This window comes from Mauremys reevesii, linkage group 11, assembly GCF_016161935.1.
Source record: "Mauremys reevesii isolate NIE-2019 linkage group 11, ASM1616193v1, whole genome shotgun sequence".
Classification (NCBI taxonomy): domain Eukaryota; kingdom Metazoa; phylum Chordata; order Testudines; family Geoemydidae; genus Mauremys; species Mauremys reevesii.
The window spans coordinates 4,485,504-4,591,044 of NC_052633.1; the positions used below are offsets into that span (position 1 = coordinate 4,485,504).

At 51.8% G+C, this 105,541-nt stretch overlaps 3 protein-coding genes across 11 annotated transcripts; 2 read left to right on the forward strand and 1 right to left on the reverse strand.

The window, feature by feature from the left end:
* Positions 1-9,153: 9,153 nt before the first annotated feature.
* Positions 9,154-16,736, reverse strand: LOC120374892. The gene is made up of 4 exons (XM_039495299.1): positions 16,465-16,736; positions 13,352-13,875; positions 12,043-12,310; positions 9,154-9,885 (listed from the first exon to the last, which is right to left on the reverse strand). The coding sequence occupies exons 2-4, from the start codon at positions 13,872-13,874 to the stop codon at positions 9,870-9,872; spliced, it is 807 nt and encodes a 268-aa protein (XP_039351233.1). The 5' UTR covers position 13,875; positions 16,465-16,736; the 3' UTR covers positions 9,154-9,869.
* A 13,103-nt stretch (positions 16,737-29,839) lies between these two features.
* LOC120374980 (lanosterol synthase-like) lies at positions 29,840-62,197 on the forward strand. Its single transcript, XM_039495460.1, has 22 exons — positions 29,840-29,968; positions 31,520-31,688; positions 32,603-32,741; positions 33,490-33,598; positions 34,945-35,066; positions 35,806-35,902; positions 36,888-37,023; positions 39,132-39,240; positions 39,761-39,879; positions 40,425-40,522; positions 40,995-41,022; positions 42,395-42,451; positions 43,660-43,731; positions 46,047-46,097; positions 47,144-47,293; positions 52,883-52,979; positions 53,272-53,377; positions 53,996-54,061; positions 54,562-54,642; positions 55,179-55,349; positions 55,970-56,048; positions 58,553-62,197. Exons 1-22 carry the CDS (start codon positions 29,877-29,879, stop codon positions 58,763-58,765), a joined length of 2,361 nt encoding a protein of 786 aa, XP_039351394.1. The 5' UTR covers positions 29,840-29,876; the 3' UTR covers positions 58,766-62,197.
* Positions 62,198-62,385: 188 nt separating this feature from the next.
* On the forward strand, positions 62,386-103,756 carry FTCD (formimidoyltransferase cyclodeaminase). 9 transcript variants are annotated; one of them, XM_039495531.1, is made up of 16 exons: positions 62,386-63,131; positions 64,163-64,335; positions 68,222-68,741; positions 77,112-77,295; positions 78,074-78,202; positions 79,069-79,157; positions 85,972-86,151; positions 90,153-90,290; positions 91,232-91,363; positions 93,715-93,776; positions 97,113-97,242; positions 99,304-99,465; positions 100,542-100,585; positions 101,136-101,274; positions 102,354-102,449; positions 103,580-103,756. In XM_039495531.1, exons 3-16 carry the CDS (start codon positions 68,688-68,690, stop codon positions 103,664-103,666), a joined length of 1,626 nt encoding a protein of 541 aa, XP_039351465.1. In that variant the 5' UTR covers positions 62,386-63,131; positions 64,163-64,335; positions 68,222-68,687; the 3' UTR covers positions 103,667-103,756. The 9 variants fall into 9 exon arrangements, with proteins under 9 accessions (XP_039351465.1, XP_039351467.1, XP_039351464.1 ...); XM_039495533.1 differs by lacking the exon at positions 64,163-64,335 and adding an exon at positions 74,811-74,880 and having other exon boundaries at positions 86,025-86,151; XM_039495530.1 differs by lacking the exon at positions 64,163-64,335 and having other exon boundaries at positions 68,222-68,344; positions 68,501-68,741.
* Positions 103,757-105,541: the final 1,785 nt, after the last annotated feature.

Here is a 105,541-nt window from a genome sequence, read left to right on the forward strand (position 1 = left end):
TACTTGATAGGATCAGTTATGGGTGATTGTTCTTTCGGACACTGAACTTTGCGTTGGAAAAATTATTCAGCCTACTGTGTTTTTTGGAAAATAATGCATGTTTTCCACCAAATTTTTCAGCTTCTTGGATCTCCAATTGGAAATACTCCCACAATAACTTTTTGTCTGTCATCTAATGTCATATGGATCCCTCGTCTATACATACAACTTTGCACCTTATGAATGTTCAAAGTTTTACTGTTAGTCCATGCTGTGAGCAATATATTATTAGACAGCTGCCGTGGCACAGAAGCCAGCAAACAGATCTGTAAACAGGGGAGTCTGAGTGGGAGTTCTGTCGGACAAGAAGGTATTTGTAGCTATTTGTGTTTGTATATGTGCAGGCTGGTAGGGGCAGGGTGCTGGGAGAGAAGCTGAGCCCTGAGTAGGGGGCGGGGCTTATCTGCCTAGGAGTCCTATAAAGGTAGCCAGCCAGTCAGGCAGCAGCATAGACAGCTGCAGTGGCACAGGAGCCAGCAAACAGAGCTGTAAACAGGGGAGTTTGGGGAAGACTAAGAGAGGCAGGCAGAGGATCAGACAGGCTAGTGAAAGGAGTGTGCAGTGTCCAGCAGTGTTTTGGTGCCTTTTGGGGGTTTGTTGTGCTGTGGGTGGTGGTGTTTTGGTTTGGTTTGTGTTTCCCAGATTTACAGGATTTAGGTGGGAAGCCTATGACAGATACAGAGGCGGCAGTTGTAGTGACCCAAGCAGTGGAAGATACAATGAAGATGACTGGATGTGGAAGCTGCGGCATGTACATGATCCTGGAGGGGGTACCTGAAAAGAGTTTCGTCTGCATGAAGTGCTGCCTGATAGAGCTGATGGAAGAAAAGATCCGAGGATTGGAGCTGCAGGTGGAAACTCTGGTCGAGTTTAGAAGGGGGTTCAAGTGGATGATGGAGCAAAGGCATGTTGAGGCTGAAGGGAAAAGCTCAGACTTGCAGATGGAAGCAGGACTAAAGAACTCTGAGGGGAGACTGCTGGGTGAGGAAAGTGAACAGTGGAAGCATGTGACTAAGGGTATGTCTACACTACCAGATTAGTTCGATTTAACTTAATTCGAATTTGTGGAATCGACCTTACAAAGTCAAATTTGTGTGTCCACACTAAGGACACTAATTCGACTTTGTGAGTCCACACTAACGGGGCAAGCGTCAACATTGGAAGCGGTGCACTGTGGGAAGCTATCCCACAGTTCCCGCAGTCCCCTCTGCCCATTTGAATTCTGGGATTTCCCCACAATGCATGCTGGGGGAAAAATGTGTCGAGGGTGGTCTTGGGTAACTGTCATCATTCAACGTGCTTTTGGACGTCTCAAGGGGAGATGGAGGAGCTTACTGACTCGCTCGGATCTCAGCGAAACCAATATCCCCATTGTTATTGCAGCTTGCTGTGTGCTCCACAATCTCTGTGAGAGCAAGGAGGAGACCTTTATGGCGGGATGGGAGGTTGAGGCAAATCGCCTGGTTGCTGATTATGCTCAGCCAGACAGCCGTGCCATTAGAAGAGCCCAGCGGGAAGCACTGTGCATCCGGGAGGCTTTGAAAGCTAGGTTCCTCAGCGAGCGGGGTAACCTGTGACTGTTCAGTTTCTTTACAGAGAAGCTGAACCTGCCCCTGCTTCAGTTACTGTTGACTTTCTTCTGCGGTTACATATCCCGTTCACCACATTTCCCCTCTTCCAACACACGTTTAAAAATAAAGTTAATGGAACATTGTTAATTAACAACGTTTTCTTTATTAATGAATTCGTGTTAAAGGGTTGAAACAGGGACGCAGACTGTGGTGGGTAGGGTGTGCAGTGATGTTAACACCGCTTCTACACTCGAGGAATGACAGGCTCCTGCTCCTAGAGCGGTCTGCAGTGTCAGACTGGTTGTTTCAACGGAGCCTGCCATCCCTCCTTTTCGGGACTCTGTGTGCGGGGGCTACGTGACCTTGTGGCGGGGGAGGACAGTTACAGATTCCCCTGCTGCGTGGCTCTGTGGTCCGGGACAAGGACCGCTGCATAAGTTCTGTAACCGCCCTCCCATGCCACAAAGTCACGTATCCCCCACCCACACAGAACATGGAAAACACCTCCCAGACCAACCAGGGAGCCTACTGACTGCACTGTGTGTGTGCACTGTGTGTGATTTTTTTGATCCTGCCCGTGTCTGTACCCTGGTAAAGGTGACTGTCCTATGCAATTAACAACCCCCTTCCCCCCCGCCCTTCACAGACAGTCTTCTGTAGAAAAACTTGACGGAAATAGTAATTAACAGCAAACTACTTTTAATAATCAACTACACAGTTAGGGGATGAAACTGGGATTGGGGCTTCGGTGAGCCAGGAAGGGAAGGACGTCTCAACATTTAGGGAATGAGAGCCTTCTTGTATTTGTGCACTCTGCAGGGGTGCAGTGACAGTTTTCACGGCCCCTGTCGCCCCTCCTTCTTGTTACTTTGGGTGAGGGGGGGGTTGGGACTTTGTGGTGGGGGAGGGCGGTTGCAGATACACTGCAGGGGGGCTCTGTCCTCCTGCCTGCTGTCCTGCAGAACATCCACAAGGCACCGGAGCGTGTCAAATTTTCCCTGGGCATTTCCTGTGTGGCTGGTCAGAACATCCAAGCTCGGACTGCTGTCCAGAGCGTCAACAGAGTGGTGCACTGTGGGATAGCTCCCGGAGCTACTAAGGTTGATTTCCGTCCACACATAGCCTAATTTGACATAGCCATGTCGAATTTAGCGCTACTGTACAGAATTCGAACTAAGAGCCCTGTAGGTCGAACTAATTAGCTTCCTGGTGTGGACGGGTGCACGGTTAAGTCGAATTAACGCTGCTAAATTCGACATAAACTCCTAGTGTAGACCAGGCCTAAGAGAACCAGGCAGAGGAAAAGACAGGCCAGTGAAGGAGCAATAGAGCTCAGGAACAGGTTTGCGGAGTTGGAAAATGAAGAAGGGGGCACAGCAGGTGGTCGCTGAAGGTGAGAGGGCAAGGAAGAAGAGAAGAGCAGCTAGCCCTACAGGAAGATGGGAAGAGTCAATGGAGACAACACCAAATGTGAGCCCCAGGAGGATACGGGATGGGTTGCGGAGGATTGCAAGAGACAATAGAAATCGAGAGGACTTGCAACCTGAGGGAACAGGGGATAGACCAGAGAATCGCACCGTCACCAGGAAAAGGCAGGTCTACGTGATTGGGGACTCCTTACTGAAAAGAATAGACAGGCCTGTAACTAGAGCTGATCTGGAGGACAGAAGGGTGTGCTGTCTGCCGGGTGCTAAGATATGGGATGTGGATCTGAGGCTGAAAAGGATCCTAATGGGAGCGGGAAAGAATCTGCTGATTGTCCTTCATGTGGGAACAAATGATACAGCTAGATTCTCGCTGGAACGTATCAAGGGAGACTATGCCAGGCTGGGGAAGATGCTTAAGGAAATCGAGGCTCAGGTGATCTTCAGTGGGATTCTGCCTGTTCCAAGAGAAGGGCAACAAAAGTGTGACAAGATTATGACGATCAACAGATGGCTCAGGCAGTGGTGCTATAAGGAGGGCTTTGGGATGTATGGCCACTGGGAGGCATTCATGGACAGAGGACTGTTCTCTCAGGATGGACTTCACCTGAGTAGGGAGGGAAATAGACTTCTAGGATGGAGGCTGGCACAACTGATTAAGAGAGCTTTAAAGTAGGAATTGTGGGGAGATGGTTGGGAGATGTCCAGGTAATCTTCACAATGGATTTTAACATTGAGAGGGAAGAAAATGAAGAAAGAAAGGATACAGCTGTGGGTAGGAGAATGGACATAAGGAGGAAGGGTAGTGTAGATACCATTCTAATAGGTGATACTGGTATTACAATGTCTGTGCCTAATCTGGTAAAGAATGTGAGCGAGGCCAAACAGCAAGAATTAAGATGTTTGTACACCAATGCGAGGAGCCTAGGTAACAAAATGGAGGAACTAGAGTTACTGGTGCAGGAAGTGAAACCGGATATTATGGGGATAACAGAAACATGGTGGAATAGTAGTCATGACTGGAGTATAGGTATTGAAGGCTATGTGCTACTTAGGAAAGACAGAAATAAAGGCAAAGGTGGTGGAGTAGCATTGTATATCAATGATGAGGTAGACTGTAAAGAAATAAGAAGGGATGGAATGGATAAGACAGAGTCTGTCTGGGCAAAAATCACATTGGGGAAGAAAGCTACTAGAGCCTCCCCTGAGATAGTGCTTGGGGTGTGCTACAGACCGCCGGGATCTGATTTGGATATGGATAGAGACCTCTTTAATGTTTTTAATGAAGTAAATACTAATGGGAATTGTGTGATCATGGGAGACTTTAACTTCCAAGATATAGACTGGAGGACTGGCTAGTAATAATAATAGGGCTCAGGTTTTCCTAGATGTGATAGCTGATGGATTCTTTCACCAAGTAGTTGTTGAACCAACAAGAGAGGATGCCATTTTAGATTTGGTTTTGGTGAGTAGTGAGGACCTCATAGAAGAAATGGTTGTAGGGGACAACCTTGGTTCAAGCGATCATGAGCTAATTCAGTTTAAACTAAATGGAAGGATAAACAAAAATAAATCTGTGACTACGTTTTTTTATTTCAAAAGGGCTAACTTTAAAAAATTAAGGAAATTAGTTAGGGAAGTGGATTGGACTGAAGACCTTGGGGAATCTAAAGGTGAAGGAGGCCTGGAATTACTTCAAGTCAAAATTGCAAAAAGTATCAGAAGCCTGCATCCCAAGAAAAAATTCATAGGCAGGAGTTGTAGACCAAGCTGGAGGAGCAAGCATCTCAGAGAGGTGATTAAGAAAAAGCAGAAAGCCTACAAGGAGTGGAAGATGGGAGGGATTAGCATGGAAAGCTACCTTATTGACGTCAGAACATGTAGGGTAAAGTGAGAAAGGCCAAAAGCCATGTAGAGTTGGACCTTGCAAAGGGAATTAAAACCATAGTAAAAGGTTCAATAGCCATATAAATAAGAAGAAAACAAAGACAGAAGAAGTGGGACCGCTAAACACTGAGGATGGAGTGGAGGTTAAGGATAATCTAGGCATGGTCCAATATCTAAACAAATACTTTGCCTCAGTCTTTAATGAGTCTAATGAGGAGCTTAGGGATAATGGTAGGATGACAAATTGGAATGAGGATATGGAGGTAGATATTACCACATCTGAGGTAGAAGCCAAACTCGAACAGCTTAATGAGACTAAATCGGGGTGCCCAGATAATCTTCATCCAAGAATATTAAAGCAACTGGCACATGAAATTGCAAGCCCATTAGCAAGAATTTTTAATGAATCAGTAAACTCAGGGGTTGTACGTATGACTGGAGAATTGCTAACATAGTTCCTATCTTTAAGAAAGGGGAAAAAACGTGATCTGGGCAACTACAGGCCTGTTAGTTTGACATCTGTAGCATGCACGGTTTTGGAAAAAAATTTGAAGGAGAAAGTAGTTGAGGACATTGAGGTCAACGGTAATTGAGACAAATTACAACATGGTTTTACAAAAGGTAGATCATGCCAAACCAACCTGATCTCTTTCTTTGAGAAGGTAACCCATTTTTTAGGCAAAGGAAACACAGTGGATCTAATTTACTTCAATTTCAGTAAGGCATTCGATACTGTTCCACATGGGGAATTATTAGCTAAATTGGAAAAGATGGGGATTAATATGAAAATTGAAAGGTGGATAAGGAACTGGTTAAAGGGGAGACTACAACGAGTCATACTGAAAGGTCATACAGGACGATCTGGATGACCTCGTAAACTGGAGTAATAGTAATAGGATGAAATTTAATAGTGAAAAGTGCAAGGTCATGCATTTAGGGATTAATAACAAGAATTATTGTTATAAACTGGGGATGCATCAATTGGAAGTAACAGAGGAGGAGAAGGACCTTGGAGTATTGGTTGATCACAGGATGCCTATGAGCTGCCAATGTGATATGACCGTTAAAAAAGCTAATGCGGTCTTGGCAAGGTATTTCCAGTAGAGATAAGGAGGTGTTAGTACCGTTATACAAGGCACTGGTGAGACCTCATCTGGAATACTGTGTGCAGTTCTGGTCTTCCATGTTTAAGAAGGATGAATTCAAACTGGAACAGGTACAGAGAAGGGCTACTAGAATGATCTGAGGATGGAAAACCTGTCCTACGAAAGGAGACTCAAAGAGCTTGGCTTGTTTTGCCTAACCAAAAGAAGGTTGAGGGGGGATATGATTGCTCTTTACAAATATATCAGAGGAATAAATACCAAGGAGGGAGAGGAATTATTTAGCTCAGTACCAATGTGGACACAAGAACAAATGGATATAAATTGGCTACCAGGAAGTTTAGACTTGAAATTAGATGAAGGTTTCTAACCATCAGCAGAGTGAAGTTCTGGAACAGCCTTCCAAGGGGAACAGTGGGGGCAAAAGACACATCTGGCTTCAAGACTAAGCTTGATAAACTTATGGAGGGGATGGTATGATGATATTGGTTTTTGACTATTAGCAGTAAATATGCCCAATGGCATGGTGATGGGTGATGTGGGGGGGGGGGATCTCTACAGACACAAGAGAATTCTTTCCTGGGTGCTGGCTGTGAGTCTTGCCCACATGCTCAGGGTTTAACTGATCACCATTTGGGGGGGATGAAGGAATTTTCCAGGAGGGCAGATTGGCAGGCAGAGTTTTTTTTTTTTTTCTCAGCAGCACGCAGCAGGGGGTCACTTGCTGGAGGTGCACTCTGCACTTTTTGAGGTTTTTAACCAATTTGAGAGGACTTCAATCTACAACACAGTTAGGGGGGGTTTTTACAGGGTGAGTGGAGGAGTGGATTCTGTAGGGTTGTGTGTGTAGGTCAGACTAGATGATCATAATGGTCCTTCTCTGACCTTAAAGTCTATGTCTCCTATATATCTTAGTTATCGTCTATAGATTTGTGTGTGTTGTGTGTTCTCTGTGTTTGAAGATAATCTTAGTTGATGGGCATGCAATCAAATTGAGTCCTTCATCCCATTTCACTTGTTCTCAAGCCCAAATCAATGTTATCAAATCAAATGTTAATCAATTATGATTTCAATATGCAAAATCTGAAAATGTGCCAATAGAATTGTGATTCATTCTTTGATTTTCCCTTTTTTGGGCTGCTGTTTTTTTGTTTGACTGGAGGCAAGGCTGTAGCACTGGTCCTGTGCTGTTATCGGTTGCATTTTGCTGCTATTGCAGTGTCTGTGCCTTATCCTCCACTTCCTCTTCCAGCAGCCATTAGAGAAATCACTCTTTAGCACAGTAAATCTATATAACTTTTCCATTCTCCCTGTTGCTCTGAGCTGATACATGGAGGAACTGAGTCTCCCCATGATGTGGTAAGGCCCAAGTGTTTTCTCATTGGTTCTTATCAAGATAAACTTTTGCTCTTCACTTGTGTGATGAGGGCACTCATTCTTCAGTGCTTCCTAGAGGCTGGGTGTGGTTCTCCAGTTTTTCATCTGCTCCTCTCACCCCCTGTTGATTGCCAAACCTGCTAGGTGCCTCTTCAGCAGCTCAGCCCTCCGGCCAAGTCATACAATTAAAATGAATTAACCCCTTCCGGGGTAGCAAAGAGTTCAACAAAACTATCTGCCCTCACCAGGGTCTTCAGCCCTGTCTCCGAGACCTTTAAATCTAGCCTCTTTTCTTGTGAGTAGCTGTATCCCCTTTCCAGGGCTTAGGTCACTCCAGCACATGGGTCTTCCCACCCACTACTCTGGGTCCCAACCCTACACGCAGCAGCCATGTACTGCTGTCTCATTTGCTGCTGCTATTCTTCGGGGCTTACTTCCTAAGTGCAGGACTCTGCACTTGTCCTTGTTGAACCTCATCAGATTTCTTTTGGCCCAATCCTCCAATTTGTCTCGGTCACTCTGGACCCTATCCCTACCTTCCAGCGTATCTTCCCCTCTCCCCAGCTTAGTGTCATCTGCGAACTAGCTGAGGGTGCAATTAATCCCATCATCCAGATCATTAATAAAGATGTTGAACAAAACCAGCCCCAGGACCAACCCCTGGGGCACTCTGCTTGATACCGGCTCCCAACAAGATATCGAGCTGTTGTTCACAACCTGTTCAGCCTGACGATCTAGCCAGCTTTCTATCCACCTTATAGTCCATTCATCCAATCCATACTTTTTTAACTTGCTCTCAAGAATACTGTGGAAGACCGTATCAAAAGCTTTGCTATAGTCAAGATATATCACATCCACTGCTTTCCCCATATCCACAGAGCCAGTTTTCTCAGCATAGAAGGCAACCAGGTTGGTCAGACAAATATTATCAATATTTTTGAAATACAGAACCAATAAAGTGGTTTTTGTCTTGCCTTGATGTTATTTTTGATAAGAGCCCCCAGGGACAAATATCTTTTCTCCCAGAGCCTTAGTGGTGGCAGAAATATTACCCTTAAAGGGTAAATCTACCCATTTTGGATTCACAATCAAAAGAGATAGTGATCCTACAAAATCAATGTGGAGGGTATAATTGTTCCCTGATGTTTTTCATAGGGAACATCCTCCCCTGAACTTTTTACAGATATTTTAGTTTTCCTTTATAGGGCTTTTAACATAAAAGATTGGGATGGTTTTTACTTCCCTTAATTGAAGACAATGGATGGGGGTACAGGGTGACTCATAAATGTTTGATAGCCTGTTTACATCATGCCTCTTGATGCTCCTCTTTTAGCTAGCAAATTAGCTTTATTGTTTGGACCTACAAAATGGCTGCTTACATTGAGCTTTTACCATGAAAACGTAAAGTGGTTTGCTAAGGCAAGAGGCTAAAACACTCATAAAACAAGTGAGTATTTTGGCACACTCTTTGCATGCTTGAGGAGTGAATCATTTGAGCAGGTGATGTGAACCCTCAAAATACCAGAATGATGTCAATTTTATAACAGCATTGCACATCCAAACCAAAATCCAAAGAGAATACAATGCAAATATTAACTGAGAATGCATCAGAAAATGCCATTACACAAGCCTCTCCTGACACACACACAAACAGAAATTTGATCTAAGAGAAATCTCTCAAAATTAGGTTTTGCCCCCTTCTTGGGGTGATAATCCTGATAATGACCTCAGTACTATGTTACTTAGCTGGAACCTGATTTTATTTGCATTAATTTGATGATATTTAACAATCTATAAACACAGATAACCAATCAATACAGAGTTACATTATAAAACATTGTAGCCATAACATAGCTATTAACGCTACATAAATATTGTCATAGTTTCCCTTTTATGAATTTATACATTTTAACCTAGGTTGTGCCAAACAACTTGCTACATTGCTTGACAAACTCAAAATTAAGATTAACCAAAAACATTGCATCAATACATAATTTAATTATAAACAAATATACCTGTATTTATGACTAACATTTGCAAAAAAGAACTACAATTAGTGTATTGTAATAGTACACCAATGGTGGGTATAGCCTAATTATAATATTGAAATAGTGTGGGACCACAAAAATAGTTTTATTAATTAGCTTTCTTATACCTTTGTGCACAAAATGTTTTTTGTTGCAACAACAAAAATAAAATAACTCCCCTAAATTGAAAATCCTATAACAGTCACATGACCTAAAACATAACTAAGGGACTAATAAAGACAAAACAATTTCAATATAATTGTGTTGAAACATAAAATAAAACATCAGAGAACAAAGAGTTAAATACATAAAACAGACCTCTAAACATTGCTGTTTAGGGCAGGTCCAGGAAACCTAAGGGTTAAAATTATTAATTGCTTAATAATAGTTACCACCATGATTGATCAATAAGGGAGACGGGCACTGGAAATGTGTTCATTTTTAAACAGGAGGATCCCTAAAAAACAAATCAACAAAAAAACCAAACCCTGTTTGAATTAACAACTTCATTTTAGTTAGAGTAACTTATTTTAACAAGCAAACTTAAGATGTAAATAGTTTAGTTAGGTGCCGAAGGTGTCTATCCTGAATATTTAGATCCTAAAATAAAAGAAAACAAAACAAATGATTAAAAAAATTAACTGCTTTATTTACCTAGGGAATTATAAAAATGTTATAAGGAAAAAGTGTAAACACTTTTATTGAGAATTAATACTAATATCCATGATTGTTGTTTGTGAATAGCAGAGGCTGCTACATTTTTTTTTGTTAGAGGTTTTAATACTGCCTTAGACGAATGATTCCTGTGTAAAACAAAAGGATTGCTGATTTCCTTTACCATGCCCATGGTGGGTGTGTCCGGAATGATAACTGACTGGATACCTATCTTTGGGCTAATAATATGCAATAACTGATTGGTTAAATTTAAGAATACTTTTTTTGTTTAACAACCCAATATTTTTTTAACAACAAAAATAATGCAAATTTTCAGCAACGGAATAATACATGTACTTAATATTTCAATTTTACCCCAGGGTTTTAGCTTTGCCCTCCTCACTTTCTTTCCCCCACCATACTTGGCAGGTTTGAGGGGTAGTGAGCAGGGTCACTTTTCCCCTACCTCTATTTACTAAGTCAGTTTTTACATTTACATCAGACATGGCCTTTTTTAAAAACAGCTAAACCATATAACTTAATACTATTTTAAATGACACTACATTAGCTGCGCCATATGACAAAGACAATTTAAAATAACAATTTTAACATGGGTTTCTGGGACACTAATTTTAATTTTATTCGGCCACATTTAAATTAAAGCTATTTGCTTTGTCTGCTCTCTTCTCGCAGACAAACTTCTCCAAAGTTACTTCCCCTTCTATGTACAGCAACATATTGACTGCTGTCTGAAGAGCTTTAGTAACATTCACTGTTCCCTGTTAGTCCTGCCAAAAGATTATACAAAAACTACAATTTATAGGCATAGAAACAATTTATGCCTTAATACACTTGACTTTAACTTATTACCCTTCTAATTATTAAGGCAAACAGATTTTTCATTGACTTTCTTAAAGGTCTATTTATTTCACACATACACATTACATAAATCCTTCTACCTTTGTGACAGGTAGGTAAGATGACCCATGGCACCCGAGATGGGACCCTAATCTGTAGCCTTATTTATGGCTCGGTGTACTGATTACTGATTAATCCCTTAGACAGCATTGGTTAAAGATTTGGTCTCCTGAGGGCTACAGCATCAGGAATATTATTAGTATTGAGAGACCCTAGAACACACAAGAAACACTTCTGCTTTATTAACAAATTCACTAAGCAGATAAACAGTCCCACACTTACTCAACAGCAGATAGAAAGATAGTGCAAAGTGTTTACCCCTATGACCAGCCTCACTCACATCTCACATCTCCTGCTGGGGGACCCTGGAATGTCAGTCGTTATTCTCCTCATCATCATTATCCTTACAACCCCTGGCTAGACATCCTGGCATTTCCTGTGTGTTTCTTCCCTCCACACAACACCTCTTATTCTGAGTCACGCTTACACCCACTACAGCTCATGCATATGCATAAGAGTTCCAACCCCTTTTTCCTTATCAATACTTCTACACCCCACTAATTTTGGGTGCCCCATATCTCATTGGGTATCCCCTTAAATCCTCCTCTTCTCATTATGCATCTAGGTAAACAAATCCCCATGGTAACCTGTAGTTACTGCAGAACTTTTCATGATGTTACAATCAGGCGTCTTGCAGTCTAGACAGGTGCATTGTGGTCTATTAACCTGAACATCACCCATTTGAACATTCTTTACAATAACCTTGTGACTTTACTGGCACAGGGTTATTTCTAGGTCACCGACTTATGTCAACCCTCCTCGGGACTAGTGTGGCAAAGCTGAAATCTTACAGGCCTCAGCCTGTAGGGCCTGCTTTACGACCTTCCTTGGCTTATATACTTAATACACTCATCCCTTCTAAATGCGTATCAACGTTATACTCCTGTGATCCTGTCCTGCTTAAACCTATTCATCACCCCTTAAATGATGGTGTGTAACTACAACCAGAAACCCTCTATTAAATTAAATATTTGGCTATAACCTCCTCCTCTGTGGCTGGGTCCTCATCATTATTCTCCTCCGACTCTGAGGCTGAGTCCTCCTCATTATCCTCCTCTGTGGCTGGTTCCTGCTCCTCCCCTGTGGTTGATTCCTTCTCACCCTCCTCCGTGGCTGGTTCCTTCTTCTCCTCCTCCTCCTCCTCCTTGGTTGGTTCCTTCTCCTCCTCCTCCTCCATGGCCAGTTCTCTGACAGGTCACTGAGATCGTCTGCATCGGGGAGAGAAGGGCAGAGGGTGACTCCTGCTGCTGCTATGGGAGGAAGAGGAAGAACAGGGGCCCTGAGGGACAAAAGTGTTAATGCTTCCCACTGCCAATGGCAGAGAGGGCCCCACATCGACCCCCTCAGCCCCAGGGCCTCATGGAAGAGAAAGCCCTGAACTGCCCTCTACTCCCTCGGAGGAGCCCACCCCCAGAGCACCAGAGACCCAATTGCCAGCAGCTCCCCCCATGCCCTGCTGCAGGGGGTGGCTGTGCAACTCCTGTTGGCATCATTGGGCTCACAAAGCTCAGGCCAAACCCCTTGGCTGGGATCCAGGAGCACTGGAACTGTTGTAGAAATGGGGGAGCCAGTGCCATGAGCAGTGCTCCCTCTAATTTTTCCCACCCATGTGCAGAATGATTTTTATGTGCACCAATATGAAGGTGCTGTGTCACACAACAAAACTGATATAGTGGGGGTGGAGCTGAGGGGTTCAGAGTGTGAGAGTGGGCTCAGGACTGGGACAGAAGGTTGGGGTGCAGGGGTGTGAGGGCTCCATCTGGGGGAGTGGGCTCTGGGGTGGGTCCAGGGACGAGGGGTTTGGGGAGCAGGAGGCTATCAAGTATCAGAGAGGGAGCCGTGTTAGTCTGGGTCTGTAAAAGCAGCAAAGAGTCCTGGGGCACCTTATAGACTAACAGATGTTTTGGAGCACGAGCTTTCGTGGGTGAATACCCACCTCGTCAGACATGCTCCAATACATCTGTTAGTCTATAAGGTGCCACAGGACTCTCTGCTGTTCTGGCTGATGATCAGCTCCTCTGCCGCGAAGAGCAGGCCCTGCCTGCACTGCTCTGCACCTGCCTGAGGCTTGCAGTTGGGGAGGGGGGCAATGCAGCCCCTATCCCTCACACTATGCCCATGTTAAAATGTGGGTGGGCACAGCCCTCCCATTTTTAAAGTGTGGTGGCCATAGACCCCCTCTCCCCCCGGTTCTGGTGCCCCTGCTGGGATCCCCCAGTGACTGACAGAGCAACATGGCACTGGGTGTAAATGGCCCCTTACTGCTCCCTGTGCCCAGGGGGTCTCCTCACCTGTAGTGGAGGAGCACTCAGCCTCCGTGCTCCAGGGACCCCCCAGGAAACATCCGCTCTCCCCTCGGGAGCAGGCCGAGCTGCTGGTGCTGGGACAGGGTCCCCCCATCTCCTGCCCTGGAGAGGCAGGGAGGTCACCAGGATGCAGGCTGGGAGATGTCTCCCGCTGGGCCACGGGGCTGGACTCCTGGGGGCTGGCCTTGAAGCAAAAGCAAACCCAGAGCTGCGTTGCCTGGCTCCTTTCATGGACTGGGTCCCGCCTGCCCAGGCAGAACTTGGGGCACCTCCGTCTCAGAGCAGATGCCGCCTCGCCCCGCTCGGTGCCTGCTCTGGGAGCTGGTCTCTTCCTGGTCAGGAAGGCCAACCGTGTCCATGTCCATGTCCTGGGCTGGCTGGTGGCTGCTTCCCTCCCAGCAGGGACAGAGGTGGCCCTTTCTGCCTGGGGCTGCTGGCAGCTGCCTCCTGCTGGCTCCGGGCCCACGCGCAGAGCCGTCCTCCTCCGCATCCTCCTTAGCACGTCCATCCTGGAACTGAGCGGGGGTAGCTGTGAGTCTGGGGCAATGCAGCCTCTTGCCAATGAGCCTGTTTGCCCCCCAGCTCGGGTGACTCCCTTTCACCCCATCCCCCACAAGGGGCACCGGACTGGGATCTGCACACACCAGCAGGAGCTGATAGGACAGGCTGCTCCCAAAGCTCTCCTACACCAGAGGAGTCTCCCCCATTCACAGCAGTGGGGTCAGGGACTGAGACCTGCAGTTAGTTTGGCCAAACAGCTCCCTCCTGCAGCCCCATGTCACACTCCCTCCCCAGCCTGAGAGGGAAGAGAACTCAGGAGTCCAGGCTTCCCCTGGGAAACTTCCCTGGCTCAGATTCAGAAGGTCCCAGTCATGGGGAGTGGAGTGCCTGGATTCCCATTGATTTCAATGGGGGTAGCAGGTGCTCAGCACCTCCCACGGTCTGGCCCCTGGTCCCTTCCAACCCTGATATTCTGAGATTCTGTGATTCTACTGCCAGGCTTGGGAACAGTCACCTACAAGGGAAGGGCTGGGGGCCCATGGCTGGGACGTTTCTAAACACATTGGAGCTGGCTCCGGAGAACACCTGCAGGGAACATGCTGCCCTGAGCAAGGGGCTCCAGGGGGTTGTGCTTAGAAATCAGTCTCTCACTGGGGAAGATTATCCCTCATTTCTGCCATCCCCAGACAGAAAGGAGACGCTGATAAGGAAACGTTGCACGGCACTCACTCGCTGCAGCAGTGGAGCGCTGGAGGCAGATGTTCCAGGTCACTGTCTGCCCCCTCATCTCCTAGCCCAGTGCAGGCTGGAGGGGTCCTGCCGTGGGGCATTACACTGCCCGGCCGGCAGGGCGCGTGCAGACACTGGACAGGTGACAACGTCTGTGAAAAGATGAGCAGGCCCTACTGCCAAGGGATGGGAACTCTCAGGCCAGCAGCAGGTGCCAAAACACTGACCGTGTGTGTGTGTGGGGGGGGGAGATGAGACCTCCCAGCTCATGAGCCCTCAATACTTTACACATGTTCCTGAAGCCTCCCAAACCCAAGACTGTAGGGATTGGGGTCCTAGCCTCTCTGATGGGGTACGGTACCTGGGCTGGGGAAACCACTGGCTCAAGGTCATGAGTCAGTGACAGAGCCAGGGAGGGAACCCAGGGGTCCTTCTTGCCAGGCCATTGCACTAACCACTACAGCACACTGCCTCCCAGAGCTGGGACTTACACCCTGGCCCCTGTTGCCAATGGCCCTGGCCTGGAGTGGGAGTGGGATCTGCTGCAGTGACTGGAGCAAGGGGGTGGAAGTCAGGACTCTTGGGTTCTATGGCTGTGTGTCATGGTCTTTGCGATGTTACGCAAATGAAATATGACCATGTATGTCATTGTTGCTACGTTATATAATTGTGACAAATCGTGTACAAAGTATGTCATGTAAGGTGTCAATGGAAAAGTTATGAGCTGCTGAATATGATTATCCTATTTGTATTCATATATCATTGTTGTATCTGAAGTTGTGAATATTGACTATGTACCTGTCTTTCAAATGTGTTTGCTCCTGGGGTGACATTCCCAAGGTAGTTTACATCCAGTCTAGCCAGCACATTGCGAATGGACTATTCAAGTTGATGGCCCATTAACAAATACAGTGGGCCATAGATGAAGGTTTCCCCCCCAATGATGGACTTTTCTATGGACGTTTTAACCAGAACATGAGTAATGGCTATGGCCCCTGCCCTGACTCATCAAACCATGCAAGCGCATGTGACCAGTTCATGTGACACTGGACTCCATTTTGTGCCTGTACTTTTCCACAAATTGTGCTAGGGACTTTGCTTGGGACAATGAGTTTCCCTCCACATGGGAGAAACTATAAAAAACTCTGGAAGCATCTCCGTTTTGCTTCTTTCCTGCTCGGATCTCTGGACTATGGAAGAATGAGGGAGGATTTGATAGCTGCTTTCAACTACCTGAAAGGGGGTTCCAAAGAGGATGGAACTAGACTGTTCTCAGTGGTACCTGATGACAGAACAAGGAGTAATGGTCTCAAGTTGCAGAGGGGGAGGTTTAGGTTGGACGTTTTTCACTAGGAGGGTGGTGAAGAACTGGAATGGGTTCCCTAGGGAGGTGGTGGAATCTCCTTCCTTAGAGGTTTTTAAGGTCAGGCTTGACAAAGCCCTGGCTGGGATGATTTAGTTGGGAATTGGTCCTGCTTTGAGTAGGGGGTTGGACTAGATGACCTCCTGAGGTCCCTTCCAGCCCTGATATTCTATGATTGTATGACTTACACTAACAGGAGCACTACAGTCAATGGACTGGGGACCTTCCAGTAATGTCCCAGTAATGGTACCAGAGTGGGGGCTTTATAGGGCAGATGGAAGAAAGGCCTGGGGCTAAGGAAAGAAGAGGAGTAACTAGAATATTAAACCACTGACAATTCCTTAAACCCTCCACCCCCAACATTCACAAGGGGCCTAACCCCCCCGCGCCTCTGGCTCCCTCCTAGCCCCAGCCCAGGCAGAGCAGGGGTTGGGAACCTGCTCTGGGAAGGGTGATGTACGCGTTGGCCAACTTAAAACTCACAAGTAAACGTGGGGTTTCTTACAGGAGCTCCCCCTGAGCAGGCAGGGTGGTGCTGAGGCTCCCTGCCCCGGAGTCCAATGGACAGTTTGGCGGCTCGCGGTAGCCTGACCTGGGATTGTCCTCAGCCTCCGGGTTGATGGTCTCGCCTGGGCTGAGGTCCTTCAGCACCCGGAAACACCCACAGTGTCCAACCTTCCCTTTGCATGGCCATGGGACATTGGGTGGGGAGCGCCCAGGCTGTGACACATCTCGCTCTGCTCCACTCCACCAACAGCCGACAACCGAATGTAAACCGACCCCATCTCCGAGCTCTGCCTTCTGATTGGTTGTGGTGGTAGCGCCCCGCATGTTCCATCTCCGCCCGGCATTCCAGGAACAGGGCAGGGCTGGGACTGGCTGCCGTCCCCTCCAGGCTTAGAGCAAGACGTCAGGAGCCACCAGCTCCCAAGGGTGTTACTGTCCAGAGCCCTGCTCTGACCATAGATGACAGATACTCACCCCTGAGACAGGGATAGAACCCAGGGGTCCTGACTCCCCGCATCCGCTCTAGTCACCGCACTTCCCCCTTCACAGGCTCTGAAAAATCCTGTGGCTTTGTTCTGAACTTTTGCTTGGTCTTACCAGAGGATAACAAGAGAGTTGAACTCTGTGCTGCTAAGGGCGGCTGAGCTGGCAGCGGGTGGGAGGGGCAGGGACGCAGTCTCTGTCCCTGATCTGTAGCAGCCTGTGTCCGAGTGAAGTTCCTTATTGAGGTTGCACGAACAAGCCATCCTGATGTGTAGGAAGAATAGTAAATATGGCAGGTGACCAGCTTGGCTTAACAGTGAAATCCTTGCTGATCTTAAACGCAAAAAAGAAGCTTACAAGAAGTGGAAGATTGGACAAATGACCAGGGAGGAGTATAAAAACATTGCTCAGGCATGCAGGAGTTAAATCAGGAAGGACAAATCACACTTGGAGTTGCAGCTAGCAAGAGATGTTAAGAGTTACAAGAGGGGTTTCTTCAGGTATGTTAGCAACAAGAAGAAAGTCAAGGAAAGTGTGGGCCCCTTACTGAATGAGGGAGGCAACCTAGTGACAGAGGATGTGGAAAAAGCTAATGTACTCAATGCTTTTTTTGCCTCTGTCTTCACAAAGAAGGTCAGCTCCCAGACTACTGCACTGGGCAGCACAGCATGGGGAGGAGGTGACCAGCCCTCTGTGGAGAAAGAAGTGGTTCGGGACTATTTAGAAAAACTGGACAAGCACAAGTCCATGGAGCTGCATGCACTGCATCCGAGGGTGCTTAAGGAGTTGGCGGATGTGATTGCAGAGCCATTGGCCATTATCTTTGAAAATTCATGGCGATCGGGGGAGGTCTCGGATGACTGGAAAAAGGCTAATGTAGTGCCCATCTTTAAAAAGGAGAAGAAGGAGGATCTGGGGAACTACAGGCCAGTCAACCTCACCTCAGTCCCTGGAAAAATCATGGAGCAGGTCCTCAAGGAATCAATTCTGAAGCACTTAGAGGAGGGGAAAGTGATTGGGAACAGTCAGCATGGATTCACCAAGGGCAAGTCATGCCTGACTAACCTAATTGCCTTCTGTGAGGAGATAACTGGCTCTGTGGATGAGAGGAAAGCAGTGGATGTGTTATTCCTTGACTTTAGCAAAGCTTTTGATACACTCTCCCACAGTATTCTTGCCAGCAAGTTAAAGAAGTATGGGCTGGATGAATGGACTATAAGGCGGTTAGAAAGCTGGCTAGATCATCGGACTCAACAGGTAGTGATCAATGGCTCCATGTCTAGATGGCAGCCGGTATCAAGCGGAGTGCCCCAAGGGTTGGTCCTGGGGCCGGTTTTGTTCAATATCTTCATTAATGATCTGGAGGATGGCGTCGACTGCACTCTCAGCAAGTTTGCAGATGACACTAAACTGGGAGGAGTGTAGATACGCTGGATGGTGGGATAGGATACAGAGGGACCTAGACAAATTAGAGGACTGGGCCAAAAGAAACATGATGAGGTTCAACAAGGACAAGTGCAGAGTCCTGCACTTAGGATGGAAGAATCCCATTCACTGTTACAGACTAGAGATCGAATGGCTAGGAAGCAGTTCTGAAGAAAAGGACTTAGGGGTTACAGTGGACGAGAAGCTGGATATGAGTCAACAGTGTGCCCTTGTTGCCGAGAAGGCTAATGGCATTTTGGACTGTATAAGTAGGGGCATTGCCAGCAGATCGAGGGACGTGATCATTCCCCTCTATTCGACATTGGTGAGGCCTCATCTGGAGTACTGTGTCCAGTGGAAAGATGTGGAAAAATTGGAAAGAGTCCAGCGGAGGGCAACAAAAATGATTAGGGGGCTGAAACACATGACTTATGAGGAGAGGCTGAGGGAAGTGGGATTGTTTAGTCTGCAGAAGAGAAGAATGGGGGGGGGGTTGATAGCTGCTTTCAGCTACCTGAAAGGGGGTTCCAAAGAGGATGGATCTAGACTGTTCTCAGTGGTACCTGATGACAGAACAAGGAGTAATGGTCTCAAGTTGCAGTGGGGAGGTTTAGGTTGGATATTAGGAAAAACTTTTTCACTCAGAGAGTGATGAAGCACTGGAATGGGTTACCTAGGGAGGTGGTGGAATCTCCTTCCTTAGAGGTTTTTAAGGTCAGGCTTGACAAAGCCCTGGCTGGGATGCTTTAGTTGGGAATTGGTCCTGCTTTGAGCCCCAGGGAGTTGGACTAGATGACCTCCTGAGATCCCTTCCAACCCTGACATTCTATGATTCTATGAAGTGAGGCCTATCGCTCCTCTCAGTGCCTGTGACAGATGGCAATTTTGTGCAATGTCCTGATGTGATGGCCTTCACTTTTGGGGAGTGTTGCCTTAGTGGACGGGGGGGTTGTCCCTTGGAAGTGCAGAGGGGTGGTTTGGTAAGGGAGCCGGGGCCCTCCCACTCCAGCAGGCTCCAGGCCAGGGCCCTGTGAGGGCTATCAAAGGTCTGACACCCAGGAGCACCTTAAGGCTGCCCTCCCTGGGCCACATCCCACCCTGCTATTGCTCACAGTCTGTAGCAAGGGGGTGTGAAGGGGGTCAGCTCACCATTGGGTGCCTCCTCGTGGCCAGGTGTGGCCGTTCTCTCTCTTGGGTGGCAGTCTCTGCCCTGCTGGGAGAGTCCCTAAATCAAATCAGGGAATTAACACAAACAAACTGAGTTTGTATGAGAAGGAGGGTAATACACCCTGCCAGGGAGGCATCTGAAGCAGGTCCTCCCTTCCCTCAGGAAGGGACCTGTGGGCAGTTGCTGTAGGGAGAGAGCCTGCCCGCCCTTGGCCCGTTCCTCAGGTGCTGCGAGTTGTGGGTCTGCTCTCAGCCCTGGCCTGCTCCCCAGTGAGCAGGTCTGTTCCCTTCTAGCTCCTCCTCCCGTCTGTGCATCTCTGACTGGTGGGAGGGGGAAGCGCTCAGGCTACTCCCTCTCTCATCTGGCAACCTGATCAGTGGAACCAACGCAGCTGGACACCCCCACAATCTCCTTGGGAAGGGTCCTGGAACAATGCATTGAAGGCAAGCCGCAGAACCACTGCACTCCAAGCAGGGCCAGTTGAAGGATGTTTCGCGCCCTAGGCACCGGCCCTGACTCCAAGGCACAAATAGCAGAGCCAAGCCATTGCTCTGAACTCACCCCAGAACAGCTGGGAAACTATCTGAGCGCACAGCCTGAATTGGAAGCAACATAACAGGCAGCTCCACTGGCCGCCCCAGCATCTGGGACCTGGAGGTCAGACAGCAGTGGTGCCATGAGCATGGGAAGTTGCCTTCTTGTACAGTTTTAACACACAGCACCATCCCATATCAATGTTTAAGTTGCTACGGTCCACAAAGGTATTTAGGCACCTAACTCCCTTTGAAATCAGTGGGAGTTAGGCACCTAAATAGCTCTGAGGATCTGGGCCCAAGGGAATGAGTTTGGCGGGTCACTTAGAAGGCCTAGTCATAGAGGGACTTATCTGCTTTGTGTGAGTCTAGAGAAACAAGGTGTGGGGCTAGTCGACGTGGCAGAGAGCAGAAAAATGGAGAATTCCTCTTAAGCAATTCCCTTGGCTTGTGAAACAACACCTCCTTTGTAGTCAATAAATATGGTAGGTGTGGGATCTGGAACTTGAGCACATTACAAACTGTGCCTGAGTTTGACTGGCCCCTTAGTCTTCATCATAGTGCCTCATCTGATGAATTGTAGTGCTTGATCGCAGATTACGGGAGAAGTTTCTATGTGTGTTTTGGTGTGAGATCAAAGAACACATATTTGTTGCCTTTCATCTCTGATACTGCATGTCCTGGTTCCTGTGGTCACGGGGCTATGAGCTATTCTTTTAACTATTATTGAGTTATTTAATTATGTGTAGCAAAGGACTAACTCTTAACTGGTTAAGAAAAGAATAACTGTCCGGACCTAAGGTTACTGACTGATTCCAGTGGCAGGTCACAAGGTTTCAAGGGTCCTAGTCTCACCCGGTCTGTCTGTTCCAGGTTGCTGGGTGTCAGGTCCCTGGGTCTGACCCGGTCTGTCTGTTCCAGGTCACTGGGTGTGAGGAGCCCTAGGTCTGACCCGATCTGTCTGTGCCAGGTCGCTGGGAGTGGGGGACCCTGGTCAGAGCAGGTCTGTCTGCTGCAGATCGCTGGATATGAAAGGCCTTTGGTGTGACCCAGTATGTCTTTTTCAAATTGCTGGGTATGAGGGGCCCTGGGTCTGACCTTGCCTGTCTGTTCCAGGTTGCTGGGTGTGGGGTCTCTGGGTCTGACCCGGTCTGTCTGTTCCAGGTCGCTGGACATGAGGGGCCCTTGGTCTAACCCAGTCTTGCAACTCCAGGTTTCCTACTTTAAATATTTTGCCAGTCATTTAAGAGTATTACTGGTTACTGTGTTTATTAACTAGGGAGCTGAACAAGCCCTCACTGGCTCTGGTATGAAGTGAATGCTGGCTGGGGGCTGTACCTGTGGCTGGGAGAAGCCCTTTTCACACCTTCAAGGTGTTAAGGTGACACGGTCAGTTTACAATTCATGGCGAGGTATTTACAAAATGGCTGCTACAGTTCAGCTCCTCTGTCCATATTTAGGCTCTTTAATAAGTGGCCAGAGGCAGGGAACTGCAATTGCCACTGATTCCTGACTGAGGGGTTTGCCACAGGGTCAGTGTGCCCTGGGGCGGCTCTAGGAATTTTGCCGCCCCAAGCACGGCAAGCAGGCTGCCTTCTGCGGCTTGCCTGCGGACGGTCCGCTGGTCCCGCGGCTTCGGTGGATCTCCCGCAGGCGTGCCTGTGGGAGGTCCCCTGAAGTCGTGGGACCAGCGGACCCTCCACAGGCAAGCTGCCAAGGGCAGCCTGCCTGCCGCTCTCACGGCGCCGGCAGAGCGACCCCCGCAGCTTGCCGCCCCAAGCACGTGCTTGGCATGCTGGGGCCTGGAGCCGCCCCTGAGTGTGCCGCAGGGAGCTCTGCCTGCCATGACAACCCCAAATCTACAGTGCATTTTGCTTGTTACCAACCCCTTGGCCGGCAGCAAGAAGTTGCTGTGATCCAACAGTTGCTAATAAGCAGAAGGCAGGTTTGTGAGGCAGCAGCCAGGGATGGCAGGTCTCAGCACTTCCTTTCCTGGCTGCTGCTTCACAAACCTGTCTGCCGGTGGAGCCTTTCATCCAAAAATGTAGCTAACAAGCAGCATGCCATTTATAAGCTAATGTAGCTAATAAGCAGCAATCGCCAACTGCCATGAACATTCAAGTCAATGGGACAGGATTGGTTCATGGCAAAATGTTGCTATTAACCAGAAATTGTGACTATCCAGACTGCTATTAAATGGAATCAACCGTATTGGCAACTGGAGCCAGTCAGAGCAGACTGAAGGGCCCCACCCAGGACCAGACTCAAAGCCACCTTTGCTCACGTACACCCTCCTGAGGGCACTGGGCATTCGTGGACCAAACCCCAGGCTCCAGGATCTTGGGAGTTTGTATTGCCCAGTGCTGCCAGATGCAGTCGAGGAATGGGATCCAGCACATCTTCAGAACCCCCTTTAAAGTATCCTCTACCAAAGCCAGTGAGCCCAGGGGCTTTCCTGGAGTTTGGTACAGAATGACTGCAGTGGTCATGGTGATTAGCATTTCTGTTCAGTCAGGGCAGTAGGGAAGGAGGCTGAGTCTGAGACAATCTCAGAAAAGATTAGGGAGACTAACGAGCATGTTCTTATAAAGAAGACGTGATCCTCTCTGTGCTGTATTGATCAATACTAGCAAGTTCTTTGCAAGGAGGTAGAAGTTGGATTTCTCAAAGAGTAGGGTGTGTTTCAAGGCATTTTATTTCCTGCTCTAAATCAAGACATTCTTGTAGTAGGGCTGATATATTGGCGGAGGATTGTGCAATAATAGACCTGAGCTTTACGAATTTCCCAGGAGCTGGTTAGTTTGTCCAAATGAGGAAACTTGTCTCGGAGAAAGGAGAATGGTCATAGGGTGCCTGTAACCTGCAGCTGCCATGTCTTTCTTTCCCATGTGACATTTTGCTGTCATGGTGACTGCAGCTCCTTGCAGAGGGCAAACACATTGGGCTCTCTTGTGTGGCCTTTACATGTGTTCTTTCTTATTGATCTTCTCACTGCTCTAGAGGAAGTCAAGTAAAGCTCTTTAACACAAGTCAGTGTTGTTCTGTCATGTCCAATACCTTCCCATTTCTCTGCCTCGTCATGCAGGGAGGTGGCCCAAGCCTGCCAGTTCCTGGTCTCCAAGCAGATTGAGGATGGTGGCTGGGGAGAGGATTTGGAGTCCTGCGAGCAACGCAGATACATGCAGAGCTCCACCTTCCAGCAGGGGTGGCTCAGGTATTTTGCCACCCCAAGCACGGCAGGCAGGCTGCCTTCGGCGGCTTGCCTGCAGGAGGTCCCCGGTCCCGCGGACTCGGCAGCACACCTGCGGGAGGTCCACCTAAGTCGTGGGACCAGTGGACCCTCCACAGGCATGCCGCCAAAGGCAACCTGCCTGCCGCCCTTGTGGCGACTGGCAGAATGCCCCCCGTGGCTTGCCGCCCCAAGCATGTGCTTGGTGTGCTGGTGCCTGGAACCGCCCCTGCCTTCCAGATCCACAACATCTGCTGGGCCCTGCTGGGGCTCATGGCCGTCAGGTAGGAGACCTGACGCTGCTTCTCAATGGCAGAACATCGTCCTCTTCACCTGCATTCACAGACCACAGCACCGGGGCATGACTGAAAAAATCAAACATACAGCATGAAATCCTGACCATTATAGTCAATGGGTGTTTTGCCATTGACTTCAGTGGGCCAGGACCTCAGCCCAATTATTTAGCTATGTGGCTGATACTTTGACTGCACTATCAGACAGGCAGTTACCAGACTAACCCAACGTACCTCGGTGGAGACTTAACCCTTGGTGTCGTCACTGAATGGTCAGCAGAACAAAGTAATAACTGGTGCAGGATAACTAATTGTCTCTAGCACATTTGTGTCTTCATAATATGATTAACAGTTTTCTTTATGAAGCCCCCCAACCACACAAGGTGCTGTACAATGATCTGCAACAAATACAATACAATAGAGACTGCAGTAAGGAACTAATATAATTTTCAGCACCCGTCCTTCAAGCCAAACCCAGAGTGCAAACTGCATGGGAAGAAGGGAAATGAAGGAGCTGATATTAGTCAGGTTCATTAACTTTGCCAAAGAAGTGTTCTCAGGTGTTTCTCAAAGCTGGGCAGGATGCGCTCAGATAAATGTCCAGGGGAATGACCTCCACCCTCCTTGAAATTGAAATTGTTACCAAGTCCCTCATTTTTCTGTGTCCCTCTGTCTCGCCAGTGGGGTCACACTGCACCACACGCAAGGGCAAGCTGGACATTTGGATCATGGATGAAGCACTTTACAGGTGCAGGGATTGTGAAATTGTTAAGCAATTGTCATTGTTTTGAAAATGATTCATTGTTCTCTGTCAGTGACACAGACAGCTGCAGGGAGAAGATTTCTGACAGTGGAGAGCTCCTTGATCTAGCACACAAGAGCAGAACGAGAGAGAGAGCCTGGCTGGGCTGAAGCTGGCTTCCCCCCAACCATCTCCAGACCCAGCAATCCATCCACCCCTTTGGGAAAACAGCCTTCTCCTGCTGCCAGCTTGTCCTGTAGCTTACCTAGTACCAGTGTGCTGGAGTGCTGAAGGTTCAAACCCCAATGATAACGCTCTGTGTGTGTTAACAATTGTATTTAATACACTTTTAGATTAGTTTTTACGTTCTTAAAAAAACCACCTAGGAAATTACACACACACAGTGTAAACTGTGCAAAGAATGTTATTTAGGTTGCAAAGTCAAACACTCAGAAGTTGGGAAATGCCAGAACTGCAGTTTTCTGTTCAATCTTACTTTGTCACACCGTGCGCATGCATTATGGTCTGGTCTTTAACTACACGATCACATGTTATCTTACCCACAGGAGCCCTGCCTCATTCGGTGCACAGGCTGGATGCACAAAGGAGCAGAATAAAGGTTACGTGGGCTGGTGTAAATCTGGCATAAACACGTGTCCTGAGGGCAGCCCCGCAAGTGGCCCATCACCTCAGTTTCCATCTTAATTCCTCAGATAAACTCAGCCTTCAAAGTATTTCAATAGCCCTTTTCGCGGGGTTTCCTTCTCACTAGAATCCCTCCCCCCAGTGCAGTCCAAACAGTCCATTCGTCCCAACAGTCCAGCACCAAGCCCAGCTCCAGTATCTCTCACCACGCCCCAGCGCCCAGCAGGTGCAGCTCTGGCTGCTCCCCCCACACCCTAACTTCCAGGTCTGGCTGCAGTGTCTCTCACCACACCTCACCCAGACGCTAGCTTGGGTGTTTCTCCACCCTGTTTCCTTGCCAGGCAGGGCTCCAGCTCTTGCCTGGAGACATCGGTGGACTCACCCCTCCATCAGCCTTCAGCAGCATTGTGAGTTCAGGTCTCCGGTTCAGAGAGCCAGCAGGCATCTTCCTCTGCTGTTCTCAACCTTCAGCCCTCTCTAGCTGTGTCTCTCTGGCCTGTGGAGGTTTGTAGGTGACCCCCTGCCTGCCTGTCTGCAGCTTTCACCAGCCTGCTCTGGCTCCACTGCTCACTGGGGAACTGACGGCTCCCCCCTTCAGAGACAGCCCCCCTGAAAGCTCAGTGCCCAACTCTGCTCTTCCTCTCAGCTCCCGTTACTCTCTGGGTTCTCTTCCTTTCTGCTCTGGGCTCTCAACTCTCCCTCTCAGGGCATGTCTACACTACTGCTTAATTCAATATCACTTACATCACTCAGGGACGTAAAAAAGCCACCCCCGAGTGACATAAGTTACAGCGACCTAAGCAGAGAGAGAGCTCTCTCGTCAGCACAGGGCATCTTCCCCAGACACGCTGCAGTGGCATTGGAGCAGCTGCACCGATGTCGATTAGCCCTAAGCTCTCACAGGACTTTGGACTCGGGATCTCAAGATCATTTAGCCCATTACCTTGCACTGAGGCAGTAACCCTAGACTATCCCTGGCAGGTGTTTATCTAACCTGTTCTTAAAAATTCTGGTGATGGGAATTCCACAATCTCCCTTGGGAACCTATTTCAGTACTTAACTGTCCTTCTAGTTAGAAAGTTTTTCCTAGTATCTAAACTAAATCAGCCTTGCTGCACATTGAATAAATTACTTCTTGTTGTACTTTTGGTGGACATGGAGAACTATTGATCACTGTCCTATTTCTAACAGCCCTTAACATATTTGAAGACTGTTATCAGGTCCCCTCAGTCTTCTTTTCTCAAAACTAAATATGCCCCGATTTTTTTCAACCTTTCCTGATAGGTGACATTTTCTAAATCTTTTATCATTTTTGTTGCTTTCCTTTGGATGCTCTTCAGTTTATCCACATCTTTCCCAATATGTGGCACCCAAAACTAGACACAGTACTCCAGCTGAGGCCTCACCTGTGTCGAGTAGAGCAGGACAACTACCTCCCCTGTCTTCGATATGACAGTTTTGTTACTATCCCCCAGAATTATATTAACCTTTTTTGCAACTGTATCACATTGTTGGCTCATCTTCAATTTTTAATCCACTTTGCCCCAGATCTTTTTCTGCAGTATTATTACCTCACCAGTTATTCCCCATTTTGTAGTTGTCCACTTGATTTTTTTCTTTCTTAAGTGTAGTACTTGCACTTGTTCTTATTGAAATTCATTTTGTTGATTTTGGACCAATTCTCTAAGGCCTTTTTGTATTCTAATCCTGTTCTCCAAAGAACTTGCAACCTCTCCCTGACTGGTGTCATTCACAAATTTTATAAGCATTTTCTCCACCCCATTGTCCAAGTCGTTAATGAAAATATTGAATAGTACTGCACCCAGGACTGAGTCCTGTGGGACCCCACTTGATACATCCTCCCAGTTTGACAACAAACCATTTGTAACAAACTCTGCACTTGGACTGCCTATTGAACTATAACTTTTTAAATTGATTCCAGAAAGACTTTTACAAATCAGCCTCACCATATCTGCTATGAAACTGATCTAAGAACTTTACTCATATATGTATGTACATTGATCTTTTAATCATAGCAATGTTCTTCTTTCTTTTTTTCTTTTTATTAATAAATCTTAGATTTAGTTAATAAGGATTGGCTTATGTATTTGGATGAGATCTGAAATATTCATTGACCTGATGGGCAATGTGTCTGGTTCCTTGGATTGGTAGAACTTTAAGTATGGTGAACAAGATTGTTCGTAATCCCTCACTATATGGGATTTGGCTGTCTGGATGAGAGCCAAAGGCTGGATTGATTAAAGGGGACTGCATTTTGGCTTTTTAGTAACCAGTGTGGTATTACAGATGCTGTTTTGTTTTGTTACTGGCTTGGTGAATCTAAGTATAGAATAAACTGCCAGTTGTGGGGATTTCTTGCAGTTTGCCGTGAATAAGCATTATCAGTGTGGCCCCTCTAAGCACCATGGTCCCAGATGGATTTCCTTATGAAAACGCAGTAACTGGCTTGGCGGCTTTAACCAGATTCCCAGCAGGGCTCACTGGCAGGGCTCCTCTTTACCATATGGCTGGGAGTACTGAGAGCAAGAAGAGCTTTTGCACCAGACAGCTGGTACATTTCTGATTGTGAGTTGGGGAATCACCCAGATATTAGTTCCCCAGACACAACAACAAGGGAGGTAACAAACACCCAGGTGTGTGTTGAACAATCATCAACAGCCATTGTCTAGTGAGGGAGTTACAATTCAATGACTCACTTGCACACGGCCACACCAGCGGAATTGCTTAGCCTTGCCTGATTTTTCGGCAATGCCCACCAGACATGTCTGGACTTGTGTTCTCCAAGTACATGACTGAGGACATAAAATACTAGAGGCTGCATGGTTTGTCCATTCTCCTCCCCAACCCACGCTGAAGTCAACGAGAACGATGGACATAGGCACCGACTCCATAGGTGCTCCGGGGCTGCAGCACCCACAGAGAAAAATTAGTGGGTGCTCTGCACCCACCGACAGCCAAGCTCCCCTCACCCCCCACCCCATCTCCTCCTCCCCTGAGCGTGCCGTGTCCCTGTTCCTCTGCCTACCTCCCAGTGCTTCCCCACTGGCCGCCACCAAACAGCTGTTTGGCAGCTTTAGCACGCTCCGGGAGGGCGGGGGAGGAGCGGGAACGTGGCATGCTCAGGGGAGGAGGCAGGGCTAGAGATTTGGGGAAGGAACTGGAATAGGAACAGAGTTGGGGCGAGGACTTTCGGGAAAGGGTTGGAATGGAGGCGAAGCAGGGGTGGAAGAGGTGGGATGGGGCAGGGCCTCATGGAAGGGGTGGAGTGGGGCGGGAGCGGGGCCAGGGGACAGAGGGGATCGAGCACCCATGGGAAAGAGGGGAAGTCGGCGCATATGATGCTGGAGCTGAGGAGATGGTTCCCCAGGCTAACAGCGAGAGCCTGCATATGAAAGACTGTAACCAACCTGCAGTATCCAGTGGGGTGAGAAAAACTGCTTAGTCGAGATATTGCCTAGTCTAATAAGGTTGAGAATTTAGACGGCATGCTTATCTTTTATTTTCCTTTGGGAACTACCTTGACTCCTTGCCTATCACTTATAATCACTTAAAATCCATCTTTTGTAATCAATAGACTTATTCTAATGTTGGTCCTTACCAGTGAGTTTGACTGAAGTGTTCGGTAAATCTGCTCAGGTTACAAAGGCTGGTGTATGTCACTTTCCATTGATGAACCAATTAATAAACTTTCCATTGCTCAAGAAAGGGTCCTGAGCAGTGCAAGATGGTATATTCCGGTGGTACAAGGCTGGGAACTGGGGGGATTTGGCTGGTGCCTTGCTGTGTGATTTGTGAGTGGCTCTGGGAGCAGTCATGCAATCTGGCTGGATGTGGGGCTCCACATGGGGTTGTACTGAGCAGGAACAGCACCGGGAGGGGTTTGCTGCTTGTCACCAGTACGGCGTTGTGAGAGACAACCCAGAGTCGTGCGTTAAGGAGGCATAGCGCTCTCACCATCCCAGGTTGCACCCTGGGGATCCCGTCACGCTCAGGTTCTCATTGGTTTTGTGGTGCATTTGTCCAGACATTCTTCCTCAAGGTGGCTCGTGAAGAGGCTGGCATATTGGGGAGCCATCCTAGTCCCCCTGGCTGTCCCCACGGTTTGGATAATGTGTTTGTTGTTGAATGTAAAAGTGGTCTGGGTGAGGATGAAATGGATGAGTTTGACAATGTGTTTGGGGTGGAGATCTGAGTGTTGCCCGTTGTCTCATATGTGAGGCAGGCTGCGAAGCTCTCAGGGTGTATGGAAAGCGACATCCCCGGTGGCGGGGACGGTGTGCTGAGGGAGGTGGTTAAAGTTGTGCCGTTTGGGCAGGAAGTCAGTTGTGTGCTGGCGGATGCTGCCCTTCGGGTGGTGGTTGCCTTGAGGCTGGTTTCTGAGCGTCCTCACACGCCTTCAGCCGGCGTGCCAGGGCCGGGTGCGAGGCTGGGTCTCTCGGGACGCACGGGGCAGGGGAGTTTGCAGCGTGGCTGGGGAAGGATTGAATCACCGCCGCTCAGCGCGGGGGGCCTGGCTGGGCGAGGAGCTGCGCCGCAGCGCTGTGGGGTGGCTGCTTGGCCCAGGCGCCCCGGCGGACGGCGCCCCCGGTGCGGGCCCAGGGATCCCCCCGGGGGCGGCCGCCGGGCAGGGGCGGGCTGGGGACGTGTCTCCGCCAGGCACAGGCTGGGCCGGCGGGGGCGGGGCTGGAGGCGGCGCCGCTCCGGGGCCGGTCCCGCCGTGAGCCAGGGCCGGGGCGGGGCCTGGGCCGGCGGGGGCGGAGCTGGCGCTGCCGGGCCCGGCCGATCCCCGCTCTGGGCAGCAGGGGCGGGGCCGGAGGCGTGGCCACGCCCAGCCCGGGGCCGGCCCTGATTGGCCGGCGCCGCGTGGGCCCATGTCTGCCGAGATGGGGAATCGCCGCGCCGCGAGCCCGCGGCCCCCGCAGTCAGCGGCGTGCGGCGGCGGCCGCGAGATGGGGCACGAAACGTGAGTGTGTGTGTGTGTGCACGCGCGCGTGTCTGGAGTGTGTGTGCCGCTGTACCAGTGGCTGTGTGCGTGAGTCTCTGTGCGAGTGCATGTGAATTTGTGTGTGTCTCTGTGTGTGAGTGTGTCTCTGTGTGTGTCTCTGTGTGAGTGTGTGTCCGTGCGCGTCCCTCTGAGCCTCTGCGAGAGTGGGTGTCTTTTCGTGCGGGTGTCTTGTGTCTGTGCCTCTGGAACAGTGGCTGTGTGCGTGAGTCTCTGTCCGAGTGCATGTGAATTTGTGTGTGTCTCTGTGTGTGAGTGTCTCTGTGTGTGTTTGTGTCCGTGCGCGTCCCTCTGAGCCTCTGCGAGAGTGTGTGTCTGTTAGTGCGTGTGTCTTGTGTATGTGCCTCTGTACCAGTGGCTGTGTGCGCGAGTCTCTGTGCGAGTGCATGTGAATTTGTGTGTGTCTCTCTGTGTGAGTGTGTCTCTGTGTGTGTTTGTGTCCGTGCGCGTCCCTCTGAGCCTCTGCGAGAGTGTGTGTCTGTTAGTGCGTGTGTCTTGTGTATGTGCCTCTGTACCAGTGGCTGTGTGCGCGAGTCTCTGTGCGAGTGCATGTGAATTTGTGTGTGTCTCTGTGAGTGTGTGTCCGTGCGCGTCCCTCTGAGCCTCTGCGAGAGTGTGTGTCTGTTAGTGCGTGTGTGCGTGTCTTGTGTATGTGCCTCTGTACCAGTGGCTGTGTGAGTGAGTCTCTGTGCGAGTGCATGTGAATTTGTGTGTGTCTCTCTGTGTGAGTGTGTCTCTGTGTGTACCTCTGTGAGAGTGTGTCTCTGTCTCTGTGTGAGTGCCCGTGTGACCCTGGCCAGTGCTGTTGCTGCATCCCAGTTGTAGCCTGTTTCTGTTCCAGTGGCTCCTGGAGGCCGCACTCAGGCCAAGCCCCTGTGCTCGGAGCTGTACGGCTCTGTGTAATGCTGCACAGCGCGGTGCCACGGAGTAACTGGTCTGTGCAGTGTGGCACCCACTCGCCAGCAGGGGCCGGGGCTCTTAGGAATTCATGTTAAATGAGACATTTTAAATCCATGAAGTGCCCCACCGCTCCCAGCATGGAGGGAGGTGACAGAGCTGCCACCCCTTCGCAGTGACAGGTCCCCATGGGCCGATGGGAAACTCTCCTAGAACTTGGCGCTCTGGTTGCTGTGAGGACAGCATGGGGTGGGAAGATGCCAGGAAAGGGGAGCGCTGTCAGAAGTAGCCCCCTGTATGGGACCGGTTGAGGGTCTGTCAGGTGCTTGCTCCGACAGCACGGTGTGGAGTGGTCACAGCCAAGCAACATGACATTGGCCCAGCTGTTGCTCCGAGGACTCGCCCCTTCCCCCTTGTTATTTTGCAAAGTCTAAGTGTTGGCAGCCAGCTCGTGGCTGAGTGCAGAGCTCTCTGGGTTCTCATGTCTATTGCTAACGCTGCAGCAGGCGTCTGCACTGGCCCCGCGCGTCCCAGGGCACTGACAGCCCAATGCTCAGAGCCGGCAATGCTTGGTGACGCGCCCGGGATTTGTCTGGTTCCCTGTGGTCTCTCCAGGTGTTTGCGGAGAAGGGGCGGCCCGTATAAAACAGAACCTGCGAGTGACCTCACCCGCTGGCGACTGAGCAATGAAGAAGGGCGGCAGAGTTGGCGCTACCTGGAGGCTGGCGAGGAATGTGAGCGAGAGCAGAGCGGGCTGGAGGCTCACTGCCTAGGCTTGGACACGGTGGGTGGCTGATTTTCACTCGCAGCGCAGTGTTTGCCGAGGCTGGGAAGGGGGCAGCCACCTGAACCCCATGCTCGTGTGGCCGGCTGTAATTCCCCTATTGCCGCCATTGTCTCCTGCCCCCAGATGCTGAGTCATTGTCTCTGAAGCGAGGCTTCTTTTCAGTGACTGTCTGGGATTCACATGCTTGCTAATTCCACAGGGCAGGCACACGTGGTGCTGGCATCAGGGACAGAATTCACAACCTCATGCCAGCCTGGTTGTATTGGCTGCTGGGGTTAGGGTTAGGGTCAGAATCCGCTGACCCTTCCAAGCCTGGAGCCCTGGAATCTGGCCCCTGAGATTCACACTCCTCCTCTGCTCCCCTCCCACACCCTCTTCATCCCTACGCATGCTCTGCACAGTCGCTCTGTGCTGGATTTGGTGTCTGGTTGCTGGCGTTGCTACTAAGTATTGTGTGAAAGGCCAGTGCAGTGCAGGCCATGGCGGAGGTACACAGACCCTGATTCCCCATGGGACTGCAGTGCTGCCATAGCCCACAGAACAAGGCACTTGATTCTACTGGTGTCTTGGCTGTTGGCCATTTTTTGTGCGCGAGCTGGAGCCAGGGCCGGCTTTAGGCTGATTCCCCCGATTCCCCAGAATCGGGCCCTGTGCTTAAGATGGCATCTTAGGTGCTTTTTAAATGTTTAAGAATTTTTTTACTCACCTGGTCTGCTCGGGGTCTTCGCCAGTGGGGGGTCCTTTGGTGCTGCAGAAGACCTGGAGCGGATCCCCCGCCACCGGAGTGCTGCCAAAGCCCCGAACCACCGCTGGGTATTCGAATCAGGCCCCACAGTTCATAAAGCCAGCCTTGGCTGGACCACTGCTCTTTTAATTTGTGTCTGTCCCTGCTCCTCTTCCTTTCTTTGCAGAGTAAGTTCTTCAAGGCCTTGCCCCAGGCCTGCACGGCCCAGGAAGCAGGGCTGAATGGGATGAAGTTTTACTCTGGCCTGCAGGCAGAGGATGGGCACTGGGCCGGTGACTACGGGGGGCCCCTCTTCCTGCTGCCAGGTACGGTGGATGAAATGGCTGCGCCATGTGCTCTGAGCGGCAGCACTTCCCCACAGAGTTACCTGCGTAGGGATGGGATAGCGGGTGCCAAGCAGGGTCCGACAGCGTGGCCAGGGTCTGTGGGGTCTTTGCTTAGCTGTCTGGGGATGATTCAGGGTCGGGCACTGTCGCAGGCCTGGGCAGGGCAGTGTCTTGTCATTCCCCAGCACACAGGGTGCTGAACCTTAATGGCCAATCGTTTCCTCAAACAGTGACCTCAGAAATGCCCCGGCTGCATTGCACTACAGTTAATCCCCAGGGAACGTGTCTTTAATAGTGAGCTGGCGTCTGTTGTGAAGCACCAAGAACTACCCAGCCAGTTAAATCCCCCGTCTGGTTTTGCCGAACGGGGGCGGGGTCCTTTGGTGCAGTCTGACCCCAACAGCCTGTTCCATCGCGGGGGCTGAAGCCGGGGATGCTAGGGAAGGTCATGTGGTTGTTACAGTCTGATGTACATTCTGTCTGGACGGCCCTGACGACACTTTTGGGTTCCAGCAGACGACGACCTTGGAGCCACTTAGCCTGGGGCTGTAGCTGCCCCCTGTTAGCTACACGTGCAGTGCGTACTTGGGACTCCTAGCTACAGTGATTTCTCATGTCCTGTGCTGACCATGAAGAGGACACATGCTTCTCTGAACCAACTAGAGTGTCCCTGTGGCTGAAATCGGGGGGTGGTTTGGCCTAAAGAGTGGACTGTTTTGTCGAACAGGTTTCCTGATCACCTGCCACGTTGCCAAGATCCCACTGCCAGAAGGTTACAGGAGGGAGATGGTGCGTTACCTGCGCTCGGTGCAGCTCCCGGATGGAGGCTGGGGCTTGTGAGTAGCAGAGAAGCTCCTTTCTCCTTATTCCTGCTGCACTGGGCGGGTTGTGCATTCCAGACCCAGTTGACCAGAGGAATGTTCCTATCTGTCTGTCCCTGCACAACACAGCCAGTGAAAACAGTATAGCAATCTCAGAAGCCCCTTGCAAGCACAAAAGTCAGTTCCATTCCTGAGATGTCTGCCTCGCGCATTGTTATCTGCTCTGATACGGCCTTATATCTCGGACGTTATTGCCAGGCATTAGGCCTGCTCCACCTGCTTTGTGCTTCCCCTAAGTAGCCCTCCCCGGGTCCTGGCATTCCTGGGGGGCGCAGAGCAGCTGTAGCGGCTGGAGGTATGTTAGTGGGGTGGGCTGGCTGGTCATTAAATACACTCGGAGAAGGAGGGCACAGAAACAAGGGTGAGGGGATCCTTGCAGCAGGCAGGGATGGACTGCCGGGAACATTGCAGGGGTGGTGTCAGGGGCCGCTCTGCAGAGGCGTTCTGGCTGTTACGTGCACTCTGTCTTGGCTTCGCTGCAGAAGAATGTCTTTCCCATCTCTAGGAGGCGGGTCTGTGATCAGAGGCCTGGGTGAAAGGGAAAGAAATCACGGTAGAAATGTACACCTGCACTGCCAGCTCTCTGCCATTCTCTAGGCAGGTTTCCCTATTCCAGCAGAGGGGAGGGGTACCCAGAGGAGCACTAGGAAACAAGGGAGAATGTTCAAAACTGGCTCATTTTCAGCAGGTCTTTCCATCAACCTATTAAACAAAATCACTGAAATCCCACCAGCCCCCAAGCTGGCCCCTGGGAGGGAAACACTCTGATTTCATTAGCAAATCAAGCCCCACTTCATCGGCACTTCCGGGGTGACTTCAGCTCCGGCAGTGCCGCTGTACTGAATCACACAGCAACGCAGTGGTGGGGGTTTCGCAGTACTCGGCGTTGGCGTCGCTCTGCTCCCCTTGGCTTGACGAGAGCGCTTGCCTATGGCTTCAGCGGGGACAGGCTAGGCCATGGCCGAGTGCTTAGGAAGCTCCCGCGCAGCATCCAGCGCTTGGCCTGGTGCTCCCTTACATGTGGGAAATGGCTCAGTGTGAGACTGCTGGAGCTGCAGTGCCGGGGAGGCCGGCATGTGGCGTGACCAGAGCCCCCCTTCACCATGGGGAGACCACTAGAGTGAGGGGCTGGGAGCATTTCGTTCCCGATTCCCAGCAGCTTGGCCCAGGGTGGTTGCTTTTCGGTTAGTTTGCCTGCTTAGCTTTAACCCCTTGCTTAGGTTCTCCCCAATGAAGCCAGGCTCGGTTGATTGCACAAGTGCTCAGCCACGTCTGACTTCCCTGCTCTCTGTATGTGGCAGGCACGTGGAAGACAAATCGACAGTGTTTGGCACAGCGCTCAACTACACGTCCCTGAGGATTCTGGGGGTTGGGCCAGATGACCCGGACCTCGTGAGGGCTCGGATCAACCTCCACAGCAAAGGTCAGCATGTGGCTGGAGCTCTCTGGCACCGTGTCCTCCCCCCAGCAGCCATGGGGCTGGGACTGTTGAGAAGGGCTTGCCCAGCTCCGAAGGGGTGAGTGGTAGGCGAGGGGACATGCGACCAGAGTGGAGTGAGCCTTTGCCATGGCTTGTCCTTGGCTGCATGGCAGCATGTGCAGTTTGCATGTTAGCTTCTGCCCTGCCACCCTTAGCTTCTCCCAGCTTGGCCTGGCTGTCTTGGCACGTGTGGGATGTCACAGCCCATGCTGCACCCTGCTGTGCCAGGACCCTGCAGCACTTACCTTCTGGGGTGATGGTGAAACCTCAGCTCCTTCACCAGTTGCGAACGCTTCCATTTGGGAGGCAGGGTACTCATGAGCCCTGCAAACATCCGGTCCATCTCAGCAGTTGGTTGTGGGTTAAATCGCCATCTCCAGCCCCCTCATGTGGCTTAGCTTCACTACATGGCTCCATGACACGATGTTCAGTGGTCTCACCAGCTGCACCTTGCACAGGAAACGTGCCCTTCCCAGGTGTCGTTTCTGAATGGCTGTGTCTGTCGGGCGCAGTGCCCATCATGCACCCGCTGCACCGGCCTGCAGCTCTCCAGGGCCCCTGGCCTGCCACGCAACCAGACCAGGATTCAGGAGCCTCTGTTCATGCCCTGTCATGTGGCAGGGTCTGTGTCCCTGGCCCCCGTGGCTGCCGTCAGAGCCCAGATCTGTGTGTCTCTCTCCAGGTGGTGCTGTGGGAATCCCGTCGTGGGGGAAGTTTTGGCTGGCCGTCTTGAACGTTTACAGTTGGGAGGGAATGAACACGCTGTTCCCTGAGCTGTGGTAGGTGCTCTTCTGTATCTGCAGCGTGTATTGATTTTCAGTCCCAAGCCACAGCCCCGTCCCCTCCCAGCAGCAGCATGCAGCAGAAAGCCCAACGCTGAATGCCAGGGACTTGAGAGCAATCCCTGGCCTGCACCAGTCCCCCATTCTCTCGCTCAGCCTGGGGCAGCAGGCTTTGGGCACGGAAACCAGGCAGCATTCCTGGCACAGGGCATGGGCTGATAGGGGAGGGATGTGCTGTTGATGACCTTCCCTCCCCCATCCAAGCTCGGCCCACCTGCTCGACCTCCAGCTTTCCTGCCCTCTCTGCCAGCCGCCAGACCCACCCGTTGCGCTCTCCCTCCTGTGCTGGGTCCTGACACGGTTCCTCCCCATTTGGCATGCCATGGCTGTCCCCGTCCTGGAACTGGGCTTGCCGCAGACTCCCCCAGCGCTCAGGGACAGCTGGTGCCTGAGCTGGCCGTGGGGCCAGGAGCAGGGGGCAGTGTGAGGTGAGGGAGTTCAGGCAGCTGGCTGATTACAGGGAAACCAGTGGCAGCATTGCCCACTGGCATGTTCCCCCAGGAGAGGCTGTTTATTCCCTGCGCCTCCCTCCACACCCCGTTAACACGAACCACAAGGAGTCAGCTGCAGGCTGTGGGCAGAGGCCCCGCCCAGGATAACAGCCTCGCTGGGTTGCTGGGAGAGCCCAGAACGCTCTCCTCAGGCTGGAGCAGACAGTCTCCTGGCTCCAAACAAGGGCTCCAGCTTCTCTCCCAGCTCCCCCGCACCCCGGGAGCATGGAGCAGCGGTCACCTGGGGTTTGCGCGTTGTCCTGAACGACTGCTCTACCCCTCAGGCAGCGGCTATCCTGGGCCCCGAGTGTCTCCTGGGCACATTACCCCTCTGACTGCCCCGCAGCCCTGTCCTTAACTGTGCCCATGTCCCTGCGGCCCCCCACTCCCCATCCCGCACACTGCCGACAGCTTCCTCTGTTGTGTGACAGGCTTCTCCCGGCCTGGATGCCAGCCCACCCCTCCACGCTCTGGTGCCACTGCCGCCAGGTGTACCTGCCGATGAGCTACTGCTACGCCACACGCCTGACTGCCGAGGAGGATGAGCTTGTCCAGAGCCTTAGACAGGTAAATGAACTCCCTGAGCACCCTCCCCGCTCCTCACCCTGTGTTATGGTGGCCTGGAGACCCTTCCCACCATGGCCCAGTTGTGTCTAGTCACATGGACCCAAATCTCCTCATTGGGTGCAAATCCCAGCCCCTGGCAGTGCTTTGTTGGAGGTCCCTGTAGGCTTGTTGTGATGTGATCCCCACGTCAGCCCCTTGTTCCCCCGTCCCACCAGAGCTTCTGGGTCTTCCCCCCTGCCTGGGCACTAACTGCGACGGCTCTGAGCCATGTCCCAGCAGCCCCTGTCTGACACCTCCGTCCCTCATGCTGCCTCGTCTGTTACCAAAGAGGAGCTCAGCGTGGGACTCTCCCCTCGTTCTCTGTGGTGAAGACTTTAGTAATCCTGCCGCTCAGCATCTTGTCCTCCCTGGTTGTTCCGCTCGCTCCCTGCTGATCTAGCAGGGCCAGCGACTCTCACCAGCTTCCTGGTTCTCTAGACTTACAGAAGTTCCTATTTGCTGCTGGCCATTCCGGTTCCCTCTGAGCCTCCTTACGCCTTCCCTGTCACAGCTGATACTTCTGTACGTTGGCGTCGTGTGCGCTACATTTCTGCTCCCTCAGGGGGGTATTGCTTGAGTGAGCCACGTGGTTCTTCCATGCTTTCCCTTTAGCTTAGGGCTGAGGTATGACTGGCCTGTGCTGGCATGTTCCCTCTGTGCAGTATCCGAGCTCCCGTTAGCAGATGGAAAGGCTCTGCCTTCATGGGTGCAGTAGTAACCTTCCCAACAGGAGCTGCATGGAACCGATGCCCTGCTGTCTGTGTGATGACCCAGAGCTCGATTCATCACATCAAGGGACCGGTAGATCATCTAGTCAGGCTCCTGTGTAACGCAGGCCAGAGAATGTCACCCAGTTACTCTGGACTGAGCCCAGCGACGTGTCTGGCTGCAGTACAACGTGCCCTCCAGAAAGGCAGCCAGTCGGGACTGAAGACATCAAGAGATGGAGAGTCTGCCAGTTCCCTTGGCAGCTCATTCCGGTGGTTGATCGTCCTCGTTGTTCACAGTTCGGGCCTCATGGCTTCAGCCACTGGTTCTTGTTCTGCCTTTCTCCGCCCTTCGGTACCTGGTATCTTCTCCCTGTGAAGGTTCTTCTACGAGTCACCTGCCAGTCGTATTTCTGATACTCAGTGGCCAGGACAGTCATGGGGGGCCCGGGAGTGCCTGCCTCAAACAGCCCGTGTAGGCGCCGCATTAACGCTCTTCCATTGCTGGTAACCTTGGCTGATGGGAGCCCGATGGGGCAGGAATTGGGGTGGGCTTTGGGGAAGGAAGGAGAGAGCTGGGAGGGCAAGGTAGGAAGGAAAGCCAAAGGCAGAGTGTCTGGGGTCGTGCAGGGAGCAGGCTTTCCCTGTGAATGCCACGGCAAGGTACGTACCACACACTTGTTCACCATGCCTAAGGCCTGCACTTTCCAAAGGGAGGAGTGGTTTTTGGGAGGCCCCGTTGGCCCCCTGGGAGGGGTCTGATTTGAGAGCACTGAGCCCTGCCCTCTGCGAATCAGACTTGGTGTCTCAGGCTGGGCACCTGACACCCCTAGGCCTGAAGGGGAGTTACGCCTTAGGGGCTGTCTTCTTCCTGCCCATTGGGCCCGGGAGCCCTGCTGTGAATTGGAGCGGGGTGGAGTCCTCCACACAGGCCTCCAGCCAGAGTTAAGTTGAGCCGTTGGCCCTCCCTGCTGCCTGAGCGTGCTCCAGCATGTTCCCCCCATTCTGGCCTGTGTGGGCCCCCCACCTTTGGGCTGTGTGCCCCCCCCAGGCCGCGTGGGGTCCTGGCACCCCCCTCAGGTGCTCTGGCACTATCTGAAGGTGCTTTCTCCTCTTGTTAACTCAGCTTAGCAAAGGGCGCTGGGAGCAGCGCCCTTATGGGACCTGTCCCGGTGGCTGGTGTGGAGCCACAGAGTGAGCCAGGCAGCGCTGCCCTCCTTCCCCGGTGCTCCCCTGCGTGCTCCATGCTGTACTCCCCCTGGCTGCCAACCCCACCAGGCTGACACTTGCAGCTGTCTCATGGGTCTGCTCCCATGGCGTGCTAGTGAGCGGATGGCTAATCTCCTGCCTGCTCCCTGCCAGGAGCTGTATGTCCAGGACTACTCCAGCATTGACTGGCCGGCCCAGAGGAATAACGTGGCTGCCTGCGATCTCTACACCCCGCACAGCTGGCTGCTCACACTTGCCAATGGTGAGTAGGGAAGTGGCTGGGCCTGGCCAGGGCAGGGCGGGGGATAGCTGATGTGCAGGTTGTTTTCTGTCCCCACGGCCGTGGGTCACTAGTGGAGCTGCCCCATAGCCTTACATCTGACCCCAGTGCAGCCCCCAAGCTTCCTGTCAGCCTTGCTCTGCCAGTGGGATCTCAGAGTGGCCAGGGACCAGAAGTTGGCAAGACTTTACTAACCTGGGAGGGAATGCGTGTGCCTGACAAAGCTGTGCCTGCCTGGCCTCCGCACAGAGCCACCGTTACTGCCCTGCCCAGTGGGCACGAGGGCAATCTGTGTGCGGCATTGGCTCGCTTGCATCAGCCACGAGCCAGGAGAAGCCACCTGGATCCAGTAGGTAGGAAAGGCACAGGGCTCTGTGCTGATTGCTGCTGAAGGAGGCTGACCCCAGGGATGAGAGGAGCTCTCTGGGGCTCGGGGCCGGGCCCTGCTCGCCCAGAAGTTGGGACTAGGCAGCTTATTGTGTCTCTCTTGTTCCCGTCTCAGCCATCCTGAACGTGTACGAAGCCCACCACAGCGCCCGGCTGAGGCAGCGAGCCATCGTGGAGCTGTATGACCACATCAAGGCTGACGACAGATTCACCAAGGCCATCAGCATTGGCCCGGTAGGCTGCTCGTTACCGCTCCCACCGAATCAACGGCACTGGCTCCAATTCCTGCCCAGGTGCGGGAGAGACCGGCCTGGGACTCCCCGGCTCTGCCCGGCTGCTGGCACGTAACCATAGCAACCAGCAATCCAGGCAGGCTCAGGGCCTGTTGTGCTGGGCGCTGCACACAGGAGAGTTCACGGTGGGTGACAAGGGGCGTGAGCAGGTTGGCGGGAGAGGAGAGCGTGAGCAACCGCCTGGTCGTTGTGCAGTGGCCATGGAGGCAGGGCGTGCCAACTGTTCCCCTCTGCAGAGTCTTTGCTGGGAACAGCTGGTGGAAGGCCCTGGCTGGAGAGTGATCTCCTGCGCTGTGATGGGGAACAGCCATGGGGATGCCAAGGGGTCTGTTCTGTGACCAGAGCCCCATGGAGACGTGCTCGCTCACCTGCAGACAGCCCCAGGCTGGGGTTTGCTCCTGTGGCTGGTCACGAGGTCAGGTCATGCTGTGCAGGTGCCGAACACCACTGCACTCTGCAGGGGAGTGACGCCTTCTCTCTCGGCAGATTTCCAAGACCATTAACATGCTGGTTCGCTGGTCCGTGGAGGGGGAGAGCTCTCCAGCCTTTCAGGAGCATGTCTCCAGGATCCCTGATTACCTCTGGTAAGGCCAGGCCCATGCACCTCCCCAGCCCCAGAGACAGCGCAGGGCTCAGCTAGAGAGAGCCACTCTGCCCTGTGCGGGAATCCCCAGGCCCTAGCAGGGAACCTGCTGCCCAGACCTGCCATGGGGGACCCCACTTTGCCCCCAGGGCTACCACACTGCCTAGGCCCCAGGAGCAGGGAGCTCTGTGCAGGTGGCATGCGAATGGGGGGGTCTTGCATTGATCAGCAGCCAGCTCCAGACACTGGCTCCTTATTAGCGAGTCGCACTCGCTCCAGTTCTCCCAGTCAGGTGGGGGCCAGAGGGCTGGGAAGGGGCAGGCCAGGGCCCCTGGGGAAGCTGCTGCAGGGCTGCCCGTGAAGCTCAGTGCTCCGTGCCCTGGCAGCAGTGCTAGACGCTTGGTAGCTGCGGGAGTTGGGGACAGGACCACGCTCCCCAGGCTGCTGCACTGATGTGCTCTCTCTCCACCCAGGCTGGGACTGGACGGCATGAAGATGCAGGTAAGGCGCTGTGGCCCTGGCAGCGAACGCAGGGACCCTGGGCCCGCTCTCGCTGCTGTGAGACGGCTCCCAGGGCTGGGCAGGGACCCCTCCCCCGGGGATTGAGCGTGTACTGCAAAGGGGGTCTCGCCAGGCTGCTCTGCCTCGGGGGATCTGCCACCCCTGCAATGTCTCCCTTTCCTGCCGGGCTGTTGATGGTCATAGGACCAGCCCTGGCCCAGCTGTGTGGCTCACAGCAGCAGCTTCTCCCGTCCCTGCTCCTCCTCCTGGCCGAGGGTAGGAGGGGTTGGTATTGGGAGCAGTGTGTGTCCTGCTCTCAGGCAGCTGCTTCTCCTGCACTTCTGGGGGGTGCTCTGCACCCGCCATCCCGTGCCCAGCCCCTGCCACACACGCATTGCCCCTGGGATGGAGCCTAGGGGGGAGTCCCGTCCTGTCCTGTCTCAGCTGTGCGGTTCTGGCCCCCACGTTAGCGGGCAGCCCCTCTCCTACCTGCGCTGGGGGCTAGAACAGAGCACTAACGGCTGCTTGGCCCCTGCTGAGTGTCCAGCAAGGAAAGGGGCTGCGTGCTGCTCCCCCATGCCCTGGCCACACAGGCTGCTTCTCTGTCCCACTTCCTGCAGCTCAGTGTCTCCCAGACAAACGTGCCTCTCCCAGGACAGCGGTGCATCCCCCAGACACAGCTCTGCCACCTCCCTCCTCCCCCGCCCCACGGCTCCCCTTGCTGCCCAGCCAGCCATTCGCACTGCTGTCAGTTTGTGCAAAAACTGACTGTTCCTGGTGTCGTGGCCTGGCCCTGGCCGGCAGAGCACTCACAGACCCGCCATGCAGGCGGTCTCGTAGTGCAGTGCTCCACTGAGACCTTCTCCCAGCCATCAGCTCCTTGGGGCTTGAGTACCGCGGCTGCCCCACGGCCCAGCCCAGCAGGGCCCACATGCTGCTGCCCAAGCTCCCCATGTGTCTGGAGCCCCGTCAGCCCATCCCAGTCCCCTCCTCGCGCTCACCTCTGGATTCAGGATCCATGGTCAAACTGCCCTCGTTCTGAACCCCTCTGTGGGCTTGCAAGATAAGACCCTAAAATAGCTTTGGAGGGAAATTCGAACCAAAAAATCCCATAACCCTGCTCCTGCTGCCCGTTTCTGCCCCAGTGGGTTCCCTTAGGCTGCAGCCCTCCCTGTTCGTGGGGCCCATTGGTGCAGTGTGACGGTGCCTGTGCTGCGTGACTGCACCCAGCCGTGTGCCCTATAGCCTTCTCTGTCTGTGGGGCCCATTGGTCCAGCGTGATGGCACCTGCAGGCAGTGTGGCCCGTAGGGTGGGCGGGAAGCCTGGGGCAGATTGAAAAGCTGCTTCTCATTGCACACTCTTCTGTTCCAGGGCACCAACGGATCCCAGGTCTGGGACACAGCGTTTGCCGTCCAAGCCTTCCTGGAGGTAATGTTTGCTGTCGTGCCAGCCTGCTGGGCTGCCCCCCAGGGCCGTGGGTCTCAGACAGGCACCATCCTGCACTTTCCTCAGAGCCGTGGCTCTTGGGGGCCCGGCTCCTGCAGTGTACGCTCAACAGCAACACTAGAGAGAGGCTTCGACAGCCTCGGGTGTCAAGACTGGACAGAACTGTGACGATCGTCGAGTCTGACCCCCTGCATAGCACAGGCCAGAGAATGTCACCTTGAGCTCCCTGTGCTGAGCCGGTAACTGGTGGTGCAGCCAGAGCGCAGCGTTTAGAGAGAGACCTGCAGGCTTGCGATCCCAGCGAGCTCCGAACGCACGCTAAGGGCGCAGAACAGCTAGTGCCCTGTAGCATTGGGTGGACGCACCTGTGTACAAAGGCAGGTGTGTGCAGGTTTGCAGGCGGACTGGCCTTTGAACGCTGGGTGCGAGGTGTCATTGGAGCAAGGCTAGAATGTCACGGGGCTCTGCACGTGTCCCCTGTAGTAACACCCAGAGATGAGCAGCATTGTCACGCTGCTTGGGAACCTGCACTTGGGCAGCTGCAGGCGTGGAGCTGGCAGGAGCGTAGGGAAGAGCTGTTATAGCTGTTCCATAGGCATGTGCCATGCTGCCGGGGATGGTCCCCGAAAATACCGTCCTAACCCCCGTCAGGTGCAGGCACGTGGCCCCACGGCACTGGTGGGTAGGCGTTGAAATGCACATGGGCAGGGACCAAGGGCAGTTCCTGTTACCTCTTCCCCGCATGCGCTATGTTCTCTTTGGGGTACTGGTACGAAGATGGGCCATATCGCCCCTGCCGTGGTAAAACCCACCCAGAGCCCAGCGCTGCTCGGAGCCAGCAGCAATGTTGGAATACAGAGAGTGGGCTCTGAGCGAGCGATGGAGGTGTGTTGCTTGGCACAGCTCCAGCATCGGGCACTGCAATGCTGCTCTGCCAGTCGCTCAGAGCCTGAGAGTTCCTGTTCCTCCCCGATACCAGCCAGTGCGAGATGAGCCACCCCAGTGCAGATCTCTGGTGCCCCGGAGTCCCTGTCTGGCCAAAGTGCTGTGTTTGAGTCTTACCAGGGAGTGACCATGCCTGGCACAGATTCCAAGAGCTCTCTTCTAATTTGTTTCTCCCGAAGAGCTAAACTGATCACAGAGCTGAGCAGTGACGTTTCTTTATTTTGTATGTCTGCCTCCTTGTCTAGGCTGGTGCTCAGAATGACCCGGCATTCACTTCCTGTCTGAGGCAGGCCCATGAGTTCCTCAAAATCACCCAGGTGAGCCCTGAGTTGGGGTCACAGATGTGGGAAGCCAGCATTGACTTTGGTAAGACTGCAGTGTCCTGCGTAGCTTCTCGGCATCCAGCCATGCGGCTCATCCCCTTCGTGCGCTGTAGTCATAGGCACAGGAGCTAGGGGGATGGGGGTGCTGCAGCACCCCCAGGTTTCACTGTGAAACGTTTGCTGGTGCTGTTAGAAGGAAGCTAGCGTTATTTTGCAATTCTAGAGAATTCTGGAGATGTGCTGCACCACTGTGGTGTGAGCAGGAATTGCGCTTTTTCACATTGCATTTGAACACACAGGGTTTATAGTTTTGTTAGCTGGCTTTCAGCACCCAGCGCCTCTGGCCGTGGTAGGAGATACAGATGAAAGGGATTTGGTACCAGAACAGGGTAGGGAGAGAGGCCCAGAGTCTCAAAGATATTGAGGTGTCTAACTCCATTTGGGTCTGGGGGTCAGAGCCCAGGGGCATTTTAAAGCAGCGTGGCAGGGAGGTGAATGCTGTGGGTCCCACGGGCTAGCTCAGCTCAGGGGCTTTCGTTGTCTGTCAAATGCAGTAGTTTGCAGAGTCCTTTTTGTGCACCCTGTCAAATGTCTCTGGATCTGTAGGTTTCCTCCTTCTTACATTCCATGAGGCTTTTCTGTAGGGGCTGAGCCAGCTGGGTTCTCTCTACTTCCCCTGTTTCCAGAGCCCTGCCGCTGTCCCCCTGCAGCTCCGGTGAGGGTTCTCGCAGTGAGCTGTTCCCCACCCAGCTCTGGAGCCAGGGCTGCATGTGCTGCAGGGCGCGGCTGTCACGGAGTGTGGGGGAGACAAGGCCCTGCACCCCTGGCTTCCTGCAATTCACCATGACTCTCAGCCAGCCAGTAAAACAGAAGGTTTATTTAGACGATAGGAACACAGGACCCCCTTTAGTTAGGTCCATCTGGGGGCCCCAGGGAGGCCACAGCCTGTTGGTCAGGGAGCCCCTCTTTATTTCCCAGCCAGCTCCAAACTGAAACTCCCTTCAGCCATCTCCTTTCTGGCCTTCCCCCGTCTCCTCCCCCAGCCTGTGTGTCCTTTGTCCACTTTCCCGGGCAGAGGTGTTACCTGGCCTCCAACCCCCCTCCTGGGTTCTCATGTTACTTGCTCAGGAATCCTCCCTTCCCCAATGTAGGCAGTCCCTGCAAAACTCCCCTGGAGCCGTCCTAGGTTAGTACTCCCCACTCAGCAGTCAAATAACACATCAAGAACATTCCCACTTCATCACAGCGGCGCACTTGGCGTTGTGAAGTGGGATGTGCCTCACCTCTCCCTGCCCTGGGACACAGCTGGCACATGGGCCTGGCTGACCCTGAGATTCCCGTGACGTCCCTGCACTGGTGCCGTTTCGCGGTGCGCTCCACAGACGCTAGAGGCAATGGGAGCACACGTGTGAACCTCCACTGGTGTTCTCACCACCTCATCGTCCAGGCCTGTTCTGAGCAGGGCTGCCTGGCCCGGGGGTCGCACCCCAGCAGCCCTCTGCTCTCAGGCTGCCCTGTCGCAGGTGCTGGGGCCAGCGTGGCAGGGTAGTTTCATGGGAAGCTTGGTGCGGACCCAGCTGCAGGGCCCTCTCAGAGCTCTGGGGGGGGTGAAGCCCTGAAAACAAGTGGGTGCACAGGCCCTCTGCAGCCGGGCTGGGGGGAGAGCTCCAGGTTCCCTGTGCACTGACACAGCCACGCCAGGGCAGCACAGGCTTACTGCAAAAGGTCAGCTGTGGAAGTCCCTTCCGCTCATCCCCGCCCAGTGGTGGAGTCCAGGGCCAGCCTTGGTCCCAGCCTGATCCAGGGAGATGTGGCACAGACAAGCACCAGTCCCAGCCTGGCCTCTGGCGACCAGACTATGGCAGCGGAGACAGGAGTGCTCTGCGGGTACAGCTGGCCTTGATCCCGTGGCCATCACCATAGCCAGGGGCGGCTCCAGGCACCAGCGCAGCAAGCGTGTGCCTGGGGCGACAAGCCGCAGGGGGTGGCCTGCCAGTTGCTGTGAGGGCACCAGTCAGGCTGCCTTTGGCAGCATGCCTATGGGACGTCTGCCGGTCCCGCAGCTTTGGCGGCAATTCGGCGGCAGGTATGCTGAAGACACACGGAACTGGCAGACCTCCCGCAGGCATGCCACCGAAAGCCGCCTGACGGCCATGCTTGGGGCAACAAAATACATAGAGCCGTCCCTGACCATAGCTGTGGGACCCCTGCCCTTTGCAGTGCTCTGCTCTTGCAGTGGGGCCTCTGGGGCCTGCAGCCAGGCTGCTCCTGCTGTTCCTCCTCACTGGTGCCCCTCGTATCTCCTGCAGATTCCGGAGAACCCGCCTGACTACCAGAAATACTATCGCCAGATGAACAAGGTACAGCTGGCCACGTGCCTGGATTTCCCTGGGATGATTCTCCCCTGTTGTTCCATGTTTGTTCCTCACGTGTCTGTCTGCCCCTAGCTCTGGGCTGCTCGTGGGGCAGGGAACAAACCTTTTAGACTCAAAGTGGAGCTATCCCGTGATAGCGTCAGAGGGAGGCTCTGGCAGCAGAGCGACTCTCTGGTGTCCGGAGGAGTCTGCAGCCGTGACTGAGATCCCAGGTGCCGAGGGCTGACAGTTAGACAGGCTCAGCCTGCTTGGAAGAAGGGCACGAGCTGGCGTTTACCTGGCGGTGCCCGGGGCATGTGAAGCAGAACAGCAGGTGGCTTGGTGTCTGCATATGGAGGTGGGGCTTGGCCAATACACATCACATCGGCGGAGGAGGGGCTCTGTAAGCTGAGGCCAATGGCCGTGAGTCCGGGGCTGGCCATCAGACCAGTTGCCATGCAAGGAGATGTGGCACAATCCCACTAAGGCCTGTGTGTGGTGGGGCCGGGCAGTGTTGTTTTCTCCAGTACAGTATTTTCTGGTGCGGGAGGCAGCTTCACCTGGGTAATTGAGGGTCCCGTGTAACAGGCAAAGCGCAGCCAGACACAGCGTGAGCTCCTGACCCCAGGCTCCACCATGGCACTGCCATCCTGGGCTGCAGCCCCCGCTGTGCCAGCTCTGGGTCCCACCTGCCCCAGGGCCTCCCGTTGCGCCCAGCTGCTCAGTGAATGTGTCTGGACACCTGCCCACGGCATGGGCTGGATTTCACCCATCACTGGCACTTTGCTTGGGGCCCAGACTTAGGTTTGAAAGCTATGGCAGTAGCTCCTGGTGCCACCTTGCTGTTAAGGAGGGACTCCCCTGCCTCCCCAGCCGCCTGCTGGACTCGAAGTGGGGGATGGTTGCCAGCCTTCCCTCCCCATTTCGTGTGCTCAGGCGGAGCGGTAATGCGGGGTTGGGTGAGGGGGCTCCCCTGTCCCTTGGGCAGGGCAGAGCGTGGCGGGGGAGTTTCCCTCACTCTTGGGGCTGAGTGCTGGTGCCTGACTCCCCAGGGCGGATTCCCCTTCAGCACCCGTGACTGCGGCTGGATCGTGGCTGACTGCACTGCGGAGGGGCTGAAATCAGTGATGCTGCTACAGGAGAAGTGTCCCTTCATAGCAGAGCACGTCCCCACGGGGCGCCTCTTTGACGCTGTGAATGTGGTAAGAGGTGGCGGAGACTCGGTTGGGGGGAGAACGCCAGAGTCAGCGCCATGTATCTTGGAACAGCTTAAAACAAAATGGCTTCTGGGTGGGGGATGTTCTGCCTCTGTGGGCCTCCGGCGTCCAGTGACTGGGCTTACGGCCTGCTGGGTGTGAGCCTGGGATCACGTCTGGATGTGAGCCGGGCCCGTCTGGCATGAACCCCAGGAGGAGCCCAGGCAGGGCTGTTAGTGCAGCGCCTCTCGCTGCCAACGGGTGTCGCTCATGAGTCCCGAGAGGGGAGCAGCGCGTGCAGCCTGACCGGACGTGACCAGATTGCCCTGTGTGCGGGAGAGAGCTCAGAGCTGTTCTCAGTCCCTGGGACGGCGCGTGGAGGGACAGTGCAGAGCCTTTCCCCGGTGGGCAGTCTGCTCACAGCCCAGACACCCCGTGCAGGGAGCTCGTTCGCCCAGGTCTTGGGGAGCGGAAGCGAGTGTCCCGAGCTGGCTCCAGGGCCTTGGAGACCAGGCAGCTGTTCCGGGGGGAGGATAAAAGTGCCTCTGGCTCTGGCCAGCTCCTAGCAGTAGGGAAGGGGGGAAAAAGAGGGAAGAAATGAGGCCTCATTTGGCACAAAATTGAGATGTTGAGAATAAAATCAGGGAGCCAAAGGACATGAGAGAGAAAAATTATTGAATTGCCTGTGCAGCAATGCTCAGGGCCTGGGTAACTAACAAGAGGAATTGGAATTGCTCATAAATGTGATCTAGCTGTGGCATTACGGAAACCTGCTGGGACAAGTCCCACGATTGGAATGGTAAAGTCAATGGCCCTGACTTATTTAGCAAAGACCCAGTGGGCAAAAGGGGAGGGGAAGTGGCATCTACATCAAAAATGGCATCACCTGTTCTGAGTCACTGATAACTCCGAAGACAATGATCTCAGATGCTAATAGATCAGTGTTCTAATAGACCGAGCTACAGACCCCAAATCTCAGGAAGGTCCAGGATGTCTGGCCCCTTACGCACCAATCTGCAGTGTGTAGGGAAAAAAGCTGTGTGATGATGGGGGACTTCGGTCGCAGTGACACACGCTGGAGGGCTCATGCAGCCAGTAGAAAACCTCCTTGGGATTTCAAAATCTCATCGATGACAGGTTCCTAACTTAAAAGGTGCTGCCACCGAGACAAGAGAATTCTGTATTGGACCTCGTCTTGACAGATAAAGAGGAACTGATCACACAACGAAAAATTAATGGAAGCTTAGGACAAGTAATCATAACTCGATCACATGAGTAATGTGCAAACAATAAAATCCAGAGCAGAGGCATATATACTTGGTACTTTAAAAGGACCTGTCTCACAAAGCTAAACAACTGCAACCCAAATCAGCTGGGAGGAAGAATTTAATCAGAGAAAATGTAGATGACAACTGGTAATTGTTTAAGAACAAGTGGGTGCCCCAAAAGCTACAATCCCACAATCAAGGAAGAAGGCGGGAGTGGATAAAGAAAGACCTGGATTAGAGGGGAGGTGAAGGCACCTATAAAAATAAGAAAACAATATCTAACAAATGGCAGAAAAGGGAAGTTGAAATTGGAAGCTAAGAATTGTAGAAAATGGATGCGGGAAACAAAGGGGCACAAGAAGAACTCTGTGGCCTGCAGAGTTAAGGATAATGAGTTTAAGATATTAATGTAACCCTTCTGCCTGTCTGAGCTGGCAGCAACAAGGGCCGGGTTCAGTATCTAGGAGTTCTGTTTCAATAACGCAATGCAAAACCAGCTCAGGCCCCCACCCAGTGACCTGGGACAATTACATACCACCCCCCCGGGCGCCTCTAGGAGGCAATACTTCCCCTCTCGCAAGCACGGAGTCTGAGTGTAGCAAAATCCTTTTAATAAAAGAGGGAAACAATGTGGCATTATGTTGGGGAAACACCACAAACAGGATTCATAACACAAAGCATGAGCAAAAGACCCCCCAAATAAGTTTGGCACTATCCTTTTTCCTTCAGGGTCTTAAGTTCAACACCCCAAAAGTCCAGCACCCCCAAAGTCTCTGTCCCTGGTCAGTGCAGCCCCCGAGTTCAAAAGTTTATCTGCAGAGTTTTACACCCCCCCCCCCAGCCTTGGTGGAAATGGAGGGGGAAGGGGTGCACAGGGTGTTAAGGGGCACCTTATGTGGTCCAAGGCCGACTACCCCACCTCTCTGTGGGGTTCTGCTGCAGCCTCCACTACAAGCCCCTCCACTCCACCAGCCGTCCCATGATCCGCTCCAGTGTCCCACGAACTGCTCCACTCAGCTCCGCTTCACTCCACCTGCTGTCCCATGGGCCATTCCAATCATCCCACAAACTGCTCTGCCAGCCACTTAGCAATATATCTTCAGGCTCCCCCACTAGTTAACACAGCACTCAGTGATCACAGCTCTTAGTAATTTTAGCTCTTTAGTGATTTCAGCTTGTAGAAGGGGAGCCCCACCACTGGTGCATCATTAGCCTAATGTGAATTCAGCACGGCAGTCTGTAACTAGACTATTAATAAAATTAAAATCAGCTCTGTTGTTCAACCATGGTGGTGCAGCAACTGGTATTTCAGGTTCTCAAAAGGGGCCCATACTATCAGATACAAATTTGATTACCACCCCCTAGTTTCTCCCTTTCTCAATTCACTGCATTTTGGAACCCATGGCCCTTGTCTAGCGAGTGCTTCGTAGTTGATGGTGAGTCACCCTGTCATAAAACAGTTCCACTGGCCTTGATTCACATAATCAGGGTAACAACACTTTATTCTTCCTGCCGCAATAACAGAGAAACTAGAGATCCCACAGCAGCCAAAGTGACCATTTGGGCAGCTGTGGGCTCATGCTAGGCAGGGTGGGTGTGCCTATGCAAACAAGACCAGCCCCTGAAGTTCTTTTCCACAACTCACCACAATTCACCACCAGATGTCAGGGTAGAGCTCATCCTGACTCTGCTTACATTAAGAACAAAAGAATCCTGAAACTGGTGTTGGTCCATTACTAGATGAAAATGATAAAATTATCAGTAATAATGCAAAACAAAGCGGAAGTGTTCAATAAATATTTTTTATCTGTATTTGGGGGAAAAGACAGATGGTGTAGTCATATCATATGCTGATGATCTTTACATTCCACTAGTATCTCTGGAGGGTGTTAAACAGCAGCAACTAAAGTTAGACATTTAAAAATCAGCAGGTCCAGATAACTTGAATCCAAGAGTTTTAAAAGAGCTGGCTGAGAAGCTCACTGGACTGTAAATGTTGATTATTTCCATAAGCCTTGGAACATTGAGGACGTTCCAGAAGACTGAAAGAAAACTAATGTTGTGCCAGTATTTGAAACGGGTAAATAAAATGTTCAAGGCCGGACAGTCTGACATCAAATCCCTGGCAAGATAATGGAGCGGCCAAGGAACTCCATTAATAAAAACTTAAAGGAGGGTAATGTAATTAATGCCAGTCACCATTGAGATTAAAATTAGAATAATCAAAAAATTATTTATGGAAAATAATAAATTTTTGTCCAGTTTGGTTGATAAAGGTAATAGTGTTGATATAAGACTTAGACTTTTGTAAGATGTTTAACATGGTACCACACAAAATTTGGTGAAAAAACTAGGGTGATACAAAATTAACCTGGCAAACATTAAATGGATTAAAAGCTGGCTAACTGATGGGTTTCCAAATGTAATGTAAAGAGGGGATCGGCACCAAGTGGTGTGTTTCTAGAGGTGTGTCGCAGGGATCAGTTTCCTGGGCCTTGCTGTTTATTATTTGTATTAGGGCTGTCAGTTAACTGTGATTGATCCACGCGATTAACTAAAAAAAATTAATTGTGATTTAAAAAAAATTGCAGTTTTAATCTCATACAAGTACTGTACTGCAGTCTCTTTATCATGAAGGTGCAACTTACAAATGTAGATTTTTTTTGTTACAAAGCTGTTTTGATTTTGAGAGCAATGTAAAACTTTAGAGCCTACTAGTCCACTCAGTCCTACTTCTTGTTCAGCCAAGAGAAACAAGTTTGTTTACATTTTTGGGCGATAATGCTGCCTGCTTCTTATTTTACAATGTCACCTGAACGTGAGAACAGGCATTCGCATGGCACTTTTCTAGCTGGCATTGCAAGGTAATTACACGCCAGATACGCTTCATGCTTCGACCACCATTCCAGAGGACATTCTTCCACGCTGATGATGCTCATTAAAAAAAATGTGTTAAATAATTTGTGACTGAACACTTTGGGGGAGAATTCTATGTCTCCTGCTCTGTGTTTTACCTGCATTCTGCCCTATATTTCATGTTATGGCAGTCTTGGATGACAACCCAGCACATGTTCATTTTAAGAACACTTTCACTGCAGATTTCACAAAACGCAAAGAAGGTACCAGGGTGAGATTTCTAAAGATAGCTACAGCACTTGACCCAAGGTTTAAGAATCTAAAGTGCCTTCCAAAATCTTAGAGGGACGAGGTGTGGCGCATGCTTTCAGAAGTCTTAAAAGAGCAACACTCTTATGTGGAAACTACAGAACCCAACCCACCAAAAAATAAATCAACCTTCTGCTGGTGGCGTCTGACTCAGATTATGAAAATGAACATGCGTCGGTCCGCTCTGCTTTGGATTGTTATTGAACAGAACCCATCATCAGCATGGAAGCATGTCCTCTGGAATGGTGGTTGAAGCATGAAGGGACATATGAATCTTTAGTGCATCTGGCATGTAAATATCTTGCAATGCCGGCTACAAAACTGCCATGCAAACACTTGTTCTCACTTTCAGGTGACATGGTAAACAAGAAGCGGACAGCGTTATCTCCTGCAAATTGTAACCAAACTTGTTTGTCTCAGCGATTGGCTGAACAAGAAATAGGACTGAGTCGACTTGTAGGCTCTAAAGTTTTACATTTTTATTTTTGAAAGCAGTTTTTTTGTACATAATTCTACATTTGTAAGCTCAACATTCATGAGAAAGAGATGAATTGAAAAATACTATTTCTTTTGTTTTTTACAGTGCAAATATTTGTAATAAAAAATTAATATAAAGTGAGCACTATACACTTTGTATTCTGTGTTGTAACTGAAATCAATATATTTGAAAATGTAGAAGACATCAAAATATTTAAATAAATGGTATTCTATTGTTTAACAGCGCAATTAATCATACAGTTAAACACGATAAACTTTTTTAATCGCACGATTATTTAATAATGGACTGTTCAGTCTAGCACAGAAAGGGCTAACATGATCCAATGGCTGGAAGATGAAGCCAGACAAATTGAGACTGGAAAGAGAGAGGGTATTTAACATTTGGAACAACTCCTCAAAGGTCGTGGTGGATTCGCCATCACTGGCCATTTTTAAATCAAGATTGGCTGTTTTTTAGAAGAACTGCTGTTGTTGGAAAAGAGTTACTTTGGGGCAGGTCTCTGGCCTGTGCTCTGCAGGTCAGGCCAGCCCTTCCGGCCTTGGGATCTAGGGTTCTGGCGAGGGATTGTGAGGTGGGTAGGGGGTGGTGGTGGTGGTGATTTGTAGCAGGGGGTGAACGAGGCTGATTTGGATTGTCAATCTCTTCCCTTCCATGTCCGGACAGTTGCTGAGCATGAGGAATCCTGATGGAGGCTTTGCGACGTACGAAACCAAGCGGGGGGGCCGGCTGCTGGAGCTCCTGAACCCCTCGGAGGTGTTTGGTAAGGGCAGGCATGCTGGGCCTCTCTCCAGCTATTGTCACTTGCACCGCGAGGGGAGGCAGGGCCAGGTCTGCTGGGCGTGGTGCCCATGGCAGGCCCGGGGGGGGGTGTCTTGGTGCAGTCACACGGCCAGTGCCCCTCCCCAGAGACAGCAGCTCTGCACAGCTCCTGGGATGGGAGTGCACCAGGGAAGTAGGGCCCCTGCCAGCACCTGGCATTGTCCTCGAGCTGCCTGCTGGCCATGAGTCCCTGTGTGATGGGGATGCTCACTGCTGCTTCTCCTGTCGGGCAGGTGACATCATGATAGACTACTGCTACGTGGAGTGCACGTCGGCCGTCGTGCAGGCACTGAAGCACTTCCACGAGGCCTTCCCCGAGCACCGGGCCCGGGAGGTCAGGTAAGGGAGGGGGAGCGCCGAACCGTCAGTCCAGAGCTTGCGCCCTGGGGAGGTCAGTAAGTGGGGCCTGCGGAGATGAACCTGGCGCAGGCCCCGCCTGTACGCTCTGACCTGCAGGGCAGACCCTGCCGCCCACACAGCTCCGGGAACGAACCCGGTAACCGAACATGGCAGCTCCTGTGCCAGCGGGTGCCGCTGGTTGGGTGCACGCCCCTGGGGCAGCGCTGCCCTGGTGCAGTGGGGGGCACCCTCCTTTCCTAGCTACCCTTTCAGAAGAGCCCACCTGAGTACATCCGCTTCCTGTGTGAGGCCAAAGGGCCATCCGGCCTCAAGCAGGGCACTGGGGGCACAGACCAGGCTGTGTTTCACCCGCAGACCAGCTGGGAGGCCACCGGCAAACGTCCTGTCTCCATCTGAGCCCCAGGGGCCATGGTTAGGCAGCTGCACAGGGGCTGTGGAAGCTCAGTCCATCTTGCAGCTTACGGCCCTCGAGTGACTCTTTTAATAGGGGCTGGGCCCCCACTTCTCCGAGGGGATTTGAGCTCCCAAGGAGCCCTGGGTCGGGCTGGCAGGAGGATGGATGCTGCACACTAAGGAACCCCCTCTCCTCTTGTCTAGAGAGACGCTGCGCAAGGGCCTGGAGTACTGCCGCAGGGTGCAGAGAGCTGACGGCTCATGGGAAGGGTGAGTGGCCACGTGCATCGCTGGTGCAGCAAACTCCACGCTGCTCGGGGCAGGAGGAGTCTGGGGTGAGGAGAGAGGTGCTGGTACCTGCACTGTTGGGCAACCCTCTCTCCCCTTTACCTCCAGGTGTGCCAGTGTCCGGGGAGCGGGCGTGGGGGGCTGGCTCAGGGAGCCCACAGCAGTCCAGCCTGTTACAGTCGTGTCTAGGGCCCCCTGCAGACCAGAGCCTGTGGCGCTGGGCACTGACAGTGAGTGACTAACCCCCTTAGCTTGCGGACTAGAGACGAGCCAGACACGCAGCGACGGGGGATGGGATGCGACTCCTGGCTCGTGTGTGTGCGACAGCTCCAGTAAAGGCTCAGCGTAGCCCTGGTCTGCGGCGGGGAGGGTCTGTACTTGGAGGCGGGGACTTCCCATGCCCGTCTGTGGAGCGGGGGCCGGTGGTGTTAGACCCGCAGAGCGTTCTGCACTGCCTGACGCTGGCTCTCTCCTCTCGTCAGGAGCTGGGGCGTGTGCTTTACCTACGGCACCTGGTTCGGACTGGAGGCCTTCGCCTGTCTGGAGCACACCTACCAGAACGGGTGAGTGTGGGAATCCGGCGTGCGGCTCCCTGGCTGCCCACGGCCTGCAGGGCATGGCCTGGAGTGGCTGGCGCCATCCCTGGAGCACGGGAGGTGCCGCATCACTCTGCTGGGGGAGGAGCTTGTTCAAACCCAGAGCAGCCTTCCCCGCCGGGCATTAGGTCGGGCTCCTTTGTCCTGTGCTGTACCCTCCGGTCCCCCGCTGACTGAGAGTCACAGCCCCTTGGGGCCCTGTCCCCAGCCGTGGTCCCCTGGCTCCAGCTGGCTGGCTGCACGCAGCTGGGGGCTCTGGTGTGCAGAGCCAGGTTGTGCACTCACCAGAGGAAGCTGGCCTGGCCCTAGGCTGCTGCTCCCACCCCCGGGGCCAGGTCTCATCTCGGAGCCCCCGGCTCCTGCTAGAGCCTCCCTGCCCCAGCTTCACACTGTCTGCTGCCCCCACCTGCTCCACCAGCCCCTTCCCCCAAAGCCCTGTGAGGCTGCCCTGGCTTAGTCCCTTTGCCCCCAGTGACTCCCACTGCTCTGCCTCGTCCCTTCAGAGCCGCATGCAGGGAGGTGGCCCAGGCCTGCCGGTTCCTGGTCTCCAAGCAGATGGAGGATGGTGGCTGGGGAGAGGACTTTGAGTCCTGTGAGCAGCGCAGATACGTGCAGAGCTCCACCTCCCAGATCCACAACACCTGCTGGGCCCTGCTGGGGCTCATGGCCGTCAGGTAGGAGAACAGATGCCGCTTCTCACCGCAGAACATCGTCTTCTTCACCTGTATTCAGAGCCCTGCCAAGGACCTCGGCACCGGGGCGCTGGTGTGGAAGCCTTCGTTCACACCATGCCTTCCCCCTGCTGTGCTCTGCGGTGTCCTCGCCTGGGCTAACCCAGAGCTCACGCCCCAGCGATTGGGAGGCACCTGTGCTGAGGGGTTAGCCAGTGACCGCTCCACTCCATGGGCTGGCGCTTGGTGCCCGTCGTCACGCCACCGGCTCCCCACAGCGAGCGTCCGGGCTCTGTAAGGCAGCAGCACGGCCCAGAGCTGCCCCCCAGCCTTGGCATGGCCGTGCTTGGCGCTGCAGGAGGTGGCTGCTGTCGCCTCCTCAACTGCTTGGCTGTCTGGGGCCTTCGGTGCTGCCCTGCCGACCTGGGAACGACACAGAGGTGGGGGGTGGCCATAGTGTGAGTGCTGGATGCTAGTGGGGGGAGGAGAAGAGCTTTCCTGTCCCTGCTGCGGTGCCGGGGAGGGAGAGAGGAGAGCTCCGGCTGCGGCTGCACATGGTGGGGGTGGGGGGCTAGCATGTTATTCGGAGTCACACCACTGACCTCTGCCCCTTCTCTTTGCAGATACCCGGACGTTGGGGTGCTGGAAAAGGGGATCAAGGTTTTGATTGACAAGCAGCTGCCCAATGGTGACTGGCCTCAGGTATGCAGCTCCTCACTGCTCTCTCTAATGTGTCCAGCCCCTGTCACTGCAGGCATTTCAGCCAGCCACTCGCCCTCTCATCCCCCCAGCTGCGGGAGAAGCAGGCCGATGGTTCAAAGGGTTTTGCTGGGGCTGTCCGTGAGGGGGAATTGCTGGCTGAGGGTGGCTCCGTGGAAGAGCTGAGCTTTGCCTTTCGTTCTGGCCCATGGTCTCTTCTGTCATCTGGCAGTGAGTTCCACAGTCTGGGTCCAGCTCCAGGGAGAGCTCTGCCTCCTGTATTGAAAAGCCTCCCTGTCTGGGTGAGCTGGTGGAATGCAGTTGTCATGAGAAGTCATGGTGGCAGGAGAAGGGACGATCTCCCTGGTGGAGAAGGTTTGAACAGGAGCTGGAGCCCTTGTCCTGGACGCTGTGAGAGGGGAGCTGGAGCAGGGAGCGTGTACTGGGCTGACCTGTGCAGCATGTTGAACCAGCCGGAGCTGTTCAGGGCCTGTGGGTCCATGCCTAGCTGCAGTAATGAGCCGTAGATCTCACAGAGAGATTGGGCGGGGGGGGGGCCAGGATACACTCTGGGAGGGGCCTGCTTCTGATCAGTGCAGGCTTCGGGCCGAGGCCATGAGGTGAGGGGGCTTTTGCTGTCATGGTTACTTGGGGATCCAGGCGCCATGCAGGACCCAAAGCAGCCCCAGGCTGCAGAGCAGTGAAATGCTCTGGGAGCAGGTGCCCTCGGCAGTGGGAGCGTCCCAGATGAGGCAGGGTCTCTGGCTGACCTCCCTCCTCTCCCCACCACGCTGCCCCTGGGCTTTGCTTTACCAGCTGCCTGTCATCTTCCTGCTGTTCACGCTGGCAAACCAAAGAGCACCTCAAGCCAACCCTGTGTGCCCTGCCTTCCCCTGCCAGCACTCGCCCTCTGGGGCCATTGTGGGGTTTGCTGCTTTGTGCACATGGAAGTAGCCTGTCAAATCCCTGGACACGGATCCATTTTGCGTCCCAGCAGCTCACCGTCCCGTGGGGCACCCTGGGTGCAAGGATTGTGGGCAGGACGAGGCTTCTTCTATATATATCTCGGGGGTATTCCCCCTTGGCTCGGGCCGCGTGGCTTTGTGTGACCCCACCTGACCCTTCCCAGGGAGCCCTGGATCCAGCTGGAACCAGGAACAGGACAGGGCTCATCTGCTGACTGCTGCTGTTCAGCGGCTGGAGGTGTACAGGGAGATGCAGGCATTGCGTGTTAAGGGGGTGGGATTGGATGGGCTTGTTTTGCCGGCCCAAAGGGCCCGAGGGGGGGCAACAGCGGGGTTCGTTGCCCGGTGTGCGTCGCACTAATTAACACACCAGGGTGGAGAAGCAAACCAAGTTTATTTGAGCCCAAATAAGGTGCAAGGGAGAAAAAGCCATCTCAGCTTCTGCACACCCGCACGCAGGCGGGGTCCCAGTATTTATATCTTAAGCTGTTTGTGTAAGCCTTTTGTTTTGTTTTCCCCCTCACCCCTCCCTTCCCAACAGCAGTTACTCTAAGCATTACATTTTAGTGTGTTAGAAAAGTTCCCGTCCGCATGCTTATCTTTGGCCTTGTCGGCCCAGGCGCATGTAGACTTTCCCCCTTCCTATCACTACCGCTTTTGCTAGTTTGAGCAAAGCTACAGCTGTTAGCTGTTTGCTAGAAAAGCTGACTATTACACATTTTGCTTTTAGGCTGTTAACATTTAGGTTGGTTAAAGTTCACAAGATGGAGTTGTTTTGGCTCACGTAGACCCAGAGCAGGGGGGCTTCATTGACACTCGTGGTCTTCCACCCCCCCGAGTTATCTGGTAGCTATGTCTAGTGACACCAACAGGCTGGTGGCTGCAGGGAAGCCCTGGGAGGTGGGGAGGTCTGACTGCCTGATTCTGAGGCCGGCTGCCTGCTGGCCACGGCCCCAGCACACGTGAGAGCAGCCCAAGGACTGTTTTACTACATGGGGCTGGTCACAATCCCATCCAGCAGCGCGTTCCATCCGTGCCACGACCACACCACATGCTGGAGGCTGCAAGAGCCTCTTAATGCTGGCTCTATGCCCAGCAGGGCAATCCCCACTTGGGCACTGTTGCCCAGTGCCTGGCCTCTTCGGGCCACTGGAGCGGGGTGGAGAGCCTTGCCATAGAACCATAGACTATCAGGGTTGGAAGGGACCTCAGGAGGTCATCTAGTCCAACCCCCTGCTCAAAGCAGGGCCAATTCCCAGACACATTTTTACCCCACTTCCCTAAATGGCCCCCTCAAGGATTGAACTCACAACAAATGGCCGTGTGTGTGTGCGGTGTCATGCCTCAGGGGGAGTGAGCAGGGAGTGTAGCCATGTGCTGGGGTGTGTGGGAAACACGGGTGTATCAGTCATAATGTGTGCGTGGCACAGTACCCGCAACAGACCTGAGAGTGCAAAGGGCTTGTGGGACCACCTGCCAGAGCACCCCTTGCTCACGAGCACCCTGCCAATCCTGCCTCTTTCTGTCTCTCTCCCCTCGCAGGAGAACATCTCTGGAGTGTTCAACAAGTCCTGTGCAATCAGCTACACCTCCTACCGCAACGTCTTCCCCATCTGGGCCCTGGGGCGCTTTGCACGCCTGCACCCCGGCAGCGCCCTTGCTGGCAAGCTGCAGCCCAGGTCCTTGCACAGCGAAGAGGAGATCCTGGCTGGAGGGAAGCGGAATGGGGTTCTGTCAGGGTCCCCCTCTGCCTGAGCCTGGGCCCTGCCCATGCCCCATGGCAGGCCTGCAGCCTCAGTGACACCCAAGCTGGATTTGCTTGGCTACAAGGCTCTTTACGGGAGGCCAGCAGGCCCTGGTGCTTTGTCGTGGTCCATGAGGACTCTGCACATTGATTCTAGCTCCGGGCCTACATGTGGGCTTGGAGGGGGCAGCGAGTGTGTGAGCACTGGCTGGCTTACAGTCAAACGTGCTGTACTTGAATGTACTTGAACGGGCTTGGCTTGAATGGACCCCTCTTCCCGGATCCATTGTGTAAAAGGCTGTGTGTCTGCAGGTGAACGCTGCCGCACAGGACAGGCTGCTGGGGGGTGGGGCCTAACCATATGATTTTGAGCAGGTGTCTGCACTTCAAGCTGGAGGAGACACGCCAATGCTTGCTGAGATAGAGTTACGGCACTAACCCGGGGGTTCCCAAACCTGTTTCCCTGATGCCCACATGTGCGGCTGCCATGGGCGCTGCCGCCCACTAGTAACACTTCTTGAGGAGACTGATTAATTTTAATTACTACATCCATCTACACTATAGCACTAGAAACGATGTACTTGGTTCCTTTTCCTGGTGAGCTAAACAGTTGTAATAATAGAAATCCCTAGCAGCAGTCACTCAGAGAAATGCCTCCAGGTCTTTGAAACCAAACAGTTTTAGTAAAGCTACGCTTTAAAAAATGTGGAGAGCAAAAGAAAAACACAAGTTGGTATACAACTGAACAATAAGCAACAATGGTAATACAACAGTTGGATAAAAAGACAATGTGTTTTTTTGATTTTTAAAACAAAATAGTTGGCCAACTTAGCACATGATATTGTGTTTTCTATTTTTTTTAGTGTAAAATCTGAATGTTTATGGTGTGTAAGTAAAGACCCAGCCCAGCATTCTACTAAGTAGGTCAAATATTGTAAATAAAAATATAAAATAACATCCAGTCCAGGAATCTTTCTAATGGCACAGATGTGCCTGCTTCTCCTTGCACTTTTGTTCCATCTGGGAACATATGTTAGCAAGACTCAACCTGATCTCATCTTCAATTTTCAGCCATCTCCGGGTGCAGGCAGGGGAGTAACTAGGGCCTATGTGCAGGCAGGGAGTAGTTCTGTGGCCCACAGTGTAGAAACCCCTGCACTACAGGCAGAGCATATCTGACACAGTGTAAGCAGCGGGAGGGGCTGGGTGCTCTGAGTACAATTGTGCTGAAACCATAGGTATGTATCCAGGGTGCCTGCCCTTTCCACTGCTCACACGGCTGTAGTGTCCCAGCTCTGGTATGTCTCCTCCAGCTCATAGTGTTGCTGTCCCCTTGGGAGTCGCCCCTCCCCAGCTCCGGCCTATCAGCTGCGATACTCAGCAAAGGGGGCTTCCTTCTCCCTCCCTGGGGTGCTCTAGATTTCTGCCACGTTGCCTGCGGCAATGTCACTTGGTGGTGGGAGCTGCCTCCTCTGGATGTGCTGCAGGGCTGTCTGCTGGAGCTCTGTATAACTAGCCTGGCACAGCCTTGTGCACACACGCTGCACCTGCCACGTGCCCTCTGAGCTGCTATCAGGCACAGGGGTGGAGCGTGTCTCCCAGGGAAAAGGCAGGTACCTTGTTCACATTGATACTCTGCAAATCCCCCCTCTCCCACCTATGGCCAAATACTATACTACTGTGTTCTTCAGTCATTCTCAAAATGCTTTACAGAGGAGGGCAGTGTTACTATCTGTGCTGTACAGCTGGGGAAACTGAGGCCACATGACTTGCCCTAGGTCATTCCATGGGCCAGCTGGGACCAGAACCCAGGTTGCCAGAGTCCCTGGCAGTGCACTTTCCACTGTCCACTAGGCCACGCTGCAGGTTCTGTTGGTCAGGCCGTCTCCCACCTAACTATCCCCCAAGGGAGTGGGGTGGTGGCTAACCTGTGCGTCGGGCCGGGAGGCAGGCTGCTCGCTCTGTCCTTGAGACCCACGGAGGAGAAGCTCCCGCAGGCATGGGCTGCCAGGGGTTCGGCTGAGCACAGGTAGTTTTGGCATACTTTTCACCTTGGGGCAGCAGAGGTGTGTGAAATCACGTTCAGCTGCCTGATGAACATACTAATTGCATGGCTGTGCTGACTGCCTGTGCTGGTCACCTCTGGCCCTGGGAGAGCCCCTGTCCGATGTAGTAGCTGGTACGAGGTGTGGGATCACGCTGTGAGCCATTCCTTTGCTCTGAGTATGGGCCTGTGCTCCCACCCTCAGCGGTGTCAGGCAGCATGAACGATCTCATCCCGTTGCTCGATATCCCTTGAATACTTCCTAACCGCCAGGGTGGTAAAGGACTGGAATTAATTGCCAGGGAGGTTTTGGAATCTGTCATCGGGGATGTTTAAGAGCAGGTTGGACAAACACCTGTCAGGGATGGTCTGGATAATATAGTCCTGCCCTGAGTGCAGGGGACTGGACTAGCCTCTCGAAGTCCCTCCAGTCCAATGAGTCTCTGACTGTGGGGAGTGTGCTCTGGGGGGAGGAGAGACAGGGATTTCCCCTCCCCACTCTGCTAGCTGAACAGCGTTTGGGCACTGACCACGCTACCCTCCTCCGAAAGGCTGCCAACCCTGAACCATCTAAAATCATGAGTCGTTCCCCTGCCCCCCTAAGCCCCCATGAGATTGGCCCCCCCAAATCATGAGGCTTGTGAGAAAAGCTGATCCCTTATTTATAGTCTGTCTCCAGATGTGTCACGTGCCCCTAGGCTAGGGTTACAAGACAGCAAATGTGAAAAATCAGGACGGGAGTTGGGGGTAGTAGGAGCCTATATAAGAAAAACAGCCAACAATCGGGACTGTCTCTATAAAATTGGGACATCTGGTCACCGTACCCTAGGCTGCCCTGGTGTCTGAGCAAGATGGTTCAGTGAGTACAGCACTGTGGCCCCCGCTCAGGAGCCCTCTCTGGCGGCCTGGGTCCAGCCTGGGGACTGTGCCGTGCTAGGAGCTGTATGGACACAAGGGAAGCAGCAGTCCCCACCGTGCAGAGCTTAGCCTCTAGAGCAGAGCGAAGGGGTGAGTTCGTGAGGTGGGAGCTGGCCCTGGCACTCCCTAGGCTCATCTCCCAGAGGGGCTCCCAGACTGCCACGAGACAGGTGCCTCTGGCCCAGCTGGGGTGTAACAGCTTGAGCAGCCGGCTGCTCTGTCTCCCCCGTGCTGGAGGAGGAGGGGCTCACAGCCAAGGGCGGCTGGGTGGAGAATTCAGACGCAAACCCTCGCCTGAAGAGTCAGGTGAGGCTGCGCAGGGCGAGCTACCCCCGACGTGGGTCTGTTAGGTGTAAGAAGTATAAACTGTTTAATATGTTGAATTAGTTGTTTAATAAGGTGTTTATGAAGTAAATCACTGGCTTTAAAATAAGATCCAATATGGAGCATATGAACTATTGACCCCTGGACTCCATCTCTGAGAGGGGACTTGTTTACCATCGGGACACAGGCTCAAACCAGTCCAAACCGGTTTTTCCCGCCAAAACCAGCCCTCAGCGTTCCATCTCCTCAGAACTTTTCCTGCTACAAAAGTGATATAAGGACGTGTTCAGGGCCTGCGCGGGGCCGTCCCCCCCAGCGACGGCCCATCCACGGTCGGGTCTTCCCAGTGCTCCCGAGCCGGAGAGTGATGAACCCCCTCGGTCCCGCCGTGAGACTGAGGAACAGGAGGCCTGTCACCACCATTCCTGCCGTCCTGCATTCCTGGTGTCCAGCCTCCCACAGGGCCTCCCGGCCAGCGACGAAACCCACCCGTCGTCTGGACTCCCCAGTGCTCCTCCTCAACGGCTCTCAACCAGCCGGAGAGTGGAAGGTCCTGGGCATTGCGCTGGCCCGTGGGATCCACTGCACCTGCACAGTGGGAAAAGGGTTCTGTGCTGGGGCATCATTTAGTGTTTTCCAGTTTCCAAGGGAGGGTTTATGGGCCTGAGCATTAAGCTCCCAAAGCCAGTCGCTGTTTCATTGTATTAACCGTGTTTGCATTTTCCCCTATTCCCCCAGGTTTCTGTGCCTTTACCCTGACTACACTGACCTTTGTTTGTGCCAAACCACCTTGTCTCCTCTTTATTTTATTTACACCTCACAAGGAGGGAGGCTAAATCCACTGGTGATAGAGACAGGAGGGAGTCGAGTTTGTATCTTCTGAGAAAAGGGGCTTTCCTTTCCTATTTCTCCCCTACCATTTCTAACGTTTTCCTTTGAAGCGTTGCTTTATTCCCCTTGAGGTAACAGGTCACTCTACGAGGGCAGCAGCCCAGGCTCCGCGGTCACTGGCCAGGTCCGGCTGTATCTCTGCTGCTGGTCCCCAGGGCCAGGAGGAAGGGACCGAGCCTGCTGCTCTGTTTCTCACTCAGGTAACAGCCCTGGCAATGCCCTGGGTGCAACCAAACCCTAAATGCACCCCCAGCCGTGGGAATAGGGCCCCTGCCCAATGTCCCCCATGGAGAAGTGGGGAGGGGCTGACAATCTGACCCCACGTCACCCCCCAGCGGGACTTGGGTCTAATCAGCTGGTCGTGGCCCTGCCAAAGCCTCCATGAGCAAAACAGTCCAACTCGCAGGGAGACGTGGCCTTGGTTCCCCCTGGCATGGCTCTGTTACCACGGCGATGGCTGAGGCGGTTTCAATCAGCCCTGGTGAGAGGACTGCCTGGATCCCCCCGGCGGGCTCCAGCCAGAATGGCTCCGGTGTGGAGCAGCGGCACCTGCTGGAAGAGGCGCAGACGTTCCCTGCATGTGTGTGTCCCTCTCGCTCCCTGTGACCCTGCGAGTGTGTGTCCCTCTCGCTCCCTGTGACCCTGCGTGTCTGTGTCCCTCTCACTCCCTGTGATGCTTTGGGTGTTTGTGTCCCTCTTGCCCCCTGTGACCCTGTGTGTGTGTGTGTGTCCCTCTCTCTTCCTGTGACCCTTTGTGGGGTGCAGGCCAATGGGAGCTGTGGAGTCAGCGCTCGGGGTGGGGGCAATGTGCAGACACCCCCCACCAAGGACTGCAGGGACATGCTGGCCAATTCCGGGATTGGCATGGCGCAGAGGGAGGGAGGCAGTGCTGGCAGGGACTCGGGGGCAGATTGTCAGATGAGATTTGTCCTGCATTTCGGGAGGACATCCCCACTGTCATTGGGGGCCCGTACCACCACACTGTTTGTTTCATGGTAAATCCGCCTCTGGCCTGAGGCCTGTTAAAGATTTAGCCGGGATTAGGTAACATTTAACGATTAGTGTGTTTGCTCTAGGATAACTAGTGCAGTCAGCCCTGATCCCTGTCTCACATGAGTAGTCTTTACTCATGTGAGCAATCCCATTGGTCTAAATAAGGCTTACCCCATAGATAAGTGGGGCAGGAGTGGAATTCTGGGCCGTTTACAGATATGTGTTTTATCTTCTGCAGAGGAGTCAGCATTAACAGGGTCCAGTATTTTGTTTCCTCGGGAAGAGCCCTCAGCTTTTGGGGAGAGACACCAGCGCTGTGTTGCTGGGGCCTGGAAAGAGGGTGCTGAGATTCATAGGTTCAGTCATCAATTCCATGGCCAGAAGGGACCATTGTGACCATCCAGTTCAGGGGTGGGCAAACTTTTTGGCCTGAGGGCCACATCGGGGAATAGAAATTGTATGGCGGGCCATGAATGCTCACGGAATTGGGGTTGGGGTACGGGGGGATCAGGGCTCTGGTTGGGGGTGCAGACTCTGGGGTGGGGCAGAGGATGAGGAGTTTGGGGTGTAGGAGGGTGCTCTGGGCTGGGACAGAGGGATTCAGAGGATGGGAGGGGGATCAGGGCTGAGGCAGGGGTGCGGAAAGGGATGCAGGTTCCGGCTGCGGGTGCGGGCTCTGAGGTGGGGCTGGGGATGAGAGGTTTGGGGTGCAGGAGGGTGCTGGGTCTGGGATCGAGGGGTTGGAGAGTGGGACAGGGATCAGGGGGTTGGGGCATGGGGAGAGGCCCATGGTTGCAGGATCCGAGCAGCGCTTACCTCAAGCGGCTTCCAGAAGCAGTGGCATGTCCCTTCTCCGGCTCCTACGGAGCGCCGGAGGGGGCCATTGGAGCACATGGGAGCCAGAGCAGGGCCATTCCATAGCTTCCGGGAGCCACGTGCTGTGGCCCCCAACCCTGCCCCCTGGCCGCAGTGGGGCTGAGCTGTGTGGTGCGTTCCCGACCCAGCGCCCTGGCTTGAGCGCCGGAGCAGGGCAAGCCCCAGATCCTGCTGCCCAGCAGGAGCTCGCAGGCTGGATCTGGCCTGTGGGCCGCAGTTTGCCCACCCCGGATCTAGTCGGACCTCCTGTACAGCGCAGGCCAGAGACTTGCCCCACAATCATTGCTAGTGTAAGCGGGGGAATGGTCCCATTATTGTGGGGAACTTTCCTGGCTTATACATTACCCTGGTGACATGGGCTAGTGAAAGGATCTGAGTCCTTGCTCCCACTTCCTTTACCCAGAGGCCTGCCTGCCTGCCCTCGAGGGCTCCCCTTCCACTCTCCTGGGGCGCAGAATCCTCATGACACTTACAAGGCTGGGCTCAGGATTCCTGGAGGGCTCGACCCGCAACCTTGTTGTGGTCACTTAGGGCAGGGGCCAGGGTGTCCCCACTCCAGTGCTCTCTCTGCACTGGGTGCTTCCCTGGCCCACTGATCATTACATACAGTTCAAAGCAAGTACAATTTATTAAACAGCAACCAATTTTTAAAAAATAAGGAAAACATGGGGAAAGTTAAAGAAAAACCCGTCACCCCGTTCTGTGGCACGGGGACATCACAACTAGCGTCTCTGGGATGTCAGGGCAGTTCACAGTCTGTTCCTCACATGTCCCAGGCCCCTGCCCAGGCCCTGGCTGTGCTGCAGGGATGCTGCAGGTCGGACATTTGCTCTGGTGGTGGCCACATGCCCTCAGGCTCTAGGTGGCAGGACCCTTCTTCCCAGCATCAGCCCCCCCTCTTGGGCTTACGATCCCCCTCCAAGTCTGGCCTGCAAGGCCTCTTGGCTGGGGATGTCTCTCAGCACTGGACCCGCTGCCCAGGGTCCCCCTTGCTCTGCCCAGCTGCTCCTGGCTCCAGACTTCTCCAGCTCCTGCTCCACTCTGCCTCAGCTCCAGCTCCAGCCACAGCCTGCCTGATGCTGCTGCTCTGCCTCCAGACCCCCGCCCCCTCTCCCGGGGCTGCTTTTCTGGCCCCTCTGCCTCCGGTTGCTGCACACACACAGCTCTCCTCCCAGCACAGGTCTGCTCTCTGGACTGCTTCTGTGTCTCTGCTCCCAGCACTGACCTGCTCCCTGGGCTGCTTCTCTGGTTGTTCTCTCTGGCTGGCACAACTCTGCTCCCCAGCTCAGCTCGGGCCCGGCCCTGCTCTCTCCTTAGCTTGGCCCCACTCTGTCTGACCCAGGCAATTCCAGCTCACATGGAGGATGGGACACTCCTGGCCTCATGAATCACTCATTGGCCTGCCCACCCTGTCAATCAGGCTGACCTGGAGCACTGGCCTCTCCCCTTTGCCCCCGGGGACTGTCAGTCTCAGGGTCCTGATGTCCCATCAGCCCTTCCCCTTTCTTTTGGCACTGGGAGTCAGCCAACCAAAAAACCCACTGAGTTTTAGTAAGGGACCAACATTTCCAATCTGCCCCGTGGGGTCCAGGGAACAGCTCTGCCTCTCCGCTCGAGCCAGTACTAATCAGCACAGCATTCTTCTTAGAGTGCCCATGACGGGTCGTCCTCCTGATTCCTTCTCCTGGTACCAGTAGCTCTTTCAGTTCACTAATGATGTTCATCCCTAGAATGCCTGGGACTCCTTCTCCTATATGGCTCCCTTCAGAGGCTTTGTCTTTCAGGATGAACTTGCATTTTCCTGGCAGTGTCTGGCTCATGTAGTCTATGTCTGCTTTGAGGCATCCCACCACTGGGATTGCCAGTCTATTAACTGCTGTTAGATGTACAAACCATGTGCTGTGCATGGGTCAGTTCCTTCCTGGTCCACCAGGCCTGGACAGTGCTACCAGAACTCAACCAGTAAACCAGTGGGGTGGACCCTATGGATAGGATCCTGTTTGTGACGCCAATTATGTAAGCCGGGGAACGGTCCTGCTGTGTGGCAGAGTCCTTTTAACCCCAGCAAGGATGGCCCAAGATACCTGGAGACTCCAGCCCCCTGAGGTCCGACTGGCCGAGTCCCAGAACAGCAGGAACAGGAAGTTGCCTGACAACTGGGCTGCGCCCTGTTCTGGACTGTGTGCCTTGTGCTGTCTGCTACCCATTCTTGCTGCTTCCCACCCCCAGCTCATTTTCCTGGCATCCTGACCCAGCTTGATGCCTGGCATTTGACTGGTGGTTCTGATCTCCAGACCCCTGCCTCTGACCAGTGATATCCTGACCCAGCTGACTCTTGAGTCCTGTCTCATGTTTGCATACTCTGACTACTGGGTAGGCAGGCTCCTTGAGACGATCCAATGAGCGACGGTGGGAGGGAATAAAGGAGCGAGTGATGGAGGTGGGGCCTTTTTTGGGGGAAGAGATGGAAAAAGGGCCAGGGACTTGAGGGAAGAGGTGGGGTAGGCCTTTGGGGAGAAGAGGCAGAGCAAGGGAAGGGTCTTGAGAAGAGGTGGGTCAGGGGTGGGGCCTCGGGGATTCAGTTATGAGTAATTATAAAGGTGGAAACTCTTTTACCCTTTTTAAATATTGGCACAACATTGGCTTTCTTCCAGTCTTCTAGAACTTCCTCAGTGTTCCACAAGCAGCAAAGAGTCTTGTGGCACCTTATAGACTAACAGACGTTTTGGAGCATGAGCTTTCATGGGTGAATACCCACTTCGTCGGATGCATGTGTTCCAAAACTTACTGAAAATCAACAACAGTGAGCTCCTCAGTCAGCTCTTTTCAAACTCTTGGATGCAAATTCTCTGGACCTGCTGTGTTAAAAATGTCTAACTTTAGTAGTTGCTGTGTGACATTTCACTGAAATGCTAGTGGAAAGGAAAGAGTGTTGTCACCATAGAATGAGATTACATTGTCTGTTTCCCCCCCCAAATACAGAACAGAAATGTTTACTAAACACTTCTGCCTTCTTTAATCATCCATAATGGAAATAAAAAAAATTCTACCTTTGCTATGTAATAAGGACCAATTAGGATAACCAGATAGCAACTGTGAAAAACTGTGGGGAGTAATAGGCGCCTATATAAGAAAAAGTGCCCCAAAACGGGACTGTCCCTATAAAAACGGGACATCTGGTCACCTAGGACCAATACTGTTGTCAGGATTCTTTTTGTTCCTATGTATAACTAAATCCTTGCATGTCTATGTCTATGATTTGCTTGTCTCTGTCTAGGATTATGAGCAGAGAATAAATTGTGGGCAACTAAAGAAAGTGTCTTCTATGGGGGTGGGGAAGAAGACAGCCTATGAACTGGGGTAGAATTTGTGTCTTTTTATATTGTAACAAAAACATGTTTGTATTTTATTTGTATTTTAGAACTGCTGCTACATTGGTAAATAAGTATTGGCTGCTCTTAATGAAACTGAATCAGACAACAGCCTGACAACAGAGACTAAACCCAGGTTATAACAGAGCAAGACTTGACCATTAACGTTCCAGGTACAAACGATGCGTGAGTGCAGGGGTGTCACTCCTGAGTGACACCAACATAACAGATAGTAGATTCAGGCCAGTAACTAGAGGCCAGGTGGGCCTCCCTGCCAAAAGTTTCCTCTTATTTGTTTAATTAAGAAACTCTCCTTCTATTGGCTGCAGTTATAGGTAGTTAATGAGAAACCCTGGAGATTGGGAAAGGTCACTGGCTAGGCCGTATAAGGCTCCTGCTCTTCTAGTTCCATTTCTGCAGCCGCACAGGTCAGAGCAAACACCCAGCATTACATAAACTGAACAACCCAGTGCGGCCAGGCCAAGGCATCCCTCTGGCAGGAACGGAACCAGCACAATGTCCAAACTAGTGGAGTGTGTCCCCAACTTTTCCGAGGGCAATAACAAAGAGGTAAGGGGCTGCGTTCTCTCTGTGCCGTGTGATTCGTTTTGTGGAGATAAACTGTGTGCAAGGGCCTTGGCTTGTTTGCTTTTCACCTGCCCTGGGTGCTGCTTTGGGTCGATTGCCTCTGGGCCAAAGCGATGGCGTTTGGGCCGGAGTTGATGCTTGTAGCTTGTCCTCGGGTGACAGCTCCTCTGACACATATCAGTGGCAGCTTACAGCGTGGCCCCCAGGATGCATGGCCCAATGACCTTACCTCCCCCGGCGCCTCTCAAATGCTCCCACGGGAATCCGGGGTGAGACTCCCTGACGTCCAGGGGCATGGAGCTGGCCCTGTGGTGCGCATGTCACAGCCATTCTTTCCAGATCACTTCTGCTGCCCCAAAGGGGAGACTCGCGGCTGTGGCTTGGGTCCCACATCGTCCGAGCTGGGGCTGAGCAAGGATGCCATCCCATACCCCCTCTCCTAGTTTCCCCAGTGCCATGGGGAGATGCTGAGAAGACCATCCAGCTCCAGGGGCTTTGGCACAGAGCAGCTCGCTCCGGTTCTCCACTGAGGGCAGGCTTGTGCGCTTGCCATGCCCTGCCCTTGCTCCATTGCTGCTATGAGACGTTTCCTTCGCCCGGCCAGCGCTGGCAAGGCCCAACAGCAGCTGGAATCCCCGCTCCCTCCTGCTGCCCTCTGGTCCCAGCACAGCGCTGCGCCTCCTCCCTGAAGCTCCCAGCGTTAGTTACAGGTGGGACCGGGAGCACCAGCACTTCCCATTATAAGCCACTGATTCAGTGGCTTATAAGTTTGCCAAACTTTAACCATTTGGGCTGAAATTTTCCATGTTGTCCTCAGCCTGATCTTCAGTTTGACTTTACATTTCACCCCGAACAGTTCAGTCGTTTCTGAGAAAATGTTCAGGGAAAAATACATCGGTTTGCCCATGTTAAAAAATTCTGATCCCTTTTCTTATGAGGAGCTCCAGAGACCCTGTGTGGAGTGGAGACTGGAACTGGCAAGGGGAGGAGAATTGGACTGGGATGAGGAGCCAGATGTGGGGAAGAGGCAGGACTGGGACAAGGACAGGTTTCAGAGGATGGGGAAGAAGGGTCTGTGACCTCTAGAGAACATATCCCCCTTCTCCCCCCCCCCCCCAGCTCCCCTGAGCCTGGGATCTCTGAGTCTCACCCTTCCTCTGCTGCCAGCAAAAATCTGTGAAACCCACTGGCAGAGTGGGTGTCTCTCCCCCCCAGTGCTCCCCTGGGCGCCGAAAGAGGCAGGAGTCTGGTGGAAAAATAGCATGGGATCATGTCATTGAAGGCGGTGCAATCCTGCGTGAGACCAGAAGGCTCTGTTAATGGTCCACAGGCAACCTTGTTTCTGGCATTTCCGAACTTTTGAGTGTTTGACTTTGCAGCATTAGCATTTTTAGCACAGCTTCTGTGGGTAACTCTGAGTGTATTTGGAGGTATATAAAGGGGGCATCATAGAATGAATCATAGAATCATAGAATGTCAGGGTTGGAAGTGACCTCAGGAGGTCATCTAGTCCAACCCCCTGCTCAAAGCAGGACCAATTCCCAACTAAATCATCCCAGCCAGGGCTTTGTCAAGCCTGATCTTAAAAACCTCTAAGGAAGGAGATTCCACCACCTCCCTAGGGAACCCATTCCAGTGCTTCACCACTCTCTGAGTGAAAAAGTTTTTCCTAATATCCAACCTAAACCTCCCCCACTGCAACTTGAGACCATTACTCCTTGTTCTGTCATCAGGTACCACTGCGAACAGTCTAGATCCATCCTCTTTGGAACCCCCCTTCAGGTAGTTGAAAGCAGCTATCAAATCCCCCCATATTCTTCTCTTCTGCAGACTAAACAATCCCAGTTCCCTCAGCCTCTCCTCATAAGTCATGTGCTCCAGCCCCCTAATCATTTTTGTTGCCCTCCACTGGACTCTTTCCAATTTTTCCACATCCTTCTTGTAGTGTGGGGCCCAAAACTGGACACAGTACTCCAGATGAGGCCTCACCAATGTCGAATAGAGGGGAATGATCACATCCCTCGATCTACTGGCAATGCCCCTACTTATACAACCCAAAATGCCATTAGCCTTCTTGGCAACAAGGGCACACTGTTGACTCATATCCAGCTTCTCATCCACTGTAACCCTTAGGTCCTTTTCTGCAGAACTGCTTCCTAGCCATTCGGTCCCTAGTCTGTAACAGTGAATGGGATTCTTCCATCCTGAATGCAGGACTCTGCACTTGTCCTTGTTGAACTTCATCAGGTTTCTTTTGGCCTAGTCCTCTAATTTGTCTAGGTCCCTCTGTATCCTATCCCACCATCCAGCGTATGTATCTACCACTCCTCCCAGTTTCATGTCATCTGCAAACTTGCTGAGAGTGCAGTCCACGCCATCCTCCAGATCATTAATGAAGATATTGAACAAAACCGGCCCCAGGACCGACCCTTGGAGCACTCCACTTGAAACCGGCTGCCAACTAAACATGGAGCTGTTGATCACTACCCGTTGAGCCCGACCATCTAGCCAGCTTTCTATCCATCTTATAGTCCAATCATCCAGCCCATACTTCTTTAACTTGCTGGCAAGAATACTGTGGGAGACTGTATCAAAAGCTTTGCTAAAGTCCAGAAATAGCACATCCACAGCTTTCCCCTCATCCACAGAGCCGGTTATCTCATCATAGAAGGCAATTAGGTTAGTCAGGCATGACTTGCCCTTGGTGAATCCATGCTGACTGTTCCTGATCACTTTCCTCTCTAAGTGGTTCAGAATTGATTCCTTGAGGACCTGCTCCCTGATTTTTCCAGGGACTGAGGTGAGGCTGACTGGCCTGTAGTTCCCTGGATCCTCCTTCTTCCCTTTTTTAAAGATAGGGACTACATTAGCCTTTTTCCAGTCATCCGGGACCTCCCCCGATCGCCATGAGTTTTTAAAGATAACTAGTGTGCTAGGTGCCCCCACCATAAAGTTCAAAACCAGAAATAAAACTGTCATCAGAAGACAAAACGTCTGATCCCCCACCTCCTCCAGAGCAGCCTTCCTCACCAACCCCGCTCTGCAGCAGTGTGTGCAACAGAGGCCCCTTGCCGCACGCCTGAAGGCCAGCTGCCCTGGGCTAGTCCAGCCCCTCACAGGGAGAACTCTGTCACCAACAGCTGCTCTTTGAAACCGAGGGCCCCCCTGCTGAGCAGCGCTGTAGTTGCATGGCCCAGAGAGAAAGGCGTTTCAGGCATCAGGTCCTGGGACAGGCAGGGCTTACAGCTCAGAACCATCACCTTAAATTCAATCCAGCTGGAGCAGACCACAGCCACTAGGAGACAACAGTCATGTGTTCCCACCAAGCAGCAGCACTGCCTAACAGGCGTCGTTGCACTCTGCACCAGCCTATGCGCTGGGCTTGAGTTAAGGATCTGACTGTTTGGCTCAGCTGATTGAATTTTCAGAGAACAGCATCTTGTTGCCACAGCAACACAAGGCTCCAGCCCCAGAGCTTGGTATGTTCACATCTTATGAAAAATCCAGTTGAGAGAGTTGTTTTCACACACAACTTTTGTCATAGCCACACCTTCTGGCCTTGTTACAACATTTGTCCTGTGTTCGTATGGCCCCTCGCACAACAGGCCATGACTGGGACGTCTGGGCACTACGGTTCTACACATAATAAGTAAATCAATTAATAGATAATAAAATCAAAATCTCTTCTCCCACATGAGTGCCAGGAGAGTGTGGGGGGAAGCTGGAGTTCATCGAAGTGTTAAACCTGCTGAGAAATACTGAATGGAGTCACATCCCAGCAACCCCCTGGGAGTTGAGGAGTGCAAGGCAGCGATGGATGGCAGTAGACTAAGGGGCATTGGTGTTTTGTGTTGAAAGAGCACGCTGGAATTCCAGAGCACTGACTGTGTATGCAGTCCACACAAAACCTATGTGCAGAGAATCAGGGGCGGCTCTAGGAATTTGGCCGCCCCAAGCACGGCGGCATGCTGCAGGGGGCGCGCTGCCGGTCGCCGGTCCCGCGGCTCCGGGGGACCTCTTGCAGACGTGCCTGCGGAGGGTGCGCTGGTCCCGCGGCTCCGGTGGAGCATCCGCAGTCATGCCTGCAGGAGGTCCACCGGAGCCGCAGGACCAGCGCACCCTCCGCAGTCATGCTTGCCCCAATGCCAATGCTTGGCGCGCTGGGGTCTGGAGCCGGCCCTGCAGAGAATGAGCAGGGTGCCTGGCTTCGTGCTCAGATTACTTACACTGTCAGCTCTTCGGTGTGTTTTTGTTCAGCACCTAGCACCAGGGGGCCTGGGCCAATACTGGGGCTCCTAGGCACTGCTAGGAATGATAATAAATGCACTGCAGCTTTAATCCTGCCCTCCATGCATTCTACGTCCTTAATTACACGATGACATGCCGATTCGCAGTTCAAACAACTGTAGACTATTTTTTCTATGTCCTTAGTCACATGTGTAACATCTTGTACACTGGCTTCTTTTCAGAGCAGTGTGGCCTAGCAAAGAGAGCACAGGACTGGGACAGGGGGGACCTGGGCTCCGTTCCTGGCTTTGCACTGGCCTGCTGAATGGGCTTGGACAGGTCACATCCGTGCCTTACTTTATCCATCTGTAAAATAGAAGTGATGATATCTTGACCTTAGCAAAGCTTTTGATACGGTCTCCCACAGTATTCTTGCCAGCAAGTTAAAGAAGTATGGGCTGGACGATTGGACAATAAGGTGGATAGAAAGCTGGCTAGATTGTCGGGCTCAACGGGCAGTGATCAACGGCTTGATGTCTAGTTGGCAGCTGGTATCAAGCGGAGTGCCCCAGGGATTGGTCCTGGGGACGGTTTTGTTCAACATCTTCATTAATGATCTGGATGATGGGATGGATTGCACCCTCAGCAAGTTCGCAGATGACACTAAGATGGGGGGAGAGGTAGATACGCTGGAGGGTAGGGATAAGGTCCAGAGTAACTTAGACAAATTGGAGGATTGGGTTCAACAAGGAAAAGTGCAGAGTCCTGTACTTAGGGCAGAAGAGTCCCATGCACTGCTACAGGCTGGGGACCAACTGCCTAGGCAGCAGTTCTGCAGAAAAGGACCTGGGGGTTAGATTGGATGAGAAGCTGGATATGAGTCAGCAGTGTGCCCTTGTTGCCAAGAAGGCCAATGGCATATTGGGCTGCATTAGTAGGAGCATTGCCAGCAGATCGAGGGAAGTGATTATTTCCCTCTATTCCGCACTGGTGAGGCTACACCTGGAGTACTGTGTCCAGTTTTGCCCCCTCCCCCCCCACTACACAATGGATGTGGAGAAATTGGAGAGAGTCCAGTGGAGGGCAACAAAAATGATTAGGGAGCTGGAGCACATGATTTACAAGGAGAGGCTGAGGGAACTGGGGTTATTTAGTCTGCAGAAGAGAAGAGTGAGGGGAGATTTGATAGCAGCCGTCAACTACCTGAAGGGGGCTTCCAAAGAGGATGGATCTAGACTGTTCTCAGTGGTACCAGATGACAGAACAAGGAGCAATAGTCTCAAGTTGCAGTGTGGAAGGTCTCGGTTGGATATTAGGAAACATTATTTCACTAGGAGGGTGGTGAAGCACTGGAATGGGTTACCTAAGGAGGTGGTGGAATCTCCTTCCTTAGAGGTTTTTAAGCCCTGGCTGGGATGATTTAGTTGGGAATTGGTCCTGCTTTGAGCAGGGGGTTGGACTAGATGACCTCCTGAGGTCCCTTCCAACCCTGACATTCTATGAGTCTATGATTCTATGAGCAGCCAGCGAGCTACTACTGCTGCTAGGTTTAAAAAATGGCCTGCTGGCTTCCTCCACCAGTCCTTCCGGCAGCTTGGCGGGCTCGTTAGGGTGTCAGGGGTACTGAGCTGCCACAGCTGAGGGCCTCACTCCTGACACAAGATGGAGGAGGTAATGTCTTTTATTGGACCAACTTCTGTTGGGGAGAGAACCACGTTTTCGAGCTGACACAGGTTGCATATGGCCTACAATCTGATTGTCTTGAGAAAGTCCATAAACAAACTTCCCTGTAAAAAATATTGTTGTTCTGTTTCTTTAATGCAGGTGACTGTATACCAGAATTTGTACTTGATTTGAAAGTTGTCAGTATATTTCTAAGTGGACAACAACAAGGGTATTGAAAACTGAATTATCTCATACACTCACATAAAAATGTATGTGTCATGGACTCTCAGGCCCGGTGCTCTCTTGGCTCCGTACAGTCCCTGAGAGTAACCCCCTTCAGTGTGACACCCTTTTGTGAAGGCTGCACTCTCTGGGGTTAGGCCCTCTGGTCCTGTTGCCTCCCAGGACTGCACATCTGAGCCTTCAGGACGCCTGTCTCTCACCATGGGCCCCCTCAGGGAGTTCACTCACTCTGGGCCCTCAGGGCCTCCACCCCCAGAGGGAGCAATGCCACCGCAATCTGTAGCCTGCAGTGACTCTCAGCCAGCCTAAATCAGAGGGGTTTATTGTATGTCTGGAACACAGCACAGACAGTTCTCAGGGCCTCGAGCACAGAAAGTCTCAGCACAGTCCGGATGGGACTGTCCAGCGTCCAGGTGGCTCAGGCTGATCTTCGTCCCTGGTCTAAAAGCCCCCTCCTTCCAATCGACCACCCTATATCACCTTCCCCAAAGCCCCTCCTCCATCCTTTGTCTTCAGTTCCGGGCAAACAGATCACCTGGCCCTCTCTCTTCCATCCCTGGCAGGTCTGATCACCAGAGTCCTCTCTCCTCAGCCCTTTGTCCTTCCCCTGGCCAAAATCATTGGGCTCCCAAGATAGGTGGGCCTCTGGGGCCTCCAGGTCACTGCTTACTAAGTTCCACAGCATCCAGGCCACTGTCCAGGGGCCAGCTTGCTAGGCAAGGTCACACCTGGCCCCTCTCCCTCACACCTTGTTACACATGCAGCACCCAGGGAAAACCGACACACACAGTGTTCATGCACAATGCTAAGAAAATCTCCCCCTTCATCACAGCATGCTTGTTTCCAGATGGAAAGAATTTACTGCAAGCTATATTAATTAAACCCCATTAACAGTGTTAGAGTCATGCTATAATTTAATTCTAAACCCTTGTATTACATAAGCTAGCACTTTTCCATTAGTCTGTGTTGCTATACATCATCTGTAGCCAGTTTTCTAAGTACAACACACTGTATAGTAGTCATACAAAAACTTGTGTGGACTGTCTGGCATGCAGTGTAATATATAGGTTACAAGTGGCTCACATGCATCTCTACGGTGCTAGGAAAGGACTTTGTATTATGTGAGCAATTCTAGATGTTCATGTAATTAACTACATTAACATGATGCATACACAACAGGGGCCAGGTTAAGTTGCACATTAGGAAGGAATAATCAATCACACACAAATAAAATGGGAAATGACTCCCTAGGAAGGAGTATTGCAAAAAAGGATCTGGGGCTTTTAGTGGATCACAAACTAAATATGAGTCAACAGTGCAACACGGTTGCAAAAAAAGTGAACATCATCCTGGGATGTATTAGCAGGAGTGTTGTAAACAAGGCACGAGAAGTCATTCTTCCGCTCTACTCAATGCTGATAAGGCCTCAACTGAAGTATTGTGTCCAGTCTGGGCACCACATTTGGGGAAAGATGTGAACAAATTGGAGAAAGTCCAGAGAACAGCAACAAAAATGATGAAAGGTCTAGAAAACATCAACTACGAGAAAAGATTGAAAAAATTGTGTTCCCCCCCCCTCCCCCCCGTCTGGAGAAGAGAAGAGAAGACTGAGAAGGGGACATGATAAAAGGCTTGAAGTATGTAAAAGGTTGTTACAAGGAGGAGGGTGATAAATTGTTCTCCTTAATTTCTGTGAACAGGACAAGAAGTAATTGGCTTAAATTGTGGCAAGGGAGATTTCTTAACTACCAAGGTAGTTAAACTCTGGAACAAATAGCGTAGGGAGGTTGTGGGATCTCCACCACTGGAGTATAGAAGAGCAGGTTGGACAAACACCTGTCAGGGATGGTCTAGACAACACTTAGTCCTGCCTTAGCACAGGGGACTGGACTAGATGACCTCTTAAGGTCCCTTCTGGTCCTACCTTGCTCTGATTACGCTGAGCAGCTACTTTTCAGTCCCCGGAGCAGGCTGTGATTTGGAGCTGGAGGGTGATGTTAAGGGCTGTGCTTTGAACGTGAATAATTCCTCTGCGAGCCGAAGTTTGGCTCTCGGCTCACTTTTAGGTGTGCATTTGAAGCATTAATAAACCCAGCCATGTCTCGGCTCCTTTCTGTAGCAGACTCCGTGCTGGGCTGCCTATTGAGAGGAAGCGTTAATGGGCCGGGCGTAACTCTGAATGGTGGAGTCCCCTTCTTCAGCTGTGCTCTCTTGCAGGTAATCGATGGCATTGGCGAGGCCATCTCTCAGACACCGGGGTGCGTCCTGCTGGATGTGGATGCCGGCCCGTCCACCAATCGGACAGTCTACACCTTTGTGGGGAGTCCAGATGCCGTTGTCGAGGGGGCTCTGCGTGCAGCCAGAGTGGCTTTTCAGCTCATTGACATGAGCAAGCACAGAGGTGATCAGAGTGGTGGTGGGGCAGGAGTACGTGCTGCTTGGTGGGGCTCAGGGGAGTGAGCTGCAGCACAGCCTACTGCCGAAGGTCTCAGCTGTCAGGTCTAGCATGGATCTGGCTGAGGTGATTTGCCAAAGCCAACACAGAGCAGCACCTTCAGGCCCAAACCAGAGCAGCCATGAGTGCAGGCTGTGCTCGAGTCAGGGCATCTCCCTGGGAGCACTACTCAGATTGCTATTGGACGGCTCTCCCTCTCCGATCTCATGACGTTAAGGGTTTTTCCTCCCTGTGATGTACAATGGCAGCTGTTAGGGGAGCCATGCATTCCCTGCAGCAGGAGCTACATTGCATAAACACAAAAGGCCTTCACTTTTCAAACAGAGCCTCCCCATGTCCTGTGGGAGGCCAACAAATCTACTCAGGGAGGTGCAGGCTGTGATAGGAGCAGAGATTCCACAGCTCCCTCTGACAGCCCTGAACTTGTGGTCGTTTTCTTTTTGGCTGGAATAAACAAGGCAGACAGTTGAGCAAATACAGTGCAATCGGTTAGTCCTGTCACGTCAATGGCCCTGACGCAGGAGGGGGGGTTAGTCTAGTCCTGAGATCATAAGGAATGAATAGATAAAGTTTGGCCATATCTAAAGTGTCTCATCCTCCGCTCCCCTTATGCCCCATGCACCCCCATGCCCCTCCAGGCCTCTGTGCACATCTCTGGAATGTTCCTTATCCCCTTTAAAAGATTCCTTGTGCTTCTTACAGACATAACACTTTGCTTTCCTAGGAGAACATCCCCGAATGGGTGCCCTGGATGTCTGTCCTTTCATCCCAGTGAGGAATGTCACCATGGAAGAATGCATTCGCTGTGCCAATCTGTTTGGGCAGCAATTGTCAGTGGAGCTGGGTGTGCCTGGTGAGCTGGTGATGGGGAGGGGAGAGAATTCTGTCTGCATACACCTCTTCTCTGACCTCTTCAGTAATTCCACCATCTCCCCCTGTGCTCACATAGACACAATACATAGTTCCGCTCCGATTCTGCACTGGGACTGTCCTGCCATGACAAAAACAAACAAACCCCTTTCAAAAGAGTTAAGTTCGGCTAAAATGTCTGTCATTAAATTATCCCAGCAAGAGAAGTATATGAGCTTTGAGATCTATCACACATGAGCAAGAAGGGCCGAGGTTTTCAAAATGTCACTAGTGATTTGGGGAACCCAACTTGAGAGGCAATTGAGAGAGTCTGATTGTAGAGGCGGGCTGCTCAGCTCTTTCAGATCAGCTCACTTGAAGAGTCTCAGGACGAGAGGCACTCAAAATCACTAGTTGCTTTTCAAATGTTAAGCCCTAATTAGTAGGCACTCTTGGGAGTCCTAGTAAAAATGTATAGGCCCTGCTGAGAGAACTTTGTACATTACCTCTGTTCTTGGTGGCAGGGAAAGTGCCGAATCGCTAACTTGTGACTTGGATAAGCAAATGAAGGAGGAGCTGGTTTCAGTGTATATTTGTGATTTCCAGGCCTACACAAACATAGTTATTGATTTAGGACCTGAGAACTTTTTTCGCTTTTAAAAGCTTCCATTTTCCCCTTAAGCTACGTGTGATTTCACTGGGGGCAGAATGTGGTGTCCATTGCCTTGGTGCGTTATGTTAGAGCTGGCCTGTATTTGAACACCTTGGGAGATATCCAGGGCTTTTCCCAGTTTCCGCACCCACACTAACATGTATGTGGTGGATGGCTTCAGGTACAGTGGTCTGTCACGTATGAATTTCCTCTTGCAGTGTACCTGTACGGAGAAGCAGCGCGGAAGGAGAGCAGGAAATCTCTGCCAGCAATTCGAGCCGGGGAATATGAAGCCCTCCTTGAAAAGGTTAGAGTCCTCGTGGTGTCTAGGAACGGCGGGGAGGGAGCGGCACATGGAACCAAAGGGGTGCTGCTCACATTAAAGTGAGGGAGCCTCCGGGGATGCTCTGGGTGTTACACTTACAGTCTGCCAGCTGGGCGTCAGGTGGGCTTGTGCACTGGACCTGTCTTTGCCTGAGCAGGGGGTTTTGATAGTATCGCAGTGTTAGGGACCAGACAGCTGGCTTCAATACACTTCTCATTCCAGACAAAACACTGTGTTAAGGCTCAGAGGAATGGCTGTCCTTGGACCTGGAGGGGAGGTTGACTAGAGAGTTTGACATCACCACTGAATCATAGGCGTGTGCAGCTCATTTCATTAGGGTGTGCACCCAGGGAATTTCATTTATTTATTTATTTAAAAGAAGAACATTTATTGAATACTCAATCATAAAGGACATTATTTTTATTCATCAAACAAACTAAAGAAACTAAAACTTAACTAAACTTATTTTTTTTAAATTAAGAACTAAACTTGACTTAAAAAATGAAACACAAAATATCAAATTTTTGCTGTAGTGATAACCAGGCATATCAAAGATACAGTCAATTTTCATGATCTTTACCTTTAACCATATAATGAGCTAACCCAAATTGACCAAAACAGATTAAGGTTTCTTCATCTTCCTGTCCTAGAGAATGAGACGTCGCTCACCAGGTGTTATGGAATTAAATTCCTCAATCACATCATTGTAATTAACTGACAAAGCCAATTCTTGTTCAATGTACAAAATCATGAGTGAGTTGAGGTGCTGTTAGGACATTGTACTTCTTAGTTTGTTTTTTACACGTGCTAGTTTTGAAAAGGCTTTTTCACATGAACAGCTTGTCTGCTCCTTTTCTTATCTTAACAACAAACCAATCCATATTTTTAAATTAAAAGAGGGTATCATACGATTGAATTAAAATGTAAAGCCACAGGCTTGTTATGCTATTTCAGCAGAGTACACGCAACAAAGATTACAAACACTGTAGACACTGCGCTGGGCACGCCAGATGCGGCCGCTTATATAGGTCAAAGAATTTTCTAGAATAGTAGTCGGAGAGGAGGGGAGGACCAGTGGTAATGTGGTGCTGCAGTAGTGGGGATGCATGCTGCGAGCGAACGCATTCTTTCTGTATAGAGTATATCATGCGATTAAATTAAAATGCAAAGCTACTGTTTTTTTGAGATGTTAGGGCAGGTGTGGGCAAACTTTTTGGCCCGAAGGCCACATTGAGGTTCCAAAATTGTATGAAGGGCCAGGTAGGGAAGGCTGGGCCTCCCCAAACAGCCAGGCCCTGGCCCTTATCCAACGCCCACCCACTTCCTTCCCCCCGACTGCCCCCCTCAGAATTCCCGACTCATCTTGCTCCTTGTTTCCTGACCGCCCCCCCGAGGCCTCCCCAACCACCACCCCGGGACCCCACCCCCCACCAACCCCACCACTCCCTGTCCCCTGACTGCCCTGACCCCTATCCACCCCCCCACCTTGCCTCCTGACAGACCCCTGGAACTCCCATGATCCAACTGAGCGCTCCCCTGAACCTCTGCCCCATCCAACCCCTCCCCCATTCCCTGTCCCCTGACTGTCCCTGGGACTCCCTGCTCCTTATCCAACCTCCCCGGCCCCGGCCCCCTTACCATACCGCTTACCCCCGCCTCCCCCCTCTCCCAGAGCCTCAGCGCACTGCGTCCAGGAGTGGCCCTGGACAGCACTGCAGTGGCGTGGCTCCAGTGGAACCAGAACTCCTGCCGCTCGGCCTGCTGGAGCTCGCAGCCCCGCTCCCTTACCATGCCGCTCTGAGTGGGAGGAGCTCAGGTCCTGCCAGAGCCATGCCGCTGCAGTGCTGTCCAGGACTGCTACTGGATGTGGCGCGCTGAGGCGCCAGGGGATGGGGGAAGGCGGGGGTGAGGCCAGGGGGAGCTCAGGCAGACCGGGCAGGACAAGCTTGCCTACCCCTGCATTATGGTGTGCCTGGGCACACCTGGCACATCCTGTACGCACACCTATGACCTGAATGGTGTTTTCCACTTTGCTCTGAAAATGCACAAGCCAAATACGGGTATTGTGACTGGAGGAGACTTTTACCTTAAAAACTTTAAAATTCCTTGGGGAAGGGGAAGGCCTGGGTCTTAGTTTGCATCCTGTACAGCGTCAGCACTCAGTTAGTAATGGTAATCACCTCCTCAATACTTTTCTCTTCTTGCTTCTGCTTTGGAAAACTGTGGGAAATATGCATGTGCTGTTGTGTGTGAGAAAGTAGGCAGCTTCCCATTGCCTCACCTGAGCAGAGGGGAGGCGGGAGCTGGCTGGGTGATGTCTACCAGGGCTCTGAGACTCTGGAATTTGCTGCTTGCCTTTGTCCACAATACAGTGTTGCCAACACTTGTGATTTTGCAATGAGCCTCCTGGTATTTGGTGTGTCTGTTAAAGCCCCAGCTCCTGGAAGCATCTGATGAGGTGAGACTCTTGGCTTTCATTTTCTAAACAAAGGAAGTTTCTAGCTCTCTTGGTTACAGAGAAAAACAACCATGTGATCTGAGTGCAGCCGAGGTCTGAGAAGCCAGAGGGCAAATAGAAAGAACCTGACATTTCTTATTCAGTCTTTTTATTTTTAAGTCTCATGATTTTTAAGGCCATCTCACCACTCTGGGGGCTGGCAATACTGACAGTAGCACCCATATGGTGACTTTTTAGGCTTGCGGCAAAAGGGTGTTTGGAGGGCTGAGGTTGTCTTTCCTAGGCCATGCAGGGGTGGAAAGGAGTTTCTGGAGGTGGCCAGCGGAGCTGCTGCTGAGCTGATCCTGTTAATGCTGCTGAGATTGTGTTGTATTGTTAAGGTGTGTTGGGGCTTCTAGGGCCAGATTTTTACAAGTATTTAAGTGCCTAAAGATGCAGAAGCACCTAATGAGATTTTCAAATGAGCCTAGGTGTCTTTGGTGCCTAAATACATTTAACAAGCTGAGCCCTAGAGCCTTGCAAAGGCAGGTTATTGGTTGTTTTAAAAATTGAAATAAATTAAAAAGTCAGTGAACTTGATAAGCCTGAAATGCTTGGGGTTTTTTTTTAGCATAAAAGAGGTTCTTAAAAGTGCTGGACCAGCCCTGGAGCAAGTGGAATATCAACTATTTTTTGTGATATTTCTAGCAGTTTAGACTGCTAAGAAAGGGTGAAATCCCATGCTAAAAGCTGGTGATTGGTTACCTTTTCCAGAGCTATTTTTGCCTAATTGCAGTACCTGGAATTGGCATTAGGGGACAGGTTTCAGAGTAGTAGCCGTGTTAGTTTGTATCCGCAAAAAGAACAGGAGTACTTGTGGCACCTTAGAGACTAACACATTTATTTCAGCATAAGCTTTCGTGGGCTACAGCTCACTTCTTCAGATGCATAGAATGGAACACACAGACAGAAGATATTTATACATACAGAGAACATGAAAAGGTGGACGTACACATACCAACTGGAAGAGGCCAATGAATTGAGATGAGCTATTGTCAGCAGAAGAAAAAAAACCCTTTGAAGTGATAATTGAGATGACCCATAGAAGGTGTGAGGAGAACTTAACATAGGGAAATAGATTCAATTAGTGTAATGATCCAACCATTCCCAGTCTCTGTTTAAACCTAAATTAATTGTATCTAATTTGCATATTAATTCAAGTTCAGCAGTCTCTCTTTGGAGTCTGTTTTTGAAGTTTCAGTGTAACGATTCTCATTAGGAGCTGGCTGTGCTTTGTTGATACAGTTCTGGAAGCAGGGAAAGTCCAGCTCCCACCCTGTGAGTGGCCATGGCTGTGATATGTACAGTATAACCTCAGTGAAAAGGCACGTAGTCGTGCCATGTGGGTTTGCCGGATTCAGATTACAGCTGTATGAATAAGGGATTTTTCAGTTTGCCAGCCATTCTGAACAATTGGGGAAAAAATAGTCTTGGGTCGGTAAATTATCAATGAATTGAATATATATATATACGCAGGCACGCATGCACACCCACACACACGCACACACATACACAGATCATTGTGGGCCAAACCAAACATTTTGTTCAACCTGAAACAAAACTTCTTGTTTTGATTTACAGAATTTTTTAATGTTTTCAAATTTTTCAAAATAAAATCAAGGGAAATGTAGAAACAAAAAGCCGACTTGAGTTGAAGGTTTGAATTGTGGTGTTGGGATATTGCATACTTAGCACTGGCTGATCAGTACTGCCCATCCTAGGAGCTTTGTTGGCTAACTCTTACAGTTCTAAAGAAACGTTAATTGACAGGAAAGCTCCCTTACTTTCAGCATAAACACCCATGTTTTAAATGCCATTTTATTTTGGAGGAAATGAAGAGAATGCCCAGTAATCAGAGACCTCTTAGCCTACATTTGTCTTTGCTCGGTTTCATCTGCTATTAACAAATGGAGATGAATAAGCCACTTCTCCAAGTGGTGGTACAAGCTCTGAGCCTGATTCTTCCCTCTGACTCCCCAGTTTCACCCAGGCATAACTGTCTTCATTCCAGTGGAGTTACATGGAATAACACCTGGGTGACGCATGCCACAGTGACCAAGAGATGTTCTGCAGGCAGTGCCTTCATTGCCGCTGTGCAAATAACCAAGTCTTTGGTTCGCTGACAAAACTGGAGGGGAAATTTTGTTTAATTTTGAGTTTTATTCAAAGGTCTTCCACATGGTACATCAACTCATCTAGATATTTGCCTAGTTTACAACAGGCTACATAAAAAGCACTTAATGAAGTTAGTACAAACTAAAATTTAAAACAGACAATGACTTGTGTATACTGTGCTCTATATACTATACACTGAAATGTAAATACAATATTTATATTCCCATCAATTTATTTCATAATGATGTGGTAAAAATGAGAAAGTCAGCAATTTGTCAGCAATAGCACGCTGGAACACTTTTGTATTTTTATATCTGATTCTGTAAGCAAATAGCTTTTAAGTGAGGTGAAATTTGGGGTAGGCAAAACGAATGAGGCTCCTGAAAGGGGTACTGTAGTCTGGAAAGGTTGAGAGCCACTGGGCTAGATGGACCGTTGGTCTCACACAGTATAGCCATTCTTAGTAGTATGTTCTTATGAATTTGTTTGTGTTCGGTTATTTTTCTATACAAATTCACTGAATATTTTGGTCAACCCAAATTGGAATTTTTCAGTGAAAAATGGTTGTCCAACAATTTGTGGTACAATTGGTTTTACAAATCTCACCCCTCAAGCCTGTGCCCCCTTCTGAGATTAATCTAGTAAAACCAGAAGGGTAAACCCAGGGGAGGAGCCTAACCCGGTGCCCAGTGAAGTCGTTGGCCAAACTCCTCCAGGAACCAGGCTTGGCCCTGCCCCAGGACAGTGTTTTCCAGGGTGTGAGTGAAGGATTGTCTCTGTGCTGTTATGCTATTGCTGAGATGCCCATTCATCTCCCACGGCCAGAGTCTGAGCCCTATGCCCCCCACATCCACACAGCACCTCACACTGCCAGAGGGCTGCCAGGATGCCCCGGGTCAGGCTCTGCCTCCCTGTGGGGGCATTTCTCCTCTTTTTGCAGTGCCCCCCTGCCTGACACCAGCCAAGCTGGAGCCAGGATGATGGGACGAATGAGCAGGAGCTGGTGGCATCAGTGACTTGCTTCCAGAGAGCTGGGGAAGACAAGTGAGCTTGGGTTTGGGACATCTCTTGATGTCTTCCACTCCAGACTGGATGCCTGTTGAAGAGATTGGCTTTAGCCAAGCACAAGTCATTGGGTTCAATATAGGGGTAACTGGGGGAGTTTTTTGCCCAGGTCACACGAGATGATCTGATGGTCTTTTCTGGCCTTAAGCTCTATGGATCTGTGAATCAATGGCTCCCCATTCACTCTGGTTGCCCCATTCACCATTCGCCCCTGCATCTCCCCAGTCCCCCGTCACTACGTTCTCCATGGTGTGAGGGATGGCTTGTACTTCCCCACCAGACTTGTCCCACAGCCCGGGGTGCCCAGAGGGAGTCAGCAATGGTTGGTTGCTGGTAAGACATGTCGCCCACGGAGCTGTACAGAACTTGGCAGCTCTGTGAGCTCCTGTTTTCATTTCCTAATGGTTTCTTAGAGTCTCCCATAGGGGCTGAAATGTCTCTTGTTTGGTGTCAGCCAAGAGGGGGTATTGGGAGAAATTGGAGGAAAGGTTAATAAAGCTGGTTGTGCTGGGTCATGGGGAGAAGAGGGAGCACTTCTGAGTTGTTCAGGAATTTCCCAGATGCTTTGTGTGTGCTCAGAACATTTTCTTTTGGTTAGGCAGGCGGTGTGCTGTGCTGAGGCTGCTGAGGACTGTGCCCAGCATGGTGGTTCCATTGTGACCTTGTCCTTCCTCTTTCTCCCAGTCATTTGTTTGAGCCACACGTTGTTTTGCCTTGTGCTAAGATTGGGGCTCTTGGCTCCAGTGGAACACATACACTAACACACAATACTGGAGACTGGGTGTTGAATAGCTCTGAGTGAGGAATGCACCATGTCTCCTGTGCTGATTCCCAAGAGCGAGAATTGTAAATCAGGACTGCATGTTCTAGAAAAGAACTGCTCTAGCTCAGCCACAGGTTTCTGAGCTTCCTGCCAGAATGATGGGCTGAGGTTCTCCAGTCCGCATTACACAGAACGTTAGACTAGAGATCCTAATGGCCATTTCTGGCTGGACAGTCTATGTATTCTGAATTAACTTGCAATCAGCTCTCTGGAGTGACAAATAAACCCGGCTGACCTTAAATGATGAGGAGTTTCTTTTCAATGGATTTTGTTCCTTTCTTTCGCTCTCTTCTAAGCTCACAAAGGCCGAGTGGGTTCCTGATTTTGGCTCTGCATCCTTTATTCCAAGATGGGGAGCCACAGTCACTGGTGCACGCACATTCCTCATTGCGTACAACATCAACCTCCTGTGCACAAAGGAGCTGGCGCATCGGATTGCTCTCAACATCCGGGAGCAGGGCCGCGCGAAGGACCAGGTAAGCTCATTAAGCTTCTTATTCAGAATAATCAGGCTTCCCTGGGAGAGGACACTGGATAACTAGAGCGTTGGCTCAAAAATAAACAAATGAATAAATCCCTCTCCCACCTGCTCCTAGTTCCACAATTCTCCAGATTTGAGTTGTCCATCTTTGCTGTCCCAAAGTAAGGGAGACTGGTGCCAGTTTGTGTTACAGGCTACACCTGAATTGAGCTGTACAAAAATTACAAACTGGGCTTGTAGAGGTCTACTACCCCCTCAGCTATTTTCATGCTGCTGAATTATGGTTCTAGGGGAGGAGGAATTTCAGTTTCTTAGATCAGAGTAGCTGGGTAAATGCAACCTTTATTATAGCAACATAGGCTTGTTTGAGCAGGCAGCAAATGACCTTTGAGGTGAAGAGCATATGAGGCTCTGATTAATGTAAGGTGGTTCCTATATTTCTTGACATATCTACCCATTTATAGTATATGATGGTGCTCTCTGGCTAAGGGCAGGCATGATGTCCCTGCAGGTGTGTACTTGGTTCCCGTGGGGGTGGTGTCTGTTGTTATGTTTCATCAAACTCTGTACATGGGAGTGGAGTATCCCATGTTGTAAGTGTGTCAGCTGAGTCATCCCCCAGGGCCATCCCAGAGCCTTGTCTGAGGACCCATCTACTGTATCTGGGAAAGAAGGGAAGCTGCTTATGACTCTCCCCAGCACCCAGAGCTACTTGGCACTTTATAGAACTGCCTTGTCAATCTCTCACGTGACCCAACAGCCTGAGAGCAGCAGGAGGCACTTGCCAAAGTGGGGGCCCAGCTGAGCTCACAGGCAGGAGAGATTTCAGGATGGGCTCCCTTGTCTGACAGTGAGAACTGAGTGCTCCAAAGGATGGGAGTGTATCTGAGCAGGCAATTAGAGGGATCCATCTGGAAGGATATTGAGGGTGGGTTTCTGGGGCTGAGCAGTGGGAGGCTGGACGCCAAGGCTGTCATCATAAATAAAACAGGATGTATTTGTTTGTTTGTTTGTTTGATTTATTTTTTGTTGGGAGGAACATAACTGGTTTCTCTGGCCAGGTTGCTTTCAGCATAAAACACGTGTTTGCTGGAGCTAGGCCGTGGGTCTGTCTACACTGCACTCAGAGGGGTGACTGCAGCATGTGAAGACAAACCCAAGCTCGCTTTGATCTAGATAGTGTGGGTACCAATAGCAGTGTAGCTGAGCAGCATGGGTTAGTCACTGATATACACACCCATGGTTCCACATGGCCTTTATAGTCTGTGATGCTGCCGCTTCACTGCTATTGTTCTCTAGCAAGATCAAAGCTGCCTCACACCTCCTAGTGCAGTGTGGAAATACCCTCAGTCAGTCTGGCAGGAGAGCTTAAGGTCTTTGTTAGCATAACATGTGAAAATGCACTACGGAGTATTGTACTGGAATGCATAGTATGGGCAGAGCAGGCATAACGGAACCACTGACGCCAAATTAAAAAATCTGATAAGAGAACCAAAAAAGTGCCACCATGGCTAAACAACAAAGTAAAAGAAGCAGCGAGAGGCAAAATGGCATCCTTTCAAAAGTGGAAGTTAAAGTCTAGTGAGGAAACTAGAAAGGAGCATAAACTCTGGCAAATGAAGTGTATAAATATCATTAGGAAGGCCAAAAAAGAATTTGAAAAACAGCTAGCTAAAGACTCAACAAGTAATAGCAATTTTTTTTAAGTAAATGAGAAGCAGGAAGTCTGCTAAACAACCAGTGGGGCCATTGGACGATGGAGATGCTAAAGGAGCATTCAAGGACGATAAGGCCATTGCGGAGAAACTAAATGAATTCTTTGCATCAGTCTTCACGGCTGAGGATATGAGGGAGATTCTCAAACCTGAGCCATTCTGTTTAGGTGACAAATCTGAGGAACTGTCCCTGATTGAGGTGTCATTAGAGGAGGTTTTGGACCAAATTGATAAACTAAACAGTAATAAGTCACCAAGACCAGATGGTATTCACCCAAGAGTTCTGAAGGAACTCAAATGTGAAATTGCAGAACTACTAACTGTGGTATGTAACCTACCATTTAAATCAGTTTCTGTACCAGGTGACTGGAGGATAGCTAATGTGATGCCAATTTTTAAAAAGGGCTCCAGAGATGATCCCGGCAATTACAGACTTCAGTACAGGGCAAACTGGTTGAAATGATAGTAAAGAACAAAATTGTCAGACACGTAGATGAACATAATTTTTTGAGGGAAAGTCAACATGGGTTTTGTAAAGGGAAATCATGCCTCACCAATCTACTAGAATTTTTTGAGGGGGGTCAACAAGCATGTGGACAAAGGAGGATCCAGTGGATATAGTGAACTTAGATTTTCAGAAAGCCTTTGACAAGATCTCTCACCAAAGGCTCTTAAGCAAAGTAAGCTGTCATGGGATACAGGGAAGGTCCTCTTATGGATTGGTAACTGGTTAAAAATAAGACACAAAGGGTAGGAATAAATGGTCAGTTTTCAGAATGGAGAGAGGTAAATAGTGGTGTCCCCCAGGGTCTGTACTGGGACCAGTGCTATTCAACATATTCATAAATGATCTGGACAAAGGGGTAAACAGAGAGTGGCAAAATTTGCAGATGATATAAAACTACTCAAGATAGTTAAGTCCCAGGCAGACTGCGAAGAGCTACAAAAGGATCTCTCAAAACTTGGTGACTGGGCAACAAACTGGCAGATGAAATTCAGTGTTGATATGTACAAAGTAATGCACATTGGAAAATATAATCCCAACCATAGCTATAAAATGATGGGGTTAACACTGTTACCATTCAGGTAAGAGATCTTGGAGTCATTGTGGATAGTTCTCTGAAAATATTCACTCAATGTGAAACAACAGTCAAAAAAGTGAACAGAATGTTGAGAATCCTTAAGAAAGGGATAGATAATAAGACTGAAAATATCATATTGCCTCCATATAAATCCATGGTACGCCCACATCTTGAATACTGCATGCAGATGTGGTCGCCCCATCTCAAAAAAGATATATTGGACTTGGAAAAGGTTTAGAAAATGGCAACAAAAATTATTAGGGGTATGGAACGACTGCCATATGAGGAGAGATTAATAAAACTGGGACTTTTCAGCTTGGAAAAGAGACGACTAGGGGGAGATGATAGAGGTGTATAAAACATGACCGGTGTGGAGAAAGTAAATAAGGAAGTGTTATTTACTCCTTCTCATAACACAAGAACTAGGGATCACCGAATTAAATTAATAGGCAACAGATTTAAAACAAACAAAAGGAAGTATTTTTTCATACAACACACTGTCAACCTGTGGAACTCCTTGCCAGAAGATGTTGTGAAGGCCAAGACTATAACAGGATTCAAAAAATAACTAGATAAGTTCATGGAGGATAGGCCGATTAATGCTATTAGCCAGGAGGACATGGATGATGTCCCTAGCCTCTGTTTGCCAGAAGCTGGGAATGGGCGACAGGGGATGGATCATCTGTTCTGTTCATTCCCTCTGGGGCACCTGGCATTGGCTACTTCTGGAAGTCAGGATACTGGGCTAGATGAATCTTTGGTCTGACCCAGTATGGCCATTCTTATGTTTTTATGTTCTTATCTGTGCCCACAGTCTTAGCCTGTAAGTTCTTCAGGGCAGGGACCTGCCATTTCTATTAGTATGCAAGGTCCCGTGCAAACCTATGGAGCAGAACAAATAACTAGAGGAGAGTTGGTAAGGGTCACAGTCCCACTCCGTTAAATCTGTACAAATAAATATGAAGGCAACTTTATCTGTTATTAGTAAGGGCTCTTCTTCCTTCACAGTATAATATCTGGCTGCTGCTACTTCTGGGTCATCAGCAAACCCAAATAGTTACAGCTGTGGGCTAGTGACCTCCAGTTGTGTATCAGTCAGTTCCCCTCATCTGCAGAATGCTTTCTCTCTTGCAGGCTTATTCCCAGGGTTGAGTTGGCTCATCAGCCATCACAGCTCTGAAGTGTGTTGTTCTTTTCAGCCTGGGCGTTTGAAGAAGGTCCAAGGCATGGGCTGGTACTTGGATGAGGAGAATATTGCCCAGGTTTCTACAAACCTGCTGGACTTTGAAATCACCTCCCTCCACACGGTCTATGAGGAGGTCTGCAAAGATGCACGAGTGAGTTGCACAGGTGCTATGCAAGTTTGAAGCAGCTTTAACCAATGCAACCAGCCTCCTTCAGAGAAGTAAAATTACAGTCAAAGTGCCTGTGGCTGGTGGAGCAAGAGAAAGTCCTCACACCTATGCCATGAGAGCTTGTCTTGTAAGAGGTGTGTTTGTGAATACACAGGGAGCCACAACCTACCCTCCATACTTAAGGCATTAAGGGAGCAGGAATGTGTGCCTCATGAGACATGCCAGCTGCTGCACTGTCCCCTCCGGGCTGGCAGTCATGTGGTGTGGGACAGCAGCATGTCCAAGTTTGCTGGCCTAGGCTTGAGATCTATGAGTGTATACAGGGAACACCCTGGATGCCAAGGTTATTTGTGGGGTCCCCTCTGCTTCTGTACCCTACCTTCAGTGACTTTTGGGAGGGAGTCCAGATGGCCTCGTTTGGTGAGTTGCCAGCTAATCTCTCCTCCTCCCATGTTTTCAGAAGGTTGCTATATGGCATACACCCACTTCTTATTCCTTAGGGAGCCAGCCAGCCATCCCACTTCCTCCCACCCATGTATGGCCTTCCATGGCATTTCCCCATAAGCACCAGGCACACTCAGATATCCACCCATTGGAGTGAGGGGCATTGTGGCAGCAGGCACCCGTGGTGATATTAAGGTCCCACTGATGTAGAACTGGGGAAGGGGAGCAGATGACCAGCTGTGCAGATCCCATGTGCTGCGAATGGGAGTGAGGAGTCAGTTGGCTGGGCCCAAACAGCAGCAGGAAGGACCAGCAAAGTGAGATCTCTGACTATGAGTCCTAACCCCTAGAATGGGAAGGTCCTGCTCGAGTCTGGTGCACCCCTTGGTGCGGATCAGGAGTTGGGGGCAGTGGGAGAGGTGGCCAGGCAGTGGGACTGTAATGCTAAAGGGCTGTTAAATTCTAGTCCTTGTTTGCAGGAGCTGAGCCTGCCCGTGGTGGGCTCCCAGCTGGTGGGGCTTGTCCCTAAGAAGGCCATGCTTGATGCAGCGGAGTATTACATTCAAAAAGAAAACCTCTTCATCCTGGAGGAGGAACAGAAAATCAGACTGGTAAGGCCAGCGTCCATTGACATCCCTGCTCAGAAATCTTTCCCTGGAGGGAACTGCAAATGATCACAGCTGAGCTGGCAGCTTCTTGCCTGTGGAAGGGTGTGACAGCTTTCCCCAGGGTGTAACCTTGAACTCGGATATTGCTGAGCCTTCTGACATACCAATCCGGGCACCTTCTCACACTGTGAGACTGTGACAAGCCTCAGGCTGCTCCCAGTCCTGCACTCACACAAGCATCTACACAGGCAGGGACACACCCAGATGCAGTTACCTGAATGCTTCTCCTCAGCGACTCATGAATTAACAATGGAGAGGTTCCAGACAGCTCCCCACCAGCTCCACTGCCTAGGACCCCAGAGGTGTACTGTCTTGCCCTGGTCAAAGGCCTGACCAGTATAAGTTTATTACCCAGTCCTCCCCGCTCTCAGTGTGGAAAGGACCATGCACCAGTTTCTGTTCCTGAGCAGATTCCCCAAGCACTTCCAGCAAAACACACTGTTTTAGGTAAAAAACATAAAAAACAAATTTATTAACTATAGAAAGATAGATTTTTAAGTGATTATAAATGCTTTGCATACAGATCAAAGCAGGTTACCTAAGAAATAAAACAAAAATGCAATCTAATCTTTATAAACTAGATAGGTTTTGAATCTAGCAGTGTCTCACCCCGTTAACTAGTACAAGCATATTACAGCTTTTACATACACAGGCTGGAATTCTTCTGTCCCACGTGGGACTTCCTTTCCCAGTTCAGTCTTCGTTCCTAAGGTGTTTCCAGGTGTTCAGTTGCAAGGGGAGTGAGGCCAAGTGATGATGTCACTTCACTTGAGGGGAGGGATAGCTCAGTGGTTTGAGCATTGACCTGCTAAACCCAGGGTTGTGAGTTCAATCCTTGAGGGGGCCATTTAGGGAACTGGGGTAAAAATCTGCCTGGGGATTGGTCTTGCTTTGAGCAGGAGGTTGGACTAGATGATCTCCTGAGGTCCCTTCTAACCTTGATAGTCTATGATTCCCCTCTTTTATAGCTTCTTCCAGCTGGCTGGGAAGATCTTTGCTCATGACAACGGTGATCTGCTCCACTATCCCCCTGCCCCTGGTCAAGCATCTTCCATTACCCACATGATCCCTCTGGAAAACCTCCACTGTAAACAATCTCTGAGATAGTCCCTGGGTGTGTAGATTCCCCTTAATAGGGCCATTAGTACTGTGTAGCTTCTTCATTGCTGTACCTGAAAGGCTGGTTGTGGGTGTTCCCAGCCTCACAACATATTTCAGTAACACACAAATAGCAAAACTTCATAGCTTCACATACAATGACAGCACATACAACCAAACAGGATATTAATGTTCAACAGATCAAGACTTTTAGAATGATACCTCACAAGACATACTTTGTTCAAAATAGCCTAATTATATGACAGTGCTGAATATGGGGGTACCAGGGTGTTCTTTTGGGGCACAGAGGGTCAGGCAAAAAGCAATGGAGCAAAATCAGATCCATCTTGTCCTTTCCCACCAGAGAATATGAAGGATTTGGAGGTTCCTATTTATTCCCTTGCTCAGAAACCAAGCCAAGTCCCTGAGGCAGATAAAACTCCCAGTGACATTCTGAAGAAGGACTTATTCCTGCGAATGAGACAGCATTCATTGGGTTAAGTTCCAAAAGGATGTTCAGTGACTTGGGAGGTTGGAGAAGTGCTGTGTGGGAAAGCAACCTGCTTAATGTCCTTAAGGAAACTATTTCTGTATGTATTGGGTTCATTAAAACTCTACAGGAGCTTCCCAGAGCCTTACCCGAGTGGGAACTGTTTCCTTGGCCCATGGGATAATTCATTTTCCACGTGGTAGGCATGATGATGTATGGCTTCCCCTCAAAAATAATATAGAAAGGGTTTTAAAGACACAGTGCTGTATTTCAAATGCCATGCCACACTTCGTTAGAACCAAAAAGTACCAGTTTTGTTTAGCTTGATATCACACTTAGGGTTAATGTCTTGATAAGGCATTTTGAATAGGATGGGTGAAAAGCCCTAGATAAGAGTTAGTTAATTATGATGATGATTGATGATGGTGACGGACAGCTTGGATGGATATCAGAACATCCTCATGGCTGGAACCAATTGTAGGTTACTAGCTTTGATACCGTTCCTTGTAAAAATGTAAGTTTGATTTTTAGAAACGTGTACATGACCCAAGTGAGGCCAGTCCTTACTGGCTGGATATTTACATCAAATCACTCGCTCAGAATTCCCGGCCATCCGATGAGCCTTGGAACTGAATATTCTCCCCCAGAAGCGAGCAAGGCGAATATGTCGACTCTGCCTTGATGAATTTGTCTTTCTTCATTTCAGGTAGTCAGCCGGCTGGGCCTGGATTCCTTGTCTCCATTTAACCCCCAGGAGCGCATTATTGAGTATGACACCTTGTCCATTTTCTTTGTCACTCTCCTTGTTTGTACCACGTACGATTGAGGGAGCCCGGGTGCCTGCTCATGAGTCTCTGAGAATAGCTGTTGACTCAATTTGCTGTTGCTCTGTCAGATCCCAAAGTAGCACAATCTTCCTGGGATGCCATTAGGAACTCATTTGTATCCCTACAGGGTTTAAAATGCTCCTGGCTGCCCAATGAAACGTTGATTTCAACAACATTTTTGATGGGAAAAAGTCGAAAAGAAACTCTTTGATTGTCTCATTTTGTTTCAATAACCCTGAAGTGTTTCATTTAGATAAGGTAAAAATGTTCTTCTTCGAGTGATTGCTCCTATGCATTCCAGTTAGGTGTGCGCGCCGCGCGTGCACGACTCTTCGGAACATTTTTACCCTAGCAACTCCGGCGGGCCGGCTGGGCGCCCCCTGGAGTGGTGCCGCTATGGCGCCGAATATATACCCCAGCCAGCCCGTCCGCTCCTCAGTTCCTTCTTACCGCCCGTGACAGCCAGTTGGAACAGTGGAGTGCTCTCTCACCTCCACAGCCCTAGCGTTTCTCTATCTCTTCAGTGTATATAGTTGGTTAACTTAGGTTAGTTGTTAGATTAGTTGATTAAGTTTAGTAGTTATAGTATAGTAAGGGAATTAGAGGGGTTAGCCCCTCTTCTTCCACGACCGGTGCGGGCTCATGCCCAAGGCACCGGGGTTCAAGCCCTGCGCGGCTTGCCAGCGGCACATGCCCATCGGTGACCCGCACGACTCCTGCCTGCGCTGCCTCGGGGAATCTCACAGGACAGATAAGTGTCCGATTTGCACGGCGTTTAAGCTGCGTACGAGAAAGGAGCGAGACTCGCCTCAAACAGCTCCTTACGGAGTTGGCACTTCAGCCTCCCGCTCCGTCCTCGGCGGCACCGAAACCGTCCTCGGCGTGCAGCGCACCAGCGGCACCGAGCCGTTCCGGTACCAACGCAGCTAAAGAGTCGCAGACGGCACCGAAGTCCCGGCACCGTTCCCTCTCCCCACAGAGGAAGTGGAAGACGGCGCACTCGGCTCCTAAGCCTCCAACTTCGGGACAGCTTACCCAGCCATCACCGGCACCTCTGGCACCAGCTGCAGTAGTGCACAAGCCGTGCACGGTTCCGTTGACTCCGGCACCTCAAGAGCCATCGAGTCCGGTACCTCCCTGCTCCCCGGTGCCGACCGCGGTCGAGCTGCATCTCCCATCCACGCCTGAGACATTCACGACGGCGAGAGAGCTTATTGAGCTCGCAGAGGCACCGAGCCTCTGGCCCCCGGCACCGCCGGTGCGGGCTGTTCAGTCAGTGGGCAAACCGGCAATGATGCGGCCCCCGACCCCCGACAGACGGGATGGACGGCGCTCCAAGTCTCGGACCCGGTCCCGATCCAGGAAACGGTCGCCGTCTCGTCGATCCCGATCCCGGCACCGATCTCTGTCTCGGTACCGCTCCCCATCCCGGCACCGGTTGCAGTCCCGGTACCGCTCAGTATCGCGGTACCGGTCGCACTCCCGGCGACGCTCACGGTCCCGGTCACCGGACCGACGGTACCGTCGGAGGTCCGGCTCCCGGTATTGATCTCGACATCGCGACTCCCGAAGCTGCTCTCGTCACAGACGATCGAGGTCGCGCTCAGGCTCCCGGTACCGAAGTGGTCGACGGTCCAGATCTCCATCCTGGCACCGTGACGGCCGGCACCGATCCTCGGCACCGTCCTGGGACAAGCTGCCTCCTTCCACAGTGCAATCCATCAGCGCCTCTGCCCCCCCGTGGCCTTCGCGTCAGCCATCTGTCGCCTCCCAGGCGGGCAGCGGGACAGATCTCCGGGCTGCCACCCAGAGATTTTAATTAAGATTTTAATTAAATATAATGTATGTTACATTTAATACTTGACATATTTATATATAACATATCTTAAAAATAAAATGAAACACTTTCAAAATGACACATTTTTACCTTATCGAAACAAAACAACCTGACTCTATTGAATTGCAACTTTTCATTTCCCAAATCAAACTTTTTCAGAATTTTGAGTTCATGGGTAATTTCAAAATTTTGGCTTTTTGTTCCAATTCAGAACATTTTTTTTTGAAAATGTCAAAATTTCCCATGGAACAGAAATTCCAGTTTCTGCCCAGTTGTAGTACTGGACAATGAACTGCTGGGTTTAAACAGCACCATCAGGAGCACCCAGAATTTGCTTAGTGATCAGCATATCAGGTTTAACATGCCACTGCATATCCAGCTGCACTCTCACCTGTCGATCGCAGTGCAGACACACCTGCTTCCCTTCACCATAGAATCTAGCACCTTCCATATAAAATCATTAGCAAGAGCAAAGTTCCTAGAGGACTTCCTGGAGTCTCTGGCTTATTGTGGAAGGGCTGTTTCCAAGAGGAAGGGTTTTCAGTGTTTCCTAGAGCTGGTCAGACTCCCGAGGACTGTTCTGTAGCTGGATACCCTCCACTGGCCTCCCTCCTGCCCTCGCCCACCACTGGCCATTGCAGGCCAAGCCCAGCTGCTGGCTCTCCCCTGAGAAGAGCAGCATGGCCATTCCCTGTGGGGTTGGGGAGGATGCCCTGGCAAGTGGCAGTGCCCAGTCCTTTCTCTGCCCCTGAAGAACAGCTCCTCTCATTCCAGGGCACTGCTGCCAGCTCAGAGCAGTGGAGGGGATTTTTAAAGGGGAAGAGTTGGATTTTTGTGTGGTTGCAGGAGAGAGGAGCAATCCCTCCTGTCAGAAATATCCCCACTAAGGCAGGGGTTCTCAAACTTTTGTACTGGTGACTCTTTTCACACAGAGAGCCTCTGAGTGCGACCCCCCCCTTATCAATTAAAAACACATTTTTATATATTTAGCACCATTATAAATGCTGGAGGTGAAGCAGGGTTTGGGGTGGAGGCTGACAGTTTGCAACCCCCCATATAATAACCTCATGACCCCCCTGAGGGTCCCGACCCCCAGTTTGAGAACCTCTGCACTAAGGGCTCCCCCATGCAGGCCCTGGAATAAGCAGCTCTCCTTCAGGACAGGCTGCTGCTGGTTTCGATTTCCCAAACTGGGGTGGAGTTTCTCTCGGCAGATACAGCCCCCAAAGGCCCATTGAATTCAATGCGGCTCCTGACTGTGATGGTCTAGGCCTGGGGGACCCGGTTCAGGTTTCTGGTAAAGGCATTATCAGGGCATGCTGGGAAGAGCCGTCGGAGCATGGTTGGGGCTGCTCAGAGAGCCTGGCTTCCCTGCATTTGCTTGACACTAGCAGCCTGGAGCGGGACAGGGCTGAGCTCATCCTGATTTGCTGTTGGCAGGTACCTGGTGCAGAGTGATCAGGCAGATGGAGGTTTGGTGTCCAAGTCACTCCACACGTTCGTGCGTGCCGTTGGCGCGAGGTCAGCAGCTCCCGGGGGAGGATCGGTGTCTGCAGCAATGTCTGCTCTGGTAGGTTCACTCTGAGTCAAACACTGACATTGTCCACAAGTGAGTAGTGGGAGAAACTATAGCCCGTCTGCCAGGGAGCATTGGCAGTAATGGGCTGGGGTCACTACCTAGGAGTTTCTCTTAACAATGCAGACCAGAACTGGCTTGAGCTCCCATCCAGAAAACACACTGCCCCGGGTGACTCTAAGAGGCCATACCTCCCCTCTCGCAAGACCCGAGTCTTTCCCCTCGACACACATTTTCTTTTGTTATATGGCGGGATCACAGCACTAATTTGGGAAAACCCGGCAACGATTTTGCCTCAGTTCCCCTCCTTGCAGTGTGAAAGTCCAATGGATGAATGCCCCTTTAACACACTGCTGCCCTTTCCCCTCCATTGCACCCCCTTCCAGCTAGTTGTCTGAGGTCAGCAAAGTCCCAGAATTCTGGAGTGTGGTCACACGGGTTCATCCCCCCCCCCCCGAAAGGGGATGGAGTAAGGTGTTTGCTGCTGCTCACTTGCTGCCACTGTTGTCTCAGCTGCTTGCTGCCACCTTTGCCACTGTTCACCGCTGTCTCTGCTGCCTCCGCCCCTGCAGCTGCTCCCTCTAGCTGCCATGCCATGTTCTGCAGTTCCATCACTTGGCCTGCTCCTTAGGGACTTCACCAGCTAGCGGGGAACCACTCTGCAGCTGCAGCCCCTGCGTTGTCTTTCACCACAGCACTGTCCCCAGATTGGGTCAAAGGCTCAGCCCCTAACCCTGCTCATCAAGGATTTCAGCTCTTGTGATCACTTACAGTAGAACCTCAGAGTTCCGAACCCCTCGGGAATGGGGGTTATTCGTAATTCTGAACAAAACGTTATGGCTGTTCTTTCAAAAGTTTACAGCTGAACATTGACTTAATACAGCTTTGAAACCTTACTATGTAGAAGAAAAATGCTGCTTTCCCCCCCCTTTTTTTTTTAGTACTGTATTTTATATTTAACCCAGCACTGTACTGGCTTTTTTTCTTGGCTCTAGTGCTGCCTAATTGTGTATGTCCAGTTCTAAAGGAGGTGGGTGTGTGGGTGACTGGTCAGTTCATCACTCCAGTGTTTATAACTCTGAGGTTCTATTGTAATAGAAACAAAGGCTCCCAAGTGAGTCTGATCAGCTCCATCTTTAAACACTGCAGGGAGAATGCAATGGTATCCAGAACTCTTTAAACAGAGTCTACACATCTAGACAGAAACACCTGGTCCTACCCCCTCGGAATTGGCTTTGGCATCATTACCTGTGTTTAGCATGTGAGGGTGACCCCTCCCCCCCCTCAAGTAGGGCATATTAAGTGCTGTTTTGCTGCCCTTTACTCATACAATAAGGAGAACAACATTTCATTACCCCGTGTCCATCACTATAGTGAATTTTAATCCAAATCAGCCAAAATCAATCACTTTGTTAAAGCAGCTCCATCTGCCGAGCACCTTGGCTAGAGTGGATGTGTCTGTGCAAATGTAGCCTGATCCTGAGGTCTTTTCCCCCAGTCCATCACTAGATGGCAGCTCATTCAGACCCTGGCGTTCATCGCCTTTGACAAATAATATCTTTGCATTTGGGCCAGTGTAGCCACCTGGCTGAGGTCACGAGGAAGCCCCACAAGCCAGGTGCATCTGACAAGCAGGCGCCCCCTTTCAGCAGCTGTCGGGCAGTGCAGTGTGCACTCTGGGTTGGTGGGCCTCTTGGCAATGGCATGTGGAAAATCAGCCTCCTCGGTGGCCCGGTGAAAGTGACATGTGGTAACTGTTGGACTTGCTCGCCTTTACTTCCCCTCTGCTTCTGGGATGGTCTCTCTGCTGGCTTCACATTCAGCTCTCTTCCGAGTAGCGCTTCCTGGCTGGTTCTTTAGTGCCCAAGTATCCCTCGTCCTTCATGGGAGTGTCTCGCTGCACTCTCCCTGGGCAGGTTGGGGGCTCTTTGCCCAGTGGCGGGCATGGTGGCATGTGTGTCGCGGGAGGAATGGCAATGGCAATCCACTCGGGTTAATGTCTCTTGTGGCTGGAGGAGAGCACACGCATGGAGCTTTCGCCATGTCTCCTTGCAGGGGGCAGCTCTGGGCTGCATGGTGGGGCTGATGTCCTACGGGAAGCGTCAGTTTGAGGCGCTGGAATTGGTCATGAGGAAGCTGATCCCTCCGTTCCATCAGGCCATGAATGAGCTGATCGTCATGGTGGACACGGACTCTCTTGCTTTCAGCAGTTACATGGTAAGTGAGGTTTGTAAGAACTGCACAAGCTGCACGCTTCTCCATTTCTCACCCCTTTGTATCTGCGGACTGCTCGCAAGCCTGCTCTCTCTGGTCATTCCCACAGCGCTTAATGCTAAGCACTGATGCTCTGGGTAAAGCTAAGGAGGTATACTGGGACTCTCTGCAACATTTTGTCTGCCTTGATAGTTGCCTGTGGTAAATTTCCTACTTAGCCCTGCTTAGGTGGAGGGCTGAGCTTGCCAACGTCTCCTGTGCATAGACACAATGACAGGTAGAGAGGACCAGATCCTCAGCTCATGTGAATCCCTGCAGCTCCATTGAGATCAGTGAGCCTGCGCAGATTTCAATTAGCTGAGGCCCTAGCTCTGAATTCTGAAATTAAACAATGCGATAAGCCAGAGTTCAGGAAAAGTTCATTGTGTCTAACTAAGAACAGCCCCAAAGCCAAATTAATATAATAAACCGAATCTATCTGGATGATATTCCAGTGACCTTACAGGATACATCAAAGGCGGATCCTAAAATCTCTCTGGATTTAGCTGTCCTGTGTGTGCCGAGAGATCAGCTCCACGGGTCAGGCTGTGAGGAGAGAGGCAAGCAAAGACCCCTCCTGCACAGCGATCCGTACAGGGCATACCAGGGTGCTGCTGTGTAACAAGAAGAGACCCACAACAGAACGAATGAGCACAAGCCAGTTGAATGGAAAGGTGACGTGGGCCGGGACAAGGGGCAGAGAAAGCACCGCACAACATTTGAGCCTGTCCCTTACAGATCCACAGCCTGCTTGAGTGCCGGTGCCCAGGGCTGCTCCCGGGACCCTGCCCCACCTAGTTTTGCACTCTGGCTCCCACAGGGCAGCGTCCTCAGTGGAGGGTGTCTGGCGTGTCCCTTCAGCCAGCGGTGTGATATAAACACACCGCCCTGATGGAAACATTCCCCCTTCATGCAGACAGGCCCATGCTGGGGTCAGGCAGTAGGGAAGGGCGAAGGCTCAAGGAGCTGTACTTTACCTGGAATAGTTCGTCCACCTCCAGCATCCTCGGTCTGAGGCCTGTTTGTTTGTTTCTCAACAGGACGCAATGAAGCTGCCTAAGAACACGCCAGAAGAGAGAGAAAAGTTTGTATTGAGTGAAGAGCTGAAACACTAACACTGGTGTTGATCCCCTGGGGTAGCCCATGAAATCACTGGAATGAGCTGAAGGCCAATGGCCTGACCCAGAGTTACTGAAGTCAATGGATGGGCTCTCATTGGCTTCAGTGGGCGATGGCTCAGGCCTAACTGTGTGTATGTGAGAGAGAGAGAGAGAGGAGATCCTCACACCATACGGCAAAGCTAAAGTTTGGTTTTCCTCAGGCTTCTTGTGGGAGCAGCAGGCTCAGTGAGTTGCCCTGAATGGTGGGCGTTTGGGTGGATTTTTTTGGACATTTGTCCTACTTTCAATGTTTGTGAATCATTCTTTGTGTATGCCCTGTATGCTTTGGAAAGGCATATTGTTAACTCAGCACAGGGTGGATCATTTTTGGATGAGCAAATAGAACCTAAACCCAACGTGTTTGCACGGTGGTTTGCCCAGCCCAGTGTCCATGGTGCGATATCACTCCTTCCCACAGTGGTTTCTTTGCTTGCCTTTTGCAGTCAGGTTGACAGTATGTCTTGCCTTTCGCAGGCGCACAGCTGCTATGCAGCAGGGGCTGAAGAAGGCTGTAGGTGTCCCCTTCTCGCTGGCGGAGAAAGTGAACGCCTTGTGGCCCATGTTAAAAGAGATGGCTCAGTACGGGAACCCCGCCTGCAAATCAGATCTCCAGGTACTGGCCTAGGCACTGGCAGCAGGCTCAGAGTCTCTGGCAGCTCTCTAAGAAGTTTGACCCAGCTGAAGCGCAGAATGGAAGAAATCTGCCTTTGAGCACTGGGAGGTCCAGATTCTCATTTATGTTGTTAGGAAGCAAAAGGTCTGTTGATCGCAGGTACTTGTATGACTCCCCTCACCAGACTGTCTGAGCAATTATGATCTGTAATGCAATCCTCACCTCCCCCGTGGAAGGTTTACCACCACGGTACAGGTGGGGAACTCAGGTCTAGAGAGACTAAGTGACCTGCCGAAGATATCTGTGGCTGAGCAGGGAACTGAGTCTAGGTCTCCCAAGTCCCAGGCAAGTGCTGTGATCACTGGCCCATCCATTTCTCTGCCCAAGCAGTGGAAAAACCCTGGTGGTGGCTGTAACTTTTCTGACTTGCCATAGAAATGCAGTGCCCTGAAGTCTGTCCCACATCCCCTGCTGTCTTGTACCAGCAAGGTCCACCAGTGGACAGGCTGCCAGAATGAGAGGGGGAGATGCTGCCAGTGACTCATTGTGTGAGTTAATAATTGGAGATATACCTATCTCCTAGGACTGGAAGGGACCTTGAAAGGTCATCGAGTCCAGACCCCTGCCTTCACTAGCAGGACCAAGTACTGATTTTTGCCCCAGATCCCTAAGTGGTTCCCTCAAGGATTGAACTCACAACTCTGGGTTTAACAGGCCAATGCGCAAACCACTGAGCTCTCCCTCCCCCTCTAAGTTTGGGCAATCACTTCAGCCAACGAGTTCAAAGTTACACACTGATTTTAGCTGCCTAAATTTTTGGCAGGTTTTGATGGCCAGAACCAGTGGCACCTTTAGAAGATGTTGACCGCAGCGCTCTTTGCCCTAGTTTCCCCATCTGTTGGTCTGAGTATCAGTATCTGGACACGATCCACTTCCTGGGCCAGGCCTTTGTGGGTGTAAATCAGCCTCAGGCTGTTGAGGTTGGAGGAGCTGTGCCAATTTACAGCAAGGAAGGGCAGCCCGGCATACGTGAGCTATACAGGAAGCTCCTCACACCTGCCTTTAACACTTGCATTCAGGTGGCGGCTAAAGCGCTGGAAGCAGGAGTGTTTGGTGCCTATTTCAATGTGGTGACTAACCTGAAAGATGTAACGGATGAAGCCTTCAGGAAGGAGGTAGGTCGCCCCTCCAGTCATCCCCTGGGCTCTCGCTGCAGGTATAGGCTCTGGGATGGGGCCAGGAACGAGGGGTTCAGGGTGCAGGAGAGAGATCCAGGCTGGGGAAGGGGGTTGGAATGCAGGTGTGTGTGTGGGCTCCAGGCTGAGGCAGGGGGTTGGGGTGTGGGAGGGGGTTTGGGCTCTTGGCTGTGGGGGTGCAGGCTCTGGGGTGAGGCCAGAAATGAGGGGTTCAGGTGCAAGAGGGGACTCCGGGCTGGGGCAGGGGGTTGGAGTGCGGGGGTGAGGACTCCAGCCGTGGGTGAGGGCTCTGGAGTGGGGGCAGGATCTGGAGTGCAGGAGGGGGTTCAGGGCTGGGGCAGGGAGTTGGGGTGCAGGAGAGGGTGCAGGTTCCGGGCAGCGCTTACCTCAGGCGGCTCCCAGGAAGCTGCCAACATCTCCTTCCGGCTCCTAAGCGGAGGCGCGATCACATGGCTCTCTGCACTGCACGCGCCTTCAGGCACTGCCCCCTCAGCTCCCATTGGACGTGGTTCGTGGCCAATGGGAGCAGCTGAGCTGGCGCTGGGGGCAGGGGCAGCGCACAGAGCCCCCGTGGCTGTCCCTCCATCTAGGAGCCAGGGGGAGATGCTGGCAGCTTCCTGGGAGTCGTACAGACCCAGGTAGGGAGCCTGCCTTAGCCCCACTGCGCCGACTGGACTTTTAACAGCCCGGTCAGTGGTGCTGACCGGAGTCACCAGGGTCCTTTTTCGACCAGGCGTTCCAGTCAAAAACCAGACACCTGGCAACCCTACATGTGACTGACATCACTGCTGAGCTTGTCCTAAAGCACAAACCATTAACTGCCAGGGAAACCTGCTAGGAGAGGGCGCTGGCCCATTCAGCTGTTACAATGGATTGGGCGGGAAGCTCCCCTTTGGCCAGTAGGCTCTCACTCCTCAGGCTGGGAGCGCGGGGCAGGCTCTGAAAATGTCGCTCACCTTGTGCCACATCCACACCTGACAAGGGACCCCGCATGGGATGAGGGCTATACACAGTGTAAGAGGGGGGACCCCCGGGACGGGGGCTGGGGAAGAGGAAATAGTTCCGCTGTCCTTTCAGTGGGAAATGATTCGCTTTCTTTTTACACACAGATGCACGGCAGAGTCTCCAGCTTCTTGGCGGAGGCCCAGCAGAGCGCGGCGTTGGTGCTGGAGCTGCTGGAGAGCCGGGGGCAGTGAGAGAGGGGGGGGCGCTCGTTGGCAGCATTAGCACTGAGGCCTGGCTTGGCTGGACCCTACTGCACAGAATACAAACCTGAAATGTTCTCACTCCTCTTGTGGTCTTGTTATGAGGTAGCTGCCCTTGCTCAGACAGACTGTGCTCTCTGGTCCCATAACGGGCCCACAGCTGCGGCCATCCGGCTCCGGTGCTGCCGCACCCAATGCAGACTTCACCCGTGGCCTGTGGCCAGTTCTCTGGGTCAGTGCTCGTGGTTCGAAGGGACGTCATCCTTGGAGGGGAGCAGATCAGTGGGGAACTCGAAGCTGCCCCGAGGCTCCCTGTGGGATGTCCAGGGCCGGTGCTTCCATTAGGCGACCCTAGGCGGTTGCCTAGGGCGCCAGGATTCGGGGGGCGGCATTTTGTGCGCTCCGCACGGGAGCTACCGGTTCCGCTCCCATCACGCTGCCGAAGAAGGACCTTCTGCCGACGTGCCACGGGAAACAGCGGCAGGCAATTGAGCAGCTCAATGACTGCCGCTATCGCCTGCGTCATTTCGGTGGAGGGTCCCTCTTAGGTGGTGTGATCGGAGTGGAACCGGAAGCTCCCGCGCGTCCCGTGGGAAGCGCACAAAATGCCGCCCCCCAAATTCTGCCTAGGGTGCCAGAAACCCTGGCGCCGCTCCTGGGGATGCCTTTCCCTCTGCCTGCTGCCTGGCCTGCCCATCCCTGCAACAGCATGGCTCCCATGCAGTGGCATTGCCCTAGGTTCTCCCTGCAGCACCAGCCTTCCCCCTGCTGCAGCTGTGGGGTGGGTTCCCACACAGAGCAGATAGCACAGAGTGGCTGTGCCCTGCCCTGCACCTTCCCACCCCATCCCGCACCCCACCCCAAAGCTGTGGAGTCTCTGTCATCTGTACAGGTGAGGCCTTGGAGGGCCAAAGGGATGGGACTGGGCAATGGCGCCACAGCTCTCCCCCTCCCTGCCTGGTGCCTGTCGGCCTGGTTTGCCCTCTGGAGGGGGAGGGGCTGCAGCAGTGAGGCTGGGCTCTGGGGGAATAGGTTCATTTCTCCCCCTGTGGCCTCATAGGCTGCATTTTAGGGCTTTTCTGGGGGCGGGGGGGGGGAGAGTCTCCCACGCAGCATGTGGGCTCTGCCGTGCCAGGACAGCGGCTCTAGCATTGGCAGAGGCCAGGTGGTATCTCTGGCTGTTCCCCTACACACGGGGCACCACCACCAGTGTGGCCGGGATCCTCCTGTGAGTTGCTACCTTGGATGTTCTGCTGGTGAGGAAAGACCTGGCAGCAGAACTCCAAAGAGCCAGACTGCCACCGAACCAGGGGCGACTAGCACCAGAACCTCCACAGACGGGCTGATGCAACTCCTGGGGAACTGCTGGCTTTGCAGACAGGCCCTGTGGTCTGTTTGTAGGGCAAATCCATCCCACCAGTGGAGCAATTTGGAAGGAAAACCTCATCCCCATCGCTCCTTCCCCCTTCCAGCAGGGCTTTCCACAGGAGAGAGTGATCCTGCTCAATACTTCCTATTCTGGACAGCCCACGGTACCGGATCTCAGTGAGGACAAAGATAACACAGCCAGCCCTTGCCAAGAGGGGATGGTTCAGTGACTGGTAGGAAGTTTTACAAAGAATGAAAAGCCTCCTCTTTTCTTTTAGCTTCTTGTAACTCAGAGCTGCCCTGTTGTCTGACAACAGCCAACTTCCCCCAAAGTTTGGGGAGGTATTTTGAAGAAGGAAGAGCTGGGGACAATAACCATGCATCCAGTGGATACTCTTTCACTGCCTTAGTGATTTGGTTTCATGGGTCTTATAAGTAAAGAGAGAGTGACTGTGGTACTTTACTTTCCATAGACTCCTTGCTTTCACAGAGTTTGTC

Bases quoted from the DNA above. Each gene is read 5' to 3' on its own strand.
- FTCD (XM_039495531.1), top strand. From the start codon at position 68,688: ATGTCCAAACTAGTGGAGTGTGTCCCCAACTTTTCCGAGGGCAATAAC. The intron at 90,291-91,231 runs GTGAGTTGCACA...CCTTGTTTGCAG, and splicing joins AGGTCTGCAAAGATGCACGA to GAGCTGAGCCTGCCCGTGGT. The intron at 101,275-102,353 runs GTACTGGCCTAG...ACTTGCATTCAG, and splicing joins CCTGCAAATCAGATCTCCAG to GTGGCGGCTAAAGCGCTGGA.
- LOC120374892 (XM_039495299.1), bottom strand. From the start codon at position 13,874: ATGGACGTGCTAAGGAGGATGCGGAGGAGGACGGCTCTGCGCGTGGGC. The intron at 12,311-13,351 runs GTGAGGAGACCC...TTCCTCCCATAG, and splicing joins TGAGTGCTCCTCCACTACAG to CAGCAGCAGGAGTCACCCTC.
- LOC120374980 (XM_039495460.1), top strand. From the start codon at position 29,877: ATGTCTGCCGAGATGGGGAATCGCCGCGCCGCGAGCCCGCGGCCCCCG. The intron at 32,742-33,489 runs GTACGGTGGATG...TTTGTCGAACAG, and splicing joins GCCCCTCTTCCTGCTGCCAG to GTTTCCTGATCACCTGCCAC. The intron at 42,452-43,659 runs GTAATGTTTGCT...CTCCTTGTCTAG, and splicing joins CCGTCCAAGCCTTCCTGGAG to GCTGGTGCTCAGAATGACCC.